The sequence below is a fragment of the Lipophrys pholis genome (assembly GCF_963383615.2).
Source record: "Lipophrys pholis genome assembly, chromosome: 18".
Classification (NCBI taxonomy): Eukaryota; Metazoa; Chordata; class Actinopteri; order Blenniiformes; family Blenniidae; genus Lipophrys; species Lipophrys pholis.
The window spans coordinates 6,451,566-6,595,744 of record NC_137646.1 but is presented as its reverse complement, the minus strand read 5'-3'; positions in this window follow the sequence as shown (position 1 = coordinate 6,595,744).

The window sequence follows — 144,179 nt, the reverse complement described above, 5'->3', positions numbered from 1 at the left end:
GGAGTTTGTTTCTGGTTTAAAGAGCTGCTCCTCCCTACAGCCACGGTGCAGTTGGAGCTCTGGAAGGACAAAAGTTCAAATTAAAAGTTACATTACTTCTACAGTTCCAGCTTTAAAATGACTCAGACGAGTAATTTGATTACAATAAAATCACCTGAGGCAATTATGGCATTAAAGGCAGATCTTATAAATCACGACTGGCAGGACCTTTTTGTATAAGATACTAATTGTTAGAGAAATCTTGTTTTGTCTCATAAATAATGATGTGTAATTTTGCAGTCTGTGTTCTAGGATGACCTGTGTCAGCACTTTTGGAACCCCTGTGCTACTTTTGCTGACCTTCAATGCAGACTCAAAACAATTCAGCCTTTAAGAAGGAGCTGTCTGACTTCAGAGTAAGACGAACTCTTGGACAATCATGTAAAGGTTCTACTGTGACTTTGTCTCTTCTTGCAAGAATAATGTAATAAAATTCTCTTATAGGAAGAATTGAAACTATACGGATGAATGTTTTGCCAAAGCTACCATTTTTGTTCCAATCCTCACCAATTCAGCTCCCAAAAGAAACATTTACTAGATAATAGACAAAATGAGATCAAAATGTATTTGGAGAAATAAAAAGCCAAGAGTAAGGTATACACTATTACAGCGCCCTAAAGTAAAAGGTTTGAATTTACCTAATGTAAAATATATTATTGGGCGGCACAATTAAGAATCATAAATAAGTATGAGGAGACAGGATGGAGGGATATGGAACAAATCTCATGTCTGAACGTAATATTAGAAAGTTTACCTTTTTATTACAAAAACTAATGAATGAATTAAAGATGAAAAACAAATGGGTTAAAGGAACAATGAAAATATGAGCAGTAATAAAAAAGAGAATGAAAATGTCTGGTTCAATCTGCAGGGCGACTAAAATAGGAAAGAATTTAGATTTTCTTCCTTCAACCATAAACGGGGGATTTCATAGGAGGGAATCCAAATGGCTGCTCTATATTGGACGGCTTTTCAAAAAGGGAAACTATGAAACCATTTGAGCAGCTTAAAACTGAATTTGATCTGCCAACACAAGACTTTTATAAATTCTTACTAATTAGAAGCCGTCTTCTAAAACACAAAGGATGGGAATTCTTAGGTAAAGAACCAAATGAAGTAGAGAAAGTACTAATGACCAAGCTGGAGAAGAAGAAGAAAGTCATTTCAAAGCTTTAGAAAGCAGCTGAACAAGACAACAACATGAACTTTAAATAGAAATGGGAAAGTGAAAGAAAGAAGAATTGGGGGGACTCATTTAAAGAAGGACATCAAATGTTTAGGAGCATTATATGGAAAGAAGGTGAATGAAATTAAAAACACAAGATTTTCTGCTCCCACTAAATATGTCCTAATATAGTAAAACATGTGATAAATGCTGGAGGGGTTGTGGTCCAGTAGGAGACTAGAGACATATATTCTGGGACCGTCCCAAACTCAGAGAATATTGGAAAAATATACAGAAAGAGATCAAAAGAATCTTGGATGAAAACATTGATTTAGACCTGAAATGATTTTTATTGGGTTTTAAACCCCAAAATGATTAGAATGTTACTTATTGTAGAAAAGTAAAAGATTAGAGTGTGCTGGCTGGAACCAAACCCCCCCTGCATAAAGCAATGGTGGGACCCAATCAAAGATGTGCTGAATATGGAACAAGTAAGAGCAAGGTTCCAAAACAAAGTGAAGGAATGTGAAGACCTGTGGTCTCCCTATATACAAAGGAGGATTCTAACAGAATCACGCCACAAGGGACTTACTTCATTATTTACAAAGCACTCTCATTAAGATCTACTGGTTGGTTTGTTTTGATTTGAATTAACATCTCTAACTGAGGTATTTACTTGTTGTGTTTGCATTAAGCAGATTTGTTTTAGGATCATTTCATTACATTATTTAGACATTTAAGAAGCGGGTGTCTGGACACATGGTGAAAGGGGGAGAAGAATAAAGAGGTAGAAAGGTAGACCTACATTCTAGGAAGGAGACGGAGGGCATCCATCTTTCTCTTTCTTTTTCCTTCTCTTGATTGGATGGAAGGTTTTTTAACAGACCTTCAGTACGGCTGTTTGTATGGAGGGACGGCTGTTTAAAGTAGGAATGGAAAAGAGAAGTTTCATTGATCTACAATCTATTTATTTATCTTTTCATTTACTTAATGACAAAAGACTAGATTAATAGGAGGAAGAGAGGAGGAAGAGAAGGGAGGGTCCCACATTTGTTGATGATGTCATTTAGTTGTTTGGTTCTTTTGGTTTTTATGTCCTTCTAAACGGATATTGGAAATGTATTTGTAAGATAAGAATACTGCATGTACCATACTCATATGCTTATGTGAAAAAATAAATTAAAAAAAGGAAGTGCAACAATCTTTTTAAACATCTTAGATGTTCATATTTCTAAAACTCTAGTTGCTGAAGTATTTTAACTTGATAATTCTTCCATGTTGCCATTTGGAGCCTCACTGTTCCAGAGACAAGAGGTTTACATTCTTCCAGGTGCTTTTGCCTCCATGTTCCTCCATGTTGGTTTCACTGATACTCAGAGACAATCGTCTTTTAATATGGAAACCTGGAGCCAGGAAGTGTCTGCATCCTGAGGCTGGAGGCTTGAGCCCGCCTTTGGAGAGAGGAGGGACTATTCTCTGCTGTGATTGGACTGGAGAGGACAGGAAGTGACCAAACACAGGAAGTTGCAAACAATAAAAATCCACTGAAATCAGAAATGATTAAGAAAAAGACCCTCTATGTTTTGTCAATGGCTGCTCATATTATTATTTTAACCTTGTTTCAATGTATTGTCAGGTAGTTCCAGGTGATTCTAGACGCTCTTCTCCTGTTTCTGACTTCAACTACAACTGTGTATTGATTAAAACCTGGAAACATGGAAAAGAGTCAAAGTCTGAGTTCAATCCAAGTTTCCCTCCAGAAACACAAATCCTGCTTCTGTGTGCGGTGGATAAACCAAACCCAGTCAGAACAATGGAGATCCTGCTCCAGTCACATTCATGTGTTCATTCACACTTTTCCATACCTGTTCTGTGGAGCTTGATTTGAGGGTTCCAGATGGTTTCCAGCAGTCTGTGCTGACGATCAACCTCCTCCTCGTGCTGGACGATAGTTTGTTCAAACTCTCCCAAAGCCTGAACTGAACTCATTGTTGCTGCAGGAGATGAAATGTTTCCTCTGTGAGACACGACAACACAGCCGAGAGAGTCCAACAAGCTCCAAACAGTAGTGGAGGGCGGCTCGAGCTAAAATATCGACGTATTCTCCGTGGCTCTGCACGCTCCTGGAACTCCACTCGCGCTTGCTCCGCTCCTCCCTTTCCTGTTTCCGGTCTGACGTCACGCGATCACCCAGGAACAGTTTATGGTTACTCATACAGTATTACATTTTGAAAAGAGCCAGAGAACTATATTCTGTACAAAACAACACATGAAATTAATGTTGAAGAGAAAAACTTTATTACCTGTTTTGAATTCAATGAGAAGAAACTCTGCTCTATTGTTAATCTCTATATTTTATTGGAGAAATTCCCACTTTCCCACTGTAGAAAAGCTATCAACCTCCAGGGGGCAGCACTAAGAAACAGTTGTGCTGTAGAAAACGTGTGTATTAATTGAGTGTGTATTAATTATTACAGTATAAATGGCTTACCAGACAGTTAAGGAGCTGCTGACCACTCCTGCAAATCACTTCTCAACTGTTGAAATATTTTACGGGCTTGGAGATCGCTTTTAGAATATTTTGAACATTCTTTACTATATAACTTGCTCTAAAATACAAGTGCAAAGTCACCCGTCTCTTGGACTGAAGATTATTTTAAATACTGTAGTATTCTCTAGTTCAGTGGTTCTCAAACTTTTTACACCAAGTACCACCCAGAAAATACTCGGCTCTCCAAGTACCACCATAATGACCAACACTATACAGTAGCCTAGTAAGCCTCAGCATTCATCAAAAACAAGGCCGAGGTTTTACTCCTAAAGAAGTATATTTAATACTGTCAGCCATTGTAACATTTTACACAGTTAGATTAGTAACACTACGCTTAAATATAGGAAAATAAAAGACTGTACTGAAATAATCATTCAATTAAAATATATTGCACAGAAAAGTTAAATAAACATTGTACTTAAATAAAAAAAATAAATAAAAAAAAAACCAGTTCTTAAGGATTAAATAAAACTGTAATGTACTTAAATGTTAAGTAAACAATGTACTGTACTTGATTAAACAAAAATCAAAACAGGCTGACTGAACTTCACACACTGCTGTATGGCTGCTTTCTGAAACAGAAACACACACACACACACACACACACAGAGGAAGAACAATAAGATTAAGAATAAAACTATGATAAAAAAGATGTTCAATGGATTCTAGCGAATGTCTCTCTATCATTCTACTATAGATCTGGGATCCCCCCTCCCTTCTCGTGTCACATGGCCCCGCTTGAGCCAATCGAAAATGAAACATGGCTGTCATTTCAGGAAATTATGTTTTATTCACGGACTGAGTATTTCAGACGATAAATATTATGAAGTAGATAACGGCTTTAGAAGTGATCGAAGTAACTCCTCTTCCACCGTCCAATTCATCCATATTAGTAATCAGCGGGCAGCGTTACGGCAGTGGCGGCACTTCGTGTCACGATCGCCCGTAATGCTACGCTTAGCCACCCGCTAACTTCCGGGACTCGACGTGAAAAGTAATTTTACACACAAAATACTTCACTTTTTTCACTAGAATCAGCTGCGATAGGCCTTTTCTCACAGAGCTGCTAAATCCCGTGTTTTCAGCTGCAGTACAGACTAAGTTACGGGTATAAACGCTCTACCGTGAGTTGCCGTGATGCAAACCCAGAAATGAGGTCTCTTTGTCGGGGTCAGTCCACAGAAAGCACCGCTGAATAACCGTTTTCACATAAAAACTAAATTTTTTTTAAGAACTTGATTGTATATGTCGTTATTCATGGTACAGGGGAGGAATTCTTGGAAATTCATGTTCAGAAACGTTGTAAGGAGCTGTATAGGCGGAGATGCCCACCATCAGCCGACTGGCACAGCCTGTCACCCCGCAACTGATTAGTTCATGCGCCGGTACCAAATTTTCAAGAAAAACACTTTATATAGTGAGATATGAAGGTAAAGCAACCGCAGTGAAAACAGTCAAAATGAGCTTTAGGGCCTAAAGGGTTAAAAACCTCCACCTCGTGCCATCAATTCTTGCCTGCTACCGTGAATAACTGTTGATGTCAGTGATCCTTTGGCATACCACTAGAGGGAGCTAGTGGTACTCATACCACACTTTAGGAATGACTGGCTTATGGGTTGTAGTGGAAGTTTGAAAGTTCAGTGTTATGGTTAACTAATAGATGCACCAGTATTATGACTGGGTGAGTTTATTTCTTGATTTCAGAGACACTCCACCACTCTGATCATATTCCCTCCATCATTACTCCATGAAGGAAGCAAAGAATGTTCATCAATGACAGAGTGTATGAACTGAATCATTACTCTCTGTCTACTTCACGCTCAGGAGGGAATATCACGACTCATCATCGTGGGTAGAGAGACCAAACACTTAAGAAACACATTTCTCAAGTCAAGAACTATAGAAATGATCCCTGAAAGTATAGTCTTAATACTCCTTAGTACAAACAGCTGAGGCCTTGAATGAATCAGTCTTTCTCATCACTGGTGAGTCAAAGCAACAACAACAATCTATAGAAACGGCTCGTCTCACCAAAAGCAACAAACCACATTACCAGCAAACTCTACGTCAGTAATTTCTCCAAGTTTTGATCTGAGTTCCTTGTCAAAGTACTTTAGTCTTTTTTCCACTCGTTCCTCCTCAGCTTCACTCGACTGGACTCTCCTTTTTATTGACGTGAACAAATGTCCCACACAAAGCGGATGAGAGAGGCACCTCATGGAGGAGATTAAAGGAGATCAGCTTCTGTTGCCATGGAGACGCTCCCTGCTCAGTGCTTCACGGTGATGTAGCTACCTGACAGGCTAGTTAGCATCGATATGAGCTAACATGCCAGCCATGCTAACTTGGGCGCTCTACCGAGTACCTTTGCTCATTTTATTGTGTGTCTGTGTGCATGTGTATATGTTTGTGTGAATCATGCTTATTGTTGTAAAAAGTTCATATCTTTGTTTTAGTTTTGCCTGAATTTCACCTTTTTGTTTGTTTGCATTATTTTCTTTCAGATAAAATAAAACAATTTCTGTATCTGAAATGGATCAAGGCTGAAGCCAAGGCTCATGTTTGCTTTTCCTTTAAAAATCCATAGTTACCCAGGACGCCAGTGATACAAGAGAAAAAACTAACAGAAAATAACTAAACAAATCATATTATTAGGGATGTCCCGATCCGATATCTACCGATCGGATCGGGGCCGATATTGGTGATTTGTGACTGATCGGGAATCGGCAAATCCAGCCCATCACCCCGCCGATCTAAAAAAACCAAAAAAAAAAACATTTTCACGTCAGCTGCCGTAAAGCGAGCCCCGTGTGCGACCTGCCGTAAACTGCCGTTAGCAGCCTGAAGCCATTGAGAGGATCAACCAGCAGTCTGGAGGTAGTTTAAGGTTGATAACCAAACCAGTCCAGCGGACAGTTGTACTATTTGCTTCACCACAGTCCCGAGAGGTGGAGCACCAGAGCTTCGTTTAACACAACTAATTTGATAAGAAATCTAAAAAGTAAACATGCGGCGGAGTACGCTCAGCAAAGACCATCATCCGTGGAAAAAAGATGACGTAATGGCCCCCCTCCTCCCCCCACCGCGGTCCGCTACGTCACCTAATAACCACAACAATCAGGGACTACAAGTCGAACTGCAGAAGCTAGAAGCAGGTGGAGCGGGGCCATAGACCTATACAACTAGAGTTATATAACGTGGTTTTTGTGTTTATGGGCTGAAATCTACTTCTAAATTTCTATGTGGTCTGTCTTCTTCTGCGTTTTTGTTGTGTTTGGTGAGTCACAGCGCCCCTAAAGGCAATTGGGAATTGGGTTCTTCGTTTGGTTTTACTGAATACTGTTTATGTTGTAGTTTTTTATAGTTTATATGTTAGTCAAACTGATTCACTGGGGTTAATTTAATTTTTTTTTTAATTTCCCACAAAATCCAGGTGAAGTTGTTTAGGTTAACATAAATAAGAAATACAAGACTGCTGAGTGTAATTTTATTTTTTGTTGTTGTTATGACTGAATAAAGTTTAAACAAGTTCTTAAGTCATTCTGAGAGGAATTTTGATTCAATAAGTGAGTTTTACAATAATTTCTAGGTAAACAAAGCTTCTATCAATAGTGCTTTTAGCTTCAGACATCTTAGTTGCCCCAAAAATGCACTATTGAGTATCATTGCAATAGCAATGTAAGTATCGGATTGGGAAAGTATCGGTATCGGCCGATACTCAATTCTGAAAAATCGGATCGGTATCGGGGGCCAAAAAGTGTGTTCAGGACATCCATACATATAATAATATCAAAGAAGATAAAAAGAAAACCTAAAAACTTACTCTAATTTATTCTTCTGAATCATTTCTGATTTCAGTAATTTTTCATTGTAACCATGAATTATTTTAGATTTCAATGTTTTTTTTGAAGCGCAACAGATTTACACAACCTCAAGTCGTTGTGAGGTACATTCCATAATTTGACCAAAAATTAAACATCTATATTTAACATTAGTTCTCTTACAAAGATACCCAATCGTCTTAAATTATAATAATTATTTTATGTTAACTGAAAGAAAACTTTAGTAGTGGGAAGACTTTTATTTTTCGATTGAAATACTATTCCTAATGTTTTTAAGTATACAATATCTACAAATGTTAACCTAGAAGATTCTATAAATAGTTTATTTGTGGTTTTCCCAAAGGAAGTTTTATTTATTGTTTTTAAAAAATGTTTTCTTTAGTTTAATGAGCTTCTGTATGTGTTCTGTATATTATTTCCACCAACTTATTATTAGTGAGAAATACAGTACAAGCTGTTTTGTATTTACTACAAATAGTGTTCTTTAATGTGTTCTATATTCTGCTTCCATAAGACTGTAAAACAAACTTGCAACATTTAAGACTTTGCAACTGTGAATTAGATAATCTGTGGTCAAGCTCAGAATCTATCCAGAAATTAATTAATTAACATTCAACCAGCCATTTCTACCACTCTGATCATATTCCCTCCATCATTACTCCATGAAGGAAGCAAAGAACGTTCATCAATGACAGAGTGTATGAACTGAATCAGTACGCTCTGTCTGCTTCACGCTCAGGAGGGAATATCACGACTCATCATCGTGGGTAGAGAGACCAAACACTTTAGAAACACATTTCTCAAGTCAAGAACTATAGAAATGATCCCTGAAAGTATAGTCTTAATACTCCTTAGTACAAACAGCTGAGGCCTTGAATGAATCAGTCTTTCTCATCACTGGTGAGTCAAAGCAACAACAACAATCTCTAGAAACGGCTCTTCTCACCAAAAGCAACAAACCACATTACCAGCAAACGCTACGTCAGTAATTTCTCCAAGTTTTGATCTGAGTTCCTTGTCAAAGTACTTTAGTCTTTTTTCCACTCGTTCCTCCTCAGCTTCACTCGACTGGACTCTCCTTTTTATTGACGTGAACAAATGTCCCACACAAAGCGGATGAGAGAGGCACCTCATGGAGGAGATTAAAGGAGATCAGCTTCTGTTGCCATGGAGACGCTCCCTGCTCAGTGCTTCACGGTGATGTAGCTACCTGACAGGCTAGTTAGCATCGATATGAGCTAACATGCCAGCCATGCTAACTTGGACGCTCAACCGAGTACCTTTGCTCATTTTATTGTGTGTCTGTGTGCATGTGTATATGTTTGTGTGAATCATGCTTATTGTTGTAAAAAGTTCATATCTTTGTTTTAGTTTTGCCTGAATTTCACCTTTTTGTTTGTTTGCATTATTTTCTTTCAGATAAAAAAAAACAATTTCTGTATCTGAAATGGATCAAGGCTGAAGCCAAGGCTCATGTTTGCTTTTCCTTTAAAAATCCATAGTTACCCAGGACGCCAGTGATACAAGAGAAAAAACTAACAGAAAATAACTAAACAAATCATATTATTAGGGATGTCCCGATCCGATATCTACCGATCGGATCGGGGCCGATATTGGTGATTTGTGACTGATCGGGAATCGGCAAATCCAGCCCATCACCCCGCCGATCTAAAAAAACCAAAAAAAAAAACATTTTCACGTCAGCTGCCGTAAAGCGAGCCCCGTGTGCGACCTGCCGTAAACTGCCGTTAGCAGCCTGAAGCCATTGAGAGGATCAACCAGCAGTCTGGAGGTAGTTTAAGGTTGATAACCAAACCAGTCCAGCGGACAGTTGTACTATTTGCTTCACCACAGTCCCGAGAGGTGGAGCACCAGAGCTTCGTTTAACACAACTAATTTGATAAGAAATCTAAAAAGTAAACATGCGGCGGAGTACGCTCAGCAAAGACCATCACCCGTGGAAAAAAGATGACGTAATGGCCCCCCTCCTCCCCCCACCGCGGTCCGCTACGTCACCTAATAACCACAACAATCAGGGACTACAAGTCGAACTGCAGAAGCTAGAAGCAGGTGGAGCGGGGCCATAGACCTATACAACTAGAGTTATATAACGTGGTTTTTGTGTTTATGGGCTGAAATCTACTTCTAAATTTCTATGTGGTCTGTCTTCTTCTGCGTTTTTGTTGTGTTTGGTGAGTCACAGCGCCCCTAAAGGCAACTGGGAATTGGGTTCTTCTGATTGGTTTTTACTGAATACTGTTTATGTTGTAGTTTTTTATAGTTTATATGTTAGTCAAACTGATTCACTGGGGTTAATTTAAATTTTTTTTAATTTGCCACAAAATCCAGGTGAAGTTGTTTAGGTTAACATAAATAAGAAATACAAGACTGCTGAGTGTAATTTTATTTTTTGTTGTTGTTATGACTGAATAAAGTTTAAATAAGTTCTTAAGTCATTCTGAGAGGAATTTTGATTCAATAAGTGAGTTTTACAGTAATTTCTAGGTAAACAAAGCTTCTGCCAATAGTGCTTTTAGCTTCAGACATCTTAGTTGCCCCAAAAATGCACTATTGAGTATCATTGCAATAGCAATGTAAGTATCGGATTGGGAAAGTATCGGTATCGGCCGATACTCAATTCTGAAAAATCGGATCGGTATTGGGGGCCAAAAAGTGTGTTCAGGACATCCCTACATATTATAATATCAAAGAAGATAAAAAGAAAACCTAAAAACTTACTCTAATTTATTCTTCTGAATCATTTCTGATTTCAGTAATTTTTCATTGTAACCATGAATTATTTTAGATTTCAATGTTTTTTTTGAAGCGCAACAGATTTACACAACCTCAAGTCGTTGTGAAGTACATTCCATAATATGAGCAAAAATTAAACATCTATATTTAACATTAGTTCTCTTACAAAGATACCCAATCCTCTTAAATTATAATAATTATTTTATGTTAACTGAAAGAAAACTTTAGTAGTGGGAAGACTTTTATTTTTCGATTGAAATACTATTCCTAATGTTTTTAAGTATACAATATCTACAAATGTTAACCTAGAAGATTCTATAAATAGTTTATTAGTGGTTTTCCCAAAGAAGCTTTATTTATTGTTTTTAAAAATTGTTTTCTTTAGTTTAATGAGGTTCTATATGTGTTCTGTATATTATTTCTACCAACTTATTAGTGAGAAATACAGTACGAGCTGTTCCTTATGTATTTATTACTAATAGTGCTCATTTATTTGTTCTATATCTGCTTCCAAAAGTCTTCAAGACAAACTTACAACATTCAAGAACTAATGAGACTTTGTAATTCTGAATTAGATAATCTGTGGTCAAGATCAGAGTCTATCCACAAATTACTTAATTGATATTCAACCAGCCATTTCCACCACTCTGATCATATTCCCTCCATCATTACTCCATGAAGGGAGTAAAGAATGTTCATCAATGACAGAGAGTGTATGAACTGAATCAGTACGCTCTGTCTGCTTCACGCTCAGGAGGGAATATCACGACTCATCATCGTGGGTAGAGAGACCAAACACTTTAGAAACACATTTCTCAAGTCAAGAACTATAGAAATGATCCCTGAAAGTATAGTCTTAATACTCCTTAGTACAAACAGCTGAGGCCTTGAATGAATCAGTCTTTCTCATCACTGGTGAGTCAAAGCAACAACAACAATCTATAGAAACGGCTCGTCTCACCAAAAGCAACAAACCACATTACCAGCAAACTCTACGTCAGTAATTTCTCCAAGCTTTGATCTGAGTTCCTTGTCAAAGTACTTTAGTCTTTTTTCCACTCGTTCCTCCTCAGCTTCACTCGACTGGACTCTCCTTTTTATTGACGTGAACAAATGTCCCACACAAAGCGGATGAGAGAGGCACCTCATGGAGGAGATTAAAGGAGATCAGCTTCTGTTGCCATGGAGACGCTCCCTGCTCAGTGCTTCACGGTGATGTAGCTACCTGACAGGCTAGTTAGCATCGATATGAGCTAACATGCCAGCCATGCTAACTTGGGCGCTCTACCGAGTACCTTTGCTCATTTTATTGTGTGTCTGTGTGCATGTGTATATGTTTGTGTGAATCATGCTTATTGTTGTAAAAAGTTCATATCTTTGTTTTAGTTCTGCCTGAATTTCACCTTTTTGTTTGTTTGCATTATTTTCTTTCAGATAAAAAAAAACAATTTCTGTATCTGAAATGGATCAAGGCTGAAGCCAAGGCTCATGTTTGCTTTTCCTTTAAAAATCCATAGTTACCCAGGACGCCAGTGATACAAGAGAAAAAACTAACAGAAAATAACTAAACAAATCATATTATTAGGGATGTCCCGATCCGATATCTACCGATCGGATCGGGGCCGATATTGGTGATTTGTGACTGATCGGGAATCGGCAAATCCAGCCCATCACCCCACCGATCTAAAAAACCCCAAAAAAAAACCATTTTCACGTCAGCTGCCGTAAAGCGAGCCCCGTGTGCGACCTGCCGTAAACTGCCGTTAGCAGCCTGAAGCCATTGAGAGGATCAACCAGCAGTCTGGAGGTAGTTTAAGGTTGATAACCAAACCAGTCCAGCGGACAGTTGTACTATTTGCTTCACCACAGTCCCGAGAGGTGGAGCACCAGAGCTTCGTTTAACACAACTAATTTGATAAGAAATCTAAAAAGTAAACATGCGGCGGAGTACGCTCAGCAAAGACCATCACCCGTGGAAAAAAGATGACGTAATGGCCCCCCTCCTCCCCCCACCGCGGTCCGCTACGTCACCTAATAACCACAACAATCAGGGACTACAAGTCGAACTGCAGAAGCTAGAAGCAGGTGGAGCGGGGCCATAGACCTATACAACTAGAGTTATATAACGTGGTTTTTGTGTTTATGGGCTGAAATCTACTTCTAAATTTCAATGTGGTCTGTCTTCTTCTGCGTTTTTGTTGTGTTTGGTGAGTCACAGCGCTCCTAAAGGCAATTGGGAATTGGGTTCTTCTGATTGGTTTTTACTGAATACTGTTTATGTTGTAGTTTTTTATAGTTTATATGTTAGTCAAACTGATTCACTGGGGTTAATTTAAATTTTTTTTTAATTTGCCACAAAATCCAGGTGAAGTTGTTTAGGTTAACATAAATAAGAAATACAAGACTGTTGAGTGTAATTTTATTTTTTGTTGTTGTTATGACTGAATAAAGTTTAAATAAGTTCTTAAGTCATTCTGAGAGGAATTTTGATTCAATAAGTGAGTTTTACAATAATTTCTAGGTAAACAAAGCTTCTGCCAATAGTGCTTTTAGCTTCAGACATCTTAGTTGCCCCAAAAATGCACTATTGAGTATCATTGCAATAGCAATGTAAGTATCGGATTGGGAAAGTATCGGTATCGGCCGATACTCAATTCTGAAAAATCGGATCGGTATCGGGGGCCAAAAAGTGTGTTCAGGACATCCCTACATATTATAATATAAAAGAAGATAAAAAGAAAACCTAAAAACTTACTCTAATTTATTCTTCTGAATCATTTCTGATTTCAGTAACTTTTCATTGTAACCATGAATTATTTTAGATTTCAATGTTTTTTTTGAAGCGCAACAGATTTACACAACCTCAAGTCGTTGTGAAGTACATTCCATAATATGACCAAAAATTAAACATCTATATTTAACATTAGTTCTCGTACAAAGATACCCAATCCTCTTAAATTATAATAATTATTTTATGTTTACTGAAAGAAAACTTTAATACGGGGAAGACTTATTTTTCGATTGAAATACTATTCCTAATGTTTTTAAGTATACAATATCTACAAATGTTAACCTAGAAGATTCTATAAATAGTTTATTTGTGGTTTTCCCAAAGAAGCTTTATATATTGTTTTTAAAAATTGTTTTCTTTAGTTTAATGAGGTTCTATATGTGTTCTGTATATTATTTCTACCGACTTATCGAGCTGTTCTTTATGTATTTATTACTAATAGTGCTCATTTATTTGTTCTATATCTGCTTCCAAAAGTCTTTAAGACAAACTTGCAACATTCAAGAACTAATGAGACTTTGTAATTCTGAATTAGATAATCTGTGGTCAAACTCAGAATCTATCCAGAAATTAATTAATTAACATTCAACCAGCCATTTCTACCACTCTGATCATATTCCCTCCATCATTACTCCATGAAGGGAGCAAAGAACGTTCATCAATGACAGAGAGTGTATGAACTGAATCAGTACGCTCTGTCTGCTTCACGCTCAGGAGGAAATATCACGACTCATCATCGTGGGTAGAGAGACCAAACACTTTAGAAACACATTTCTCAAGTCAAGAACTATAGAAATGATCCCTGAAAGTATAGTCTTAATACTCCTCAGTACAAACAGCTGAGGCCTTGAATGAATCAGTCTTTCTCATCACTGGTGAGCAGATCTTTTTGTTATGGATCCAGCAAGAAAGAGATTTTCTCCTGTCTGGGATCATTTCCAGCTGATCTCTCCTGATAAATTCAGCACAGAATAGCAATAGTGTGACATATATGAACTATTATTGATATGTGATATTGCATTGCAGAACCCTTGTACTAATGTCCATCTTCCACATTCTGGCATTTTTAAATGTGAGATGTATGTTATGGTCCAAATAAATACATCAATAACACCTCATCTATGCTGAGGCAGGAAAGTGGGAAAAGTATATAAATGTACACCACAACTTGTAGAAGCTTGTTGAAATTCAATGACTAAATAGAAGTTTGCAGAAGTCACATAATAATTAAGATTAAGTGAAGATGTTCAGTAATGAAGAGTGATTCACGACCGTAGAAAAGAGCTGCCTTCAGAATATTTACATTTATTTCTATTAATTTTATTTTGTTCCAACATTAGATGGTGTTTGAACAAATTTCCATTATTATGGATGGATATGGACATGTGCCAAATAATCTGCAGAATAGCTTATGGCAGTGGTTCTCAAACGTTTTACACCAAGTACCACCCAGAAAATACTTGGCTCTCCAAGTACCACCATAATGACCAACACTATACAGTAGCCTAGTGAGCCGAAGCATTCATCAAAAACAAGGTAGAGGTTTTACTCCTAAAGAAGTATATTTAATATTGTCAGCCATTGTAACATTTTACACAGTTAGATTAGTAACACTACGCTTAAATATAGGGAAATTAAAGACTGTACTTAAATAATGATTTAATTAAAATATATTGCACAGAAAAGGTAAATAAAACTGTACTGTACTTAAATGTTAAGTAAACAATGTACTGTACTTGATTAAAAAAAATCAAAACATGCTGACTGAACTTCACACACTGCTGTATGGCTGCTTTCTGAAACAGAAACACACACACACACACACACACACACACACACACACACACACACACACACCCACACACACCCACACACATATACACACACACACACACACAGAGGAAGAACAATAAGATTAAGACTAAAACTATAATAAAAAGATGGTCAATGGATTCTAGCGAATGTCTCTCTATCATTCTACTATAGATCTGGGATCCCCCCCTCCCTTCTCGTGTCACATGGCCCCGCTTGAGCCAATCAAAATGAAACATGGCTGTCATTTCAGGAAATGATGTTTTATTCACGGACTGAGTATTTCAGACGATAAATATGATGAAGTAGATCACGGCTTTAGAAGTGATCGAAGTAACTCCTCTTCCACCGTCCAATTCATCCATATTAGTAATCAGCGGGCAGCGTTACGGCAGTGGCGGCACTTCGTTTCGCGATCGCCCGTAATGCTACGCTTAGTGATCCGCTAACCTCCGGGACTCGACGTGAAAAGTCATTTTACACACAAAATACTTCACTTTTTTCACTATAATCAGCTTAGATAGGCCTTTTCTCACAGAGCTGCTAAATCCCGTGTTTTCAGGTGCAGTACACACTAGGTTAAGGGTATAAACGCTCTACCGTGAGTTGCCGTGACGCGAACCCAGAAATGAGGTCCCTTTGTCGGGGTCAGTCCACAGAAAGCACCGCTGAATAACTGTTTTCACATAAAAACTTTATTTTTTATAAGAACTCGATTGTATATGTCGTTATTCATGGTACAGTGGAGGAACTCTTGGAAATTCATGTTCAGAAATGTTGTCCGGAGCTGTATAGGCGGAGATGCCCACCTGTACCCATCATCAGGTGGGCATGACAACGCCGACTGGCACAGCTGGTCAAGTGAACTGATTAGTTCACGTGCCGGTACCAAATTTTCAAGAAAAACACTTTATATAGTGAGATATGAACGTATAAACAGCAGCAGTGAAAACAGTCAAAATAAGCTTTGGGGCCCAAAGGGTTAAAAACCTCCACCTCTTGCCATCAATTCCTGCCTGCTACCGTGAATAACTGTTGGTGTCAGCGCATTTCTATTTATTTCAGTGATCCTCTGGCGTACCACTAGAGGGAGCCCCGAGTACCACTAGTGGGACACGTACCACACTTTGAGAATGACTGCTCTACAGGAACAATTCGATTTCATCCCAGATAAACTCTAGTGTTTTTCCCCAGATGCACCAATCCACATTTTTCCACTTCCAATCCCATCCCAATACCTGAATTTGGATATCTGCTGATACTGATACTATTCCGATTCCAGAGCTCTGTTTGCTTTATTTTTATTATCATTATTGTTGATTTGGTATGAGGCTGTAATAAACTCCTGTTTCCTGGAAAGTATGAAATGTATGAAATTAACTCAAATTTTTGATTCAGTGAATAATGAGACCATGAGTGAGGTGTATGTGTGTGTGAAAGGAGTGTGTGTGTGGATTGTGTACAATTCATACTTACCTGGTAGGGGAGATACCATAATCAAGAAGGTGGTTCACCCAGGGTGAGGCTCAGCCATTGCACTCTGGCTGTGCTGACCCCTGCGAATTCCCCAAATGTTGGAATCTCGACTGCATAATTTCTGGTAGTGAGGGACTGCGTCCGCGCTCTCCCCTCATCACTTGTTCAGGAAAACTTGGTGCATTTCAACTTTCCCAGATCTTGCAGAAAGATAGTAAGTGTTACTCAGTAGATCCATTCCTGTGCTGATTATATTAAATCATCTTGATCTACAAGTAATGCAGAGAAAAGCAGTGATAGCTAGCCTCTATGAATATTTACATATGAAATAGACCAAAAGCGTAGAACATATTAGAGCACAAACAATACAAAAAAGCACAAGTAATTAAAACTGTAATACAGGGTTGCAGCTAATCATTTGTTTTGAAATTGACTATTTTACCAAAGATTTCAACATTTTCTAACAACAATACTATTACTAAATGTGACAGAAAAGACAGGCCAGTTAAAATCAAATACTTTGATTATGTTTCTGAAAAAAAATGACTCAATTGAATAAAGAATAATTGATAATTGATAATACAACTGAAGTTTTTGGCTTAACTTTGTCCTTTTCAGTAATAACACATGAACCTTTAAATGTAAAGTAAATGAATTGATAACAGAAATACAACAAGCGAGTGAAGCCTATTTGGCCTCAATGTTGTCCTTTCCTCTGCAGTGACAGTCTCACAACTGCAACCCAGATTTGAGAAGATCTGCAGCAACAAGCAGCCTCACACCATCACTGGAAAGATGTGTGGATTAAAGGTCTCATTTTAGCACAACAAACCTTTTTTTTGTTTTTCCTCAGGAAGTTTTTAAACTCATTTTATACAGAGAAGCAAAATGTATTTATAGTAATGTTGAATATAGTTACACATTAAAAAAGTGACAGCAAAGAATAATGTTCCACAGTAAAACAGTTACACTTTAAATAGTTACACTGTGAAGGTGGTTGAAAGAAGTTGTAGTTTCTTTTATTGCAACTTATTGGAAAATGGATGGATGCAATAGAAATACTGACCTGCAGTTCCCCCTAAATCCAGTAGGTATCAGTATGAAGCAGCTTTGGAGACATGGGGAGTAGGAGGAGGGAAAAGGAGTGTTTGAAGTACACGGCCAGTATTGTAGACACTGATACTTTTTACTAAGATAAGCAGCTCATCTACTTTAATGTGGGGGAGAACAATGTCTCATTATTTATGAAGCAAATCATCAAAATGCAAATTTGAATGAAAATAAAAATAAAGCTTTTCTCATGATATTTGAAAGATTTGGGGACTTTTTATTCTTTTATCAGTTGATTGTTACCATAATAAAATGCAGGACAAAGATTGTAGGCAAATATAAATGACTTGTTATGAACAAACTCAATATATGCAGGGTAAATGAAATCTGCACAAAGTATCACTGCAGAACTGAGAAAGCTGATTTCTCCCACAGCAAAGCAACGCAGTAACGCCCCAGATGAAGGTGATCACAACATTGTGCTACGTCACTACAAGTAGGCTGCAGCAGTGCAGCGGTGATGACGGGGGTTTGTCCCAGTCCTCCGTCAGCAGAGTGTCAGTCTGACCGTTACGGTTCTTTCACAGCCCCACATTGGTGGTAAATCACAGGAAGTGGTGACGCTGCGTCGCCTCCACCATTAATATCAAATACATTAAGTGGTAAAAATAAGAGAACAAGAATCAAATCAATGTAATAATCGGCACGTGAACCAGGAAAGTTCAATCATTCTTAAGCTGTGTACAAATTCAATTCATTTGTCTGAGTTTCATAAAATAGACCTAAATAATTTTCATGATTACACATTTTTAATAGAGCCCAAGATATTTGATGGGTTAATTTTACTCTCCATTCATTAGGAGGAGCACAGAGGCTTTTTTCTTTCTTCCTTTCTCTAACAACCAATCAGCTTTCAGCAGACTGCGTCATACATGGCAACGGGGTCGACCTGGCCTCCTCACTAAGATAAAAGTTGCTGTTGTTGCTGCTACACACTGAGGTGAAGTGGCTTAGTCCAGGGAAATTAATGGACTAAAAAGACGCACTCGTACTACCAGTAGCTAATTCGATGCTTATGAGTACTACTAGTAACATAAAAACATCCTACTAGTATGACTAGTGGAATTAACTGCTAATGAGGGATGGAGACGTCACAACACTAAAGGCCTCTTCATCCTCCATAAGAACAAGATGAAGGTTCAGCAGTGCAGGTCCTGCCGAACAAAATGAGGAAGGAATTTGTTTGGGCTGTGCCAACCGCCCTGGCAGAACTATGTAGAATTTTCTTCTTGTTCTTATGGGTTCAGAAAGCGAGTACCCTGAAATTCTAACCTGCTCCGGAGCAGGTTATGCTCTAGACAAGATGTCAAAGCTCCGCCTCCTGACCAATCAGATCTCTTGGAAAATGCCCCGCCCATTCTTAAATGATGGTGATTGGTGGGCAGGTTCAGCACTGAGCTGCAGCAGAGCGGAGATGAGAAAGTAATTTAGAAATCTTTTTGACATAATAAAATAAATCCTGGTCTCTGAGGCTTTGAAGGAAGTTTTTGTACATAGTCATAGTACTCCACCAAGGTTGTGATTTTCATGGACAGGGTGTCGAGGTGCAGCTGAAGCAAGAGGAGACAAAAACTCAGAGAGGCTGACAGTAAGGTAAGGCTCTATACTTTCTATTTCATTGGACTTACACTTTCTTACAGGTCTGTGCCCCCCCCCCCCCCTCTCTCTTTCAGCCTGCTGGTCACTCCATAAGAACAACCAGTCTATCAAAGAAAATTACTTCTTTATCACATCACAGCTGAAGCTCCAGACATTAGCCGACACTACATAACTAATAATTGAAAACATAATTAATGCTATATATCTTTTTGTCCATTTAACCATCAGCTTAATTCCTCCATGTAAAAATCCTGCAAACTTATTTACAGCACATTCAGGCAGTAGGTAGGTAATAAACATTTTAATAAACTGGTGACATCTTATTGTTCCATGCAGAGACGTCCCCCTCCGTCCCCCCCGGCTTTTATTAACACATGATCAATCTGAAGTTCAGAGTCAGTGTTGTCTCCAAAGATTGCTGAGATATTTTCATTGTAATGTTTCCTTGTGGCCGTGATCGTATAGTGGTTAGTACTCTGCGATGCGGCCGTGATCATATAGTGTTTAGTACTCCGTGTTGTGACAGTGATCGTATAGTGCTTAGTACTCTGTGTTGTGACAGTGATCGTATAGTGGTTAGTACTCTGTGTTGTGGCTGTGATCGTATAGTGGTTAGTACTCTGTGTTATGGCCGTGATCATATAGTGGTTAGTACTCTGTGTTATGACAGTGATCGTATAGTGGTTAGTACTCTGTGTTGTGGACGTGATCGTATAGTGGTTAGTACTCTGTGTTGTGGACGTGATCGTATAGTGGTTAGTACTCTGTGTTGTGGCCGCAGCAACCCCGGTTCAACTCCGGGTCACGGCAGTGGCTCCTAAAGTGTTTATCTTGTCGTCACTCATGAAGCTGCTCTATCATCAACTTGTAGACTGAAGGAATCTCAAGAAGATTCTAACTCCTTTAAAATCTACCATCAGTATGTCTCTCTGTGTCATAGTTACTATAGAATAAAATATTTACTCATTATCTATTATATGTTGTTGTTTCTGTTCATATTTATTTATGTTCTTAAATTCTATTAACGTTTCAGTACAAATATTAGGGGTCCATATATTCTGCTGTGGAAAATGGACCTCGGGGTTCAGATTCTATGAGGGTCCTTTTACAATCTTACACCGGCACTGAGCCTCGATGGAGCCTTGGCCAAATGAAGCCTCATCAACCATTTACTTTATTTTCTGACTCCACCAGATGGCGCTGTTGGTTTGAAGCTAGAGGCTGAAAGATTGGCCATGAAGTGTGTTTTCAAACATTTGTTGAACAGACAGCGCCATCTTGCGCCTTCTGCTTGTATGGGAGACTGCCTGAGAATAGCAGGTGCTGTGAGCTTTTAACCCCCCTGGCCAGAGGGGGCGCTCTTCTTGCTCTTTTTCAACTCAAATTTTCACAAACACATCAATGTTGGTAAACGCTGTGTGACCTGAGGCCTGAGGCCTATACTACGAAGCTGGATTTTCTCTTATCCAGATAACTTTCCATACTATGACACTCATTCACTTCTCACCAGGATAAATCACCATGGTAACTTACCCTGAATGTCTAACCTCCGGAGCAGGTTATGTTCTGGATAAGAGGTCAAAGCTCCGCCTCCTGACCAATCAGATCTCTTGGAAAATGCCCCGCCCATTCTTAAATGATGGTGATTGGTGGGCAGGTTCAGCACTGAGCTGCAGCAGAGCGGAGATGAGAAAGTAATTTAGAAATCTTTTTGACATAATAGAATAAATCCTGGTCTCTGAGGCTTTGACGGAAGTTTTTGTTCTTGACTTGTTCCAAGTCTGTTTATCTCCACGAGGGTTGATCTGGAATAAAGAGCTTAATGATCACACCTGACAGAACTGCAGAAACATGAATTTATGGAACCAGAACTACTCCTGTCGTCACGGTGATGAATTAATATTCCAACCTAAAACACAAGAGAAACTCAGCCTCAAAACAACTGGATGGAAAATCTAAACTAAAAGAAGATCAGTGAGGAAGTTCAGCCCGACACGTTTCTGCTGGAATAAAGTGAAACTGAGTGATCACAGTGCTCTCTGTTTATATAGTCTGATGAATTAATCTGGTATAATCTCACCAAGTCAGCATTAACAAGTCAGGAAGGTTCTGGCTTTGGCTGCAGCAGCAGTGTTGCTTTTAGCTGCTGGATGTGTTTTAATTCTTCATAATCTCAGAGATTAACTGCTCCTTCAGTAATCTGTAAACTGCTCTGCAGAGTTTCTCTGTGTGTGATTGGTCAGATGCTGCAAACTCCGCCCCTTTCATGTGAACAAGCACACATAGGTCTGGGTTGAACCAGAGAGTTGATAACCTGCTTGGTAGTAACGGTGATCAGGATCAGTCAACCCAGGAAACAGAGAGATCCTGGATATGTTGATCAGGGTTCCTAGTACAGGCCACAGGCCTCAGTGTGATTGAAAAAATATTTATATTTACTTGCCGCTCAGAAAACCAGCGGCGGCCTTGCGCATGCGCGGTTCCTTCTCAGTGTGGACGCAGTGTGGTGAGGGTCTCCTCTGGTCTGACTGCAGGAGGGAGGGAGGGATTGTCAGACTGACCGCAGGTCTGTCAATGCTTCAGGACGGGGGAGGGGCTCACAGCAGGACCCGCTGCTCGTTGACCACAGTGACTGCAGAACCAGACCTGCTTTCACCTCAGGGTCACCAAACACACTAGAAAGTCGCTAGAATTGTCGCCAGTCGCTTTTCACAAAAAAAGTTGCCAACAGGACCTGAAAAGTCCCCAAGTTGGCAACAGTGACAGGCTCACACCCCTGCTGACACAGACAGGATCTTTGTTCTACACTTCTTTTGAAACTTGCTTTTTTTGCTTAACTTCAATAAAGAACTACTTAGTTTTCATTCAACAGGAGAGGAGGGTGCACCATTCCCAGATGAACTGCAATACCAGGCTGATGCGTGGAGCGGACAGAGCAAGCTCCTATTCCATCTCCCTGTTCCAAAAATCAATTTAATATACAGTCCCCAGATAGGGGACATATCAGATATTAAACTGATAAGAACAGATTTTTTTCTTTTACAAGATTTTATTGACACATTTTACAGGTCATTTTCTTCAATTTCTTCCACAGATGTTTTCACTCATTTAAAACATAAAAGCAAACAAGGAACAAGCTTCTGTTTTAAAATATCATAAATACAGTACTTTTAATAAATAGAGATTTACAAATAAAGCAGGACCTGTTGAGTAAAATGAGAAACATGAGGAAATAAAAAGTGTCCATCGTTGTAAAAGTCAATAAGTAGGAGTGCATTCAGTTTAAAAGGTCTATTCTGTTGTGCAGGAGAGCAGTGAGTCCCTATCAAGGGGAACTCATCCTGTTCTCTCAAACATTTGGTCTCTCGGGGTTCTGCCATGGTGCTCAGAGGAGGTCCTCTCCCTCCTTCTCCTTCCCTCCGTCCACACCCGGAGAGCCAGGCCGCCGCTGCCTTGACCTTTTCTCGTGAGGCTCCGGCTCCTTCGTCCGAATGGGCAGGGAGGCGATTCTTCTTTGTGGCTGTGTCCTCGGCCTGCCGCCTGCAGCTTCCACCTCGCGGACCGTCGCTGCGGCCATCTGGATCACAGCCACGGGGGGGATCTGCCTATGCCTTCTTACCAGCAGGTTTCTGGAGGTCCAGGTGGCGTCTTTGATGGCGGCCAGGGTGAGCCACATCTTTTCAAAGCCCTTCTTTGTCATGAACTCGTGGCTCACCCCGTATAGCACCAGCTGTGCTGTAAGGACCCCCCCTGCTGGTAAGTACGGGAATTGCAAGGAGCCGGCCGTTGCCCACTGGTCTACGGCAGCGCTGCACTCCCAGAGGAGGTGCCTCACCGACTCAGGAGCGCCACAACCAGGCCGGGGGCAAGTTGAGTGCGTTGCCATTCCTCGGGAGTGCATGACGGCCCTGACTGGGAGAACCTCGTGAGCCACCAGCCATGACAGGTCCCGGAGTCTGTTTGGGAGGACAGGATGGTTCACGTTGCGCCAAACTGTGGAGGGCTCACCGAGTGCAAGCCCGCGCACTGGACTCACTGGTTCCCGTTCCTGCACAACAGAAATGAGAGATTTGTGGTTGGTTAAAATCTGCAACTCCTCCTGTTCCAGGTTAAACTGTTTAAAAAATGTCTTGATAAAATCATAGGCCGATGGCAGGTTAAAAGAAACTGGTATTTTAAGATCAATGGGTAAAATCTTAATCCTTCGAAGGTAGGACCCCATCCAGAAACGAGCCATTGCTGTCGTCTTTGGGTTCCTGGAGGGGTCCGTGTCAACAGCCATGTGCTGTTCCTTTAAAAGGTCATACCTATCATTTTCGTCATTAAAACCATAAATATTCATGAGCTTAAAATCCTGGTCCATAAAAGTCAAATGTAGTAAAAGTGCCCTACCGTCTCTCACCACAGTGCTGCCCTTCACCAAGATCCGGGGATTATTTATTAAAATGGCCACTCCATCATTTTTATTACCGTTGGAGCCACTCCATACTGACGGGAGTGGCCACACCTCCTCCCACTGTTTGTAAGAATTTAAAAACGGTATAGCACACTCTTGTAATAAAAACACATCCGACTTAAATGAACTTAAAAAGGATAAAACACTCTGGGCTCTAACTCTCGACTTCACACTTCTCACATTGATGGTAGAGAAGGTGAGGGTCATGAGTATGGTTAAAACAACAGGTAGGACATTTACAAATTTTGAACTATAAAATCAGTTAAAAACAGTGACTAAGTTATCACTTGTGAACTGAGCTCTTCCTTCACTTCCATAGGTGAGGTGTGAAGGCTTTGAGCTCTGTTCCCCGTTCGGGCTCTGGGAGTTGGTCTCTCCTGCAACCTGCAATCCATTTTTGAGCCTTTTGGGGTTGATTGCAGAGCAATTGAAAGAAAAGAAACCTCATTGGGTGAATTGGAGGGGAAGACTCTGGGTTCCTCCACAGACGAACTGTCTGAGTACACCTCAACTCTTCCCCTCTTCTCTGAGCCCTGGGGAGACTCAGAGGACAATTCTGATGCCGGTCTCTTGGGGAGTTGGGCATTGGGGAGGGAGGCATCATTGCTGGATCCCTGGCTTTCCTCACCACTGGAAACAGCTCCACCTGCTGCCTGCCTGATCTCATCTCCGGTGGATTCACCTGAGGAGGTCTTTGCAGGCCCCTCCCCTTCTGCCTCAACTGATCCTTCCCCTCCAACCACAGTGGTTGGTGGGGGATCAGGGTTCACAATACCCGCCTCTTCAATTATCTCTTTCACCTGTTCCTCGTGTCCGTCACTTCCTTCCTTTTCTGTCTGTTTTGCTGCCTTCAACTTGTTGGCAAAGGATTTGGGGCAATCTCTGAAGAGGTGGTTGGTCTCTCCACAGAGGTTGCACCTTCTGCCATTGGTACACTCCTCAAAGGTGTGACCAATTTCTCGGGACTTCCTGCAAACGACCAGCTCACAGGCTTCAGCCAGGTGGCCGTGCTGACCACACTTACGGCAGAGCTTGGGCTGGCCCTGGTAATGGATATAGCCCCTGTTGTCACCCAGGACTACCATGGGTGGGAGGTGTTTCAGGCCCTGGAAGCCCTGGGGGTCCTGCCATTGTTGAATGGGGACCCTCCAAGCACAATTCCAGATGCCGTCCTCATCCCTCACCTTGGTAGCCTGGCCTTTAACAGTGCAGTATCTACCCAGCCATGCACAGATGTCTTCTGCATTCACCGTTTCATTGAACATTCTGACAATAACGGTTTTAAGCGCATTGTCAGAAAGCTTCTCCACATTGAACACAGCAAACTGGGGTTTTACATTTTCAAAACGTAACCAGAACTGTCGCAGGAGTGCTGCAGAGCAAAAACTTACATCAAATCCCTTGTTGAAGGGCAGGGTCAGGACACAATTCAGGTCTGTCGGGGAAAAGTTGAGCACACCTTGCACGAGCTTCCTGGAAAAATCAAGGCGTGACATATATACCAATTTCCCTTCTTTTTCTAAAAAAGTAAAACGTACGCTGTGGTGCCTCCTAATGCCGGCATGACTGGCCGACATGTTGGAGGCACCACCAGCTTAAAAAGGTAAAAAAGCAATTAAGAATACAATAAATAGTTAAAATTATAAATAAACTTTAAAAGTTAGCAATAAAAGGTCGAGCAGACAGAGAGAAAGCTATTAGAACAGCTCCCCTCAGTCTGCACAACAACAGTTTTTTTCAGGACAAAAAAACTCAACTACAAACAAAATGCAAAAGAGAAATAATATTCCTGAAAAAAATAGATGTCCTCCTAAACAAGTATGAAATCACTACCACGACAGGCAAACGATTTCACCACCCAAAGGAGGGGACCACTGTCTTAGCCAAAAGGCCGAGAAGCGATACCACAATGGGTCTGAGCTAAAGGGAGCACTGGATGCACAGTCACCACAAGTCCCAGTCGGACATTGAGCCGCGCCTATTTAAGGCATTTTACAAAACACAAAGTGTGCAAGAGTCATTTTGGCAACTTTTTTAGTTGGCTTGAATATTTGTCGACTTGTAGAATATTTGGCGGCTACCCAAACTGTCTCTCTCCTTACCACACCCCGAGGTGAGTGCACCTTTCAAGCCTCGTATCCGCCCCCCAAGCACACGCCTCCATCTACTCCAACGCAACAATACTTGTTAATGCCACACGGGGCAGCAAAAACACACGCATTCACTCTGTGCTCCCCAAACCCTGATTCCTATCCCTTTTGAACAACCCATTTTCAAGATTTGATCCAATCCCATAACCAAAATCCAATCAGATTACCTTTGAACAACTGGCCCCAAGGTATTTCTGAACTATGTACAGTAACGTGGCCTCATATTTTATAGCACCATCTTCCTCTCCTTCATCCTCACAAACCTTTCAGCCACCTCCTTCTTATCAAGCACAACGTCTCTCTATGGAGAGCAAAGTGAGTTTTGAGAGTCTGGCCTCCTTCATGCCCAGAGAGAGTTTTAAATTCATTTCAGGCTGAAACTGAGTTCTGCATTTGCACTAGTGACTGACTGGTATGTCCTTTCCATATGGCTGCAGATGATGAAGGGCAGAACAGCTTCTGTGGTGTTGAGCTTTATTTCTAGTTCACTACACATGGCAGAGAAATAAAGAAATTCATCGCAGACCTGCTCAGCTGTATTATGGCTCTTATATTGGTAGAATCATTACAGGCTGCCTGTCAGTTTTAGACGAGATTTTAAAATGCTACTGCTTGTTTTTAAAGCCTTGAATGGTCTGACTCCTCCATATATCAGAGACCTGTTATGATAACAATAATTACCAGAAGTATGTATTTCCAGAAGAAAATGCAAGTGTGAATGCTGAAGATTGAATAAAGCTGATTTCCTTTGATCTCAGCGTCTCCATGGTTCCAGTGCTGATCTCTTATCAGATCAAAGGAGATCAGTTCCCTTTACCATGGAGATGCTCACAACAAAGATCTCCTCCGGCTTTGATCTCCATTGATCTCCATCCGGTGCTTCTCCCATCTTCTTTGTAATGAAAGGCTTGTTATTGTTCTTTTTCACAACCTTGGTGATGACGTCATCATTAGATTCTTTTTTTTAAGAATTGACAGAACTATTTGAAAATATCACATCCAAACTGTAAAAACATTGTTGGATATGTTTGTTTCTTTAAGAAACTCAGACCAACTTGTTACTACAGAAGAGTTTTAGGGCCACTCATGACAAAATAAAATAAGAGTTTGTTTCTTTTCATGCAATTTGATTTAAAGTCAAAAAACAATGTTGAGATATTTTTTCATCATACAATATGATAACAAAGTTGAAATACTGCATCATTCTGCAGAACTTCCTGGCCATCCTCTAGGTGGCGCTATCACTGAGACTGTATATTGGTCTATTGAATTGATCAGGGCAGGACTCTGATCACACATGTAAAGAACTGTATAATAAGTGTAGTATTGAGTAACAGTCACCTTGATCCAGTGATACAACATAGTAACACCAGGACAACAAAAGCTGCCGTCACAGTGAGGAATTAATATTCCAACAAACAAACAGGCTCACACGGGGGGCGGAGCCTCAAAAGAACTCAATGAAAATCTAAAGTAAAGGAAGGGCAGTGAGGAAGCTCTGCCTGAAATGTCTGTGCTGGAATAAAGTGAAACTGACTGATCACAGTGTTTCTATTGTACCATGAATTAATATTGTAGAATCTCACAAAGTGACTCATTAACAGAGTCGCTCATTTTCTGCAGCAATCCTTCCTGGATTTTGTTGCAGCAACAGTGTTGCTTTGTCCTGGATGATGAGTTTGAATTCTTCAGTGATCTCTATTGGAGGATAGGAGGTTTTATTTTATTTTTTTAAAATTAAAGTGAAAATAGGATTTTTTTTTCAAATTAAATCAAACATCACCTGGAAAATGTTATATATTTTTTTTAAATCAAAGTGACTATCAAAGGGAAAATAAGAGGTTTTTTTTTCAAATTAAAGTGATTTCTAAATGATGTAGAAATCATCATCCTCCACTATGAGCAATTAAAAAGCAAATAAAGCTGCAAATGGATCAGAACTCCTGGAGTGAAACATAAAGTACTTCAGGAAAGGAGGAGAACGCCGCCACTAGAAGTAGAGATATTTTCAGGATTGTTACGTTACGTTTTGGAACGAACACTAAAGTTAACCCAGAAGTGGAGTATGGACATGATTGTGTGTTCATCTGTGGTCTGGTGGTGAGTGTGTGTGTTGCCTTCAGGGGCAATGGTAAATAAAACCACTGCATGTAAGAAACACTAAACAATAAAAACACTTCTGGTTAAGATCACAGCAACTTAAAACACAATAAATAAAGCCAAATATGCAGCAAAATCATTGAAATGTGATTAAAAAGCTGTCAACAATGAAGCTGTCCCATGAAGACAAAGTCTTGACTAGTTTTCTGCTGCTGGTTGATCCATGATGCAGAAGATTTGGATGAATGACTGATGGTTTCTTTGTATGTTTCACATCTTGTTTTGCTCTTGTATAGAAAACATTTCAAATCACATTCAACACAAATATTTGAAGAAAGAAAGTAGATGTTTTCACCAATGTGGGCCGGTTAGCTCAGTTGGTCAGAGTGTGGTGCTAATAACACCAAGGCCATGGGTTCAATCCCCATACTGGCCAAATAAAGCTTCATAAACCACTGTCTTTATTTTCTGAAGCCACTAGATGGTGCTGTCTCTTCAAAAAACATCTAAAAAACACTTCATTGCCAGTACTTTAGGATCTATCTTTGAACCAGGAGACTGGGGTTCACTTTCCTGATGGAGTTAAGGGATTGTTGTGGTGGATTGCTCACACTGCATGAGCAAGGCACCACGATTATAAATGGCTGTATTGTAATTATTAGTTGCATTGACTTGGAATCAAACCCAGGCCTCCAGCGTGGCAGGGGACAACTCTACCACTGAAGCACCAATGCTAACACATCAGATCAGACCCGTCTCCATTTTAAATGTCAAAGAGAACTTGTCCTCATGGCAGTAAGCCATGTATTAAAATGAATCCTGATGGAGACACACAAGCTTCAGAGGCTCTGACAGAACTCACTCACAAACCTGAAAAATGCTTCAGGTCAAATGGACCATAAAGTTACTAATCCTCCAATAGCAGTTGAACCTTCAGTTTCATTTCTTCAAGGTCGGCCATGACTCATTTACTTTTGTCAGAATGTGGTCATTCCAGGAGCTCTGTCAAGGCTGTCAGGAGTCTTGATCTACTGCCTTATTTATGACAATCAGTTGAGTCCTTTAGCTTCTTGAACATGTTGGCTCGTTGGTCTGGGAGTATGATTCTCACTTTGGGTGTCAGAGGTCCTGGGTTCAATTCCCAGATGAGCACTTGGAGTTACCTTGACCCTCTCCAACATTCATTTTCTTCCGCTTATCCGTTTCCGGGTCGCGGGGGTGACAATCTGAACACCGTCACACAGATCACAATGCACCGATTAAGAACCTCCCTGCAGGTGGTGAGCCCACGGGAAGGTGACTCTCCTCTCCTACAAATGGTTTTAACTTTGGTCATCAACCAGGATCTCTTCGTGTTAAATTTCAAAAGAGACTGAGACTTTGTGTTGGAGGCTTGGCTGATCTCTGCTCTTCACCTCATGGACTTTTTATGAGAGAAACCTCGTTGTAATGTCCCGCTTGTGTCTTTATAACTAATTGAACCAAGCTGAAGCAATTCAGCAAGTCTTTCATTTTGACTCAGACTTTAGCATTATGATTTGCTCCTTTAGCTTTCAGGTCTGTCTAGAATCAGATTGGTCATGCAAAAGGTTCCAGATCTCTGTAAAGGACAGTAGACCCATCCAAGATGGCTCCTGTGTTCCATCCTGTTCTGCATGTGATTCCCTCACGCCCACGTGAGGTGTAAAATGTATAAAAGCTGGATTTGTACAGTATATGTGAAATGTTGTTGCTGAGAGAGAGAGTCTATACTGCTTCCATTACGACCACTACTCTTTGCCGAAACCCGGGATTGAACCAGGGACCTTTAGATCTTCAGTCTAACGCTCTCCCAGCTGAGCTATTTCGGCCTATATGAGCTGAATTTTCATGAAGATATGGAAATTTAACATCAGAACCCCTGTGCTAACTACTGGATCACCACAGGATCCGCTTGGTTTCCATTGTGCTAACTCATACTTCCTCAACTACCTGTGAAGACTCTCCATCCACCTAGTTGACGTAGTCCTGAGGAGAACTTTCCTTCATTGTAACGCCTCAAAAGTCTTGAATGAACATCAGCTCAGAGTCATTCTGACAAATGAATCCAGGATCTGCTTCCACAAACTGAGCTATCGAAGGGTGGAAACTGTGTTTCCTGACAGGGGAGAAAAAATTCCAGTGGAAAAGACACACATCAATAGTTTACATTGTGCTGACTCATGTTTCTGAAAAGCCTCTGGATTTCAACGGTGGATCCTCAGATTAAAAGTGCATCATTGATAAATTTCACGACTTCAGAGAGCTTCCTTTGAATTCTTGAGGACTGTCGTGACACTGAAGTTTGACCTTCCAACTCAACATTTATGTTACAAAGTCAACTTGCTCTTCTAAATCCTACATACTAAGTTTTATAAAAAGTACTCCTTCGAGCCAGCGACCTAAGGATGTCAATGTTGACCACTACAGTCCTCCGCTCTACCAACTGAGCTATCGAAGGGTGGCAACTAAGACTTCTGGCCAGGACAAAAAATTCCCCAGGACTATACACAGGTGAAATTTTGACACGGATCAGCTTGGTTTCCATTGTGCTAACTCAAACTTCCTCAAGAAGCAGTGAAGACTCTCCATCCACCTGGTTATGGGTCCTAAGACACCCAACGAGTGTCAGTGATACAGTCAACATGGTCCAGCAGTCGTGTTGTTGCTACTTCTTGTTAATGGAAGATCAAACAGATATGGAAATGTGACAGTAGAATTCCAGTAGAAAGCAATCGGACACTGTGACGTCACCAGAACAACAAAAACAACTTCATGACAATTTGAGAGTCAAAGGCTTTTTCTACTAGTTTCTGCTTCAGTATTATAAATATAAACAGTTACAAACATGTGAAAACTTACCTTACCAAGGAGCTGGTGGTGAAATGGAGAACATGTCTGTCTACTGCTCAGAAGGTTCCAGGTTCAACTCCTGGTTAGCTTTAAACCCTTTAGCTAACTTCACAGACAACATTTCCCTTGTCGTTGTTGGAACCTTCACATTATTCTACAATAATGTATGCAAAAGCCTCCAGATCTCTGTAAAGGAAAGTAGACCCATCCAAGATGGCTCCTGTGTTCCGTCTTGTTCTGGATGTGATTCCCTCAAACCCAAGTGAGGTGTAAAATGTATAAAAGCTGAATTTGTACCATATATGTGAAATGTTGTTGTTGAGAGAGAGAGTGGAGATCAAAGTGAAGAACGGAATGTTGTCACTTAGATCTTTTCCATTTTTTATGACATCACTATGACATCACCAAACAGAGTTAGCAGATAGAACCATCAGGGTATCACACTTCACAGCCTCCCTGGGAAAGTTCTGGAAGACATAGTAGAGAAAGTCTCAGTAGCAGAGGAAGGTTTGGATCCATGGAGCTCATTGCAGCATCTGTCCTCTATTATGGAGACGATACGAGTCGGCAGCAAGAGACAAAATGGAGGCACAAAGATTATATTCATAGGAGTGTAATGATTCTAGAGTGTAATGTGTAATGATTCTACCAATATAAGAGCCATAATACAGCTGAGCAGGTCTGGGATGGATTTCTTTATTTCTCTGCCACAGAACACCACAGAAGCTGTTCTGCCCTTCATCATCTGCAGCCATATGGAAAGGACATACCAGTCAGTCACTAGTGCAAATGCAGAACGCAGTTTCAGCCTGAAATGAATTCAAAACTCTCTCTGGGCATGAAGGAGGCCAGACTCTCAAAGCTCACTTTGCTCTCCATAGAGAGACGTTGTGCTTGATAAGAAGGAGGTGGCTGAAAGGTTTGTGAGGATGAAGGAGAGGAAGATGGTGCTGTAAAATATGAGGCCACGTTACTGTACATAGTTCAGAAATACCTTGGGGCCAGTTGTTCAAAGGTAATCTGATTGGATTTTGGTTATGGGATTGGATCAAATCTTGAAATGGGTTGTTCCAAAGGGAAAGAATGATTCTGAGATCGGATTAGATCATGTAATCCAATCCTAGTTTTAATCTGGATCGAACCTTCAATTTTTGTTGTTCAAAACATTTCAGTAGGATCTGGATAACTTTGATCCCAAAAAACAGGATTATTCTGATCCCAACAGGGGGTAGGATTTCAAAGTGGATTTCAGGAGGAAAATGTAGCAAAACTTTAAAATTGGTCAAAAATCAATTTGTATATATACTTTTATTTATATTTTGCACTTGATTTGTTCATCTGCTGTCGTGATTAAGAAGACTCAAGCTCCCAATTAGGCCTTTATGAATATCCATCTTCTCACTCTAATCCCTTTCCGGGTCGTGGGTTTGCATTGGACCAATTAAGAGCCCATGGGAAGGCGGCGACCAGTGAGGGGCATGAACCCACTACCTTGGAATTGTGAGTTTCATGCTCTACCAACTGAGCTAGCCGGGGCATTTGCAACATTATTTTGCGGAAAATTCCCAAAATCTTGCGATGGAAACCCGAACCATAATAGATTATACCAGTCCATTCCGGCACTTTTTGTGCGGAGGAAACACACCTTAAGTGACCTGAGAGGGAGGGATTGGGAAGAATGTCTGGCCTGAAGGTTCTCAGGAACAACACACAGAAAACCTTACACTGCTCTTTGAGGAATAGAACCCTGGTCTCATCAAAAGGCATAGTTTCTGTAGTGTAGTGGTTATCACGTTTGCCTAACACGCAAAAGGTCCCCTGTTCAAAACAGGGCAGAAGCATAAAGTATGTTTTTTTTTCTAAAACTCCAAACAGAGTTCAACTCTGGCTAAAACACTTTTAGTCCTATTTGCGCAGCTTTCAAGTTGACATTCAGCACATTAATTTGTCCTTCCTAATTGTCATCCTTTGCAAACACTGACTACGATCTGAAAATCACATTTGAATGCCATCATTCAGATCATACTTCTTAAAGGACATCATTTTTCCTGATCGCTTTCAATCGGCTCTCATGTCAGAGGTCTTCTCCTGCCAAGATGTCCTCAAATAAATGTGGCTTCTGGAGCCCAGGCTCTAAAATATTACGGAAAAGTATTATTATCCACTTAAATAGTTCATTAGGAAAATTATTAATCTCTTAAAAAACGTTAGGTGTTATTTGGAAATAAATAATCAATTCATAGTAGTAGATTTACACATAGGTTAAAAAACAGATAACGTGTTAATTAAGAAAAAATATTGCTATAAATAGCATAGGATATAATCACACATGTGTAAATATTGGATAAAATCTCATTTAAAATCTTAAAACTATCATGATTAGAGAAAATTGGACGAAAATACTTCAACAAATGAGGAAGTGAATCATCGTGAATTTTATTGTGAAGGGCCAAATTCGACAATGCTCTGATAACCTCCGCGAACCTATCACAAAACCTCCGCGAGACCTCTGCAAACTTTGTTTTCCGGAAATAAAGTGATCTCAGAAAAGAGGCGGATGCTGCCTCGTGCTGATCTGAAAACTTGGGAAAAGTTAAGAGGGCTGCATGATCTACATCCATCTGCTGGGTGAGAGACAAATATTAACTTCTGAGTGACGTTATATTGATTAGTGATGGTAATTACTCCATGCTGATCAATATATTGTTAAACTCTGTTAGAGCAGCATGAGCAGCCGATGAAAGGTGCTGTCTGTACAAGGTGGACAATTACAGAGCCAAATCATTCCTAGCTCCACTCAGCGGTGAGTGAGACACAGTAAGATGTGTGAATGTGGTTGAGTGTGATTGAGAATGGGTTTTTTTTGGTGCCATTCTTGCTTTTATTTCGTGTTATGTCGGAGGTAATATTTAGTGCACTCACTCACTGTTACCGGTGCAGAGGGGGAAAATTAAGCATGACCAGTTTGAGCCTGAAGGGTTTGCTGGGGTGAAATTCACAGGGGTGTGACAAGTGTCCAACATATGAGGACCATAAATGATGGCAGTGAATCATTACTGGCTGATTTGAGCAATTAATTCCATTCAAAGCCTTGAACTGGCAGCAGTGGGATTTGCAGCCATGCCTCCTTAGAGACTGGAGTCTTAATCCAACACCTTGGATGACTCGGCAACACTACCTGAATGAGCTTGGATTAAGGGCTCGTCCAATTCTGACGTCATGACTGTCCATGGGTGATCAACATCAGAATGGTGTTCTTTCATTACACAAAATCAAGACCATTGTTAACAAGCGTTGCTGTTTTGAACTCATTCACAGCCATTCCAGTGAGAGTCTTGATTTGCAGCAAGTGTTGGATCCTTGAACATGGTTATTTGACTGTGAAAACTTGGAAGAGGAGAAAACCTGAACTGTCGCTAGCAGAGGATGGTTTCGATCCATCGACTTCTGGGTTATGGGCCCAGCACGCTTCCACTGCGCCACTCTGCTAAGTGCAGGGTTCTCAAGGAGTGTCCACTGTACTTAGCAGTTCTGTTTGCATTATTTGAGAAATCGATTTCATTGTCGAGCACGAGCACTCATTGTTTCATTACGAAGAGGCACTCTGTGGTTTATTTCCGAACATGTTTTCTTCCCAAATCAACTTCCATTGTCTGATCTTGTGACCTACTGAGGTCCTTTGTTTAGGTGTATCGGGGACATGAATGTCAGCTTGAATCGATCCCTCCCAACCATTTACTGGAGCGTGATTTGTTTCCAATGTGTTTTTGGACTTGTTGACAGTGTTGGCCTGGATGGTAAAGGCTTGGACAACCAAACAACATCATCAGGGTGAAGGCTGTGAGACGAGACCAACTAGGGAACCCCAAACGTCCTCGGCAAAACGTGACCTTGACATTTTTATGTCAGGATGGCCGAGCGGTCCAAGGCGCTGCGTTCAGGTCGCAGTCTCTTCTGGAGGCGTGGGTTCAAATCCCACTTCTGACAGCAGAGCATGTGTTAAAACATGCAGGTGTGTCCACTAACAATTATATTTCCTCACAGGGAGGGCTGACCTTGATTTGGATTGGCTACACCCCGCGATTACACTGTATAAAGTTTGATTCATGTGTGCAGTTATTAAGGATATTGTTAATTAAACTAAAAGAGAGAGACATTCTAAGGATTTACTCAAATTGTATTGTAGATTGAGAAGTGTCCGATGCAGTTGAGGGGACAATCATCTTTGTTCGGAGAGATGCAGACATGTAGATGCGGTTTCCATGCCAAGAATGTATTGTGGTCTTTCATTAAATTAATGTGTGCATGCGTTGCATTGTGTATGAATGAATTCAGTTTTCTTCCCTGTGCACCTCCAGCCTTCCAGCAGTGTCCCTGTACCATCTCCTGGGACTCCAGGTGGTCCGGGTCCATCGGCAGCATCGTCTGGGCAGACTACTCAGAGGCCTTCTTTGACTTTGGCTTCAGTAAATACTGATGATGTTACACGTGTTTATTATTTCAAAAATATTTAGAGAGAACATGTTACTAACTTGGACTATCTCGCTCTGAGTGAAACCTGGTTAAACTGTAATATACCATCAAATATGATCGACATTCCAGGATATTCTTGTTTTCGTAAGGACATGCAAATAGGTAAAGAGGATGGTGTGCTAGTATATGTTCGAAACACACTTAAATGTACTGAATTTAATTTGGTTTTAAACATTGTTTTATCACCTAGAATGAATTTTAATATTGTAACTTTATACAATCCGCCATCGTTTAATGTATCTTTTTATAGTAACCTGGACAAACTGCTTAAAATGTTTAAATATGATTGTGAAACCATAGTGCTTGGAGATTTTAATATCTATTGATTGGACAAACATGTTAAACAAAAACTGAAAATAATAAAAACTAATCTCTGGCGGCTAGTACAGGAATCAGCTGAGAAAGAAGCCGCTACACCCCCTACGTAAATAGCCTGGGATTACTGCAAAAAGTGTCCAAATTAAGCATCACCAACAAATATTCAAGCCAACTAAAAAAGTTGCCAAAATGACTCTTGCACGATTTGTGTTTTATAAAAGGCCTTAAATAGGCGCGGCTCAATGTCCGACTGGGACTTGTGGTGACTGTGCATCCAGTGCTCCCTTTAGCTCAGACCCATTGTGGTATCGCTTCTCGGCCTTTTGGCTAAGACAGCGGTCCCCTCCTTTGGGTGGTGAAATCGTTTGCCTGTCGTGGTAGTGATTTCCTACCTGTTTAGGAGGACATCTATTTTTTTTTTTTCAGGAATATTATTTCTCTTTTGCATTTTATTTGTAGTCGAGTATTTTGTCCTGAAAAAAAGTGTTGTTGTGCAGACTGAGGGGAGCTGTTCTAATAGCTTTCTCTCTGTCTGCTCGACCTTTTATTGCTAACTTTTAAAGTTTATTTATAATTTTAACTATTTATTGTATTCTTAATTGTTTTTTTACCTTTTTAAGCTGGTGGTGCCTCCAACATGTTGGCCAGTCATGCCGGCTTTAGGAGGCACCACAGCGTACGTTTTACTTTTGTAGAAAAAGAAGGGAAATTGGTATGTATGTCACGCCTTGATTTTTCCAGGAAGCTCGTTCAAGGTGTGCTCAACTTTTCCCCGACAGACCTGAATTGTGTCCTGACCCTGCCCTTTAACAAAGGATTTGATGTAAGTTTTTGTTCTGCAGCACTCCTGCGACAGTTCTGGTTACGTTTTGAAAATGTAAAACCCCAGTTTGCTGTGTTCAATGTGGAGAAGCTTTCTGACAATGCGCTTAAAACCGTTATTGTCAGAATGTTCAATGAAACGGTGAATGCAGAAGACATCTGTGCATGGCTGGGTAGATACTGCACTGTTAAAGGCCAGGCTACCAAGGTGAGGGATGAGGACGGCATCTGGAATTGCGCTTGGAGGGTCCCCATTCAACAATGGCAGGACCCCCAGGGCTTCCAGGGCCTGAAACATCTCCCACCCATGGTAGTCCTGGGTGAAAACAGGGGCTATATTCATTACCAGGGCCAGCCCAAGCTCTGCCGTAAGTGTGGTCAGCACGGCCACCTGGCTGAAGCCTATGAGCTGGTCGTTTGCAGGAAGTGCAGAGAAATTGGTCACACCTTTGAGGAGTGTACCAATGGCAGAAGGTGCAACCTCTGTGGAGAGACCAACCACCTCTTCAGAGATTGCCCCAAATCCTTTGCCAACAAGTTGAAGGCAGCAAAACAGACAGAAAAGGAAGGAAGTGACGGACACGAGGAACAGGTGAAAGAGATAATTGAAGAGGCGGGTATTGTGAACCCTGATCCCCCACCAACCACTGTGGTTGGAGGAGAAGGATCAGTTGAGGCAAAAGGGGAGGGGCCTGCAAAGACCTTCTCAGGTGAATCCACCGGAGATGAGAGCAGGCAGGCAGCAGGTGGAGCTGTTTCCAGTGGTGAGGAAAGCCAGGGATCCAGCAATGATGCCTCCCTCCCCAATGCCCAACTCCCCAAGAGACCGGCATCAGAATTGTCCTCTGAGTCTCCCCAGGGCTCAGAGAAGAGGGGAAGAGTTGAGGTGTACTCAGACAGTTCGTCTGTGGAGGAACCCAGAGTCTTCCCCTCCAATTCACCCAATGAGGTTTCTTTTCTTTCAATTGCTCTGCAATCAACCCCAAAAGGCTCAAAAATGAATAGGAGGTTGCAGGAGAGACCAACTCCCAGAGCCCGAACGGGGAACAGAGCTCAAACCCTTCACACCTCACCTATGGAAGTGAAGGAAGAGCTCAGTTCACAAGTGATAACTTAGTCACTGTTTTTAACTGATTTTATAGTTCAAACTTTGTAGTCTTTTTAAAATGTCCTACCTGTTGTTTTTAACCATACTCATGACCCTCACCTTCTCTACCATCAATGTGAGAAGTGTGAAGTCGAGAGTTAGAGCCCAGAGTGTTTTATCCTTTTTAAGTTCATTTAAGTCAGATGTGTTTTTATTACAAGAGTGTGCTATACCGTTTTTAAACTCTTACAAACAGTGGGAGGAGATGTGGCCACTCCCGTCAGTATGGAGTGGCTCCAACAGTAATAAAAATGATGGAGTGGCCATTTTAATAAATAACCCCCGGATCTTGGTGAAGGGCAGCACTGTGGTGAGAGACGGTAGGGCACTTTTAATACATTTGACTTTTATGGACCAGGATTTTAAGCTCTTGAATATTTATGGTTTTAATGAGAAAAATGATCGGTATGACCTTTTAGAGGACTTGCAGTCCCACATGCTAGGACGAGTGCCACTTATTTTAGGAGGTGATTTTAATTGTATTTTAACTAGAAAAGATAGGAGAGGAGCAGGGGAAGATTTTAAAGTCGACAAGACATCGGTTTTATTGCAGAATCTATGCAGGGATTTTAAACTCCAAGACTGTTTTAAAACCATGCATCCCAGAGAGGAGGGCTTCACTTGGTTCAGTAGTGATGGCACCAGAGCCTCTCGCATAGACTACCTTTTTACAAGAGACTGCCCACCAACCGATGCTACATTAACCCCTGTTTTCTTCTCCGATCACCTCATTCTGTCCTGCACCCTTTCACTGTCCTCTGGTGTGACTGTAGGAAGAGGTCTGTGGAAGCTCAACTGCTCCCTGCTGGAGGACAACAATGTTGTCAGCCAGTACAGGGAGCAGTACAGGGAGTGGCAGACCCTTCAAGACATGTACGATTCACAGGCACAGTGGTGGGAAATGGTGAAGGGAAAGACTCAGACTTTTTTCAAACAAGTTGGCAAAAATCAAAAAGCTAAAGAAAACAGACGCATGATGGGACTGCAAAAAAGACTACAAAGATATTTTAAACTAACACAATATGGGTTGGATTTTAATGATGAAATCAAACAAATCAAAAAAGAAATGTCGGTTTTAGCAGCAATCAAAAGTAAAGGCATCATTTTAAGAAGTAGGGAAAGGGAACTGGAGGAAGGGGAAAAATGCTCAAGATACTTTTTCAAGAAAATTATAAATAAAACTGGCACCATGAGAAAACTGAGGAAAGAAGATGAATCCACTACTAACTCAACAGAAGAAATGAAGGAGGTAGTAGAAAGTTTTTATGAAAACCTTTACCAAAAGAAACCCGTAAATATTGATGCCATGACAGAAGTTTTAAATTTTATTGAAAAAACGGTGGAGGACAGTGTGCTTTTAACCCAAGATTTTACATTTTTTGAGTTAAATAAATGTGTGAATAGTTTTAAAAAAGGCAAGTCACCCGGACAAGACGGACTTCCTTTGGAATTTTATTTGACCTTTTGGGACCTTTTAGCACCTGACCTGCTCACCGTTTTTAAAGACTTTGATGAACATGAGCAACTTCCAGACAGTTTTAAAGTAGGGATAGTGACTCTCCTTCATAAAGACAAAGACAAGACCGACCTAAAGAATTGGAGACCTATCACACTTTTAAACTTTGACTGTAAACTTTTTAGTAAACTTTTATCTTCACGAATGTCGTTGTTTTTAAAGGACCTGATTCACCCGGATCAAGCCTGTGCCATCCCGGGGAGGAGGATCACCGACAGCCTCCTGCTGATCCGAGACACCATCTGTTTTGCGAGAGACAGAAACATCCGGCTGGTAGTCCTAAATTTAGATTTTGAAAAAGCTTTTGATCGGGTCTCGCACCAGTACCTTTTCAAAGTGCTGCAGAAAATGGGATTCCCAGAAAGGTTTCTAGCTTGGGTGGGATTGCTGTACCGGGACATCAGCAGCAGATTTGTGGTTAATGGGCATCTGACAAAAGCAGTCAAAATCAACTGCGGTGTCCGTCAGGGCTGTCCGTTATCTGCCCTTCTGTACGTAACATGTGTGGAACCTCTGGCACAGATCTTGAGAAGGGATAAACGAATCAATGGGGTGAGTATCCCGGGGAGCGGGGGACTCACCACTAAATGTGTCCTCTACATGGACGACGTGAACATTTTATGCACTGACCTTTTATCAGTCAACAGGACATTGGACGTGACTGACTTTTATGGACAGGCCTCTGGGTCAAAGCTCAACCGAGACAAGACCCAAGCCCAGTTTTATGGACCATGGATGGAGACTGAGAAGACTGGACTTCCCCTGACCGTGACCCAGACTGAGCAAAAAATACTGGGGGTGAAATTTGACAGGGGGGGAGGGGGAGGGACAAACTGGCCGGACGTGGTAGGGAAAGTAAGACAAAGACTGGGATTCTGGGGACTTAGAGGACTGACCATGGAAGGAAAGGTTTTAATCATCAAAGCTGTGATTTTACCGTTGCTTTTATTGATCAGCTCTGTGTTTATGCCTCCTAGGAGAGTGCTTTTAGACTTGGACCGGGCCATGTTTTATTTTTTATGGGGATCAAAGTGGGACAGACTAAGAAGGGAGGTCATGAAAAAGCCTAAAGATAAAGGAGGGAAGGGAGTACCGGATTTTTATCTAACACTGGGAAGCTTCTACACAGCACAGCACATGGCTGTTGCCACGGACCCCTCCCGGAACCCAAAGACGACAGCAATGGCTAGTTTCTGGATGGGGTCCTACCTTCGAAGGATTAAGATTTTACCCATTGATCTTAAAATACCAGTTTCTTTTAACCTGCCATCGGCCTATGATTTTATCAAGACATTTTTTAAACAGTTTAACCTGGAACAGGAGGAGTTGCAGATTTTAACTAACCACAAATCTCTCATTTCTGTTGTGCAGGAACGGGAACCAGTGAGTCCAGTGCGCGGGCTTGCACTCGGTGAGCCCTCCACAGTTTGGCGCAACGTGAACCATCCTGTCCTCCCAAACAGACTCCGGGACCTGTCATGGCTGGTGGCTCACGAGGTTCTCCCAGTCAGGGCCGTCATGCACTCCCGAGGAATGGCAGCGCACTCAACTTGCCCCCGGCCTGGTTGTGGCGCTCCTGAGTCGGTGAGGCACCTCCTCTGGGAGTGCAGCGCTGCCGTAGACCAGTGGGCAACGGCCGGCTCCTTGCAATTCCCGTACTTACCAGCAGGGGGGGGTCCTTACAGCACAGCTGGTGCTATACCGGGTGAGCCACGAGTTCATGACAAAGAAGGACTTTGAAAAGATGTGGCTCACCCTGGCCGCCATCAAAGACGCCACCTGGACCTCCAGAAACCTGCTGGTGAGAAGGCATAGGCAGATCCCCCCCGTGGCTGTGATCCAGATGGCCGCAGCGACGGTCCGCGAGGTGGAAGCTGCAGGCGGCAGGCCGAGGACACAGCCACAAAGAAGAATCGCCTCCCTGCCCATTCGGACGAAGGAGCCGGAGCCTCACGAGAAAAGGTCAAGGCAGCGGCGGCCTGGCTCTCCGGGTGTGGACGGAGGGAAGGAGCAGGAGGGAGAGGACCTCCTCTGAGCACCATGGCAGAACCCCGAGAGACCAAATGTTTGAGAGAACAGGATGAGTTCCCCTTGATAGGGACTCACTGCTCTCCTGCACAACAGAATAGACCTTTTAAACTGAAGGCACTCCTATTTATTGACTTTTACAACGATGGACACTTTTTATTTCCTCATGTTTCTCATTTTACTCAACAGGTACTGCTTTATTTGTAAATCTCTATTTATTAAAAGTACTGTATTTATGATATTTTAAAACAGAAGCTTGTACCTTGTTTGCTTTTATGTTTTAAATGAGTGAAAACATCTGTGGAAGAAATGGAAGAAAATGACTTGTAAAATGTGTCAATAAAATCTTGTAAAAGAAAAAATCTGTTCTTATCAGTTTAATATCTGATATGTCCCCTATCTGGGGACTGTATATTAAATTGATTTTTGGAACAGGGAGATGGAATAGGAGCTTGCTCTGTCCACTCCACGCATCAACCTGGTATTGCAGTTCATCTGGGAATGGTGCACCCTCCTCTCCTGTTGAATGGAAACTAAATAGTTCTTTCTTGAAGGGCTGAACTCAAAGTTAAGCAAAGAAAGCAAGTTTCAAAAGAAGTGTAGAACAAAGATCCTGTCTGTGTCAGCAGGGGTGTGAGCCTGTCACTGTTGCCAACTTGGTGACTTTGTCACTAAATCTGGTGACTTTTCAGGTCCTGTTGGCAACTTTTATTGTGAAAAGCGACTAGCGACAAATCTAGTGACTTTCTAGTGTGTTTGGCGACTCTGAGGTGAAGGCAGGTCTGGTTCTGCAGTCACTGTGGTCAACGAGCAGCAGGTCCTGCTGTGAGCCCCTCCCCCGTCCTGAAGCATTGACAGACCTGCGGTCAGTCTGACAGTCCCTCCCTCCCTCCTGCAGTCAGACCAGAGGAGACCCTCACCACACTGCGTCCACACTGAGAAGGAACCGCGCATGCGCAAGGCCGCCGCTGCTTTACTGAGCGGCAAGTAAATATAAATATTGTTTCAATCACACTGAGGCCTGTGGCCTGTACTAGGAACCCTGATCAACATATCCAGGATCTCTCTGTTTCCTGGGTTGACTGATCCTGATCACCGTTACTACCAAGCAGGTTATCAACTCTCTGGTTCAACCCAGACCTACGTGTGCTTGTTCACATGAAAGGGGCGGAGTTTGCAGCGTCTGACCAATCACACACAGAGAAACTCTGAAGAGCAGTTTACGGATTACTGAAGGAGCAGTTAATCTCTGAGATTATGAAGAATTAAAACACATCCAGCAGCTAAAAGCAACACTGCTGCTGCAGCCAAAGCCAGAACATTCCTGACTTGTTAATGCTGACTTGGTGAGATTATACCAGATTAATTCATCAGACAATATAAACAGAGAGCACTGTGATCACTCAGTTTCACTTTATTCCAGCAGAAACGTGTCGGGCTGAACTTCCTCACTGATCTTCTTTTAGTTTAGATTTTCCATCCAGTTGTTTTGAGGCTGAGTTTCTCTTGTGTTTTATGTTTAGGAGTTGACAGCAATTTTTATCTTAGTGAGGAGGCCAGGTCGACCCCGTTGCCATGTATGACGCAGTCTGCTGAAAGCTGATTGGTTGTTAGAGAAAGGAAGAAAGAAAAAAGCCTCTGTGCTCTTCCTAATGAATGGAGAGTAAAATTAACCCATCAAATATCTTGGGCTCTATTAAAAATGTGTAATCATGAAAATTATTTATGTCTATTTTATGAAACTCAGACAAATTAATTGAATTTGTACACAGCTTAAGAATGATAGAACTTTCCTGGTTCACATGCCGATTATTACATTGATTTGATTCTTGTTCTCTTATTTTTACCACTTAATGTATTTGATATTAATGGTGGAGGCGACGCAGCGTCACCACTTCCTGTGATTTACCACCAATGTGGGGCTGTGAAAGAACCGTAACGGTCAGACTGACACTCTGCTGACGGAGGACTGGGACAAACCCCCGTCATCACCGCTGCACTGCTGCAGCCTACTTGTAGTGACGTAGCACAATGTTGTGATCACCTTCATCTGGGGCGTTACTGCGTTGCTTTGCTGTGGGAGAAATCAGCTTTCTCAGTTCTGCAGTGATACTTTGTGCAGATTTCATTTACCCTGCATATATTGAGTTTGTTCATAACAAGTCATTTATATTTGCCTACAATCTTTGTCCTGCATTTTATTATGGTCACAATCAACTGATAAAAGAATAAAAAGTCCCCAAATCTTTCAAATATCATGAGAATAGCTTTATTTTTATTTTCATTCAAATTTGCATTTTGATGATGATTCGCTTCATAAATAATGAGACATTGTTCTCCCCCACATTAAAGTAGATGAGCTGCTTATCTTAGTAAAAAGTATCTCCAATACTGGCCGTGTACTTCAAACACTCCTTTTCCCTCCTCCTACTCCTCATGTCTCCAAAGCTGCTTCATACTGACACCTACTGGATTTAGGGGGAACTGCAGGTCAGTATTTCTATTGCATCCATCCATTTTCCAATATGTTGCAATAAAAGAAACTACAACTTCTTTCAACCACCTTCACAGTGTAACTATTTAAAGTGTAACTGTTTTACTGTGGAACATTATTCTTTGCTGTCAGTTTTTTAATGTGTAACTATATTCAACATTGATAAAAAAATACATTTTGCTTCTCTGTATAAAATGAGTTTAAAAACTTAAAAACTTCCTGAGGAAAAACAAAAAAATGGTTTGTTGTGCTAAAATGAGACCTTTAATCCACACATCTTTCCAGTGATGGTGTGAGGTTGCTTGTTGCTGCAGATCTTCTCAAATCTGGGTTGCAGTTGTGAGACTGTCACTGCAGAGGAAAGGACAACATTGATCCCGGTACTGAAATCAACAGTTATTCACGGTAGCAGGCAAGAATTGATGGCAAGAGGTGGAGGTTTTTAACCCTTTGTGCCCTAAAGCTCATTTGGACTGTTTTCACTGCTGTCGTTTTTACGTCCATATCTCACTATATAAAGTAATTTTCTTGAAAATTTGGTACCGGCGTGTGAACTAATCAGTTGCGGGGTGACCAGCTGTGCCAGTCGGCGTTGTCATGCCCACCTGATAGTGGCACAGGTGGGCATCTCCACCTATACAGCCCCGGACAACGTTTCTGAACATGAATTTCCAAGAGTTCCTCCCCTGTACCATGAATAACGACATATACAATCGAGTTCTTATAAAAAATAAAGTTTTTATGTGAAAACGGTTATTCAGCGGTGCTTTCTGTGGACTGACCCCGACAAAGGGACCTCATTTCTGGGTTCGCATCACGGCAACACAAGGTAGAGAGTTTATACCCGTAACTTAGTGTGTACTGCACCTGAAAACACAGGATTTAGCAGCTCTGTGAGAAAAGGCCTATCAAAGCTGATTCTAGTGACAAAAGTGAAGTATTTTGTGTGTAAAATGACTTTTCACGTCGAGTCCCGGAGGTTAGCGGGTCGCTAAGCGTAGCATTACGGGCGATCGTGACACAGAGTGCCGCCACTGCCGTCACGCCGCCATAACGCCGCCGGAATGCTTCCGTAATGCTGCTGCCGTAACGCCGCCGCAACGAAACGCTGCCGTCACGCTTCCGTAATGCTGCTGCCATAACGTAACGCTGCCGTCACGCTGCCGCAACGAAACGCTGCCGTCACGCTGCCCGCTGATTACTAATATGGATGAACTGGACGGTGGAAGAGGAGTTACTTCGATCACTTCTAAAGCCGTCATCTACTTCATCATATTTATCGTCTGAAATACTCAGTCCGTGAATAAAACATCACTTCCTGAAATGACAGCCATGTTTCATTATCGATTGGCTCAAGCGGGGCCATGTGACACGAGAAGGGAGGATCCCAGATCTATAGTAGAATGATAGAGAGACATTCGCTAGAATCCATTGACCATCTTTTTATTATAGTTTTATTCTTAATTAATCTTATTGTTCTTCCTCTGTGTGTGTGTGTGTGTGTGTGTGTGTGTGTGTGTGTGTGTATGTGTGTGTGTGTGTGTGTGTGTGTGTGTGTGTTTCTGTTTCAGAAAGCAGCCATACAGCAGTGTCTGAAGTTCAGTCAGCATGTTTTGATTTTTGTTTAATCGAGTACAGTACATTGTTTACTTAACATTTAAGTACAGTACAATTTTATTTAATCCTTAAGAACTGTTTTTTGTTTATTTAAGTACAATGTTTATTTAACTTTTCTGTGCAATATATTTTAATTGAATCATTATTTAAGTACAGTCTTTTATTTCCTTATATTTAAGCGTAGTGTTACTAATCTAATGGTGTAAAATGTGACAATGGCTGACAGTATTAAATATACTTCTTTAGGAGTAAAACCTCTGCCTTGTTTTTGATGAATGCTCAGGCTTACTAGGCTACTGTATAGTGTTGGTCATTATGATGGTACTTGGAGAGCCGAGTATTTTCTGGGTGGTACTTGGTGTAAAAAGTTTGAGAACCACTGAACTAGAGAATACTACAGTATTTAAAATAATCTTCAGTCCAAGAGACGGGTGACTTTGCACTTGTTTATGAGCAAGTTATATAGTAAAGAATTTTTCAAAATATTCTAAAAGCGATCTCCAAGCCCGTAAAATATTTCAACAGTTGAGAAGTGATTTGCAGGAGTGGTCAGCAGCTCCTTAACTGTCTGGTAAGCCATTTATACTGTAATAATTAATACACAAATGGCAACATGGAAGAATTATCAAGTTAAAATACTTCAGCAACTAGAGTTTTATAAATATGAACATCTAAGATGTTTAAAAAGATTGTTGCACTTCCTTTTTTATTTATTTTTTTCAAAAAAGCATATGAGTATGGTACATGCAGTATTCTTATCTTACAAATACATTTCCAATATCCGTTTAGAAGGACATAAAAACCAAAAGAACCAAACAACTAAATGACATCATCAACAAATGTGGGACCCTCCCTTCTCTTCCTCCTCTGTTCCTCCTATTAATCTAGTCTTTTGTCATTAAGTAAATGAAAAGATAAATAAATAGATTCTAGATCAATGAAACTTGTCTTTTCCATTCCTACTTTAAACAGCCGTCCCTCCATACAAACAGCCGTACTGAAGGTCTGTTAAAAAACCTTCCATCCAATCAAGAGAAGGAAAAAGAAAGAGAAAGATGGATGCCCTCCGTCTCCTTCCTAGAATGTAGGTCTACCTTTCTACCTCTTTATTCTTCTCCCCCTTTCACCATGTGTCCAGACACCCGCTTCTTAAATGTCTAAATAATGTAATGAAATGATCCTAAAACAAATCTGCTTAATGCAAACACAACAAGTAAATACCTTAGTTAGAGATGTTAATTCAAATCAAAACAAACAAAGCAGTAGATCTTAATGAGAGTGCTTTGTAAATAATGAAGTAAGTCCCTTGTGGGGTGATTCTGTTTGAATCCTCCTTTGTATATAGGGAGACCACAGGTCTTCACATTCCTTCACTTTGTTTTGGAACCTTGCTCTTACTTGTTCCATATTCAGCACATCTTTGATTGGGTCCCACCATTGCTTTATGCAGGGGGGGTTTGGTTCCAGCCAGCACACTCTAATCTTTTACTTTTCTACAATAAGTAACATTCTAATCATTTTTGGGTTTAAAACCCAATAAAAATCATTTCAGGTCTAAATCAATGTTTTCATCCAAGATTCTTTTCATCTCTTTCTGTATATTTTTCCAATATTCTCTGAGTTTGGGACGGTCCCAGAATATATGTCTCTAGTCTCCTACTGGACCACAACCCCTCCAGCATTTATCACATGTTTTACTATATTAGGACATATTTAGTGGGAGCAGAAAATCTTGTGTTTTTAATTTCATTCACCTTCTTTCCATATAATGCTCCTAAACATTTGATGTCCTTCTTTAAATGATTCCCCCCAATTCTTCTTTCTTTCACTTTCCCATTTCTATTTAAAGTTCATGTTGTTGTCTTGTTCAGCTGCTTTCTAAAGCTTTGAAATGACTTTCTTCTTCTTCTCCAGCTTGGTCATTAGTACTTTCTCTACTTCATTTGGTTCTTTACCTAAGAATTCCCATCCTTTGTGTTTTAGAAGACGGCTTCTAATTTGTAAGAATTTATAAAAGTCTTGTGTCGGCAGATCAAATTCAGTTTTAAGCTGCTCAAATGGTTTCATATGTTCCCTTTTTGAAAAGCCGTCCAATATAGAGCAGCCATTTGGATTCCCTCCTATGAAATCCCCCGTTTATGGTTGAAGGAAGAAAATCTAAATTCTTTCCTATTTTAGTCGCCCTGCAGATTGAACCAGACATTTTCATTCTCTTTTTTATTACTGCTCATATTTTCATTGTTCCTTTAACCCATTTGTTTTTCATCTTTAATTCATTGCCATAATTGCCTCAGGTGATTTTATTGTAATCAAATTACTCGTCTGAGTCATTTTAAAGCGGGAACTGTAGAAGTAATGTAACTTTTATTTTGTACTTTTTTGTCCCTCCAGAGCTCCAACTGCACCGTGACTGTAGGGAGGAGCAGCTCTTTAAACTGGAAACAAACTCCAGTCTAGAGCAGGAAGAACCAGAACCTTCACAGATCAAAGAGGAACCAGAACAACCAGAACCTCCACAGATCAATGGGGAACCAGAACCTTCACGGATCAAAGAGGAACCAAAAAGTCCACAGATGAAAGAAGAACCAGAACTTCCACAAATCAAAGAGGAACTAGAAGAACCAGAACCTCCACAGATCAAAGAGGAACCAGAACCTCCACAGATTAAAGAGGAACCAGAACCTCAACAGATCAAAGAGGAACCAGAACCTCAACAGATCAAAGAGGAACCAGAACCTCCACAGATTAAAGAGGAACCAGAAGAACCAGAACCTCAACAGATCAAAGAGGAACCAGTAGAACCAGATCCTCCACAGATCAAAAAGGAACCAGAACCTCCACGGATCAAAGGGGAGCCAGAAGAACCGGAACCTCCACAGATTGAGGAGCACCAGAAACTCGGTGCCAGCCAGGAGGGAGAGCGGCTTCTACTGAAGTTTGAAGGTGATTCCTTTCGGGTTCCTTCAATTGAGGAACAAAGTTCCCTGAGTGAACCAGAAGAAGTACCAGACCCTGAGCAGTTCCTCTCTCATGACTCTGAAGTCCACGATGTGAAAAAACTTGTTGACTCAGAATCAAGTAGAAATGCAGAGATGAAAAGAAGAAGCATGTTTCAGAGTGATTGTGTGGACAAGTTCCCTGTGTCAGAGAAGCAGGCTGAATGTGAAAAGCTTCTTTGTGAGGAAACATGTGGAAATATGGTCCAGAAAAAACCTCGATTACGTCAGAATTTAACAACTTTCAATGATAAGAAGAAAAGTGGTGAAATCTTTGTTAAAAGTTCCACCGGACAGGATGGTTTGTTGGTGCAGAAGAGAATTCACACAGGTGAGAAGCCATTTTCTTGTGAAATATGTGGGAAAAGTTTCAGAGGATCAAATGATTTGAAGATACACAAGAGAACTCACACAGGTGAGAAGCCGTATTCTTGTAAAATATGTGGGAAATGTTTCTCTTCACAAAGTCATTTGCCACGCCACATGGGAACTCACACAGGTGAGAAGCCTTATTCTTGTGAAACATGTGGGGAAAGTTTCAGAGGATCAAATGATTTGAAGATACACACGAGAACTCACACAGGTGAGAAGCCTTATTCTTGTGAAACATGTGGGAAAAGTTTCAGATGTTCAAATAATTTGAAGATACACAAGAGAACTCACACAGGTGAGAAGCCGTATTCTTGTGAAACATGTGGGGAAAGTTTCAGTGGATCATGATTTGAAGATACACAAGAGAACTCACACAGGTGAGAAGCCGTATTCTTGTGAAACATGTAGGTGGAGTTTCTGTCATCGTAGTAAATTGCGGCGACACATGAAAAACCATAAAGAGATGAAATCATGAAAGACTCTATGTGAGATGTGTGGATGGATTTCACTTATATAGTGTTTTTTCACCGTATAAAAGCCGATTCATCCTCCATAAGAACAAGAAGAAAGTTGAGCACTCCAGAGTCTTGCCGTACTAAATGATGTCATGTTCTTCAGCCAGCTCCCTCTGGCCAGAGACTTTTTGTTCAGCAGTACCAACCGTCAGGACTGTCAGTTCCTGCAGTTAAAACCAGACCAACATCATGTCCTGGACACAAACTTTCTCTTTTCTTACTGAAACACTTCAGAGAAATGTATTTCGGAAAATGCTTGAAGTGAGAAATAAGCTGCAGTTGAAAAGTTAAAAGGTTTTACAGAAGTGTCAGCTGTGAGGGGGTGAGAGTATGAACTCTCCTGCTGAACAAGCATTTTTTCCAGCAGCTGGCTGACGTCAGCGCTGAACTTTTCTTCTTCTTCTTATGGGAGGATGCAGAGGCCTTTAGCAGTCCCCAAAGTGCTTTACACTGTTAATCACATTCACCCATTCATTCACACACCAATGGAGGCGGCGACCATGCAAGGCACTCAGTCCATCCACTGGGAGCAGTTTGGGGTTCAGTGTCTTGCTCAAGGACACTTGGACATGTGGACAGGTGGAGATGGGAATGGAGCTCCAACAGATGTGGTTCAGGAAGTCCAGCTTGAGCCCAGAATCACAAGGTCTCCTCCAGTTTGAAGTCAACATTGCTGATTTAAACCCTGTTGAGACGCTTCAGGAAATCATTTAGTTTCTGGTTTGTCACCAAAATGAGAAGATTTCAATCAGTTTGGTTTCCATTTGTGTTGAACTGCACAGAGGCTGACAAAAGGTCCCTGCTTGATAATGAATGTTAAAGAAGCACATTTCATTATTAGTTCTAACAATGCTGGTTTTTGTGGTTTGAAAAATGTGAGGTTAAAAATCTTGTATGAGCAGATGTGAACTTTGAAGAAATGGAAGTAAAATGTTGACATGAATCCAATGGCTTTTGTTCTTCACTGTTTTTATTTTACATTAATGAGTCGTGATTTCATTTTTCACTCTTTTTACACCACGGAGGAAAAACTACTGTTTGTTTACCTGCAACACGTACTGAAGTACATATCATGAAAGTAAAACTCTTCAGTGGAAACATGCAATGATTTCCTCGTCTCAAACTATTTATTCTAACAACAACCAACAACAAAAAAAAGTATGTGATGTGGAATATTTTGACTTGAGTGACATTTAAACTTCACGTTCCTTAAAGCACACTGTTGAGTGTTGAGACGTTAGATGAGGCTGTTAAGCTTGTTAAGAAACAGCAAGTTGTGCAAAAAGACCATTTTAAATGAGATCAAACCGTTAAGTTCTTTCAATGACTTTAATCTGGAAGTAACTCATATTTTAAGATTTCTATATAGAAAAGTTTCTGAATTGTACAAATCTCTCATTGATTACATTTACACTACTAAGTACCACAGTCACACCATGTTTCAGTAGATGACAGGGAATTAAACCTCATGTATGAGACTGTCACTTTGATTTTACATTTTAAAACAGTATTTCAATGTTTCTAGATGGAGTTTTTGAAAGTGATGTTTCAGAAGTGCACAGAAAGTTTAAAAGTCTCGTGATTCTAACAATTGATATGTCTTGTGTAAAAGATGTAATAGATTGTATACTTAAGCAATTACTTTTATATGCAATAGATCCTTTTTAACAGGTATTTTTCCTGACAGGATGAAAACAGCCAAGGTGGTTCCAAGCTATAAAACTGTAGACAAATACATCAGTTTGAAACAACAACTTTAAAACATTATATGTAAACAGACTGGATAATTTTATAGAAAAATACAACTTACTGAATGATCATCATGATGAGTTGAGAAGAAAATGATCAACATCTTTGACATTAAATAGGTTTTGTTATGGGTGGATGGATGGACGCAATAGAAATACTGACCTGCAGTTCCCCCTATATCCAGTAGGTGTCAGTATGAAGAAGCAGCTTTGGAGACATGGGGAGCAGGAGGAGGGAAAAGGAGTGTTTGAAGTACACGGCCAGTATTGTAGATACTGATAGTTTTTACTTGGAAAAGCAGCTCATCTACTTTAATGTGGGGGAGAACAATGTGTCATTATTTATGAAGCGAATCATCATCAATATGCAAATCTGAATGAAAATAAAAATAAAGTTTTTTCATGATATTTGAATGATTTGGGGAGTTTTTATTATTTTATCAGTTGATTGTGACCATAATAAAATGCAGGACAAAGTTTGTAGGTAAATAGAAATGACTTGTTATGAACTAACTCAATATATGCAGGGTAAATAAAATCTGCACAAAGTATCACTGCAGAACTGAGAAAGTATTTGTTCACAAACAATATCAACAAGAGAACAACATCAACCTAAAACAACAAATGTACTTTCACTACACAGTTGTTTGTGAAAATAAAGGCAACAGTGCAAATGTAGGTGAGTTAACAAAATAATTAACTTGATAAAATGCATGTAACCTAAATATAAGAAGAGTAATGTTACTTTGACAGTGAACACAAAAGGGTTTTTCTATTCAGCCAGATTCATATTAGAAGTAAATATCTTTATATAGGTATTTATCTTTCAGTTCCAGTAAAATAATTCATTTAGATTTATTTCAACTGACTGAATGTCTCTCTGAATAGTCTAGAGTTAATCAGTCTACTGTAATTACTACTGAAGGAAAAACAGTCTCAGAAGATTACTCTCTTTAGAGCTTATTGTACTCCCTTGTATACTGCCCCCTTGTGGATTAAATATAGAAAATCAAGCCTACGACGGCTCAAGGTTGCTTACAATGATGCTCTGAGGATCCTGCTGAAAAAAACCTGGCTGGGAAACAGGAAGTGAGATGTTCTGTCAAGCAGGTGTTTCTACATTTCAGGCTCTCATGAGGAATCTGATGTATAAATTTATACGCAGGCTTGAGGACTCTCAGAACACCATTATAATGCTGCTGAATAATCTCAGTCATAGTCCTGTAAAAAACCACTCATCCTTGTGTATGGTATTATTGTATTGGTGTGGATGTCTTTTATAAATAGGGTAATATTTGACTTATCTGTGATTATCCTATTTCTGATATTTTGTTTTATATATTTGTTTAATGTATTTGTGAATGTTTTTTTGGACTCCTGTGTCTGCAATAAAGATAAAGATGATGATGATATGCAATTTTATTTGATTGTAAAGAAAAAATATCATCATTCTAAACTAGTTCTGTGTACAAATGTTTATCCACAAATAAATGTTAACTATGACCTTGAAGGAAAAACAGTCATTAATGTGTTCTTCTATTGATGAGGAAACAAGAGTGGAATTAATCACACAGTTTCACAGATAAGTACCTTAAGCAGAATACATGGAATAAAACGAGATCTCGGGCTCAAGCACCAGTCTGTCCTGGAGGACCAGGCTTCAGTGGTCAAGAGCCCCGAGTACAGGAAAACGTTGGTTTATAAGCATTTCTTTCACCCCTCCCTGCACATATGGTGTGGATATCACATGTTGTCTTTATCGAAACTGACTTCATCTTGTGTTCTGTCCCGAGAAGTTTTAGATATCACAATCGTACTTTCTTCAGACAAGGAGGATGTCACCTCGACATATGTTGCAAACTGGTGTGTTTGTAGTTGCATCCTCCCATATATGGTCGTGTTATTAACAGTTCTGAACAGAAGTGAGACAAGCTGATTATACTGGTATGTAAGCTAGTGCGTTGATAACTCATAACACCTATTTCTTCCTTTACCTACAGCAACAACAAAAGTTGAGCAAGATGGCTGAGCGGGAGTTCAGAGTGACGGCTCCTCCACTATCTAACTGGCCAGGTTTAAAACCTGTGCTTTATGAGACTGTTGACGGCAAGCTTCTAGTTGAGGATGAGTTTTTAAACTTTCTCCTGGTCAGAATGAGAACAATGAGCCAGGACCATCTTGTTCTAACAGCTTCCAACACGTTGGACTTGAAATGGATTGAATCCTGAAGAACGAGGCTGTTTGAACTCTGTCCTGACACCAAACAAAGATGTGTGGCTTTTAAAGGAGATCAGAAAAACATCAACAACATTAAAAGTTGCTTCAAGGTTTTGAATGAGTGCAGAGAAAACCTCCCTCGGTTCGTCTCCCACTATTTGGATGAGCTACCGCCTGTCACCTTTAACAGCATAGATTAGTCCAACTTGCTGAGTAACATGGAGCGGCTCCAGAGTGAAATGTCTGCGCTCAGACATGGAGTGAAACTACAAGCTGGTGTCAGCGAGGGGCTGCATGAAATCACCTCCACTACTGAGCACAGAGTTGCTGCTTTTAGTCACCATCTGAAACCAGGACATGACGGAGGGCAACACAGGGCTACGCCCAGCGTCATCGCACATGGCAGTGAGGCCTCACTCCCTGGAGCCTCTACCCTGGGTCAAAGACTGGTGAGGAGGATCTCAGCAGAGTTAAAGTAGAGACTTGGCCGTGATGTAACTTGTCAGCGTATTGACACTGCAAGCAACAGGTCCAGCTCATTTAGACCAGGATACAAAATAGAGCAGTCAAACCTCAGTTGATAACCTTAAGCCACTCCACACACCTTGTAGTCAGTGTTAACATCAGACAGAAGAGAGTATTTCAAGATCAATTCTAACTCTGCAGACCTGAGATCAGATCAAATCAACTGGCATCAATTCAAAATGTCTGATAAACAGAAGAGAGGGTGACATGCAGGAAATATAAATCTGTTGTTTTGTTGATATTTTAGTCTAATTATGACAAACTGAAGGCAGCGTGTAAAGAAGATGGATGAAATGTATATATAGAATAATCTCCTAGTTTGAGGCACATCACAGCATCCTGGTCTTTTTGTGAGTTGCCAAACCGTCTGTATATTCATCCTCTTTCATTTTGATAACTTTTTCTGAACGATCCACCAAAGATGAGGTCATGATTGTGTTTTTGATTGAGTTTATAGTACTGTGCTAATATTTAGAATGTGAAACAATATATTTAATGAACTAGACCTTTCATGACTGGGCAAAGAACCAGCCAGTGTCATGATCTTGCTCAGTCATGAATTCTTGCATCAATGCTACAATGAGAATCCTGAACCAAATAATGGTGAAAGTCAAATATTGTTGCAAATGTGGGTCAGGGTACTCTGATAATCTTACATATAATGAAATTATAACTTAAATTTGACTGGTGACTGGAATTGAGGGTCATGAATTTCAAATGATGTCCTGTTGCATATTATGACTTGATTGTAAAATTCTATTGTGTATGCCAATATCTTTTTGGAAGAAACACCTTAAATTACACTATGTAGATAATCAAAAGGTAACAGGCTGTGGGTTTCATACAAGTGTGTAAAGTTATTCTCACCTTTCAAACAGGATGTGTGTGAGGGAGCGTTGGATGCTCTGCCTGAGCAGGTGATCAGGCTGACAGGGCCTGGAGGAGGGCGGGCTGGGTGCTGGTGATGCAGGCAGATACTGAGTTCCATTCCATGTTAAAGCTGAGGACGGCTTCTGGGATGATGTTGAGACTGCGGGATGGCCAAACGGAGACTCCATTTTCTTTGCCGTGCAGTCTTAAGAGAGGCGGCTCAAGAGGTGCAAAGTCTCGTGATCGGGGTTAATGGCACTTGTAGTCTATTGACAGAAAAGACACAAGACAGAGTTCTTTAGTAGATTATGGTATTTCAACACGTCCAAAATACATTTGAGGTAGGTCAAACATTGAGTAAAGAGCCTGTCCTTTGATCTCCTTTGATCTCCTTTGCTCTCCTTTGCTCTCCTTTGATATTCTTTGATAAAATGTTATCTCCTTTGCTCTCCTTTAATCTCCTTTGATCTGTGAGTGCTAAAATACCTCAAAAATACCTTTGTCAATGCCACATGCGTTTGCAAAACCAAGCGAGAGGAGGATATTTTGTCTATTGAAGCACAAGAAAAGTTCTCCCTGCTTGGACTCAACATATTAATTGATTTCACTGTGAGAACAGAAGTCAGCAGCACCGATATCATGACTCGAAGAGGTAAGTAACATTGTGTCCAGGACTCTGCGATCTCATGATGTCACCTAATGAGCTCCATGCTTGACAGTCACAATAGAAAATGGCTGTTTGGTGATCAGATGCTCAGTTTAATTATGAGAAGAACCAAAAGACTGAGAAAGAGAAAATCGGTTTTAGTGTTTAATCTTGGGCTTTATTGGAACCATCACCATTTCCATTATTTTGGGGGAAATAATATATTTAACAACCCTTCTCATTTTTTCCTCCATTTGTAGATTAGCTTAGTGCTCAGATTTGATTTTAAATCTCATGAGTGCTCAATGTTTATGTTAGGACAGCCCAATGTTGTAATTCAGGATTGTGACTACAGGCTGAGGAATTCAGAACCATACTTCCACCTCAGGGAACGTGGAGAAAAATAAATCGCTGCCAAATAACAGCTGAAACCTTGCAAACAGGAAAGGTAATTGTCAAAGAAGAGGATGATTCATTTAAAAAATTTTAATTATTAAGAGCCAAAAATGCAAAACCGACTTTAAGTACATTCATCCAAATAATTGGTCAAACCAAGAGAATGTATATGAAAGTGTCAGGCTTCATTATCCCTCAGCTTATCCTTTGCAAATCAAAGCAGCTAACTTGAATTCATTAGAAATCTCTATGTTTTGTTCTTGAGGATGAATATTTGTCATTTCTTTTAGCATATTCAAGCCCCAGGTCTGACAGGGCCCACAGAGACCGTCCTGGACAGCGTTCCAGGCTCATTGATGGTGATGGAGACGCCATCATGAGTAACAGCTCTCAAAACTTCCAGCAGAAACAGTAAGTGTTGGAAGATTCCCTTGTGATTTCAATTCAATACTCTACTTCCTGGTATGAGATGAAAAGCCTTCTTTAAAATATGTATGAAAGTATTCAATGAGGATCTGGTTGAACCTCTTGGCAGCTGGTGGTGCAAGAGGTGCAGCTGTTGGTTTGAACAGAAGAAAGTAGAACATCACTGACTAGTTATTCTTCTTGTAAAATAAAGCCCCTCATCTCTAATGAAAGTGTGATTTGAACTGGGTTTGGTTTCTCATTTGTCACAATACAGTTATTGTTCTTTAGGTTTCTTATAGAAATGGTGCATTTGAATTACTGGAATTATATTAGATTTTGAAGGAATTAAGACTTTATTCACTTTATTCATCACAAACAATCTCCATTGAATTTGTCACTTGATACTTTGTACAAAGAGTTTGTATTATTTTGGTGTGTCGTTCATACTCTTGAGCTAAATGTTGTGTAATGACATGACGTGGGAAATGTGTGTTATTGGAACAGTTCCCAGCTTCAAGAAAAGGACGAGGAAACTGGAGATATAATTACATTGACTTTTCTTCAAGACATCAGAATCAACGATCAGCAATAGGTTGCTATGACTTTTCTTAACGATTCCGCAAACACTTTCTGGATAAAAAGCAAAAAACATCAAAATAAAAGTCTGATACAAAGTGGATGGAAGAGGCGCCTCATGGAGGAGATCAGAGGATGTTGCCAGCAAGAAGCAGGAACACATTTCTTCTGGAATTTTATTGCATTTATTTTATTTTTTTTCAATTGATGTTTTGTTAAATTCTACAGATTTCCTGAAGGTGTGTGGATCCTTAAATAGCAAGTTTCAAGAAAGATTGACCAGTTCAGAAATAATTTTTATCAGAATAAATAGTGAATGGTGACATGAGTTAGAGTGTGACTTCCTGTTTTGGAGTGAAATGATCACTGTGTAGGTCTCGTTCCGTCTCCTGTCTGTGCTCAGGGTGTGAATGGGGTTGGTCGGCTCATGGGGCCTTCCAGTGGCTCAAGAATGTCGGAGGAGTGTCTTGTGAGGTCATCTTCTGTTCTCTGACCTTCAGAGCAATTCTACACCCTGTGGGCAAAATATCATTGCATTAAATTATCATCAGTCACTGAGAGATGCTGATCAGGCAAACGGAACCTGCACCGGGCAACAATAGACATCACAGCATCAAACTTCTACATTAAATCATTTTAAGTTTGGATCAAACCATAAGGACTGGATCGCCTCGGTTCTCCTTGAGGAAACCATGCTGGCTTTGTCTTTGGCTGGGGTGGATCGTTAGGTAGGGCTCACAGCGGGTGATCGCTCAGAATCACGCGAGATTTCCTCATTGGACGATGATTTATTGAGTTCACAACTGTATGATTTAATATGTATAATTACATGTGCGTTAGTGTGGTTCTGAAACAGAGAAACAGAATTAAAACATAACTAGCAGAACACAAATGGTCTATAATGCAAGAAACATCCATTTGTCTTCACTATATGCTAGTATAGCAATAGAGCTGAAATAATAACAATAAAGTATAAACATGGCCGAAACTGGCATTAAATAATGAAACAAGGCTGCTCTGTGGGCCGAAACAGCTTCAACCATGAAATGGGGAAAAAGAAACCATCCGCAATACAATGGCTCCCTCTGCTGGTCGCATGAATAACTACAACAGGCCACAATGGGAGGTGTCACGTGACAACGGGTGGCCATGCGGGAGGCGGTGCCTTATCGCCAATTAGCTGGATTTACAGCGAATATAAGAGAGATAAATGACAAACTATAGCATCTCCAGAAAGGAAAGTCACGGCACGAGGCCGAGCCAGGCAGGCAAAGCCTGAGCTCACATTTAGCAACGCTAAGCAGACAAAACACTTCCAATCTCGCACCGACAGTAAAGGAACAACAAAATAGCCCTTCTTACTTGTAAAGACACACAAAACAGGACAGATGTAAGCAGGCAGCTAGTCCGTGCTGAGAACAGGAACTACTGGCTAAAGTCTGGGACCGAATGTTAGCAGCCCGCGAGCAGCGAGCCTGAGTCAACCTGTGATTGGCTAAAAGTCCAGGTGAAGCGAGGCGTCTTCCAAAGGGGAGAGAGAGAGTCAACAGAGAGTGTCTGATGCTGAGCGGCCACAAGGGGGCGTTTTTCACAATAAAGTAGCAGTCTTTGTCCTGGTGGTCCACCGTCCTGCGTGTCTCACATGTCCCTCATTTTACCAGGAAGTGTCAACAAGTTAGAGATTTCTTTCACACTGGAAACCGGCCAAATAAGACATCATGGCTAAACCCTAAAGACACAACAAAACATGTTTACGAGAACCAAAATAATAAAATCTTGTTATTTAGATGTCTTATGAATCCCAACAAAACACGTCCTCAGGTGTAATTCTAATGATGCTCTTGAATGTTGTAATAGATATTCGTGTTTCCAGCTCAAGAAACAATCAAACACATTGAACAGAACTCAGTACCAACTTTGTTAGGGAGACACATAGGCGTAGGAACCGGGGGGGATGTCCCCACCAATATTGGAGACTTGCGCACCCCCCCCAATAATCATCCCGCTCAGGAGAAAAATATTTGATTTTGACATTTTTAACTGGCATGCTTTTATTTTGACGGTGCAGCACACCTATCTGCCACTGCCCCGCCCCCTCCTTCACCCGCTCCCTCAGATATTTAATAACGGGACTTCTTATGAAGGAGGTCAAACGGTCTGCAGGGAACCTTCCCACGAATATGGCTTGTTTATAACATCATGTTGTTGTTTACATTCATATTTAGAAAGGAGATCTTCTGAATGAAATCCTCTTAATCCTGAGATGCTCATTGCTCCTTTATTTACCTGCAAACTTTGTCAGTGTTCCCAAGTATCGTCAAAGCTTGTCAAAGTGTTTTGTCCTCTTATTCCAGTACAACGTCCCCACCAAAGAAAAGGAGGAAACTGCAGCAAGACTTGCTTTGTTTTTTTAAAGAGTAATGTCAGTATGAGTAACGTTACTCTACACAAGGAGAACATCGAATCACTCCAACATTTATCAACGAGTTTGACTTTATATGAGACATTATGTGTAAAATGTCTCATCAGGAGAATGATAGAACATAGAGCTCTTCTAATAGAGTGAGAAACTTTACTGTCAGGGCCAAGTTCTGCTCTAAACACAGTTCATGTGTCCGGGACAATATACATCTGCAACCCTGTTCTTAAAAGTCTTTATTCTGTAGGACAGAAACCTCAACATATATTTTTTAAGCTTTTGTAAGTCAAATAGTGTTTATGACCATAAGTAATACTGTCTGAGCTGCAGAAATAGGCGCTGGAGGATCTGCATCTGGAGGTGCAGGAGGTGCAGGGGGAGGTGTAGGAGGAGGTGGAGGAGGCAGCAAAGAAGGAGGCACAGGAGGAGGCGCAGAAGGAGGCAGAGGAGGAGGCGCAGAAGGCAGTGCAGAAGGATGTGCAGGAGGAGGCGCAGGAGGAGGCGCATCAGGAGGTGCATTATGTGTGCAGGAGGAGGTGCAGGAGGAGACGCAGAAGGAGGTACAGGAGAAGGTGATGGAGGAGGTGGAGGAGGGGGCACAGGAGGATGCACAGGTGGAGGTGCAAGAGGAGGCACAGGAAGTGGTGCAGAAGGAGGTGTAGGATATGTGCAGGAGGAGGCGCAGGAGGAGGCGCAGGAGGAGGTGCAGGAGGAGGCGCAGGATGAGGCGCAGGAGGAGGTGTAAGAGGAGGCGCAGAAGGATGTGCAGGAGGAGATGCAAGAGGAGGCGCAGGATGAGGTGCATTATGTGTGCAGGAGGAGGCGCAGAAGGAGGCACATAATGATGTGCAGCAGGAGGTGCCGGAGGAGGTGCAGGATGTGTGCAGGAGGAGGTGGAGGAGGAGGTGCAGGAGGAGGTGCAGTTGGAGGCACAGGAGGAGGGGTAGGAGAAGGCGGAGAAGGAGGTGCAGGAAGAGGTGGAGGAGGAGGCGCAAAAGGAGGCCCAGGAGGATTTGCAGGAGGAGGTGCAGGAGGAGACGCAGAAGGAGGCACAGGAGGAGGTGATGGAGAAGGTGATGGAGGAGGTGGAGGAGGGGGCACAGGAGGAGGCGTAGGATGTGTGCAGGGGGAGCTGCAGAAATATGCGCTGGATGATCTGCATCTGGAGGTGCAGGAGGCGCAGGGGGAGGTGTAGGAGGAGGCACAGGATGTGTGCAGGAGGAGGTGCAGGTGGAGGCGCAGGAGGAGGTGGAGGAGGCAGCAAAGAAGGAGGCACATGAGGAGCTGCAGGAGGAGGCACGGGAGGAGGCGCAGAAGGATGTGCAGGAGGAGGTGCAGAAGGATGTGTAGGAGGAGGTGCAGAAGGATGTGCAGGAGGAGATGCAAGAGGAGGTGCCGGAGGAGCTGCAGGATGTGTGCAGGAGGAGGTGGAGGAGAAGGTGCAGGAGGAGGAGGTGCACAAGGAGGTGCAGTTGGAGGCACAGGAGGAGGGGCAGGAGAAGGCGGAGGAGGAGGTGGAGGAGGAGGCACAAAAGGAGGCCCAGGAGGATGTGCAGGAGGAGGTGCAGGAGGAGACGCAGAAGGAGGCACAGGAGGAGGTGATGGAGAAGGTGATGGAGGAGGTGGAGGAGGGGCCACAGGAGGAGGCGTAAGATGTGTGCAGGGGGAGCTGCAGAAATATGCGCTGGATGATCTGCATCTGGAGGTGCAGGAGGTGCAGGGGGAGGTGTAGAAGGAGGCACAGGACGTGTGCAGGAGGAGGTGCAGGTGGAGGCGCAGGATGAGGCGCAGGATGAGGCGCATTTTGTGCGCAGGAGGAGGCGCAGAAGGATGTGCAGGAGGAGGTGCCGGAGGAGCTGCAGGATTTGTGCAGGAGGAGGCGGTGCAGTTGGAGGCACATGATTAGGCGCTGGATGATCTGCATCTGGAGGTGCAGGAGGTGCAGGGGGAGGTGTAGAAGGAGGCACAGGACGTGTGCAGGAGGAGGTGCAGGTGGAGGTGCAGGAGGAGGTGGAGGAGGCAGCAAATAAGGATGTGCAGGAGGAGGCGCAGAAGGATGTGCAGGAGGAGGTGCCGGAGGAGCTGCAGGATTTGTGCAGGAGGAGGTGCAGGAGGAGGCGGTGCAGTTGGAGGCACATGATTGTGCAGGAGGAGTTTCAGGAGGAGGCGCAGGAGGAGGTGCAGGAGTATTCGCAGCATGTGTGCAGGAGCAGGCACAGGAGGAGGTCCAGGAGGAGGCGTATAATTGTGCAGGAGAGGCGCAGGATTGTGCAGGAGGAGGTACAGGATGAGGTGCAGGAGGCGCAGGAGGAGGCACAGGTGGAGGTGCAGGATGATGTGGAGGAGGAGGCACAGGTGGAGGTGCAAGAGGAGGCACAGGAAGTGGTGCAGAAGGAGGTGTAGGATGTGTGCAGGAGGAAGCACAGGAGGAGGTGCAGGAGGAGGCGCAGAAGGAGGTTCAGGATGAGGTTCAGGATGAGTTGTATTTTTGTTGTATTTGATCCCTTTGGGGAAGATCCTCCAAAGGTTCAGTGATGTTTCTTTCCACTTATTTGCTGATGATATCAGCGTTACTGTTCCTTTAAGCCGTCTGAGATCATGAAGCTAAACTCCTTGCTCCATTGTCTGGTGGAAATAAAACAATGACTCAGCGATAACTCTCTGCAGCTCAATGCAGACCAAACAGAAACACTGGTTGTTGCCCCTGATGATTCAATCCCTGGGATTAAACAGTACCTGGGTGACTGAGGCCCGTCTGCTAAGCCAAGTCTTAGAACCTTGGGAGTTCTCTTTGACAAAGACCTGTCATTAGTGCAGCACTGGAAGCAGCTGACCAGGAACTGCTTCTTTCAACTCAGGAAAAGATCTAAACTTAGGAATATGGTCTCACGGAACGATTTGGAGCTTCTCATTCCTGCTTTTGTGTCTTCATGTTTAGACTATTGGAACCGTTTGTTTTCATGTCTGAACAAGAAGGAGCTCTCTCCACTGCAATTAGTGCAAAACTCTGCAGTGAGAATTCTGAGCCGTACTAATAGGAGGACTCACATGTCCCCGGTTCTAAAAGAACTTCATTGGCTGCCAGTGTCCTATAGGATCCAGTTTAAAGTTCTGGTCCTGGTCTTCAGAGCCTTGCATGGTCAGGCTCCTTCTTATATCAGAGATCTAGTCCAGCCTTACACCCTGAACGGCTCTGAGGTCTGTGGATCAGAACCTGCTGAAGGTTCCACGCTCTCATTTTCTCACTAGAGGTGACCGATCCTTCCAGGCTGTTGCTCCGAGGCTTTGGAATGATCTTCTTCCCTCTTTGTGCTCAATTGACTCTGTTGACACCTTCAAGAACAAACTTAAGACTCATCTATTAGTTCAGGCTTTTAATTAACTCCCTTTGTGCTGCTAGGATTTTGTCTTGTCTTTGCCTATAAGTACATGTTATTATTATTATATGATTATAGTGTGGGTGAGTGGTCCAAGGCTCTGGATTTAGGCTCCAGTCTCTCAGGAGGTTTGGGTTCAGATCCCACCACTGCCAGTTAAAAGGTTTTGGGTTGTTATATTTGCTTATGAGACCATCGTCATCCATTGTGCTCCTCATATTTTGGAAACTGTGTTGATGACTTTCAAAAACCTTTCTTTGTGTTTCTGCCCGGTTTCGAACAGGGGACCTTTTGCGTGTGAAGCAAACGTGATAACCACTACACTACAGAAACTCTGCTGGAGGTTAACAGGGTCGTGTGAAAACATTTGACTACAAGCAGCAACTCAATCCAGAAGAGACTGGAACAAGAACACAGCTCCTTGGACCGCTTGGTTTCCTCACTCAGCTCATCTCACTCTGAGGGAAAAGTTGTTCTTGATGATAAAAAAGCTCTTCTGAGAACATCAGTCCTCATCACTTTCTGCAGAGGAACATAGAGAGTGAGCTACCAGCAGCTGCTCTCTGTGGAGGAGAACATCAGTCCTCACCTCCACCCTTTCTGACAGGGTGTCTGATGGATGAAGAAGTGTGTGTGTGTGTGTGTGTGTGTGTGTGTGTGTGTGTGTGTGTGTGTGTGTGTGTGTGTGTGTGTGTGTGTGTGTGTGTGTGTGTGTGTGTGTGTGTGTGTGTGTGTGTGTGTGTGTGTGTGTGTGTGTGTGTGTGCGTGTGTGTGTGTGTGTGTGTGTGTGTGTGTGTGTGTGTGTGTGTTCAATGACAGTTGGATCTATTTGATGTTTCACATTGTGGATTTGCTGTGAGATTCTCTGCACTTTAACACTTGAATTGTGAATCTCTTTGTTTAGTGTTAAAGGTAAGATCAGAGGCTTCAATAGATCAGATCAAAGTACTTTAATAGAATGTATTCAGTCCTCCTGACTGTCCTTTTGGAATGCCAACAGTTGCACCACTTTGTGGATCAGTGAAGCCTGGAGCAGCCGCGGTAGAAAAGATGCTCTCTCAAACTGATGCTTCTCAACTTTATTGAGCCTTGCAGGTGAACACACCGTAAGAACTACAATGTAAACAGAAAAATACCATTAGCAACTCTTAACAGCATGTTTTACCTTTAAACCTTTACCATATTTACTACCTTTGACTCATGTGTGAGTAACAAACATGGCGGCCTCCGTAGAGCTGCTGTCCTGTAAAAGCTTCACTTTTCCTTAACGGACAAGTTGTTGTCACTTGGAATGTTGTGGTGTAAACGGAGCCGAAGACTCAGATCAAAACTGAGCCGTTAACATGTGACTGGGTTGTGAAAGCTCACACAGGAGGAGGGTTAAAAACTATATGCTGCATTGGCCGGGAATCAAACCCTGGACTCCTGCATGGAAGGAGAGAATTCTACCACTGAACCACCAATGTTACACTTCCCTTCATTCCAACCAGGAAATGTGAAGCGTTCCACCTTCAGTGCTCCATGAACCCCTCCCCCACAGTTTGAGTGATTCTCACTGTCACTGTCACTCAAACTGAACCAGACTGTCAAACTGTGACCTGACAGTGTCAGAGTCTTGATCTCCTGCCTTATTTATGACATCACTGGAGTCCTTTAGCTTCTTCAACATGTCGGCTCGTTGGTCTAGGAGTATGATTCTCGCTTCGGGTGCGAGTGGTCCCGGGTTCAATTCCCGGACGAGCCCTTTAGTCATCAACCATGATCCTTTGTGATAAATTTCAAAAGAGGTTTTGACTTTGTGTGTGAGAATCCTCCTCCCAGACCAACCAGCAACATCTTCAAGAAGCAAAAGGGCTCAACCAACAGAATCGGGGCTTTATTCACTTTGAGGAGCTTTCAAACAGCAACGCTGACACGTTTCATGATTTTCTCCTAAAAACACTCGATGCTCTGGGTCTGGATGTTAAACTGATCCTGGACCAGGAACATGATGGAGCCAGAACAATGTCTGGCCTCATTTATAAAGGTTGATTATGACAAAACAGGTCCTCAAAGATGCGTACACCACTTTCCACACTAAGTTTGTGATCTAAAATAAACTTAGGAGGAGACTGTGCGTACTAGTATGAAAACAATGGACCTGGACCAGGAACATTTTTGTTATGGGGAAAACTGGTAGAGCTGATGGTGAAGTGGTGAATTAAACCAGATGGTGAAGTGGTGAATTGAGGCCAGATTCATCTCATACAGTGAATGTCATTACATATCTTGCAGTCTTGCTACATCTTGCATTTTAATTTGTTAATAGGGTTAGGAGAAATAAGTGTTTAACTTCAGCCTAAACCCTTTCAATCTGTAAAATTGTCAATCTTTGCTCTTGTTTGTTTTATTTTGTTTTATTTTGTTGACCACCGACCGAAGAAGTAATAATAAAAGATAAATGAATAAATTAAAAGAGCAGAATTATTGATCCAGGTCATCAGAAAGGGCCGTGCTGCAGTTTTCCAGATGTTTCTTTATTGAGCTGCAGTGTTCCAGATGTGTCTTTATTGAGCAGCAGTGTTTTAGATGTTCCTTCATTGAGCTGCAGTGTTCTAGACGTTCCTTTCCTGAGCTGCAGGGTTCTAGATGTTTCTTTATTGAGCTGCAGTGTTCTAGATGTTTCTTTATTGAGACTTTAGGCTGAATCCTGAATTTGCAGCACGATGATCATCTGTCAGACTTTCATCTCCAAATGATCCAGAGCGGTGGATAGAACTGATTGATGATCAACTGTGACAAGGTGTGGAACAATCAGTCTCATTTCAAAGTGAACACATAAATAGAGCGGTGACAGCTGTGTGTAAAGCTGCACTGTGGATGCTCTGGTACCGCCATGCGCTCTGGACGCTCTGGTGCTGCAGCCAGACGAGCTCCTCGTCACCCACCGCCTCCAACTCTAGTGACTGAGGATAAAACACAAAGTCCACTGAGCCTGTTTACAACTTCCTGTTGAAATATTTCATTTATACATTTAATAAACAGATCAAAATGTATTTTATCAGTCTGGTCTCCACTGTGGTCTCCTACAAATCTGTCTCCTTCCCTCTCCGACACTCTGACACACGCTGACCCTCTCAACCATGGAGGCTGTTTTGATGTCCAGAGGTGATGACCTCATGATGTCACTCTCCTCTGACCCCCATGATGTCACTCTCCTCCGACCCCCATGATGTCACTCTCCTCTGATCTTCATGATGTCACTCTCCTCTGACCTCCATGATGTCACTCTCCTCTGGGCCGTATGATGTCACTCTCCTCTGACCCCCATGATGTCGCCCTCCTCTGACCTCCATGATGTCACTCACTCTCCTCTGACCTCCACCTTCAGATCAGACTCTTCTTCTCCCACACATGATGGACCCAGACAGGACAACAAACCAGTGTTGCAGCAACATGGTTGCCTGTCGTTAAAGCAATAACTAAGCAGACACGGCGCTCCACCACACAGACAGCAATGAAAACAAGGCTCTTTAAGGAAAAGGCCAGACAGCCAGCATCTATGACAAGCTGAGCCTCTGTCATCACAAAAAACTTACTGATGATGTTTTCATCCAGTGGTGGGTAGTTTGAATCCCATCCAGAAGAAATGACAACAAGAATGTCTCCAATCCAGTAAAACATCCATTGTAGCCAACATGAAGTGTCCAGAGTCCAAAGTGTCCAATATAAAACCCTCCAACAGTTTGAACATCCAGTCTCCAAGGTATTTCTGAACTATGTACAGTAATGTGGCCTCGTATCTTATAGCACCATTTTCCTCTCCTCCATCCTCACAAACCTTTCAGCCACCTCCTTCTTATCAAGCACAACATCTCTCTATGGAGAGCAAAGTGAGGTTTGAGAGTCCGGCCTCCTTCATGCCCATTATGTCCTTTCCATATGGCTGCAGATGATGAAGGACAGAACAGCTTCTCTGGTGTTGAGCTTGATTTCTAGTTCACTACACATGGCAGAGAAATAAAGAAATCCATCGCAGACCTGCTCAGCTGTATTATGGCTCTTATATTGGTAGAATCATTACAGGCTGCCTGTCAGTTCTAGAAGAGATTTTAAAGTGCTACTGCTTGTTTTTAAAGCCTTGAATGGTCTTACTCCTCCATATATCAGAGACCTGTTATGATAATAATAATTACCAGAAGTATGTATTTCCAGAAGAAAATGCAAGTGTGAATGCTGAAGATTGAATAAAGCTGATTTCCTTTGATCTCAGCGTCTCCATGGTTCCAGTGCTGATCTCTTATCAGATCAAAGGAGATCAGTTCCCTTTACCATGGAGATGCTCACAACAAAGATCTCCTCCGGCTTTGATCTCCGTTGATCTCCATCCGGTGCCTCTCCCATCCACTTTGTAATGAAAGGCTTGTTATTGTTCTTTTTCACAACCTTGGTGATGACGTCATCATTAGATTCTTTTTTTTAAGAATTGACAGAACTATTTGATAATATCACATCCAAACTGTAAAAACATTGTTGGATATGTTTGTTTCTTAAAGAAACTCAGACCAACTTGTTACTACAGAAGAGGTTTAGGGCCACTCATGGCAAAATAAAATAAGAGTTTGTTTCTTTTCATGCAATTTGATTTAAAGTCAAAAAACAATGTTGAGATATTTTTTTCATCATACAATATGATAACAAAGTTGAAATACTGCATCATTCTGCAGAACTTCCTGTCCATCCACTAGGTGGCGCTATCACTGAGACTGTATATTGGTCTATTAAATTGATCAGGGCAGGACTCTGATCACACATGTAAAGAACTGTATAATAAGTGTAGTATTGAGTAACAGTCACCTTGATCCAGTGATACAACATAGTAACACCAGGACAACAAAAGCTGCCGTCACAGTGAGGAATTAATATTCCAACAAACAAACAGGCTCACACGGGGGGCGGAGCCTCAAAAGAACTCAATGAAAATCTAAAGTAAAGGAAGGGCAGTGAGGAAGCTCTGCCTGAAACGTCTGTGCTGTAATAAAGTGAAACTGACTGATCACAGTGTTTCTATTGTCCCATGAATTAATATTGTAGAATCTCACAAAGTGACTCATTAACAGAGTCGCTCATTTTCTGCAGCAATCCTTCCTGGATTTTGTTGCAGCAACAGTGTTGCTTTGTCCTGGATGATGAGTTTGAATTCTTCAGTGATCTCTATTGAAGGATAGGAGGTTTTATTAAAATTTTTTTAAAATTAAAGTGAAAATAGAATTTTTTCTTTCTAATTAAATCAAACATCACCTGGAAAATGTTTTTTTTTTTTTTTTAAATCAAAGTGACTATCAAAGGGAAAATAAGAGGGTTTTTTTTCAAATTAAAGTGATTTCCAAATGATGTAGAAATCATCATCCTCCACTATGAGCAATTAAAAAGCCAATAAAGCTGCAGATGGATCAGAACTCCTGGAGTGAAACATAAAGTACTTCAGGAAAGGAGGAGAACGCCGCCACTAGAAGTAGAGATATTTTCAGGATTGTTACGTTACGTTATGTAACGAACACTGAAGTTAACCCAGAAGTGGAGTATGGACATGATTGTGTGTTCTTCTGTGGTCTGGTGGTGAGTGTGTGTGTTGCCTTCAGGGGCAATGGGAAATAAAACCACTGCATGTAAGAAACACTAAACAGTAAAAACACCCCTGGTTAAGATCACAGCAACTTAAAACACAATAAATAAGCCAAATATGCAGCAAAATCATTGAAATGTGATTAAAAAGCTGTCAACAATGAAGCTGTCCCATGACGACAAAGTCTTGACTAGTTTCCTGCTGCTGGTTGATCCATGATGCAGAAGATTTGGATGAATGACTGATGGTTTCTTTGTATGTTTCACATCTTGTTTTGCTCTTGTATAGAAAACATTTCAAATCACATTCAACACAAATATTGGAAGAAAGAAAGTAGATGTTTTCATCAGCATCAGCCTGTGAACGCTCAGTTGGACAGGGTGTGGTGCTAATAACACCAAGGTCATGGGTTCAATCCCCATACTGGCCAAACGAAGCTTCATGAACCACTGTCTTCATTTTCTAATGGCACTGTCTCTTCAGCAAACATTTAAAATACACTTCATTGCCAGTCCTTCAGAATCTATCTTCAAACCAACAGTGCCATCTGGTGGTGAGAAAATTAAGAACATGGTTCATGAGGCTTCATTGAGCATCACTACTTGTGAGTATCACCACCTGTCACACAGGGGACTGGGGTTCACTTTCCTGATGGAGTTAAGGGATTGTTGTGGTGGATTGTTCACACTGCATGAGCAAGGCACCACTATTATAAATGGCTGTATTGTAATTTTTAGTTGCATTGACTTGGAATCAAACCCAGGCCTCCAGCGTGGCAGGGGACGACTTTACCACTGAACCACCAATGCAAACACATCAGATCAGACCGGTCTCCATTTTAAATGTCAAAGAGAACTTGTCCTCATGGCAGTAAGCCATGTATTAAAATGAATCCTGATGGAGACACACAAGCTTCAGAGGCTCTGACAGAACTCACTCACAAACCTGAAAACTGCTTCAGGTCAAATGGACCATAAAGTTACAAATCCTCCAATAGCAGTTTAACCTTCAGCTTAATATCTTCAAGGTCGGCCATGACTAATGTTTTCATTTACTTTTGTCAGGATGTGGTCATTCCAGGAGCTCTGTCAAGGCTGTCAGGAGTCTTGATCTCCTGCCTTATTTATGACAATCAGTTGCAGTTCAATTGAGTTGAGTCATTTAGCTTCTTAAACATGTTGGTTAGTTAGTCTAGGAGTATGATTCTCACTTTGGGTGTCAGACGTCCTGGGTTCAACTCCTAGATGAGCCCTTGGAGTTACCATCACCCTCTCCTACAAATGGTTTTAACTTTGGTCATCAACCAGGATCTCTCTGTGTTAAATTTTAAAAGAGACTGAGACTTTGTGTTGGAGGCTTGGCTGATCTCTGCTCTTCACCTCATGGATTTTTTATCAGAGAAACCTCGTTGTAATTTACAGTTTGTGTCTTTATAACTGATTGAACCAAACTGAAGCACTTCAGCAAGTCTTTCATTTTGACTCGGACTTTAGCATTATGATTTGTTCCTTTAGCTTTCAGGTCTGTCTAGAATCAGATTGGTAATTCAAAAGGTTCCAGATCTCTGTGAAGGACAGTAGACCCATCCAAGATGGCTTCTGTGATCCATCCTGTTCTGGATGTGATTCCCTCAAACCCAAGTAAGGTGTAAAATGTATAAAAGATGGATTTGTACCATATTTGTGAAATGTTGTTGCTGAGATAGAGAGAGTGGAGATCAAAGTGAAGAAAGAAATGTTGTCACTTTAATCTTTTCCCATCTTTTATGACATCACTATGACATCACCAGACAGAGTTAGCAGATAGAACCATCAGGGTATCACACTTCACAGCCTCCCTCGTAAAGTTCTGGAAGGCATAGTAGAGAAAGTGTCAGTAGCAGAGGAAGGTTTGGATCCATGGAGCTCTGGGTTCTGGGCCCAGCAGGCTTCCACTGTGTTTCAGGTGATCAGATCACAAGTGGCGAGTCCTGAAGACAAGTGTGAACAGACACCAAAGTGCTTTCACTCAGACCACTTCTGTTTTTTTTTGTCCAGAAGTATCTGCAGATGAACTTCATCCACAACTGAAGGTTAGAGTCTGCTGGAGTCAGTCCTGCATGATGCAAATTAGCCATGTGCACCAGACAGGAGGAAGCCTAACTTTGAGTTTGAGTCACTTTGTAAATAAAGAAGTAATACTTGTTTTCCTGAAGCAAAACTTCTCACCTGCAGCCAATCAGGCAGTGAGAAAATACGATGCAAAACAGCCAGCTTTTAAGCTTCTTCAGGAAGGAACAATGGACTACAATTTGTTGAGTTTCAAAACAGCGAGCAAGAAGAGTCTCCACTTCTGCACCTTGGTGGTCAGGATCAGTGTCTGCTTCGTCTCACTCAGAAGTGAGAATCATATGGAAACACAACACTGTGTTGGCAGGCCTGGGGAGCTCAGACGGTAGAGCATAAGACTTTTAATCTGAGGGTCCAGGGTTCAAGTCCCTGTTCAGGCTATTTGTGGGAACAAACTTGAAACTGAGCAGGATGACTATTACAGTAACACACCATCAGTAAGATACAACTAACCTGTCTCTTGATGGTCTACATCAGGGTGCCCAAACTGGGTCCTAGAGTGCCAGTGTCCTGCATGTTTTAGTTCTCTGCCTGCTTCAGCATACCTGAATCTAATGATGACATCATCACCAAGGTTGTGAAAAAGAACAATAACAAAACTTTCATTACTAAGTGGATGGGAGAGGCACCGGATGGAGATCAATGCGGGAGGAAATCTTTGATCTGAGCATCTCCATGGCAAAAGGCACTGATCTCCTTTGATCTGATAAGAGATCAGCGCTGGAGCCATGGAGACGCTGAGATCAAAGGAAATCAGCTTTATTCAATCTTCAGCATTCACACTTGCATTTCCTTCTGGAAATACAAACCTCTAGTAATTATTATTATCATAACAGGTCTCTGATATCTGGAGGAGTCAGACCATTCAAGGCTTTAAAAACAAGCAGTAGCATTTTAAAATATTTTCTAAAACTGACAGGCAGCCAGTGAAAGGAAGAAGGGATTGGTGAAATGTGGTCCCTCCTCCTGGTGCCTGTTAAAAACCTGGTAGCAGCATTCTGCTCCAGCTGCAGTCTTTGAACATTGAGCCTACTGATGCCAGAATAAAGGGAGTTACAGTAATCCAGCCTGGACCAGATGAAGGCATGTATTACTTTCTCCAGGTCTGCTGGGGAGAGGAATGACCTGGTCTTGACTAGTCGTCTCAGCTGAGCAAAGCAGGATTGGACTACCTTGGTCACCTGACAGTCAAAGGACAGGTCGCAGTCGAACACCACACCTAAATTGTGGACCTCTTTTCAAACATTGCTCAATGAGCTACCAAGACTAGAGCAAAGGTTGTTAAAATGGTTGGTGACCTTAACCAGCACAGTGTCAGAGCTATGATGTGCAGGAAACCAGACTGAAATGTCCCAAAGGTTTGATTTCAATCCATCAAAGAAATGAGCTGGGAAGCAACAGTTTTTCTAAAATCCTTGATGAAATGAAGTTTTGAGGCCAGAGTAGAGCGAGGCGGGGTAGGAGACTAGATCTGGACCTATCAGAACCACATTTTATGTCTAATCTCTATTATTACATGGACAGAATCTGAAATAAATTCCTCGGAGCGTTCTGGTGTGGGTTCAACCTGCTATTTGGGGACTGATCATGGAACGACATGGTCACTCCAAGGGCTCATCCGGGAATTGAACTGCAACTGATTGTCCTAAATAAGGCAGGAGATCAGGACTCCTGACAGCCTTGACAGAGCTCCTGGAATGACCACATCCTGACCAAAGTGAATGAAAACATTAGTCATGGCCGACCTTGAAGAAATGAAGCTGAAAGTTCAACTGCAATTGGAGGATTTGTACCTTTATAGTACATAATGAGTTTCTCCCAGTAAATACAAACTACAAATGACTGTGTTGTATTTGGTGCTATATAAATAAAGATTAATTGAATTGAGGCACTGCTTGGATTTGAACCCAGGAACTCATGTTCACTAGACAGGTACTTTGGCCAGCTAAGCCACAGCGCCTCCTTTGGTGCATTTTTAGTTCTGCATTACCTGGTGTCAGATGTACTGCAGGAAAATATTTACATTTGATGGCAGTCAGATAAAAACATAAAAAAAAAAAAAAAAATGTAAATACCTGTTTGATTCTGATCTGAAAGAAATCAGACATCACAGTATTAATGAATAACCGTTAGCCGCGACCTTTATCTGACCAGGTTTGAGCACGTTATGCAGGTCATGCGGCTGAGCGGACCAAGGCTCTGGATTAAGGCTCCAGTCTCTCAGGAGGTGCGGGTTCTTTAACACTCCTGAATGGTTCATCACCACATTCAGCACAAAGCTCCATGAGGAGCCACTCATTGCAATCAGCCATGTTGAAGCAGGGAGATGTGGAAAACATGCAGGGCTGAGGCCCTCCAGGAACTGAGTTTGAGACCCCTGATCTAGAGCATGATCTTTGACCCCATCAGCTCCCTGGGAGCTTCACCCTTTCACCAACTCTTTCATACTTATCCTGTTTGAAATAAATCCTTTCCACCACTCAGTATGTGCCAATACGTTATGATACAGTACAGGTTTTCATGTGTTTTCACTGACTAAAGTTGTGGATGGTACTGAAAGTACTGTACCAAACCGTCACCCTCATGCTTGATGATGTGGACTTGTTGGGTTTCTCCTGTAAAAACACCAAAAAATGACTGTGAAGTATTTGGTGCTATATAAGTAAAGTTGAACTGAATTAATGTTGTGAGGAACTGCTGGGATTTAAGCTGATGTAAGACAGGATGATAAGAATGATAAGAAGATGATAAGAAGTGGAGGAGTTTGTTTTGTCAGACAGAGAAGTGACTCAGGTTTCTGAGTGAGTTCTGTCAGAGCCTCTTCAGCTTGTGTGTCTCATCAGGTCTTTCTGGGCCGTTCACACCTGGTTAACATGTGTTTCAGCTGATCACATCACATGGAGCAGCCCTGATCCACACTGTTTACACTTGTCTGGATCCTGGGTTACGCTGTGTCAGTGTCATGTGTCTGTTACCATGCTTCCACATTGTGACATCACAGTGATGTCACAATGTGGAAGCTTTGTGACATCAGGTCCAGATGTTCCCCAGCTGTCATGAAGCCACTCTTCTGTAAATCCAGCATTAGTCCCACAGGTGAGTAACACCTGTACGATGCCATCTGCTCTCTGAGTTTCACTTCAACTAGTTCTGACACCAGGTAATGCAGTACTGAAATGCACCAAAGGAGGCGCTGTGGCTTAGCTGGTCAAAGTGCCTGTCTAGTGAACAGGAGATCCTGGGTTCATATCCCAGTAGTGCCTCATGACATCAATTCAATGAATCTTTATTTATATAGCACCAAATGCATCACAGTCATTTGTAGTTTGTTATGATAATAATAATTACTAGAGGTTTGTATTTCCAGAAGAAAATGCAAGTGTGAATGCTGAAGGTTGAATAAAGCTGATCTCCTTTGATCTATGTGTTTCCATGGCTCCAGTGCTGAGATCATATCAGATTGAAGGAGATAGGAGAAGGAGATCTCCTGCTTTGAGCTGCTCTGATCTCCGTGAGGTGCCTCTCCCATCTTCTTTGTATGACACATTTTTTCAAAGATTTTTGTGATTTGAATATATATATATATATATATATATATATATATATATATATATAGAGAGAGAGAGAGAGAGAGAGAGAGAAAACTCCACACAGAAAGGCTCCTGCCGGGATTTGAACCCAGACTTTTATTTTTTTTAACTGGACCTTGTGGCTGTGAGGCGAGAGGCTGTGGACTCTGTGGATTCAGGACCTGGTGAGTGGAACATGTATTACCAGATCCTATTATTTAGTCCTTTATCGTCTCCCACTTTAGACCTTCTTCCTCTCCATGTTTTCTCCTGGTTGAAGGAGCTCTGCGTCGCAGGATGTGACGTCATTCAATGTACCGCAACGCGACTTGATGTCGTGCTGGAAAATGAATCGTTAAGAAGATTCAAATTAAAGCTCCAGTCTCTCAGGAGGTGTGGGTTCAAATCCCACCACTTCCACTTTCTAAGCTTTGGATGGATTTACTTCCTCCAATCAGCAAGTAATGAGACACTGCCATCAGTTCTGCTCCTGATACGGTGGAGACTTGCTCCACCCCTGTGAACTTTCACCCCAGCAGAACCTTCAGGTTCTTGTCCTGTGAGTTTGACAGCTTCTTCTCAGAGTATGAACTCTCCTGCCTAACAAGCATTTCTTCAGCAGCTGGCTGACGTCACGGCCCTACTGTTCTAATCGGTTCTTATAGTACTATGCAGGGTTCCATTACAAGTCAATCCAACAGATCTTTTCTTAACCCTCCTCCTGTGTAAGCTTTCACAACCCAGTCACATGTTAACGTGTCGGTTCTGACCCGAGTCTTAGGCCCTGATTTCATCAACGTTTCAAGTGACAACATCTTGTTTGTTAACAACAACAATGTAGTTTCTACAATGTGGGCAAGCCACAGTCAACTGTGGTCGTCTTCTGTGTAGGACAATACAGTGAACCTTCCATGGTTACACAACACGTTGCCTTGACTTAGAACCTGAAGCTTGCAGTTATAAGTCTTACAGGTACAGAGGTCTCCACGGTACGTCTCTGACCCCGTTGTGGATGCTTCACCTTGTCTACAACTTCATGTTCATCGTGTTTGAAATAAACAAATGTCTTGTTTCCACCACTCAGTATGTGTCAATATGTTATGATACACTTCAGGTTTTCATGTGTTTTCACTGACTAAAGTTGTGGATCGTACCAAAAGTACCGTACCAAACAGTAACCCTCTGTCGAGGTACCTGGCACATCTGGGGGAGGGGTGTTGGGTTTCTCCTGTAAAAAACACCAAGAAATGATTGTGTTGTACTTGGTGCTATATAAGTAAAGTTGAAGTGAATTACTGTTGTGAGGCACTGCTGGGATTTGAACCCAGGATCTCCTGTTTACTAGACAGGCACTTTGACCAGCTAAGCCACAGCGCCTCCGTTAGTGCAGTTTTAGTGCTGCATTACCTGGTGTCAGATGTACTGCAAACACATCTTTATATTCAATAACAGTCTGAAAAATATGGAGAAAAAAACACATTTGATTTTATGATCAGAATAATAAAGTAGAACTCAGCTAGTCACAGTTCTAATATCAATACAAGAGAAGACTGACTCCTCACTAAAACCCAAAGGTTTGGTTCTATCTGTTGACTTGCAGTGGTGGACACACTGATTTCGAGATGATTGGAGTGAAAGATATGCAGTTCATATACCATCCTACAGGGGGAGCTGCAGCACTCTCAGCTCTCCTACTTGCCTCTGCCTTCAATCTATTAGTACCAAGCGAAGTCCAGAGTTTTTATGGATGAAGGTTCTCATAATATCTGAGGAACAATATCTCGTCAGTATATTGTCATGTGTGAGATGGGGGTTTAATTCCCTGAGCATCTCCATGGCAACTGACACTGTTCTCCTTTGATCACCTTTGATCTCCATGAGGTGCCTCTCTCATCTGCTGAATTGAATCCACAGGTGGTAATGAGGCATTGATGGACTCTGCTGCTCTCTGATTATGCAACTAAACACACATTAATGTCGACTCAGCACACACAGTATACAGAAGAGCCAGGGAAAGAGAGAAAGAGGAGAAATTAATATTTTACCTGTAAGTATTTCCTCCAGCTTTAGCAGTCTGGTGGCAACCTGTTGTTCTGCTGCAGAAGTACTTCTGTGGTCGTTAAATTCGACTTTTCTAAGTTAAACTAATGACTTTCACTTTCACAATCAGCTGTCAGGGAACTTTTTAAAGTGAAACTTTCTACCTTGATATTATTCCACTCGGTGTTGTGCTGCTCTGGCGTCATGGCGATGCACCCAGAGACACTGCACATGCTGCTCCGGTAAAGGAGTAAAAAAAACAAAAACAAAAAACGGAAGTAAACAAAACTGCGTTAATCACCTAAAAATGTTATAACGAATTAAACGTTTCAAATCAATTAATTAAATTAACATGTTATTTTTGACAGCACTAGTAATTATTTATACTTTTTCATTGTTCCTGTTATTTTATTGATACACAGCACACATTAGCATGTTAGCACATTCATACAGCAAACTGCAAACAGTGGCGCTCTAGAGACAAAGTCATGATAGCGATGGCGTCCAGGAGGAAGACGTTTCACAATGTCTCCTCCCACAAGAGTCACCAGTGGAGGAGGTGCATGGTACCTGGAGGTAGTGATGGCCAAATGAAGCTTCATCAAACACTGTCTTGATTTTCTGGAGCCACTAGATGGCGCCGTCTGTTGAACAAACGTTTGAAAACACACTTCATTGTCAGTCCTTCAGCCTCTATCTTCAAACCAAGAGTGCCACCTGGTGGAGACAGAAGATAAAGCAGTTGATCGTCACTACATGGAGGTCAGCAGGGTCCAATGTTCCACTTTGACAGTACAATATTGTTTGTGTATTTTGTTATTGTCCATGTTCTTACTATTGTGGTGAATGTTGACCACAGCAGAGCAGCAGCAGTAAAGTTTGGTTCCACTGAGAGTTAAACTCAGATCAGTGGACTCAGAGCTCAGAGTTCTAACCATGACACCATGGAACCACAGAGAGCAGCTCAGCATGGTGCGTTCATGGACATCCAGTCAATGAAAACAGCCTCATCATGGTTTCATCACATTTATTAGACTTCTGCTGGAAAAGCTGCTTCTGCTGACGTCACAGATGAAATAACTCAACAGTCATTGTGTCAAAAACTTCCTCTTCTGATAGCATCTTAAGTTTACATGGACTGACTTTCAGTGGACGCTCCGTCCTCGTCCTTTTTCATCCTCTGCTCGTCTGCTGTTCCTCCTTTTACCTCCTGGCCTGCTGCTCCTGTTGCTCACTGGTTGGTATCAAAGTGAAAATAGAAGGTTTTTAATCAAAGTGAACATGAAAGTGGAAATATGATTTTCTATCAAATTAAAGTGACTATCAAATTTACAATGTGAGCTTTTTTTTCAAATTAGATTGACCATATCCTCGAAAAATGTTTTTTTCAAATTAAATTGAACATCGGGGTGAGAATAGGAGTTTTTATTTTCAAATTAAAGTGACTATTAAAGGGATAATATGAGTTGTTTTTGTTCAAGTTAAAGTGACTATCAAAGTGAGAATAGGAGTTTCTTTCAAATTAAAGTGACGATCAAAGGGAAAATAGGATTTTTTTTCAAATTAAAGTGACTGTCAAAGGGAAAATATGAGGGTTTTTTTCAAATTAAAGTGACTATCCAAATGAGAATAGGAGTTTCTTTGTAATTAAAGTGACTATCAAAGTGAGAATAGGAGGTTTTTTTTCAAATTAATGTGACTATCAAAAAGAAAATAGAATTTTTTTCAAATGAAAGTGACTATCAAAGTGAGAATAGGAGTTTCTTTCAAATTAAAGTGACTATCAAAGGGAAAATAGGAGTTTTTTTTCAATTAATGTGACTATCAAAAAGAAAATAGAATTTTTTTCAAATTAAAGTGACTATCAAAGGGAAAATATGAGTTTTCTTTTCAAATTAAAGTGACTATCAAAGTGAGAATAGGAGGGTTTTTTTTCAAATTAAAGTGACTATCAAAGTGAAAATGGGAGTTTTTTCAAATTAAAGTTACTGTCAAAATGAGAATAGGAGTTTCTTTCAAATTAAAGTGACTATCAAAGGGAAAATAAGAGGGTTTTTTTCAAATTAAAGGGACTATCAAAGTGAGAATAGGAGTTTTTTTTCAAATTTTAGTGACTATGCAAGAGAAAATTGGAGTTTTTTTCAAATTAAAATGACTATCAAAGGGAAAATATGAGGGTTTTTTCAAATTAAAGTGACTATCCAAATTAGAATAGGAGTTTCTTTCAAATTAAAGTTACTATCAAAGTGAGAATAGGAGTTTCTTTTTCAAATTAAAGTGACTATCAAAGGGAAAATATGAGGGTTTTTTTCAAATTAATGTGACTATCAAAAAGAAAATAGAATTTTTTTCAAATTAAAGTGACTATCAAAGTTAAAATAGGAGTTTTTTTCAAATGAAAGTGACTATCAAAGTGAGAATAGGAGTTTCTTTCAAATTAAAGTGACTATCAAAGGTAAAATAGTAGTTTTTTTTCAATTAATGTGACTATCAAAAAGAAAATAGAATTTTTTTCAAATTAAAGTGACTATCAAAGGGAAAATATGAGTTTTCTTTTCAAATTAAAGTCACTATCAAAGTGAGAATAGGAGGTTTTTTTTTTCAAATTAAAGTGACTATCAAAGTGAAAATGGGAGTTTTTTCAAATTAAAGTTACTGTCAAAATGAGAATAGGAGTTTCTTTCAAATTAAAGTGACTATCAAAGGGAAAATAAGAGGTTTTTTTTCAAATTAAAGGGACTATCAAAGTGAGAATAGGAGTTTATTTCAAAGTAAAGTGACTATCAAAGTGAGAATAGGAGTTTTTTTCAAATTTTAGTGACTATGCAAGGGAAAATTGGAGTTTTTTTCAAATTAAAATGACTATCAAAGGGAAAATATGAGGGTTTTTTCAAATTAAAGTGACTATCCAAATGAGAATAGGAGTTTCTTTCAAATTAAAGTTACTATCAAAGTGAGAATAGGAGTTTCTTTTTCAAATTAAAGTGACTATCAAAGGGAAAATATGAGGGTTTTTTTTAAATTAAAGTGACTATCCAAATGAGAATAGGAGTTTCTTTCAAATTAATGTGACTATCAAAAAGAAAATAGAATTTTTTTCAAATTAAAGTGACTATCAAAGGGAAAAGATGAGTTTTATTTTCAAATTAAAGTGACTATCAAAGTGAGAATAGGAGGGTTTTTTTCAAATTAAAGTGACTATTGAAGTGAGAATAGGAGTTTTTTTCAAATTAAAGTGACTATCAAAAGGAAAATATGAGGGTTTTTTCAAATTAAAGTGACTATCAAAATGAGAATAGGAGTTTATTTCAAATTAAAGTGACTATCAAAGTGAGAATAGGAGTTTTTTTTCAAATTTTTGTGACTATCAAAGGGAAAATTTGAGTTTTTTTCAAATTAATGTGACTATCAAAGGGAAAATATGAGGGGTTTTTCAAATTAAAGTGACTATCAAAATGAGAATATGAGTTTCTTTCAAATTAAAGTGACTATCAAAGTGAGAATAGGAGTTTTTTCAAATTAAAGTGACTTTCAAAGTGAGAATAGGAGTTTCTTTCAAATTAAAGTGACTATAAAAGTGAGAATAGGAGTTTTTTTCAAATTAAAGTGACTATCAAATGGAAAATAGGAGTTTTTTTCAAATTAATGTGACAATCAAAAAGAAAATAGAATTTTTTTCAAATTAAAGTGACTATCAAAGGGAAAATATGAGTTTTCTTTTCAAATTAAAGTGACTATCAAAGTGAGAATAGGAGGGTTTTTTTTTCAAATTAAAGTGACTATCAAAGTGAGAATAGGAGTTTCTTTCAAATTAAAGTGACTATTGTGGAGGCTGGGAAAGATGAGACGGACGAAGGAGTCGAGTCGGCTTTCTTTATTTCCTCCAGCAACATGACAGTTCACCTGTCAAACATCTCTACCTGTGCGTCACAGCACTTCCTCTTTTGACCCTTCCCATCACCAACACGCCCCCGCACGTCACCGACACACCCACTTCATTCTGCTTGGGAGAACCTCCCTCAAGGTGCACACCACACAGGCCCCCCCCCCCCCCCGAACAATCAGATTGGTGCTGCTATCAAAAAAACAAAAATACGCAACAAAAAAAATGTTTGTTTGATTGTTTTTTCTCTTTTTTTTAGTCTCTTTTGGGAGGTCTTAGCACCCGACCATAACGGCTGCGTTGCACCTCCAATGGAGTAGGTGCAAGTACCGGCACCGGGGTTAAGGCAGGTGCAGGGGACATTGCAAGAGCTGATGACTTAGGGGGGCGCCCACGTCTCGGGGGTTGCCCCACCTCCGCTGGCTGCTCTGGCATGACATGGGCAGGTTTCAGACGGTCCACTGAAACCCGGACATGCCTACCCCCCATATCCACCACAAAGTTCTTCGGCCCTGCCTCGAGGACGTGAAACGGGCCGTCATATGGCGGCTGAAGTGGGGAACGATGAGCGTCATGACGAATAAATACATATTCGGCTGCCATCAGGTTCTTCGGGACATAGGACCGGGGCAGGCAGTGATGAGCTGGAACCGGGTCGAACATGCGGGCGTGAGGGGGGCGGATACGAGGCTTGAAAGGTGCAGACGGTGTGATACTTATGTCAACTCTTCACAAAGTAGAGTTTGCTAAAGTTCTGTTGCGCTGGCCAGGAATCAAACCCGGGCGTACTACATGGCAGGTGAGAATTCTACCACTGAACCACTACTGCTGACCTAAGTCCAACAGGAAGTCTGCAATTTGCCTTTCAAAATAAGATTATCAGCAGAAATTTAAATTGGGTCTCACCACCCGTAGGAAAGTCATAGAGAGATGAAACCAAAACTCACTTGTTTGTCTCAGCAAGACCTGGAAATAATGTAATGACACTCCTGACTTAATCTTAGTCTACATTTTGCCTTTGAAAAGAAGATCCAGCCATCCCCGGGTCGGCACTGTCACCCAGATCACATTGCACCGATTAAGAACCTTTCCTGCAGGTAGTGAGCCCACAGGAAGGTGGCGCCCAGCATGGGACATCAACCTACTACCTTGAGATTGCAAGTCTCATGCTCTACCAACTGAGCCAGAAGAACCAGGAACCATCAGGGATCACCAGAAGAAGAACCAGAACCAGACACAGTGACCTGCAACCTGCAAGTGATCCAATTTTCTATTTTCAGTGTTTTTACTGCAAAATCCTCCAGAGAAGAAAAGAATAATCAACTATTCTGACAATCAGTGGGTTGCTGTAAAGAAGTTGCATTTAAATGAAATCACTATGTAAGTTTCAAAGTGTCTGTGTATTCACAATTTCCAGACACCCTGATGGTTCTATCTGCTAACTCTGTTTGGTGATGTCATAGTGATGTCATAAAAGAATGGAAAACAGGGAAAACATTCATTCCCTTATTGCCATTCTGACAATTCACATCAAAGATGCTCTGCAGAATGAAATGATGACGCCTGGTCAGTGATAAAAACACAAGCAATTAAAAAATACCAGAATTACAATGAGTTCTATAATACTAGTGAGGAAATGCAGTACCTGGGAATAAATCAGTAGAAAGAGAGAATAAATGGCCGTCACTGTACCTGACCTAATCCCACATGTGATATTTACAGTTCTCTGTTTAAAGTTGGATGGCAGTGGGAAAGAAAGCTGGCAGTTTTCCATCTCAGGCTGCGGTTCCTCCTGCCTGAGGGGAGGAGAGAGAACAGTCCAGGGCAGGCTGAGGACGTCCTTGGTGGTCCTCAATGTCCCTGACAGGCAAGTCCCCTGTTGGAGGCAACAAGGTCCCCATGATCTTCTCAGTGGCCCTCAAGACACTCTTAGTGCTTTCTAGTCAGAGACACTGAGCTGCTGGTGACTTACAGACTGCACATCTCCATCTTCAGCCCACAACAATCAGGGTTCTAATTTACACATGATTTAAGGCCCGTTTACACCACAACAAAAACAGGTGGAACCACAAAACTTTAGTCACATTTGGGCTCCGTTTATACGACAGTGGTGCTCGGATCCACTGCAACCGTCACTTTTTGGTCCCGGCTCCTCAAGGTGGAACTTTTCTTTCACACTCCCGACTCCCCCCACAGGGACAGGCGGAGGCTACGGAGCGCTGTTACTGAGCATGTACACCGCCGCCGTGGTAAATAGTGCTTCTACTCATGTGTGAGTAACAAACATGGCGTCCTCCGTAGAGCTGCTGTCCTGTAAAAGCTTCACTTTTCCTTAACGGACAAGTTGTTGTCACTTGGAATGTTGTGGTGTAAACGGAGCCGAAGACTCAGATCAAAACTGAGCCGTTAACATGTGACTGGGTTGTGAAAGCTCACACAGGAGGAGGGTTAAAAACTATATGCTGCATTGGCCGGGAATCAAACCCTGGACCCTGCATGACAGGAGAGGGTTCTACCGTGTTGTGTGTCTGGTTGCTGGAGCTGCTTTTCTTGGAAGGGTGTGGCTCATTTGTCCAAGAGTTGTGTTTTCTCTAAGAGGACATTCAATAATCAGGAGACTCAGTCCTTGAATAAAGGTTTGAAAGAACTGAAAAAGATCCAACATCCCAACTTATAAGGAAAGTCTCTCCTCTGTGACGGCCGGGAATCGAACCCGGGTCAACTGCTTGGAAGGCAGCTATGCTCACCACTATACCACCGTCACTACTCTGAGTGGCTTCACCTGTCAAACATGATGAAGAATATAGAGCGATGGTGAAGAAGACTTGAAGAAGTTTGTAGAATGGGACAGAAAGGTGTCTCATGCTTGTGAGTGAGACGTGTAAGACCCTGTTTGTCTCTTGTCTCCTCACAATCAAGACACACTAACTCACTATTAATCTACTTGCTGCTGTTGATGTCAGACATAAAGCTTGGAGATGCTGGGGATTGAACCCAGGACCTCATACAGCTAAATCCTTGTTTTGGTGGTTTTGATTGAACTGAATCAGTCGATGTAAGACAAGGAGGACAAGCCCTGAGCAGCATGTGTCCCTCTCTCACCAGGACACTGTCCCTCTCTCACCAGGACACTGTCCCTCTCTCACCAGGACACTTTGGATTGTGGTGTGTGGCTGCTTGCTGGAGGGGAGGATTTATGGAAGTGTTGTCTGTTAGTGAGGATTTCATGGTTGGAGTCAGAACATTTTAGGAGATATTTCACTAACCTGACAACTAAATAAGTAAATAACTGTAACTAGCTGCTCCCACATTACTATGGACGAGGACAGGATCCACTCTGGAGGGTCTCCTGGATGGTCTCCTCCATCACAGGACAGTCAGAGACAAACAGCCACACACACACACACACACACACACACACACACACACACACACACACACACACACACACACACACACACACACACCTTCACAATTTACTGTCACCAGTTAAGCTCCCTTGTTGTTGTTGGAACCGTCACATTGTTCTACAAAGAACCCAAAAGCCTGAAAAGTCCTGGATTCTTTAAAAAGTTGAAAAGAAAAACTTCCATCCAGCCATCCATCATCCATCCATCCATCCATCCATCCATCCATCCATCCATCCAACCATCATCCTTCCTTCCATCCATCCATCTATCCAACTATCATCCTTCCTTCCATCCATCCACCAATCCATCCTTCCTGATCCATCCATCCGTCATCCATCCATCAATCCATCTACCAATCCATCCTTCGATCCATCGATCCATCCATCTGTCATTCATCCATCCATCTGTCATCCATCTGTCATTCATCCATCCATCCTTCCATCCATCTACCAATCAATCCTTCCATCATCCATCTATCTGTTATCCATCCATCAATCCATCTACCAATCCATCCTTCGATCCATCCATCCGTTATCCATCCATCCATCATCCATTTAACCATCCATCTGTCATCTATCCGTCATTCATCCACCCATCCCTCGATCCATCCATCAATTCATCAACCTTCCTTCCATCCATCCATCCATCATCCATCCATCCATCCATTAATCAATCTGTCATCCATCCGTCATTCATCCATCCATCCATCTACCAATCCATCCTTCCATCCATCCTTCCATCATCCATCCATTCGTCATCCATCCATCCATCTACCAATCCATCCTTCCTCATCCATCCATCCATCTACCAATCCATCCTTCTATCCATCCATATGTCATCCATCCATCCATCATTCATCCATCCATCATCCATTGACCAATCCATCCTTCCTCATCCATCCATCCATCCATTCATCTACCAATCCATCCTTCCATCTATCAATCCATCCATCATCCTTCCTTCCTTCCATCCATCATGCATCCATCATCCATCATCTACCAATCCATCATTTGATCCATCATCCATCCATCCATCATTCATCCAACCATCCATCCATCATATATCCGTCATTCATCCATCCATCCATCCCTCCTTCCATCCATCCATTCATCAACCTTCCTTCCATCCATCCATCCATCCGTCATCCATCATCCATCCATCCATCCATCCGTCATCCATCATCCATCCATCCATCCTCCATCCTCCATCATACATCCAGCATCCTTACATCCATCCATCCATCCATCCATCCATCCATCCATCCATCCATCCATCCATCCTGATGTGATCCATTAAACATGTCCAAGCAGTAGTGTTGTGTTTTTGCTTCTTATTGTCAATAGAACCAAGCGTGACTGATAGAGTGAGCATCAGAGTGACTGATACTCTTGTATGATCACTGGACCTTTTGAAAGCAGTCAGACTCTGATACCGTACCAGTAGCATCTGTGTCATTCACAACCCGCCTACATTTTAACTGGACTTTCTGTGGTGGACCAAACAACACAGTTGGGTCACAAATGGAGCATGTAGCATCTCTGGTGTACGAGGCCTGAATCTCTTTAAATGTAGCATGTAGCATCTTTACATTTAAAGAGATTCAGACCTCAAACTCCAGAGATGCTGCCTGCTACATTTAAAGAGTATCAGGCCTCGTACACCAGAGATGCTACATGCTACATGCTACATTTAAAGAGATTCAGACCTGGTACACCAGTGTTGCTACATGATACAGGCTTATGAGTTTCAAGCCTCTCACACCATAGATGCTACATGCTACATTTAAAGAGTTTCAGGCCTCATCTCTGGTGTTGGAGGCCTGATACGCTTTAAATGTAGCATGTAGCATCTTTACATTTAAAGAGATTCAGACCTCCAACTCCAGAGATGCTACATGCTACATTTAAAGAGTATCAGGCCTTGTACTCCAGATGTTATGAACTTACATTTTGTCTCACTAACTAAGTAACTAACTAACTAATTAACTAACTAACTAACTAACGAAAAATTTATCAATTTATTTAAAAATACATAATATATAAATATATTTATATGTAGTCAACCTCGTAGTACTGTGGGTAAAAATGGCTGTGATGAAGGTTGAGTTGGATGGTTTCATGGAGGATTCATGTCAGACGGTGAGTTCAGTTCAGCTCCAGGTCGGGCTGTCTGAGGTGGGGGAGGGGAGCCATCAATTAAACACCTGCTCTGCCTGCGCCACAGTATTGCTGCTGTTGCATTCACTGAGCGTGGGAATTACTGGGTTACCAAACTCACTACATTTTCTGCATAAAACTACACAACTGTTGAGCTCGCAGACGTTTTGGTGATCATTTCAAGAGCAAGCAACAATTTCAGCTCCATTTGATTCTTCATTTTAAAAGACTGATTCAAATTTAAAGGCTTTTAAAGATTTAAAAGGCTGATTTACTAGCATTTAGAGAGTTAAAGTTCTGATTAGTATTAAGCATTTGATAGTTCTTATCAGTACTAAAAGTATTACTAAGATATAACCCAGTAAGTAGACAAAATATAGGGTTCAGTACTTTTATATCAGTTTTCAAAAGTGTATGTTTTTGTCTTCAATGATTTGAGAGTGTGGTTACTTATTTCTGAATGCGTTTCAGGATAACACCACCAGTTAAACTGATGTTTATTTTTGTTTTATTTGTGTATGTTTACTTGAAACATTGGTTTTTGTTAATATGTGAAATGTTCCCAATTTGTCTTCACAGAAGAAGATATTTGTATTTTCTAACTAAAGCATGTGAAATACAGACATGTTAAACTCACCTTGGTCCAGAAAGAGAAGCTCTAATTCTCATGTTTCTCATCTTTACCATAAATAAATGAGGCTGGGGCTTATTTTTCAACATTTCAGCATTCCATAGTGACTTTCTGCTCCTTTCACTTTATTTCTGGACGTGTCTGAATCAAAAGCTTCAACATGGAGGAATGGAGGTGTAGAATGATAGAACGCTGCTCTACAGCCGTTTCCATGGCAACCTACATAAACACTCTGATTAAAGTTCTCTTTCACATGAAACCATTAAAAGGCTCATTTTATGTCTAAAAACGCAGAGCTTTCATTTACAGTAGTTTGTAGTTTGTTTAGTAGTTACTGATGAACCAAACAGTTTGCTTTATTATAAAGAAGTTCTGTGGAGTGTCTCATAGTGGAGCGCCCCCTGCTGCCTCATACAGATCTCTCCCTTCGTCAATCTCGTGGCCAGAGATTAAATGATCTGGTTCCCTCGCTTTATTAGTTTGAGGTAACGACTTATTGACTCGTTCCCACATTATTATTATTTTCTCTCTGGCCACTCAGTCCACTTTCTATATCGTTCTCTCTGGTCTAATTAAAAAAAGATGAGGCAACATGAAGCCTCGTCTGATCATCCAGCTCAGTTTTCATCTTCCACTTTAATATCCTGGTAGCAGCGTAGTTTGTCATGTTTTATGGTAGTTTTATAGAGCAGATAAAAACACCGCACTGCCTCCACCATAATGTTTCAGACAAAACACGAAAGGATGGAGACTTGAAAGTGGGCGGAGCCTTGGGTGGTTTTCCTTATTGTCTTTCATGATTCAGTTGAAAAATCAATCCAGCTTAACAAAGTAGAAAACAGAGGATGGAGCCCAGTGGTAGAGCGCATGCTCAGCATGTATGAGGTCTGGAAGTGTGTATACAGGTATAGTGGTGTAGTGTGTAGGTCCTGGAATCAAACCTGTGACTGTACCGGAGTGTCGCAAAATGTGTGGGAGACCAAAATATTTGTCCATTTTTTGAAGTCCATTGCTGCTGATCTGCTGCATCCATCCCCCCTTCGTTCTCATCTTCAAATGAGGCTTCAGATGAGTCAGCCAGCTGGTCTGTTTCCCTCTGAGGCTTCCTCCATGTCAGCCTCAGAGTCCTCAGAGTCCTGGGAGGAGGATGAGGAGCCGTCCTCACACTCAGATTACAGAATGATGTCCAGAGCCTACTGTGTGCTGGAGCTTCTTGCCACCTCTAAAATGACTGCTCCATCACTACTGATCACATTTAGAACCATGGATGCAGAGCAGCTGAATAAACAACCTGAGTCAGACAAAACAAAGCCCCATTTTGTTTTGGCTCTCGCCTCTCATATAACAGTGTGTTTGTGTCTTTTGAAGAACTTTGAAGTTGGACACACGAACACACACACACACACACACACACACACACACACACACACACACACACACACACACACACACACACACACACACACACACACACACACACACAGAAATCAAGAAATCCTCTCTTTTATTGAAGATTATCAATAGAAAATGAAGCTTCATACAGTTCAGGGCTCATTGTTGGTTTGTTGACATAAACAGATTCCATCACTATTACAGTTTATTAATATGTTTCATTTTAAAACAAAACCCACTGGAAGGTGTAGCCCTGGCGCTCTCTAGTGGCCGGCCGCCACTGAAACATCCCATCTAAAGTTGACTAGTTCTTGTTGAACATGAAGCATGAGAGGTGAAACTCTGGCCCTTGGTACTGTGACTGGCTGAGTTCTTTCAGATCACAAAGATCAGTTCTTTAATTCGATTTTTTTATTTCTTTCATCTTTTTATCGGACTGTTATCAAATGTAAATATTTTCCTGCTGTACATCTGACACCAGGTACTGCAGCACTAAAAAGTCACCAAAGGTGGCGCTGTGGCTTAGATGGTCAAAGTGCCTGTCTTGTAAAAAGGAGATCCTGGGTTCATATCCCAGCAGTGCCTCATTTCAAGGAATCTCTATTTATAGAACAGAAAATGCAACACAGTCATTTGTAGTTTCTTTTTACTGGGTTGATCCATGGATGGATGGATGGATGGATGGATGGATGGATGGATGGATGGATGGATGATGGACGGATGGATGATGGATGGATGATGGATGGATGACAGATGGAGAGATGGATGCTGGATGAATGAATGGATGGATGGATGACCGATTGATGGATGGATGGATGATGGATGATGGATGATGGATGGAAGATGGAAGATGGAAGTTGGAGGATGGATGGATGGATGGATGGATGGATGATGGATGGACGGATGGATCGATGGTTGGATGGATAGATGGATGAATGGATGTAAGATGGTTATAATGATTGATGTGTGATGGATAGATGATGAATAGATGGATGATGGATGGATGTATGGACGGATGGATGACAGATGGATGATAGTTGGATAGATGGATGGATGGATGGATGGATGGAACGATGACGGATGGATGGATTGATGGATGATAGCGAAGGATGGATGGATGGATGGAAGGAAGGATGATGGATGGATAGATGGAGGGATGGATAGGATGATGGATGCATGGATGGATGGATTGATGATGGATGGAATGATGGATGGATGACGAATGCACGGATGGATGGATCAATGGTTGGATGGATGGATGTACGGATGGATGAATGGATGGATGGGTAGATGGATGGATGGATGGATGGATGGATGGATGGATGGATGTAAGACAGATGTAATGATTGATGTATGACGGACTGATTGACGATAGATGGATGGATGGATGTACGGATGGATGAATGGATGGATGGGTAGATGGATGGATGGATGGATGGATGGATGGATGGAAGGATGGATGGATGGATGGATGGATGGATGGATGGATGGATGGATGCATGGATGGATGGATGGATGGATGGATGGATGGATGGATGGATGATGGATGGACGGATGGACGGATGGATCGATGGTTGGATGGATAGATGGATGAATGGATGTAAGATGGTTATAATGATTGATGTGTGATGGATAGATGATGAATAGATGGATGATGGATGGATGTATGGACGGATGGATGACAGATGGATGATAGTTGGATAGATGGATGGATGGATGGAAGGAAGGATGATGGATGGATAGATGGAGGGATGGATAGGATGATGGATGCATGGATGGATGGATTGATGATGGATGGACTGATGGATGGATGACGAATGCACGGATGGATGGATGGATCAATGGTTGGATGGATAGATGGATGGATGGATGTAAGACGGATGTAATGATTGATGTATGACGGATGGATGGATGGATGGATGGATGGATGGATGGATGATGGATGGATGTAAGACAGATGTAATGATTGATGTATGACGGATGGATTGACGATAGATGGATGGATGGATGATGTACGGATGGATGAATGGATGGATGGGTAGATGGATGGATGGATCGATGGATGATGGATGGATGTAAGACAGATGTAATGATTGATGTATGACGGATGGATTGACGATAGATGGATGGATGGATGGATGTACGGATGGATGAATGGATGGATGGGTAGATGGATGGATGGATGGATGGATGGATGGATGGATGGATGGATGGATGGATGGATGGATGGATGCATGGATGGATGCATGGATGGATGGATGGATGATGGATGGATGTAAGACAGATGTAATGATTGATGTATGATGGATGGATTGATGATAGATGGATGGATGGATGTACGGATGGATGAATGGATGGATGGGTAGATGGATGGATGGATGGATGGATGGATGGATGGATGGATGATGGATGGATGGATGTAAGACAGATGTAATGATTGATGTATGACGGATGGATTGACGATAGATGGATGGATGGATGTACGGATGGATGAATGGATGGATGGGTAGATGGATGGATGGATGGATGGATGGATGGATGGATGGATGGATGGAAGGATGGATGGATGGATGGATGGATGGATGGATGGATGGATGGATGGATGGATGCATGGATGGATGGATGGATGGATGGATTGATGGATGGATGACGGATAGATGGATGGATGGATGGATGGATGGCTGGATGGATGGATGGGTGGATGGATGGATGGATAGATGGATGGATGGATGCAATGGAAACCAAGCTGATCCTGTGGTGATCCAGTAGTTAGTACAGGGGTTCTGATGTTAAATTTCCATATCTTCATGAGAAATCAACTCATACAAGCCGAAATAGCTCAGCTGGGAGAGCGTTAGACTGAAGATCTAAAGGTCCCTGGTTCAATCCCGGGTTTCGGCAAAGACTGCTCTACTAATGGTCGTAATGGAAGCAGGATAGAGAGTCATTAAGGAAACTGCACAGGCTGACCCAAAAAACTCTATGAAATTTAAGTATATTTAGGATGAATTGGTACTTAACCAAACAAAGTTGTCATAGTATCAAGTCATATTGACCCCCAGTATGGATGATTTATTAAAAGTTGATAGTTACTGTACTTACCTTGGAGAAACACAGCAGGAAGATCTACAGTTGTCTCCTCTCCAGTACTGTCTTTTGTTGAGGAAATCAAAGTTATTAACAACAATATACTGTAGTCAGATTCAGCGCTCTCAGTATACACTCAGTAATCTCCGTCTGATCTCTCCCTACATGTACTTGCCGGCCAGGCAGAGAAAAACTAAATCAAAATGTTCCTACGATGAACAAGATGGTCTGGATACTACTGAAATAAACAACACAACAGTTGCAGGTCACTGAGTCTGGTTCTTCTTCTGGTGATCCCTGATGGTTCCTGGTTCTTCTGGCTCAGTCATGTGATTGGCTGGTTAGCTCAGCTGGTCAGAGTGTGGTGCTAATCACACCAAGGTCTTGGGTTCAATTCCCAAATTGGCCATAGAGCTGACTGCTAACAAGTAAATCTGTGGAGTTCAGTTATCTCAGCTCTGTAATGAAATATTAACTTTTCTTTTTTTTAACATGAGGAACTAATGTGAAAGAAACTTTTGGACATTGAACAGTCTGAGAGTCCAAACTCCTTTGTGCTCACATCTTCAGCTCTGCAATGAAAGAGTGACTTTTTTCATTGATTGATTTATTTTTTGTTGACATCACTGGTGTTGCTCTTAACTAGTTTTCCTGGTATTTATCAGACAGGTCATTTTCTGTTCAGCTTGGAGAGACCTCTTCCTCTTGTGCTGCTCTTTGTTGTGGTGTCCCTCAAGGCTCTGTTTTGGGTGGCCTTAATGTTAACTTTCATTTTTATGAAGACGACACACAACTGAACTTCCCTATAAAGCCTTGCTCTACGGACTCTGCCTCTATCCTGTCCTGCCTCACAAAAGTAAAGAACCAAAGTCCAAAAACTTTTTACAGCTGAACAGTTTAAAAACTGAAATAATTTTGATCGCCCCCAATGGACCCAGTTCTTGTGGTTTTAACAACTTTTGCTCTAGTCTTGGTAGCTCATTGAGCAATGTTTGAAAAGAGGCCCACAATTTAGGTGTGGTGTTCGACTCCGACCTGTCCTTTGACTGTCAGGTGACCAAGGTAGTCCAATCCTGCTTTGCTCATGCAACCATGCCACTTTTTATAAAGGAGGAGTACAAATATTAGTACTAACCTTAAGCTACTTGCCAATAGCACGTACTGGTATGAATCCTTATTAAATGTATAAAGCCTCATTTCTACTCTCTACATAAAAGATATGTGGAGGCTTTTTGCTGCAGACCAGCCTCACAGTCTCCAGTTCACCTAGATAGATGCTCGGCACTGCGCTGTGTCCTGTAGACCAAGGGACACAGTTCACTGTTTATGAGTGTATCAGTCACTTTAATCATGGTTAGCATGGTTAGCATGTAGCATTACTGCTGTGTGAGCCCCAAAACTCTTTCACATGTCGCATGTAGTATGTAGCATGTAGCATGACACAGAGTTACCAGCTGAGCAGTTTTACTGAGTGACATCATTCTAACTCTGGTGGTCCAAATGTCTCTGGTGGACAAGTTGCTGGTGTTGGACGGACTATCTTTTTCCTACTCTTGATATTTTGTCTTTGTCCACTTTTGTCACTCATTCATACATACACTCATTAAAGAATCTCCTCATCGACCTCCAGGAGGCCCGGCTGCTGTGTGTGTGTGAGTGTGCGCCTGGTTGGAGGAGAAGTGAGGATGGAGCAGCCAGTTACTGCTAAAACTAACTAGAATAGATGTTTTATTAATTTAAAGTGAACATGAAAGTGGGAATGGGAGTTTTTTTTAATTAAAATGAAAATCAAGGTGAAAATATGATTTTCTATCAAATTAAAGTGACTATGAAAGTAAGAATAGGACTTCTTTTTCAAATTAAAGTGACTATGAAAGTGAGAATAGGAGTTCCCCCCCTCACCTCCAGAGGAACATAGAGAGTGAGCTACCAGCAGCTTCTCGCTGGGGAGGAGAACATCAGTCCTCACCTCCAGAGTGAACATAAGTCATGTCTGTATATTACATCCATCCATCATCCATCCATCCGTCCATCCATCCATCCATCCATCCATCCTTGATGTGATCCAGTAAACATGTCCCAGCAGTAGTGTTGTGTTGTTGCTTCTTATTGTCAATAGAACCATGAGAACGTATGAGAGTAACTGATACTCTTGTATGATCACTGTACCTTTTGAAAGCAGTCAGACTGATACTGTACCAGGAGCATCTGTGTCCTTCACAACCCGCCTACATTTTAACTGGACTTTCTGTGGTGGACCAAACAACAGAGTTGGGTCTGGGTGAGCTTTGCTTTACCTTACCGTCCTGGTCCTCTCTGGAATGTACGACTTGGTAGAACCACGGCTAAACTAAGCTTTGAAAAGTCATGAACGTTATCAATGAATGCTCTTTAATCTGAGCTTCCACCATTAAAATCCCTGTTCAGGTTTGCTGTAAAACCAAGCAGTTCTTCATTCCAGCTTCAAATGGAGAGAAAACTGGTTTTCCTGAAGCAAAACTTCTCACCTGCAGCCAATCAGGCAGTGAGAAAATATCATGCACTACAGCCAGCAGTCTGCTCAGATGTTTCCTGATTGTTTTCAAATCCAGAGCGGAGCTTTTCAGCATCTTCAGGAAGGAACAATGGACGACAATTTGTTGAGTTTCAAAACAGCGAGCAAGAAGAGTCTCCACTTCTGCACCTTGGTGGTCAGGATCAGTGTCTGCTTCGTCTCACTCAGAAGTGAGAATCATATGGAGACACAACACTGTGTTGGCAGGCCTGGGTAGCTCAGATGGTAGAGCATCAGACTTTTAATCTGAGGGTCCAGGGTTCAAGTCCCTGTTCAGGCTCTTTGTGGGAACAAACTTGAAACTGAGCAGGATGACTATTACAGCAACACACCATCAGTAGGATAAAACTAAGCTGTCTCTTGATAGTCTACATCAGGGTGTCCAAACTGAGTGCTGGTGTCCTGCATGTTTTAGTTCTCTGCGTGCTTCAGCATACCTGAATCTAATGATGACGTCATCACCAAGGTTGTGAAAAAGAACAATAACAAGCCTTTCATTCCAAAGTGGATGGGAGAGGCACCGGATGGAGATCAAAGTCGGAGGAAATATTTGTTCTGAGTATCTCCATGACAAAAGGCACTGATCTCCTTTGATCTGATAAGAGATCAGCACTGGAGCCATGGAGACATTGAGATCAAAATATATCAGCTTTGCTCAACCTTCAGCATTCACACTTGCATTTTCTTCTGGAAATACAAACCTCTAGTAATTATTATTATCATAACAGGTCTCTGATATGTGGAGGAGTCAGACCATTCAAGACTTTAAAAACAAGCAGTAGCATTTTAAAACCTCTTCTAAAACTGAACATTGTGACATCACTGTGATGTCACAATGTGGAAGTGTGGTAACAGACATATGACAACAACACATCGCAACATCTTCTCGTTAGTATAGTGGTGAGTATCCCTGCCTGTCACGTGGGAGGAGGGGGTTCAATTCCCTGACACGGAATGCAGCGCTTTAGTTTACTTACTGATAACCTTCAGGTCAGAAATGCCCTCCCAGTCACTTCCTTCCAGGCCATGCAGCATTTGGCGACGTTGATGTGTTTGTGAAAATATGAGTTGAAAAGAAGCACGAAGAGCACCCTCTGGTGAGCAGAATCACAGGGCCGTGTAAAGGACGGAAGTGGGCCAACGGAGACACAACAACCGGGGTATAAACAGAAATTACAAGGCTTCAGGAGAAGTCAGGACGGGAATTCCAGTTGAAAAGTATAACTTCAAGATGGGAAATGGACTGTTTCCAGGTAAAAAAATAATTTATATAGAACCTTAAGGTGAGAAGTGAGTGACTTTATTTACAAAGATACTCAAACTCAAAGTTAGGCTTCCTCCTGTCTGGTTCAAATGGCTAATTTGCATATTGCAGGACTGACTCCAGCAGACTCTAACCTTCAGTTGTGGATGAAGTTCATCTGCAGATACTTCTGGACCAAAAACCCAGAAGTGGTCTGAGTCAAAGCACTTTGGTGTCTGTTCACACTTGTCTTCTGGACTCGTCACATGTGATCTGATCACCTGAAACCTGCTGGGCCCAGAACCCAGAGCTCCATGGAACCAAACCTTCCTCTGCTACTGACACTTTCTCTACTATGTCTTCCAGAACTTTCCCAGGGAGGCTGCAAAGTGTGATACCCTGATGGTTCTATCTGCTAACTCTGTTTGGGGACGTCATAGTGATGTCATAAAAGAATGGAAGAGATTAAAGTCACAATGTTTCTTTCTTCACTTTGTTGTCCACTCTCTCTCTCTCTCTCTCTCTCTCTCTCTCTCTCTCTCTCTCTCTCTCTCAGCAACAACATTTCACATATACTGTACAAATCCAGCTTTTATACATTTTACACCTCACGTGGGTTTGAGGGAATCACATGCAGAACAGGATGGAACACAGGAGCCATCTTGGATGGGTCTACTGTCCTTTACAGAGATCTGGAACCTTTTGCATGACCAATCTGATTCTAGACAGACCTGAAAGCTAAAGGAACAAATCATAATGCTAAAGTCTGAGTCCAAATGAAAGACTTGCTGAAGTGCTTCAGTTTGGTTCAATCAGTTATAAAGACACAAACTGTAAATTACAACGAGGTTTCTCTGATAAAAAATCCATGAGGTGAAGAGCAGAGATCAGCCAAGCCTCCAACACAAAGTCTCAGTCTCTTTTGAAATTTAACACGAAGAGATCCTGGTTGATGACCAAAGTTAAAACCATTTGTAGGAGAGGAGAGTCACCTTCCCGTGGGCTCACCACCTGCAGGGAGGTTCTTAATCGGTGCATTGTGATCTGTGTGACGGTGTTCAGATTGTCACCCCCGCGACCCGGAAACGGATAAGCGGAAGAAAATGAATGTTGGAGAGGGTCAAGGTAACTCCAAGTGCTCATCTGGGAATTGAACCCAGGACCTCTGACACCCAAAGTGAGAATCATACTCCCAGACCAACGAGCCAACATGTTCAAGAAGCTAAAGGACTCAACTGATTGTCATAAATAAGGCAGGAGATCAAGACTCCTGACAGCCTTGACAGAGCTCCTGGAATGACCACATCCTGACAAAAGTAAATGAAAACATTAGTCATGGCCGACCTTGAAGAAATGAAGCTGAAGGTTCAACTGCTATTGGAGGATTTGTAACTTTATGGTCCATTTGACCTGAAGCAGTTTTCAGGTTTGTGAGTGAGTTCTGTCAGAGCCTCTGAAGCTTGTGTGTCTCCATCAGGATTCATTTTAATACATGGCTTACTGCCATGAGGACAAGTTCTCTTTGACATTTCAAATGGAGACGGGTCTGATCTGATGTGTCAGCATTGGTGGTTCAGTGGTAGAGTTGTCCCCTGCCACACTGGAGGCCTGGGTTTGATTCCAAGTCAATGTAACTAATAATTACAAAACAGCCATTTATAATAGTGGTGCCTTGCTCATGATGTGTGAGCAATCCACCAGAACAATCCCCTAACTCCATCAGGAAAGTGAACCCCAGTCTCCTTGTGTGACAGGTGGAGATACTCACAAGTAGTGATGCTAAATGAAGCCTCATGAACCATGTTCTTAATTTACTCACCACCCGATGGCACTGTTGGTTTGAATCCTGAAGTACTGGCAATGACGTGTGTTTTAAATGTTTGTTGAGGAGACAGCGCCATCTAGTGGCTTCAGAAAATAAAGACAGTGGTTCATGAAGATTTATTTGGCCAGTATGGGGGTTGAACCCATGACCTTGGTGTTATTAGCACCACACTCTGACCAACTGAGCTAACCGGCCCACATTGGTGAAAACATCTACTTTCTTTCTTCCAATATTTGTGTTGAATGTGATTTGAAATGTTTTCTATACAAGAGCAAAACAAGATGTGAAACATACAAAGAAACCATCAGTCATTCATCCAAATCTTCTGCATCATGGATCAACCAGCAGCAGGAAACTAGTCAAGACTTTGTCTTCATGGGACAGCTTCATTGTTGACAGCTTTTTAATCACATTTCAATGATTTTGCTGCATATTTGGTTTATTTATTGTGTTTTAAGTTGCTGTGATCTTAACCAGAAGTGTTTTATTGTTTAGTGTTTCTTACATACAGTGGTTTTATTTCCCATTGCCCCTGAAGGCAACACACACACTCACCACCGGACCACAGAAGAACACACAATCAAGTACATACTCCACTTCTGGGTTAACTTCAGTGTTCGTTCCATAACGTAACGTAACAATCCTGAAAATATCTCTACTTCTAGTGGCGGCGTTCTCCTCCATTCCTGAAGTACTTTATGTTTCACTCCAGGAGTTCTGATCCATCTGGAGCTTTATTTCCTTTTTAATTGCTCATAGTGGAGGATGAGGATTTTTCCATCATTTAGACATCACTTTAATTTTAAAAAGAACTCCTATTCTCACTTTCATAGTCCCTTTAATTAAAAAAAAAACCCTCCTATTTTCCCTTTGATAGTCACTTTGATTTTAGAAAGAACATCCCATTCTCACCATGATGTTCACTTTAATTAAAAAAAAAAAAAACATTTTTCCAGGTGAAGTTCGATTTAATTTGAAAAAAATTAAATCCTATTTTCACCTTTTTGTTCACTTTAATATAAAAAATAAATGAAAATCCTCCTATCCTCCAATAGAGACCACTGAAGAATTCAAACCCATCATCCAGGACAAAGCAACACTGTTGCTGCAACAAAATCCAGGAAAGATTGCTGCAGAAAATGAGTGACTCTGTTAATGAGTCACTTTGTGAGATTCTACAATATTAATTCATGGGACAATAGAAACACTGTGATCAGTCAGTTTCACTTTATTACAGCACAGACGTTTCAGGCAGAGCTTCCTCACTGCTCTTCCTTTACTTGATATTTTCATTGAGTTCTTTTGAGGCTCCGCCCCCCGTGTGAGCCTGTTTGTTTGTTGGAATATTAATTCCTCACTGTGACGGCAGCTTTTGTTGTCCTGGTGTTACTATGTTGTATCACTGGATCAAGGTGACTGTTACTCAATACTACACTTATTATACAGTTCTTTACATGTGTGATCAGAGTCCTGCCCTGATCAATTCCATAGACCAATATACAGTCTCAGTGATAGCGCCACCTGGTGGATGGACAGGAAGTTCTGCAGAATGATGCAGTATTTCAACTTTGTTATCATATTGTATGATGAAAAAATATCTCAACATTGTTTTTTGACTTTATATCAAATTGCATGAAAAGAAACAACTCTTATTTTATTCTGTCATGAGTGGCCCTAAAACTCTTCTGTAGAAACAAGTTGGTCTGAGTTTCTTAAAGAAACAAACATATCCAACAATGTTTTTACAGTTTGGATGTGGTATTATTAAATAGTTCTGTCAATTCTTAAAAAAACAGAATCTAATGATGACGTCATCACCAAGGTTGTGAAAAAGAACAATAACAAGCCTTTCATTACAAAGTAGATGGGAGATGCACCGGATGGAGATCAACGGAGATCAAAGCCGCAGGAGATCTTTGATCTGAGCATCTCCATGGCAAAAGGCACTGATCTCCTTTGATCTGATAAGAGATCAGCACTGGAACCATGGAGACGCTGAGATCAAAGGAAATCTGCTTTATTCAATCTTCAGCATTCACACTTGCATTTTCTTCTGGAAATACAAACCTCTAGTAATTATTATTATCATAACAGGTCTCTGATATATGGAGGAGTCAGACCATTCAAGGCTTTAAAAACAAGCAGAAGCATTTTAAAATCTCGTCTAAAACTGACAGGCAGCCTGTAATGATTCTACCAATATAAGAGCCATAATACAGCTGAGCAGGTCTGGGATGGATTTCTTTATTTCTCTGCCATGTGTAGTGAACTAGAAATCAAGCTCAACACAACAGAAGCTGTTCTGCCCTTCATCATCTGCAGCCATATGGAAAGGACATACCAGTCAGTCACTAGTGCAAATGCAGAACTCAGTTTCAGTATGAAATGAATTCAAAACTCTCCCTGGGCATGAAGGAGGCCAGACTCTCAAAGCTCACTTTGCTCTCCATAGAGAGACGTTGTGCTTGATAAGAAGGAGGTGGCTGAAAGGTTTGTGAGGATGAAGGAGAGGAAGATGGTGCTATAGGATATGAGGCCACGTTACTGTACACGGTTCAGAAATACCTTGGGGCCAGTTTTCAAAGGTAATCTGATTGGATTGTGGTTATGGGATTGGATCAAATCTTGAAAATGGGTTGTTCAAAAGGGAAAGAAGGATTCTGAAATCAGAGTCGATCATATAATCCAATCCTAGTTTTAATCTGAATCAAACCTTCAATTTGTGTTGTTCAAAACATTTCAGTAGGATCTGGATAACTTTGATCCCAAAAAACAGGATTATTCTGATCCCAACAGGGGGCAGGATTTCAAAGTGGATTTCAGGAAGAAAATGTAGCAAAACTTTAAAATTGGTCAAAAATCAATTTGTATATATATTTCTATTTAAATTTTGCACTTGATTTGTTCATTTGTTGTAGTGATTAAGTAGATAAAGAAAACATAAGCTACCAATTAAGCCTTTCAGTATATCCATTTTCTCCCACTTATCCCTTTCCGGATCATGGGAATCACATTGCACTGACTAAGAGCCCATGGGAAGGTGGCGCCCAGCAAGGGGCATGAACCCACTACCATGAGATGGTGAGTTTCATGCTCTACCAACTGAGCTAGCCGGGGCCTTTGGAACAGTATTTCCCGGAAAATTCCCAAATTCTTGCGATGGAAACCCGAACCATAACGGACTATACCAGTCCATTCCGGCACTTTTTGTGCGGAGGAAACACACCTTAAGTGACCTGAGAGGGAGTGATTGGGAAGAACGTCTGGCCTGAAGGTTATCAGGAACAACACACAGAAAACCTTACACTGCCCTTTGAGGAATTGAACCCTGGTCTCCTCAAAAGACAATGAAGTGGGTTAATCCTGATGTAAAACTTCACTGAAGCATGTTGTTGTGGCCGAGAGGTTAAGGCGATGGACTAGAAATCCATTGGGGTCTCCCTGCGTAGGTTTGAATCCTGCCAACAACGCTGCTCAATACATTGAGAAGGTTAAAGAAAATGCATTACTTTATACAGTAAAACCTCTGATGTAGAGATGCCCTGAAATCCAAGGACAAGAGTACCCTGAAGGCAGGTTCTCTTCTTCAGAGGGTGTCGTCATGAGGACCAGTTGTAGGACCAGAATGGACCACCTACCAAATATCTTATGGTGGCTGATAATGATTCTACAGTTGCAGAGTCACTTAACATACCGAGCAGAACATAGTTCAGTCCCAGATGCATAGAAGCGCAGAGCAATGAGGACCTGTTCTTCCACAGACTGTGACTCTTTTGGGTTCTGCATTGAAGTTTTGGCCTGACAAGGTCTGTACTTAATATCAGCATTCCCAAAGGGGAAGCGAGCGTACAGTTATTCATTGGTGTATTGCTCCAGTGGTTTTGCACACTCAACATACACCCTTTGACGGTGTCCTCTTCCACCAAAATGGTGGTGGCGATGGACAATACCTGCCATGTCAGTGTCTCTCTGTAAGTCCTCTGAGAAAGGCTTAATATAAGATGGCCCTCAAAAAGCAGCCCACTCATCAGCTGACATCTTTTGGCTTGTGATCAATCAAGTCAATCGTGTCAAAGGCCTATAAATACTATGCTCACTGCAGATCAGGAGGAACCATGGACTCAAAAGGACATAATTTCACTGTCGCAGAAACCCATTCACTGCTGGAGGGTGTAAAGTGCCATTATACCTCAATAGTAGGACGTTCTGTTGTGGCTGGAATGTTGAGGAACAAAAGGAAGAAAGACATTTGGGTTGAAATCCCCCAGAATGTGAATGCAATGGGGTCTGGCCAGAAGAGGATCTTGGAGCAGGTGAACTTTAGATGGAAGAATCTGAGGGCCAGAGCCACAAAGGACCTTGCTGAAACAAAAAACACCCAAACGGGCAACAAATCCTTTCAGAAAGGTGAATACACAGATGTGGTTCTGGACGTTATTGGAGGTGAGAAGCACAGATACTCCTGGCAGAGGAACAAATCAAGCTGGCCAAACTGCAGCAAACCAGGGCAAAACTTCACATCTGCCTCCTAAAAGCAAGGCTTGATTTTCAAGATTGCTTTTAGGTCCTACTCGTCTGGTCTGTCCTACTCGGATGAAGAACCCTGAACATTCTTTATTCTGTTAACTATTGGACATTTAGCCTTTTTTTAAATTTTTTTTTTATTTAAGACTTTTTCAAAATATCCACAAAGTATTTCTTTATGTACACTTGTTATTTGTTGTGGCTCAGATGAGTGGTCATAAAATAAATCATAAATAGAAGTGGATGTTTATGTTTATGTTATTTTTGTGTTTTGTCTCAAAATAAAAAACACTTAAAGTTTCCCCATGTTGGCTCTTCTACCTGTTGTTCTTTACATTGCTGGTAGCCCACATTGTGATATGTTGTCCCATTTAGAGCACTGGTAATCTGGATTTGGTCATCTTGAAAACTGTGTATCTAGATCAGGGTAATCCAATCCAATGTGGCTTTGAAAAACCGACATAAAAGTAAGACGGATTACCTGATCCTGGAAAGCAACAAATTCGATTTTCAAATCCGGATCATTTTGATCCAGATCACATTTTTTTGAACAACTGGCCCCTGGTGTTCTATAAATGCAGCTTACAATTACATTCTTTTTTTTTCGTACAGAGTTCAACTGTGTTGCATTCAAACACATCTTTCATTGCTCTTGTCATTTTCTCCACCACTTTATATTTCAGGTCTACACCCACATATATAGCTCCCCCTCCACCTGCCTTCCCTTCTCTGTTTAAGGAGTTGAACTCGTATCCATCAGGTCAAATCAGCTCCCTTCTCAGTGCTGATCCATGTTTCAGAGATGGTGACAATACTGAATGGTTGTTTGAACTGACCTACATACTGTTTGATTTGGCTGAAGTTTGAATAGAAGCTCCAACTATTGAAGGTAGAATTGAAAGTTTATTGTCCCTTTGAATTGTCCTGTTGAATTCATCCTGAGAGTAATAGCAGCAGTTGTCAGTGATGTTGTAGTGGAAGTTATTGTCCGGGTCGACATCATCCTCCATGTCCTGATGTTTGTATTCAGTGTAATTGAATGTTTTTAATTCTGGAGGTTCAGTGTTTACAGTCATAGTAGCTGATGATGCCTTGTTTCTGGAGTTGTGTTTCATGTGGTTACTTCATGTAGTTTAACCTTATTCCAGTACTCAGCCTAATCTCTCCAGCTCCTCCATGTTGTGGATAGGCCTGTCATGATAATCAATAAATCAATTAATTGCACAATAATTAAAAATGAGCTGGATAAGTTTGCCAGGCTGGATAATGTTTCATTTACCAAAGACGTCACTGTGAGCGGCGCTCATTCTGGTGTTAGCGAACGGCGCTCTCACAGCTTAATGTTGTTTTAGAGAGTTGCCAGATTTCTGAGCCTTCCAGTGGAAAACCCGGGTAAGGCTCACTGTAAACGGGCAGAATATGATTCCCAAAAACTTAAACTGATATACGTTCTCAATATTAACTTCATCAATGGATATTATGGCTTCACCTTTTAGCAACAAAACAATCAATATACTCACTTCTCCAGTTAAAACACTCGTGGACAAAGTTTAGAAGTGGCACTTCAAAAATAGTTGAATTCTGGTTGTAAAGGTTCCTGGACTGGTGTCTCCTGAGGTTAACTGATGAGTGAAGATTCAACTGGTTCTGTAAACTCTGTTGGGTGATTCTTCAAAGCTCAGTGTGACATCACAAAGCGCCTTTACCAACTTCAAGGCTCGGTGTGGTCACACGGGATCAAATGAGTTAAGCCCCGCCCCCTTGGGCCTGCTGCCATGACTACCATCAACCGTAGCAACTAATTTGTAGACCTGTGACTGTTTAAGCAAAACTTTAACACCTATTTTATCTTCAATATTTATCAAATAAATAACAATCCAATGATGGATGAACAAAAGTATACCTCTCCAGTCTGAAGTCTCACTGTCACTTGGAATTGTATTTTTGCCATCAACCAGCTCAACCATCACCTCCAGTTTTATAAATTCTGCTATTTTGCTCACAATAAATGACTTTACATCTGATTTAATCTCAAACTGCTCAGGCCTGAAAGTCAACAGGTGCTAAATCAGCACCGTGTAGTACAGAAGATCAGTTTGTGAACTGTAGTCGTCTGTTTCTGTAAATATACATTTTGCTGATTGATTGTGTGGCACTGATGTGAAAACTCAGTGAGTGAGGATGGTGCTACGTAAATCGCCCCCCAAAAAAACACACATCAGCCACATATCATGGACTTTATAGGTCAAAGTAGTGACGAGAAGAAAAGAAGATTCCCATGTGGCGTTATCATGGATTCTAATGTTCTTGTGCCATTTGCATTTCAGATTGTTTGTGTGATAATTATTTCTCCTACTTTTAATGTTGGATGAATTATTGCTAAAATCAATAATTAGGGGCTGGTGTATAGGAATCAGGGTTTGGGGAGCACAGTGTGAATGCGTGTGTGTTTGCTGGCCCGTGTGGCATGAAGGAGTATTGTTGTGTTGGAGTAGATGGGGGCTTGTGTGAGCACGCTTGGGGGCGGATAGGAGGCTTGAAAGGTGCACTCACCTCGGGGTGTGGTAAGGAGAGAGACAGTTAGGGTAGCCTCAATTTTTCTGGAGCGCTTTGTCTTATTTTTTGGTTTTATTTTATTTTATCCAGTAGTCATTCTGACAATATTCCCGCTCTCGGTCCATGTCCTTTCGTCCGCTGTGGAAGCAGTTTGTGCGCGACAATAAATCCATATCGACACGCATCCTGGATCCAGCGTCTCTGTAAAGGCTAAAAGCGCGTCATTCAATCTACAGGACCCAAAACTAATCTCTGGCGGCTAGTACAGGAATCAGCTGAGAAAGAAGCCGCTACACCCCCTACGTAAATAGCCTGGGATTACTGCAAAAAGTGTCCAAATTAAGCATCACCAACAAATATTCAAGCCGACTAAAAAAGTTGCCAAAATGACTCTTCCACACTTTGTGTTTTGTAAAATGCCTTAAATAGGCGCGGCTCAATGTCCGACTGGGACTTGTGGTGACTGTGCATCCAGTGCGCCCTTTAGCTCAGACCCATTGTGGTATCGCTTCTCGGCCTTTTGGCTAAGACAGCGGTCCCCTCCTTTGGGTGGTGAAGTCGTTTACCTGTTGTGGTATTGATTTCATACTCGTGTAGGAGGACATTTTGTTTTTTTCAGGAATATTGTTTCTCTTTTGCATTTTATTTGTAGTTGAGTGATTGTCCTGAAAAAAACTGTTGTTGTGCAGACTGAGGGGAGCTGTTCTAATAGCTTTCTCTCTGTCTGCTTGACCTTTTATTGCTAACTTTTAAAGTTTATTTATAATTTTAACTATTTATTGTATTCTTAATTGTTTTTTTACCTTTTTAAGCTGGTGGTGCCTCCAAAATGTCGGCCAGTCATGCCGGCATTAGGAGGCACCACAGTGTGCGTTTTACCTTTTTAGAAAAAGAAGGGAAATTGGTATGTATGTCACGCCTTGATTTTTCCAGGAAGCTCGTGCAAGGTGTGCTCAACTTTTCCCCGACAGACCTGAACTGTGTCCTGACCCTGCCCTTTAACAAAGGATTTGATGTAAGTTTTTGCTCTGCAGCACTCCTGCGACAGTTCTGGTCCCGTTTTGAAAATGTAAAACCCCAGTTTGCTGTGTTCAATGTGGAGAAGCTTTCTGACAATGCGCTTAAAACCGTTATTGTCAGAATGTTCAATGAAACAGTGAATGCAGAAGACATCTGTGCATGGCTGGGTAGATACTGCACTGTTAAAGGCCAGGCTACCAAGGTGAGGGATGAGGACGGCATCTGGAATTGCGCTTAGAGGGTCCCCATTCAACAATGGCAGGACCCCCAGGGCTTCCAGGGCCTGAAACACCTCCCACCCATGGTAGTCCTGGGTGAAAACAGGGGCTATATTCATTACCAGGGCCAGCCCAAGCTCTGCCGTAAGTGTGGTCAGCACGGCCACCTGGCTGAAGCCTGTGAGCTGGTCGTTTGCAGGAAGTGCCGAGAAATTGGTCACACCTTTGAGGAGTGTACCAATGGCAGAAGGTGCAACCTCTGTGGAGAGACCAACCACCTCTTCAGAGATTGCCCCAAATCCTTTGCCAACAAGTTGAAGACAGCAAAACAGACAGAAAAGGAAGGAAGTGACGGACACGAGGAACAGGTGCAAGAGATAATTGAAGAGACGGGTATTGTGAACCCTGATCCCCCACCAACCACTGTGGTTGGAGGGGAAGGATCAGTTGAGGCAGAAGGGGAGGGGCCTGCAAAGACCTCCTCAGGTGAATCCACCGGAGATGAGAGCAGGCAGGCAGCAGGTGGAGCTGTTTCCAGTGGTGAGGAAAGCCAGGGATCCAGCAATGATGCCTCCCTCCCCAATGCCCAACTCCCCAAGAGACCGGCATCAGAATTGTCCTCTGAGTCTCCCCAGGGCTCAGAGAAGAGGGGAAGAGTTGAGGTGTACTCAGACAGTTCGTCTGTGGAGGAACCCAGAGTCTTCCCCTCCAATTCACCCAATGAGGTTTCTTTTCTTTCAATTGCTCTGCAATCAACCCCAAAAGGCTCAAAAATGGATTGCAGGTTGCAGGAGAGACCAACTCCCAGAGCCCGAACGGGGAACAGAGCTCAAACCCTTCACACCTCACCTATGGAAGTGAAGGAAGAGCTCAGTTCACAAGTGATAACTTAGTCACTGTTTTTAACTGATTTTATAGTTCAAAATTTGTAAATGTCCTACCTGTTGTTTTAACCATACTCATGACCCTCACCTTCTCTACCATCAATGTGAGAAGTGTGAAGTCGAGAGTTAGAGCCCAGAGTGCTTTATCCTTTTTAAGTTCATTTAAGTCGGATGTGTTTTTATTACAAGAGTGTGCTATACCGTTTTTAAATTCTTACAAACAGTGGGAGGAGGTGTGGCCACTTCCGTCAGTATGGAGTGGCTCCAGCAGTAGTAAAAATGATGGAGTGGCCATTTTAATAAATAACCCCCGGATCTTGGTGAAGGGCAGCACTGTGGTGAGAGACGGTAGGGCACTTTTAATACATTTGACTTTTATGGACCAGGATTTTAAGCTCTTGAATATTTATCGTTTTAATGACGAAAATGATAGGTATGACCTTTTAAAGGAACAGCACATGGCTGTTGCCACGGACCCCTCCAGGAACCCAAAGACGACAGCAATGGCTCGTTTCTGGATGGGGTCCTACCTTCGAAGGATTAAGATTTTACCCATTGATCTTAAAATACCAGTTTCTTTCAACCTGCCATCGGCCTATGATTTTATCAAGACATTTTTTAAACAGTTTAACCTGGAACAGGAGGAGTTGCAGATTTTAACTAACCACAAATGTCTCATTTCTGTTGTGCAGGAACGGGAACCAGTGAGTCCAGTGCGCGGGCTTGCACTCGGTGAGCCCTCCACAGTTTGGCGCAACGTGAACCATCCTGTCCTCCCAAACAGACTCCGGGACCTGTCATGGCTGGTGGCTCACGAGGTTCTCCCAGTCAGGGCCGTCATGCACTCCCGAGGAATGGCAGCACACTCAACTTGCCCCCGGCCTGGTTGTGGCGCTCCTGAGTCGGTGAGGCACCTCCTCTGGGAGTGCAGCGCTGCCGTAGACCAGTGGGCAACGGCCGGCTCCTTGCAATTCCCGTACTTACCAGCAGGGGGGGGGGGGGGTCCTTACAGCACAGCTGGTGCTATACGGGGTGAGCCACGAGTTCATGACAAAGAAGGACTTTGAAAAGATGTGACTCACCCTGGCCGCCATCAAAGACGCCACCTGGACCTCCAGAAACCTGCTGGTAAGAAGGCATAGGCAGATCCCCCCCGTGGCTGTGATCCAGATGGCCGCAGCGACGGTCCGCGAGGTGGAAGCTGCAGGCGGCAGGCCGAGGACACAGCCACAAAGAAGAATCGCCTCCCTGCCCATTCGGACGAAGGAGCCGGAGCCTCACAAGAAAAGGTCAAGGCAGCGCCGGCCTGGCTCTCCGGGTGTGGACGGAGGGAAGGAGAAGGAGGGAGAGGACCTCCTCTGAGCACCATGGCAGAACCCCGAGAGACCAAATGTTTGGGAGAACAGGATGAGTTCCCCTTGATAGGGACTCACTGCTCTCCTGCACAACAGAATAGACCTTTTAAACTGAATGCACTCCTATTTATTGACTTTTACAACGATAGACACTTTTTATTTCCTCATGTTTCTCATTTTACTCAACAGGTACTGCTTTATTTGTAAATCTCTATTTATTAAAAGTACTGTATTTATGATATTTTAAAACAGAAGCTTGTACCTTGTTTGCTTTTATGTTTTAAATGAGTGAAAACATCTGTGGAAGAAATTGAAGAAAATGACTTGTAAAATGTGTCAATAAAATCTTGTAAAAGAAAAAATCTGTTCTTATCAGTTTAATATCTGATATGTCCCCTATCTGGGGACTGTATATTAAATTGATTTTTGGAACAGGGAGATGGAATAGGAGCTTGCTCTGTCCACTCCACGCATCAGCCTGGTATTGCAGTTCGTCTGGGAATGGTGCACCCTCCTCTCCTGTTGAATGAAAACTAAATAGTTCTTTCTTGAAGTTAAGTAAAGAAAGCAAGTTTCAAAAGAAGTGCAGAACAAAGATCCTGTCTGTGTCAGCAGGGGTGTGAGCCTGTCACTATTGCCAACTTGGTGACTTTTCAGGTCCTGTTGGCAACTTTTGTTGTGAAAAGCGACTAGCGACAATTCTAGCGACTTTCTAGTGTGTTTGGCGACTCTGAGGTGAAAGCAGGTCTGGTTCTGCAGTCACTGTGGTCAACGAGCAGCGGGTCCTGCTGTGAGCCCCTCCCCCGTCCTGAAGCATTGACAGACCTGCGGTCAGTCTGACAGTCCCTCCCTCCCTCCTGCAGTCAGACCAGAGGAGACCCTCACCACACTGCGTCCACACTGAGAAGGAACCGCGCATGCGCAAGGCCGCCGCTGGTTTACTGAGCGGCAAGTAAATATAAATATTGTTTCAATCACACTGAGGCCTGTGGCCTGTACTAGGAACCCTGATCAACATATCCAGGATCTCTCTGTTTCCTGGGTTGACTGATCCTGATCACCGTTACTACCAAGCAGGTTATCAACTCTCTGGTTCAACCCAGACCTACGTGTGCTTGTTCACATGAAAGGGGCGGAGTTTGCAGCATCTGACCAATCACACACAGAGAAACTCTGCAGAGCAGTTTACAGATTACTGAAGGAGCAGTTAATCTCTGAGATTATGAAGAATTAAAACCCATCCAGCAGCTAAAAGCAACACTGCTGCTGCAGCCAAAGCCAGAACATTCCTGACTTGTTAATGCTGACTTGGTGAGATTATACCAGATTAATTCATCAGACAATATAAACAGACAGCACTGTGATCACTCAGTTTCACTTTATTCCAGCAGAAACGTGTCGGGCTGAACTTCCTCACTGATCTTCTTTTAGTTTAGATTTTCCATCCAGTTGTTTTGAGGCTGAGTTTCTCTTGTGTTTTATGTTGGAATATTAATTCATCACCGTGACGACAGGAGTAGTTCTGGTTCCATAAATTCCTGTTTCTGCAGTTCTGTCAGGTGTGATCATTAAGCTCATTATTCCAGATCAACCCTCGTGGAGATAAACAGACTTGGAACAAGTCAAGAACAAAAACATCCTTCAAAGCCTCAGAGACCAGGATTTATTTTATTATGTCAAAAAGATTTCTAAATTCATTTCTCATCTCCGCTCTGCTGCAGCTCAGTGCTGAACCTGCCCACCAATCACCATCATTTAAGAATGGGCGGGGCATTTTCCAAGAGATCTGATTGGTCAGGAGGCGGAGCTTTGACCTCTTGTCTAGAGCATAACCTTCTCCGGAGCAGGTTAGAATTTCAGGGTACTCGCTTTTTGTTCGGCAGGACCTGCACTGCTGAACCTTCATCTTGTTCTTATGGAGGATGAAGAGGCCTTTAGTGTTGTGACGTCTCCATCCCTCATTAGCAGTTAATTCCACTAGTCAAACTAGGATGTTTTTATGTTACTAGTAGTACTCATAAGCATCGAATTAGCTACTGGTAGTACAAGTGCGTCTTTTTAGTCCATGAATTTCCCTGGACTAAGCCACTTCACCTCAGTGTGTAGCAACAACAACAGCAACTTTTATCTTAGTGAGGAGGCCAGGTCGACCCCGTTGCCATGTATGACGCAGTCTGCTGAAAGCTGATTGGTTGTTAGAGAAAGGAAGAAAGAAAAAAGCCTCTGTGCTCCTCCTAATGAATGGAGAGTAAAATTAACCCATCAAATATCTTGGGCTCTATTAAAAATGTGTAATCATGAAAATTATTTATGTCTATTTTATGAAACTCAAACAAATGAATTGAATTTGTACACAGCTTAAGAATGATTGAACTTTCCTGGTTCACATGCCGATTATTACATTGATTTGATTCTTGTTCTCTTATTTTTACCACTTAATGTATTTGATATTAATGGTGGAGGCGACGCAGCGTCACCACTTCCTGTGATTTACCACCAATGTGGGGCTGTGAAAGAAGCGTAACGGTCAGACTGACACTCTGCTGACGGAGGACTGGGACAAACCCCCGTCATCACCGCTGCACTGCTGCAGCCTACTTGTAGTGACGTAGCACAATGTTGTGATCACCTTCATCTGGGGCGTTACTGCGTTGCTTTGCTGTGGGAGAAATCAGCTTTCTCAGTTCTGCAGTGATACTTTGTGCAGATTTCATTTACCCTGCATATATTGAGTTTGTTCATAACAAGTCATTTATATTTGCCTACAATCTTTGTCCTGCATTTTATTATGGTCACAATCAACTGATAAAAGAATAAAAAGTCCCCAAATCTTTTAAATATCATGAGAAAAGCTTTATTTTTATTTTCATTCAAATTTGCATATTGATGATGATTCGCTTCATAAATAATGAGACATTGTTCTCCCCCACATTAAAGTAGATGAGCTGCTTATCTTAGTAAAAAGTATCAGTATCTACAATACTGGCCGTGTACTTCAAATACTCCTTTTCCCTCCTCCTACTCCTCATGTCTCCAAAGCTGCTTCATACTGACACCTACTGGATTTAGGGGGAACTGCAGGTCAGTATTTCTATTGCATCCATCCATTTTCCAATATGTTGCAATAAAAGAAACTACAACTTCTTTCAACCACCTTCACAGTGTAACTATTTAAAGTGTAACTGTTTTACTGTGGAACATTATTCTTTGCTGTCACTTTTTTAATGTGTAACTATATTCAACATTGCTAAAAATACATTTTACTTCTCTGTATAAAATGAGTTAAAAACTTAAAAACTTCCTGAGGAAAAACAAAAAAAAGGTTTGTTGTGCTAAAATGAGACCTTTAATCCACACATCTTTCCAGTGATGGTGTGAGGCTGCTTGTTGCTGCAGATCTTCTCAAATCTGGGTTGCAGTTGTGAGACAGTCACTGCAGAGGAAAGGACAACATTGAGGCCAAATGGGCTTCACTCGCTTGTTGTATTTCTGTTATCAATTCATTTACTTTACATTTAAAGGTTCATGTGTTATTACTGAAAAGGACAAAGTTAAGCCAAAAACTTCAGTGTTATTATCAATTATTCTTTATTCAATTGAGTAATTTTTTTCAGAAACATAATCAAATTATTTGATTTTAACTGACCTGTCTTTTCTGTCACATTTAGTAATAGTATTGTTGTTTGAAAATGTTTAAATCTTTGGTAAAATAGTCAATTTCAAAACAAATGATTAGCTGCAAACCTGTATTACAGTTTTAATTACTTGTGCTTTTTTGTATTGTTTGTGTTCTAATATGTTCTACACTTTTGGTCTATTTCATATGTAAATATTCATAGAGGCTAGCTATCACTGCTTTACTTGCAGATCGAGATGATTTAATATAATCAGCACAGAAATGGATCTACTGAGTAACACTTACCACCTTTCTGCAGGACGTGGGAATGTTTGGTAATAAAACACTTTCTTGAACAAGTGATCAGGGGAGAGCGCGGACGCAGTCCCCCACTACCAGAAATTATGCAGTCCAGATTCCCACATTTGGGGAATTCGCAGGGGTCAGCACAGCTGGGGTGCAATGGCTGAGCCTCACCCTGGGTGAACCACCTTCTTGATCATGGTATCTCCCCTACCAGGTAAGTATGAATTGTACAGACTCCACACACACACTCCTTTCACACACACATACACCTCACTTATGGTCTCATCATTCACATGGGAAAAACACGAGACTCTATCTGGGATGAAATCGAATTGTTCCTGTAGAGCAGTCATTCTCAAAGTGTGGTACGTGTACCACTAGTGGTACTTGGGGCTCCCTCTAGTAGTACACCAAAGGATCACTGACATAAATAGAAATGCGCTGACATCAACAGTTATTCACGGTAGCAGGCAGGAATTGATGGCAAGAGGTGGAGGTTTTTAACCCTTTGGGCCCCAAAGCTCATTTTGACTGTTTTCACTGCTATTGTTTTTACGTTCATATCTCACTATATAAAGTGTTTTTCTTGAAAATATGCTACCGGCAAGTGAACTAATCAGTTGCGGGGTGACCAGCTGTGCCAGTCGGCGTTGTCATGCCCACCTGATGGTGGGTACAGGTGGGCATCTCCACCTATACAGCTCCGGACAACGTTTCTGAACATGAATTTCCAAGAGTTCCTCCCCTGTACCATGAATAACGACATATACAATCAAGTTCTTATAAAAAATAAAGTTTTTATGTGAAAACAGTTATTCAGCGGTGCTTTCTGTGGACTGACCCCGACAAAGGGACCTCATTTCTGGGTTCCCGTCACAGCAACTCACGGTAGAGCGTTTATACCCTAACTTAGTGTGTACTGCAGCTGAAAACACGGGATTTAGCAGCTCTGTGAGAAAAGGCCTATCGAAGCTGATTCTAGTGAAAAAAGTGAAATATTTTGTGTGTAAAATGACTTTTCAGGTCGAGTCCCGGAGGTTAGCGGGTCACTAAGCGTAGCATTACGGGCGATCGTGACACGAAGTGCCGCCACTGCCGTAACGCTGCCCGCTGATTACTAATATGGATGAATTGGACGGTGGAAGAGGAGTTACTTCGATCGCTTCTAAAGCCGTTATCTACTTCATAATATTTATCGTCTGAAATACTCAGTCCGTGAATAAAACATAATTTCCTGAAATGACAGCCATGTTTCATTTTGATTGGCTCAAGCGGGGCCATGTGACACAAGAAGGGAGGGGGGATCCCAGATCTATAGTAGAATGATAGAGAGACATTCACAGAAATCCATTAACCATCTCTAACATTTAAGTACAGTACAGTTTTATTTAATCTTTAAGAACTGTTTTTTTGTTCGTTTGTTTTTCATTTATTTAAGTACTTATGAGAAAGTATTTAACTTTTCTGTGCAATATAGTTTAATTGAATCATCATTATTTAAGTACAGTCTTTTATTTTACTATATTTAAGCGTAGTGTTACTAATCTAACTGTGTAAAATGTGACAATGGCTCACAATATTAAATATACTTCTTTAGGAGTAAAACCTCTGCCTTGTTTTTGATGAATGCTGAGGCTTACTAGGCTACTGTATAGTGTTGGTCAGTATGGTGGTACTTGGAGAGCCGAGTATTTTCTGGGTGGTACTTGGTGTAAAAAGTTTGAGAACCACTGCTCTAGTAGATCCTTTATCACTGTATGGCGTGAAAACTAGAGGCTCACACACATAGACATATACACTAGACGCCTCACCAAGTGGCAGGAACATATGTCAGTGCGTCTGCCATCTTGGGAGGGGCATTTGTCAGGACTTCAGCAAAGATACCGCATCACTGTTCTGCTTTTGGTTGTACAAACAGACAAAATAAGGACAATGGACTGCGTGGGATTACCTTCCACAGGTAGGAAAAACATATTTATTGTTGTTGTCGTTGTGTTTAGCTCACATAACATTAACTTGGGACATAGATGAGCTGGAGCCGTGGAAAATGCTCTCTATTCCCTGGCTTAAGCTCGCCCTCAAACAGCAACAACAATATCAACGTCTATTGGGTTCATCTAACGGAGGCTATTTTAGTTGTAGTGTGTAGAATATTACGTTTCAAAAGAAATGAGTTACTCAGAACCAGTCAGTGTACTGTTCCCCGCCTGTTCCAGCAGGAGAACCTCAGCCTGATCCCAGTAGGAAGTACTGTCTGGCTGTGCTCAAACAGCTGAGCAACATGTCCCACCTCACTCCTTTTAGACATACTGACATGTACACAAACATTATTATTATATATATTGATTAGGATAGCAGATCAATTGATTAAACGTTGCACAAGTAATGAATTAATGTGATAACACAGGACTCTGAACATGTAAATCTTTTTCTTCACTAGGACCTCTCCTATGCACTGCCCACATGTCCTGATGCTTTGACAGCCAGACTCAGTGAAGCCATGGCCGAGGTGGAGAGTCTGAGAAGAGAGAAGAGGAATGAAAAGATGGAGAACGGAGGGCAAAGATCACAGTGTGTGGTCTTCTGGAGGAACTGAGAGTGAAAAATCTAATAAATGAAGAGCTGAAAGAGAATATGTCATATAATATGGAATAATAGATAAATGTGTAACAATAAATAAATATGGGATAGGTAACTATCTAACAATTATTTCTATGTAATATTAAAGGTAAATATATAAAAATGAATGAAAGTACAATAGTTAAATATGTTATTGTGTATAAATATGTTAAAAAAAATCTAAATTTGTTACACAAAAAGTTATAACTTGTGCCCTAATGCACGTGTTCATTGTACATCAATGTCACATTGTGTGTAAATAAACGCTTTTGCACATTTTTGTCATGGCTCCATCATGTTGCTGCTCTAAAAGGAGAGGACAGCGTCCCAATGTCCCGTCTGCAAACTTCTTCCATTTCCTCTCAATACTTTCTATTAGTATGCTACATTAAATAAATAAATAAATAAATAAATAAATGAAATACTTTTTAATTTAATAAATTAAAAATGAAAGCAATGATTCTTCACAGTCATGTAAATGTATATTTGCATGGTTTTCTTCAGAAAACACATCGCGGTCACAGAGACTTGTTTAGCCTGACGGGTCAGACTTGCCCCTCACAAGATGGCGGCCGCTCTACAGGCTGCGCGGCGTCTCGTTCTTATGTCTAAGGTTCCTGGGTGATCACGTGACGTCAGACCAGAAACAGGAAAGGGAGGAGCGGAGCAAGCGCGAGTGGAGTTACAGGAGCGTGCAGAGCCACGGAGAATACGTCGATATTTTAGCTCGAGCCGCCCTCCACTACTGTTTGGAGCTTGTTGGACTCTCTCGGCTGTGTTGTCGTGTCTCACAGAGGAAACATTTCATCTCGTGCAGCAACAATGAGTTCAGTTCAGGCTTTGGGAGAGTTTGAACAAACTATCGTCCAGCACGAGGAGGAGGTTGATCGTCAGCACAGACTGCTGGAAACCATCTGGAACCCTCAAATCAAGCTCCACAGAACAGGTATGGAAAAGTGTGAATGAACACATGAATGTGACTGGAGCAGGATCTCCATTGTTCTGACTGGGTTTGGTTTATCCACCGCACACAGAAGCAGGATTTGTGTCTCTGGAGGGAAACTTGGATTGAACTCAGACTTTGACTCTTTTCCATGTTTCCAGGTTTTAATCAATACACAGTTGTAGTTGAAGTCAGAAACAGGAGAAGAGCGTCTAGAATCACCTGGAACTACCTGACAATACATTGAAACAAGGTTAAAATAATAATATGAGCAGCCATTGACAAAACATAGAGGGTATTTTTCTTAATCATTTCTGATTTCAGTGGATTTGCATTGTTTGCAACTTCCTGTGTTTGGTCACTTCCTGTCCTCTCCAGTCCAATCACAGCAGAGAATAGTCCCTCCTCTCTCCAAAGGCGGGCTCAAGCCTCCAGCCTCAGGATGCAGACACTTCCTGGCTCCAGGTTTCCATATTAAAAGACGATTGTCTCTGAGTATCAGTGAAACCAACATGGAGGAACATGGAGGCAAAAGCACCTGGAAGAATGTAAACCTCTTGTCTCTGGAACAGTGAGGCTCCAAATGGCAACATGGAAGAATTATCAAGTTAAAATACTTCAGCAACTAGAGTTTTAGAAATATGAACATCTAAGATGTTTAAAAAGATTGTTGCACTTCCTTTTTTTAATTTATCTTTTCAAATAAGCATATGAGTATGGTACATGCAGTATTCTTATCTTACAAATACATTTCCAATATCCGTTTAGAAGGACATAAAAACCTAAAGAACCAAACAACTAAATGACATCATCAACAAATGTGGGACCCTCCCTTCTCTTCCTCCTCTGTTCCTCCTATTAATCTAGTCTTTTGTCATTAAGTAAATGAAAAGATAAATAAATAGATTGTAGATCAATGAAACTTCTCTTTTCCATTCCTACTTTAAACAGCCGTCCCTCCATACAAACAGCCGTACTGAAGGTCTGTTAAAAAACCTTCCATCCAATCAAGAGAAGGAAAAAGAAAGAGAAAGATGGATGCCCTCCGTCTCCTTCCTAGAATGTATGTCTACCTTTCTACCTCTTTATTCTTCTCCCCCTTTCACCATGTGTCCAGACACCCGCTTCTTAAATGTCTAAATAATGTAATGAAATGATCCTAAAACAAATCTGCTTAATGCAAACTGTGATGGAGCGGCTCCATCACGCGCGCTGACGTGGCGCATATCATCGCGGCGCACCCGCCGCGTAATGCGCGCACACGCACACACACACACGGACACCCACTTACTTACCTACTCTGCAATAACCTGCACTCACATACAAGCCAGTTTCCCTCTTTTGTCTGTATCGTGACCAAGGGTGCACACTTGTAGCGGGACGATTTCTCTCGCATACATTCTCACACACACACACACACCTTCACTCACCTCCCAGTGTAGCGGAGGGCAGCTGGCAGTGACGCGTCTGCAGGGTGACTGGCGAACCCGGGTCATACCACCAGCCAGCTTAAAAGGTGTGGGCCCGGAAGGTTTCGCAGTCACGTGAACACTATTATTATTTATTTCCTTTAAAACGTTATTGCCGGGGTTACTGAGGGGTTATTGTAAGCATGCATAAATCCTGTCAGTAAGGGGTAATTTATAGTTAATTATTGCTAAGATAAATTATAGAAAATATATTTACTTATGTAGTAGGATTTGGGTTTCAGAAAAAATAAGAACTTTTGTCCGCAAAAGGTTACGCCCAGTGGGAGGGGCTAATCGGATAAAACGGGCCGCGCTGGGCCTGATGAGGGATTGGACTCTTGTTAGAGAGGTGGTGACAAGTACTGACCTGAGGAGCATTATTCTTATATCCTGGAGTTGAGGATTAACTCTTATGTATATAGACCTGTACAGATTTGTATATAGAGTTTTCTTTGCTTTGTTTATTTTCCTATTTGGGTATTTTTCCATTTGTTTTGCACTTTGTAAATAATATGATCACTGTTTTGGCGAGGCCTGAACAATAAATTAGAAAAACAACACAGCTGACGACTACGCCATCGTTTTTCCCATTTTTGGGAAGGTTGTTGGGTGGACCCCGCGACACAAACACAACAAGTAAATACCTTAGTTAGAGATGTTGATTCAAATCAAAACCAACAAAGCAGTAGATCTTAATGAGAGTGCTTTGTAAATAATGAAGTAAGTCCCTTGTGGGGTGATTCTGTTAGAATCCTCCTTTGTATATAGGGAGACCACAGGTCTTCACATTCCTTCACTTTGTTTTGGAACCTTGCTCTTACTTGTTCCATATTCAGCACATCTTTGATTGGGTCCCACCATTGCTTTATGCAGGGGGGGGTTTGGTTCCAGCCAGCACACTCTAATCTTTTACTTTTCTACAATAAGTAACATTCTAATCATTTCTGGGTTTAAAACCCAATAAAAATCATTTCAGGTCTAAATCAATGTTTTCATCCAAGATTCTTTTGATCTCTTTCTGTATATTTTTCCAATATTCTCTGAGTTTGGGACGGTCCCAGAATATATGTCTCTAGTCTCCTACTGGACCACAACCCCTCCAGCATTTATCACATGTTTTACTATATTAGGACATATTTAGTGGGAGCAGAAAATCTTGTGTTTTTAATTTCATTCACCTTCTTTCCATATAATGCTCCTAAACATTTGATGTCCTTCTTTAAATGATTCCCCCCAATTCTTCTTTCTTTCACTTTCCCATTTCTATTTAAAGTTCATGTTGTTGTCTTGTTCAGCTGCTTTCTAAAGCTTTGAAATGACTTTCTTCTTCTTCTCCAGCTTGGTCATTAGTACTTTCTCTACTTCATTTGGTTCTTTACCTAAGAATTCCCATCCTTTGTGTTTTAGAAGACGGCTTCTAATTTGTAAGAATTTATAAAAGTCTTGTGTTTGCAGATCAAATTCAGTTTTAAGCTGCTCAAATGGTTTCATATTTTCCCTTTTTGAAAAGCCGTCCAATATAGAGCAGCCATTTGGATTCCCTCCTATGAAATCCCCCGTTTATGGTTGAAGGAAGAAAATCTAAATTCTTTCCTATTTTAGTCGCCCTGCAGATTGAACCAGACATTTTCATTCTCTTTTTTATTACTGCTCATATTTTCATTGTTCCTTTAACCCATTTGTTTTTCATCTTTAATTCATTGCCATAATTGCCTCAGGTGATTTTATTGGAATCAAATTACTCGTCTGAGTCATTTTAACGCGGGAACTGTAGAAGTAATGTAACTTATTTTGTATCCTTTTTTGTCCCTCCAGAGCTCCGACTGCAGGGAGGAGCAGTTCTTTAAACCGGAAACAAACTCCAGTCTAGAGCAGGAAGAACCAAAACCTTCACAGATCAAAGAGGAACCAGAACAACCAGAACCTCCACAGAGCAAAAAGGAACCAGAAGAACCAGAACCTCCACAGATCAACGGGGAACCAGAACCTCCACGGATCAAAGAGGAACAAGAAAGTCCACAGATGAAAGAAGAACCTGAAGAACCAGAACTTCCACAAATCAAAGAGGAACTAGAAGAACCAGAACCTCCACAGATCAAAGAGGAACCAGAAAGTCCACAGATTAAAGAGGAACCAGAAGAACCAGAACCTCAACAGATCAAAGAGGAACCAGTAGAACCAGATCCTCCACAGATCAAAAAGGAACCAGAACCTCCACGGATCAAAGGGGAGCCAGAAGAACCAGAACCTCCACAGATTGAGGAGCACCAGGAACTCGGTACCAGCCAGGAGGGAGAGCGGCTTCTACTGAAGTTTGAAGGTGATTCCTTTAGGGTTCCTTCAATTGAGGAACAAAGTTCCCTGAGTGAACCAGAAGAAGTACCAGACACTGAGCAGTTCCTCTCTCATGACTCTGAAGTCCACGATGTGAAAAAACTCGTTGACTCAGAATCAAGTAGAAATGCAGAGATGAAAAGAAGAAGCATGTTTCAGAGTGATTGTGTGGACAAGTTCCCTGTGTCAGAGAAGCAGGCTGAATGTGAAAAGCTTCTTTGTGAGGAAACATGTGGAAATATGGTCCAGAAAAAACCTCAATTACATCAGAATTTAACAACTTTCAATGATAAGAAGAAAAGTGGTGAAATCTTTGTTAAAAGTTCCACCGGACAGGATGGTTTGTTGGTGCAGAAGAGAACTCTCACAGGTGAGAAGCCATTTTCTTGTGAAACATGTGGAAAACGTTTCGCTCAACAGAGAGGTTTAATGATTCACAAGAGAACTCACACAGGTGAGAAGCCGTATTCTTGTAGAACATGTGGGAAAAGTTTCATTCAACAGAGTCATTTGATGAGTCACAAGAGAACTCACACAGGTGAGAAGCCGTATTCTTGTAAAATATGTGGGAGATGTTTCTCTTCACAAAGTAATTTGCAACGCCATATTGGAACTCACCCTGGTGAGAAGCCATTTTCTTGTGAAACATGTGAAAAACGTTTCGCTCAACAGAGAGATTTAATGACTCACGAGAACTCACACAGGTGAGAAGCCGTATTCTTGTGAAACATGTAGTAAACGCTTCATTCGACAGGCTAATTTGATGAGACACAAACAAACTCACTCAGGTGAGAAGCCGTATTCTTGTGAAACATGTGGGAAACGTTTCAGTGTATCAAATGATTTGAAGATACACAAGATAATTCACACAGGTGAGAAGCCGTATTCTTGTGAAACGTGGGAAAAGTTTCGGTCAACAGAGTCATTTGACGAGACACAAAAAAACTCACACAGGTGAGAAGCCGTATTCTTGTGAAACATGTGGGTGGAGTTTCTGTGATCGTAGTAAATTGTGGCGACACATGAAAAACCATAAAGAAATGAAATCATGAAAGACTATGTGAGATGTGTGGATGGATTTCACTTATATAGTGTTTTTCCACCGTATAAAAGCCGATTCATCCTCCATAAGAACAAGAAGAAAGTTGGGAACTCCAGAGTCTTGCCGTACTAAATGATGTCATGTTCTTCAGCCAGCTCCCTCTGGCCAGAGACTTTTTGTTCAGCAGTACCAACCGTCAGGACTGTCAGTTCCTGCAGTTAAAACCAGACCAACATCATGTCCTGGACACAAACTTTCTCTTTTCTTACTGAAACACTTCAGAGAAATGTATTTCTGAAAACGCTTGAAGTGAGAAATAAGCTGCAGTTGAAAAGTTAAAAGGTTTTCCAGAAGTGTCAGCTGTGAGGGGGTGAGAGTATGAACTCTCCTGCTGAACAAGCATTTTTTCCAGCAGCTGGCTGACGTCAGCGCTGAACTTTTCTTCTTCTTCTTATGGGAGGATGCAGAGGCCTTTAGCAGTCCCCAAAGTGCTTTACACTGTTCATCACATTCACCCATTCATTCACACACCAATGGAGGCGGCGACCATGCAAGGCACTCAGTCCATCCACTGGGAGCAGTTTGGGGTTCAGTGTCTTGCTCAAGGACACTTGGACATGTGGACAGGTGGAGATGGGAATGGAGCTCCAACAGATGTGGTTCAGGAAGTCCAGCTTGAGCCCAGAATCACAAGGTCTCCTCCAGTTTGAAGTCAACATTGCTGATTTAAACCCTGTTGAGACGCTTCAGGAAATCATTTAGTTTCTGCTTTGTCACCAAAATGAGAAGATTTCAATCAGTTTGGTTTCCATTTGTGTTGAACTGCACAGAGGCTGACAAAAGGTCCCTGCTTGATAATGAATGTTAAAGAAGCACATTTCATTATTAGTTCTAACAATGCTGCTTTCTGTGGTTTGAAAAATGTGAGGTTAAAAATCTTGTATGAGCAGATGTGAACTTTGAAGAAATGGAAGTAAAATGTTGACATGAATCCAATGGCTTTTGTTCTTCACTGTTTTTATTTAACATTAATGAGTCGTAATTTCATTTTTCACTCTTTTTACACTACGGAGGAAAAACTACTGTTTGTTTACCTGCAACACGTACTGAAGTACATATCATGAAAGTAAAACTCTTCAGTGGAAACATGCAATGATTTCCTCGTCTCAAACTATTTATTCTAACAACAACCAACAACAAAAAAATGTAAGTGATGTGGAATATTTTGACTTGAGTGACATTTAAACTTCACGTTCCTTAAAGCACACTGTTGAGTGTTGAGACGTTAGATGAGGCTGTTAAGCTTGTTAAGAAACAGCAAGTTGTGCAAAAAGACCATTTTAAATGAGATCAAACCGTTAAGTTCTTTCAATGACTTTAATCTGGAAGTAACTCATATTTTAAGATTTCTATATAGAAAAGTTTCTGAATTGTACAAATCTCTCATTGATTACATTTACACTACTAAGTACCACAGTCACACCATGTTTCAGTAGATGACAAAGGAAATTAAACCTCATGTATGAGACTGTCACTTTGATTTGACATTTTAAAACAGTATTTCAATGTTTCTCGATGGAGTTTTTGAAAGTGATGTTTCAGAAGTGCACAGAAAGTTTAAAAGTCTCGTGATTCTAACAATTGATATGTCTTGTGTAAAAGATGTAATAGATTGTATACTTAAGCAATTACTTATATATGCAATCGATCCTTTTTAACAGGTATTTTTCCTGACAGGATGAAAATAGCCAAGGTGGTTCCAAGCTATAAAACTGTAGACAAATACTCAATCTGATATTCTAGAATTTGTTTCCTCAGTTGGAGAAAAAAACAACAACTTTAAAACATTATATGTAAACAGACTGGATAATTTTATAGAAAATACAACTTACTGAATGATCATCATTATGAGTTGAGAAGAAAATGATCAACATCTTTGACATTAAATGGGTTTTGTTATGGGTGGATGGATGGACGCAATAGAAATACTGACCTGCAGTTCCCCCTATATCCAGTAGGTGTCAGTATGAAGAAGCAGCTTTGGAGACATGGGGAGCAGGAGGAGGGAAAATGAGTGTTTGAAGTACACGGCCAGTATTGTAGATACTTTTTACTTAGAAAAGCAGCTCATCTACATTAATGTGTGGGAGAATAATGTGTCATTATTTATGAAGCGAATCATCATCAATATGCAAATCTGAATGAAAATAAAAATAAAGTTTTTTCATCATCTTTGAATGATTTGGGGACTTTTTATTCTTTTATCAGTTGATTATGACCATAATAAAATGCAGGACAAAGTTTGTAGGTAAATAGAAATGACTTGTTATGAACAAACTCAATATATGCAGGGTAAATAAAATCTACACAAAGTATCACTGCAGATATGAGAAAGGATTTGTTCACAAACAATATCAACAAGAGAACAACATCAACCTAAAACAACAAATGTACTTTCACTACACAGTTGTTTGTGAAAAATAAAGGCAACAGTGTAAATGTAGGTGAGTTAACAAAATAATTAACTCGATATAATGCATGTAACCTAAATATAAGAAGAGTAATGTTACTTTGACAGTGAACACAAAAGGGTTTTTCTATTCAGCCAGATTCATATTATAAGTAAATATCTGTATATAGGTATTTACCTTTCAGTTCCAGTAAAATAATTCATGTAGATTTATTTCAACTGACTGAATATATTCCATGTCTCTCTGAATAGTCTAGAGTTAATCAGTCTACTGTAATTACTACTCTGAAGACGATGACCAATTACACTGAGAAGAACAACATGAACTAATGCTGGAGATGATTAAATCTAACTTTCCTTCTATAAATCTGCTCCCTGGATATTACTGCCTTGCTCAAAGGCCTCTGGCAGTGACTGCTGTCTCTGTGCCGGGGTCCAGTAGTGGTTTGGGGATTCCCCTCCTCCTCCCTCCATTTTTTGGGGGGGTAATTTGCCAGCTAGATATACGATAAACAATAAAGTAAAAGAAGTATCTTTTAAAATTATCCACAGATTTCATGTGTTTTCTTAGAACGTTTTCAAAAAGACATAGATATAAATTGCTCTTTCTGTAAAGAACTCCCAGAAAATATATTTCATCTGTTTTTGTCTCGCCCCTTTTCTAACAAGTTCTGAGAAGATATTTGCACCTTGATCTCTACTAGTATTGAAGCATCTTACAGTGGATGAGCCTGCTGTATGACACGTCTCTAGCTGATCATGGACCATTGCTATGACTCTTAATGTTGATCATCTTCCTGAGCTGCTTCATGAGGCCAGTGGGGGGGGGGGCTTTCACCTGCCCTTTTTAACTTGTCCATGGATGAGTTATCTCAACAACTGAATAGTTGTAAAAGTGGATGTGTGCTGGGTAACAAGATAATTAATCATCTCATGTCTGCTGGTGATCTGGTCATTCTCTCTCCCAGCAGGTTTCAGCAGCTTTTAACACTTACAACACCATGTAGAAGTCATTTGACTTTTCTTCCTCTAGATACCAAAGAACAGTCAATTGACTCACAGACTTTCAGCTAACACCTCACCCTCAGCTGTTTGTTATGTAAACAAGGCTAATACTGGTGCACCACAGGAGGGGGAGCCAGGTATTGAAATGCACATGTGTACATGTATATTTATTGAAATCAGGAGAACCACATTGAGATTACTCACCTCTTTTAGTACATAAAAAAGTTTGCTGTGTCTTATATTAATTCTAAATACAAAAATATTCTTAAAACAAATAAATAGCACAAAAGACAAATAGATGGAAACAATAAAAAGTACAGTCGCAGAGAAAGACAAAACTATAAAAGCCACCAAATACTTAAATATAAGTTAGCTAAAACAAGAACAAGGTTAGGTTTGTGTTTACATGTGCTGTAAAATGGCAGTAAACTCGCCCAGAATACCCTGGGTCAAAGACTGGTGAGGAGGATCTCGGCAGAGTTAAAGTAGAGACTTGGCCGTGATGTAACTTGTCAGTGTATTGACACTGCAAGCAACAGGTCCAGCTCATTTAGACCAGGATACAAAATAGAGCAGTCAAACCTCAGTTGATAACCTTAAGCCACTCCACACACCTTGTAGTCAGTGTTAACATCAGACAGAAGAGAGTATTTCAAGATCAATTCTAACTCTGCAGACCTGAGATCAGATCAAATCAACTGGCATCAATTCAAAATGTCTGATAAACAGAAGAGAGGTTGACATGCAGGAAATATAAATCTGTTGTTTTGTTGATATTTTAGTCTAATTATGACAAACTGAAGGCAGCATGTAAAGAAGATGGATGAAATGTATATATAGAATAATCTCCTACTTTGAGGCACATCACAGCATCCTGGTCTTTTTGTGAGTTGCCAAACCGTCTGTTTATTCATCCTCTTTCATTTTGATAACTTTTTCTGAACGATACACCAAAGATAAAGTCATGATCATGTTTTCATTTGAGTTTATAGTACTGTGCTAATATTTAGTATGCAAAACAATATATTTAATGAACTCGACGTTTCATGACTGGGCAAAGAATCAGCCAGTGTCATGATCTTGCTCAGTCATGAATTCTTGCATCAATGCTACAATGGGAATCCTGAACCAAATAATGGTGAAAGTCAAATAGTTTTGCAAATGTGGGTCAGGATACTCTGATAATCTTACATATAATGAAATTATAACTTAAATTTGACTGGTGACTGGAATTGAGGGTCATGAATTTCAAATGATGTCCTGTTGCATATTATGACTTGATTGTAAAATTCTATTGTGTGTATGCCAATATCTTTTTGGAAGAAACACCTTAAATTACACTATGTAGATAATCAAAAGGTAACAGGCTGTGGGTTTCATACAAGTGTGTAAAGTTATTCTCACCTTTCAAACAGGATGTGTGTGAGGGAGCGTTGGATGCTCTGCCTGAGCAGGTGATTAGGCTGACAGGGCCTGGAGGAGGGCGGGCTGGGTGCTGGTGATGCAGGCAGATACTGAGTTCCATTCCATGTTAAAGCTGAGGAAGGCTTCTGGGATGATGTTGAGACTGCGGGATGGCCAAACGGAGACTCCATTTTCTTTGCTGTGCAGTCTTAAGAGAGGCGGCTCAAGAGGTGCAAAGTCTCGTGATCGGGGTTAATGGCACTTGTAGCCTATTGACTGAAAAGACACAAGACAGAGTTCTTTCATAGATTATGGTTTGTCAACACGTCCCTAATACATTTGAGGTAGGTCAAACATTGAGTAAAGAGCCTGTCCTTTGATCTCCTTTGATCTCCTTTGATATCCTTTGATCACATTTTCACTCATTTGCTCTCCTTTGTTCTCCTTTGATATCCGTTGATCTCTGAGTGCTAAAATAACTCAAAAATACCTTTGTTAATGCCACATGCGTTTGCAAAACCGAGCCTGAGGAGGATATTTTGTCTATTGAAGCACAAGAAAAGTTCCCCCTGCTTGGACTCAACATATTAATTGACTTCACTGTGAGAACAGAAGTCAGCAGCACAGATATCATGACTCGAAGAGGTAAGTAACATTGTGTCCAGGACTCTGCCATCTCATTATGTCACCTAATGAGCTCCATGCTTGACAGTCACAATAGAAAATGGCTGTTTGGTGATCAGATGCTCAGTTTGATAATGAGAAGAAACAAAAGACTGAGGCCAATAAGAGAAAATCTGTTTTCGTGTTTAATCTTGGGCTTTATTGGAAACATCACCATTTTCATTATTTTGGGGGAAATGATATATTTAACAACCCTTCCTATTTTTTCCTCCATTTGTAGATTACCTTAGTGCTAAGATTTGATTTTAAATCTCATGAGTGCTCAATGTTTATGTTAGGACAGCCCAATGTTGTAATTCAGGATTGTGACTACAGGCTGAGGAATTCAGAACCATACTTCCACCTCAGGGAACGTGGAGAAAAATAAATTGCTGCCAAATAACAGCTGAAACCTTCTAAACAGGAAAGGTAATTGTCAAAGAAGAGGATGATTCAGTTGAAATGTTTAGTTATTAAGAACCAAAAATGCAAAACTGACTTTGAGTACATTCGTCCAAATAATTGGTCAAACCAAGAGAATGTATATGAAAGTGTCAGGCTTCATTATCCCTCAGCTTATCCTTTGCAAATCAAGCAGGTAACTTGAATTCATTAGAAATCTCTATGTTTTGTTCTTGAGGATGAATGTTTGTCATTTCTTTAAGCATATTCAAGCCCCAGGTCTGACAGGGCCCACAGAGACCGTCCTGGACAGCGTTCCAGGCTCACTGATGGTGATGGAGACGCCATCATGAGTAACAGCTCTCAAAACTTCCAGCGGAAACAGTAAGTGTTGGAAGATTCCCTTGTGATTTCAATTCAATACTCTACTTCCTGGTATGAGATGAAAAGCCTTCTTTAAAATATGTATGAAAGTATTCAATGAGGATCTGGTTGAACCTCTTGGCAGCTGGTGGTGCAAGAGGTGCAGCTGTTGGTTTGAACAGAAGAAAGTAGAACATCACTGACTAGTTATTCTTCTTGTAAAATAAAGCCCCTCATCTCTAATGAAAGTGTGATTTGAACTGGGTGAGGTTTCTCATTTGTCACAATACAGTTATTGTTCTTTAGGTTTCTTATAGAAATGGTGCATTTGAATTACTGGAATTATATTAGATTTTGAAGGAATTAAGACTTTATTCACTTTATTCATCACAAACAATCTCCATTGAATTTGTCACTTGATACTTTGACGTGGGAAATGTGTGTTATTGGAACAGTTCCCAGTTTCAAGAAAAGGACGAGGAAACTGGAGATATAATTACATTGACTTTTCTTCAAGACCTCAGAATCAACGTTCAGCAATAGGTTGCTATGACTTTTCTTAACTATTCCGCAAACACTTTCTGGATAAAAAGCAAAAAACATCAAAATAAAAGTCTGATACAAAGTGGATGGAAGAGGCGCCTCATGGAGGAGATCAGAGGATGTTGCCAGCAAGAAGCAGGAACACATTTCTTCTGGAATTTTATTGGATTTATGTTATTTTTTTACAATTGATGTTTTGTTAAATTCTACAGAATTTCTGAAGGTGTGTGGATCCTTAAATAGCAAGTTTCAAGAAAGATAGACCAGTTCAGAATGAATTTTTATCAGAATAAATAGTGAATGGTGACATGAGTTAGAGTGTGACTTCCTGTTTTGGAGTGAAATGATCACTGTGTAGGTCTCGTTCCGTCTCCTGTCTGTGCTCAGGGTGTGAATGGGGTTGGTCGGCTCATGGGGCCTTCCAGTGGCTCAAGAATGTCGGAGGAGTGTCTTGTGAGGTCATCTTCTGTTCTCTGACCTTCAGAGCAATTCTACACCCTGTGGGCAAAATATCATTGCATTAAATTCTCATCAGTCACTGAGAGATGCTGATCAGGCAAACGGAACCTGCAGCGGGCAACAATAGACATCACAGCATCAAACTTCTACATTAAATCATTTTAAGTTTGGATCAAACCATAAGGACTGGATCGCCTCGGTTCTCCTTGAGGAAACCATGCTGGCTTTGTCTTTGGCTGGGGTGGATCGTTAGGTAGGGCTCACAGCGGGTGATCGCTCAGAATCACGCCAGATTTCCTCATTGGATGATGATTTATTGAGTTCACAACTGTATGATTTAATATGTATAATTACATGTGCGTTAGTGTGGTTCTGAAACAGAGAAACAGAATTAAAACATAACTAGCAGAACACAAATGGTCTATAATGCAAGAAACATCCATTTGTCTTCACTATATGCTAGTATAGCAATAGAGCTGAAATAATAACAATAAAGTACAAACATGGCCGAAACTGGCATTAAATAATGAAACAAGGCTGCTCTGTGGGCCGAAACAGCTTCAACCATCAAATGGGGAAAAAGAAACCATTCACAATACAATGGCTCCCTCTGCTGGTCGCATGAATAACTACAACAGGCAAACACCGGGAGGTGTCACGTGACAACGGGTGGCCATGCGGGAGGCGGTGCCTTATCGCCAATTAGCTGGATTTACAGCGAATATAAGAGAGATAAATGACAAACTATAGCATCTCCAGAAAGGAAAGTCACGGCACGAGGCCGAGCCAGGCAGGCAAAGCCTGAGCTCACATTTAGCAACGCTAAGCAGACAAAACACTTCCAATCTCGCACCGACAGTAAAGGAACAACAAAATAGCCCTTCTTACTTGTAAAGACACACAAAACAGGACAGATGTAAGCAGGCAGCTAGTCCGTGCTGAGAACAGGAACTACTGGCTAAAGTCTGGGACCGAATGTTAGCAGCCCTCGAGCAGCGAGCCTGAGTCAACTTGTGATTGGCTAAAAGTCCAGGTGAAGCGAGGCGTCTTCCAAAGGGGAGAGAGAGAGTCAACAGAGCGTGTCTGATGCTGAGCGGCCACAAGGGGGCGTTTTTCACAATAAAGCAGCAGTCTTTGTCCTGGTGGTCCACCGTCCTGCGTGTCTCACATGTCCCTCATTTTACCAGGAAGTGTCAAAAAGTTAGAGATTTCTTTCACACTGGAAACCGGCCAAATAAGACATCGTGGCTAAACCCTAAAGACACAACAAAACATGTTTACGAGCACCAAAATAATCAAATCTTGTTATTTAGATGTCTTATGAATCCCAACAAAACACGTCCTCAGGTGTAATTCTAATGATGCTCTTGAATGTTGTAATAGATATTCGTGTTTCCAGCTCAAGAAACAATCAAACACATTGAACAGAACTCAGTACCAACTTTGTTAGTGAGACACATAGGCGTAGGAACCGGGGGGGACGTCCCCACCAATATTGGAGACTTGCGCATTTGTCCCCCCAATAATCATCCCGCGGAGGAGAAAAATATTTGATTTTGAAATGTTTAACTGGCATGCTTTTATTTTGACGGTGCAGCACACCTATCTGCCACTGCCCCGCCCCCTCCCTCACCCGCTCCCTCAGATATTTAATAAGGGGACTTCTTATGAAGGAGGTCAAACGGTCTGCAGGGAACCTTCCCACGAATATGGCTTGTTTATAACATCATGTTGTTGTTTACATTCATATTTAGAAAGTAGATCTTCTGAATGAAATCCTCTTAATCCTGAGATGCTCATTGCTCCTTTATTTACCTGCAAACTTTGTCAGTGTTCCCAAGTATCGTCAAAGCTTGTCAAAGTGTTCTGTCCTCTTATTCCAGTACAACGTCCCCACCAAAGAAAAGGAGGAAACTGCAGCAAGACTTGCTTTGTTTTTTTAAAGAGTAATGTCAGTATGAGTAACGTTACTCTACACAAGGAGAACATCGAATCACTCCAACATTTATCAACGAGTTTGACTTTATATGAGACATTATGTGTAAAATGTCTCATCAGGAGAATGATAGAACATGGAGCTCTTCTAATAGAGTGAGAACCTTTACTGTCAGGGCCAAGTTCTACTCTAAACACAGTTCATGTGTCCGGGACAATATACATCTGCAACCCTGTTCTTAAAAGTCTTTATTCTGTAGGACAAAAACCTCAACATATATATTTTAAGCTTTTGTAAGTCAAATAGTGTATATGACCATAAGTAATACTGTCTGAGCTGCAGAAATAGGCGCTGGATGATCTGCATCTGGAGGTGCAGGAGGTGCAGGGGGAGGTGTAGGAGGAGACACAGGATGTGTGCAGGAGGATGTGCAGGTGGAGGCGCAGGAGGAGGTGGAGGAGGCAGCAAAGAAGAAGGCACAGGAGGAGGCGCAGAAGGAGGCGTAGGAGGAGGCGCAGAAGGAGGTGCAGAAGGATGTGCAGGAGGAGGCGCAGGAGGAGGCGCAGGAGGAGGTGCATTATGTGTGCAGGAGGAGATGCAAGAGGAGGCGCAGGATGAGGTGCATTATGTGTGCAGGAGGAGGCGCAGAAGGAGGCACAGAAGGATGTGCAGCAGGAGGTGCCGGAGGAGCTGCAGGAGGAGGTGGAGGAGGAGGTGCAGGAGGAGGAGGTGCAGTTGGAGGCACAGGAGGAGGGGCAGGAGAAGGCGGAGGAGGAGGTGAAGGGAGAAGTGGAGGAGGAGGCGCAAAAGGAGGCCCAGGAAGATGTGCAGGAGGAGACGCAGAAGGAGGTACAGGAGGAGGTGATGGAGGAGGTGGAGGAGGGGGCACAGGAGGGGGCACAGGAGGAGGCGTAGGATGTGTGCAGGGGGAGCTGCAGAAATAGGCGTTGGATGATCTGCATCTGGAGTTACAGGAGGCGCAGGGGGAGGTGTAGGAGGAGGCACAGGATGTGTGCAGGAGGAGGTGCAGGTGGAGGCGCAGGAGGAGGCGCAGAAGTATGTGCAGGAGGAGGCGCAGGAGGAGGTGCAGAAGGATGTGCAGGAGGAAGCGCAGGATGAGGTGCAAGAGGAGGCGCAGGATGGGGCGCATTATATGTGCAGGAGGAGGCGCAGGAGGAGGCGCAGAAGGATGTGCAGGAGGAGGTGGAGGAGGAGGAGGTGCAGGAGGAGGTGCAGTTGGAGGCACAGGAGGAGGTGATGGAGAAGGTGATGGAGGAGGTGGAGGAGGGGGCACAGGAGGAGGCGTAGGATGTGTGCAGGGGGAGCTGCAGAAATAGGCGCTGGATGATCTGCATCTGGAGGTGCAGGGGGAGGTGTAGGAGGAGGCACAGGATGTGTGCAGGAGGAGGTGCAGGTGGAGGCGCAGGAGGAGGTGGAGGAGGCAGCAAAGAAGGAGGCACATGAGGAGCTGCAGGAGGAGGCGCAGAAGAATGTGCAGGAGGAGGTGCAGAAGATGTGCAGGAGGAGGCGCAGGATGAGGTGCAAGAGGAGGCGCATTATGTGCGCAGGAGGAGGCGCAGAAGGATGTGCAGGAGGAGGTGCCAGAGGAGCTGCAGCATTTGTGCAGGAGGAGGTGCAGGAGGAGGTGCTGGAGGAGGCGGTGCTGGAGGAGGCGGTGCAGTTGGAGGCACATGATTGTGCAGGAGGAGTTTCAGGAGGAAGTGCAGGAGTAGTCGCAGCATGTGTGCAGGAGCAGGCACAGGAGGAGGTCCAGGAGGAGGCGCATAATTGTGCAGGAGAGGCGCAGGATTGTGCAGGAGGAGGTGCAGGATGTGTCCAGGATGTGTCCAGGAGGAGATGTACGAAGAAGCGCAGGATAGTGCAGGAGGAGCTACAGGATGAGGTGCAGGAGGCGCAGGAGGAGGCACAGGAGGAGGTGCAGGAGGAGGTGCAGGATGTGTCCAGGAGGAGGTGAACGAAGAAGCGCAGGATTGTGCAGGAGGAGGTACAGGATTAGGTGCAGGAGGCGCAGGAGGAGGCAAAGGAGGAGGTGCAGGAGGAGGTGGAGGAGGATGCACAGGTGGAGGTGCAGGATGAGGTGGAGGAGGAGGCACAGGTAGAGGTGCAAGAGGAGGCACAGGAAGTGGTGCAGAAGGAGGTGTAGGATGTGTGCAGGAGGAGGCGCAGGAGGAGGCGCAGAAGGAGGTGTAAGAGGAGGCACAGGAGGAGGTGCAGAAGGATGTGCAGGAGGAGGCGCAGGAGAAGATGCAAGAGGAGGCGCAGGATGAGGTGCATTATGTGTGCAGGAGGAGGCGCAGAAGGAGGCACAGAATGATGTGCAGCAGGAGGTGCCGGAGGAGCTGCAGGATGTGTGCAGGAGGAGGTGGAGGAGGAGGTGGAGGAGGAGGTGCAGGAGGAGGTGCAGTTGGAGGCACAGGAGGAGGGGTAGGAGAAGGCGGAGGAGGAGGTGAAGGGAGAGGTGGAGGAGGAGGCGCAAAAGGAGGCCCAGGAGGATTTGCAGGAGGAGGTGCAGGAGGAGACGCAGAAGGAGGCACAGGAGGAGGTGATGGAGAAGGTGATGGAGGAGGTGGAGGAGGGGGCACAGGAGGAGGCGTAGGATGTGTGCAGGGGGAGCTGCAGAAATATGCGCTGGATGATCTGCATCTGGAGATGCAGGGGGCGCAGGGGGAGGTGTAGGAGGAGGCACAGGATGTGTGCAGGTGGAGGCACAGGAGGAGGTGGAGGAGGCAGCAAAGAAGGAGGCACATGAGGAGCTGCAGGAGGAGGCACAGGAGGAGGCGCAGAAGGATGTGCAGGAGGAGGTGCAGAAGGATGTGCAGGAGGAGGCGCAGGAGGAGGTGCAGAAGGATGTGCAGGAGGAGATGCAAGAGGAGGTGCCGGAGGAGGTGCAGGAGGAGGTTGAGGAGGAGGTGCAGGAGGAGGAGGTGCACAAGGAGGTGCAGTTGGAGGCACAGGAGGAGGTGGAGGAGGAGGCACAGGAGGAGGGGCAGGAGAAGGTGGAGGAGGAGGTGCAGAAGGAGGCACAGGAGGAGGTGATGGAAAAGGTGATGGAGGAGGTGGAGGAGGGGGCACAGGAGGAGGCGTAGGATGTGTGCAGGGGGAGCTGCAGAAATAGGCGCTGGATGATCTGCATCTGGAGTAGCAGGAGGTGCAGGGGGAGGTGCAGGTGGAGGCGCAGGAGGAGGTGGAGGAGGCAGCAAAGAAGGATGTGCAGGAGGAGGTGCAGAAGGATGTGCAGGAGGAGGCGCAGGATGAGGCGCATTTTGTGCGCAGGAGGAGGCGCAGAAGGATGTGCAGGAGGAGGTGCTGGAGGAGCTGCAGGATTTGTGCAGGAGGAGGCAGTGCAGTTGGAGGCACATGATTGTGCAGGAGGAGTTTCAGGAGGAGGCGCAGGAGGAGGTGCAGGAGGAGGTGCAGGAGTAGTCGCAGCATGTGTGCAGGAGCAGGCACAGGAGGAGGTCCAGGAGGAGGCGTATAATTGTGCAGGAAAGGCGCAGGATTGTGCAGGAGGAGGTACAGGATGAGGTGCAGGAGGCGCAGGAGGAGGCACAGAAGGAGGTGCAGGAGGAGGCGCATAATTGTGCAGGAGAGGCGCAGGATTGTGCAAGAGGAGCTGCAGGATGTGCCCAGGAGGAGGTGCACGAAGAAGTGCAGGATTGTGCAGGAGGAGGTACAGGATGAGGCGCAGGAGGAGGCGCAGGAGGAGGCACAGGAGGAGGTGGAGGAGGATGCACAGGTGGAGGTGCAGGATGAGGTGGAGGAGGAGGCACAGGTGGAGGTGCAAGAGGAGACACAGGAAGTGGTGCAGAAGGAGGTGTAGGATGTGTGCAGGAGGAGGCGCAGGAGGAGGTGCAGGAGAAGGCGCAGAAGGAGGTTCAGGATGAGTTGTATTTTCGTTGTATTTGATCCCTTTGGGGAAGATCCTCCAAAGGTTCAGTGACGTTTCTTTCCACTTATTTGCTGATGATATCAGCATTACTGTTCCTTTAAGCCGTCTGAGATCATGAAGCTAAACTTGCTCCATTGTCTGGTGGAAATGAAACAATGACTCAGCGATAACTCTCTGCAGCTCAATGCAGACCAAACAGAAACACTGGTTATTGCCCCTGATGATTCAATCCCTGGGATTAAACAGTACCTGGGTGACTGAGGCCCGTCTGCTAAGCCAAGTCTTAGAACCTTGGGAGTTCTCTTTGACAAAGACCTGTCATTAGTGCAGCACTGGAAGCAGCTGACCAGGAACTGCTTCTTTCAACTCAGGAAAAGATCTAAACTTAGGAATATGGTCTCACGGAACGATTTGGAGCTTCTCATTCCTGATTTTGTGTCTTCATGTTTAGACTATTGGAACCGTTTGTTTTCATGTCTGAACAAGAAGGAGCTCTCTCCACTGCAATTAGTGCAAAACTCTGCAGTGAGAATTCTGAGCCGTACTAATAGGAGGACTCACATGTCCCCGGTTCTAAAAGAACTTCATTGGCTGCCAGTGTCCTATAGGATCAAGTTTAAAGTTCTGGTCCTGGTCTTCAGAGCCTCGCATGGTCAGGCTCCTTCTTATATCAGAGATCTGATCCAGCCTTACACCCCTGAACGGCTCTGAGGTCTGTGGATCAGAACCTGCTGAAGGTTCCACGCTCTCATTTTCTCACTAGAGGTGACCGATCCTTCCAGGCTGTTGCTCCGAGGCTTTGGAAGGATCTTCTTCCCTCTTTGTGCTCAACTGACTCTGTTGACACCTTCAAGATCAAACTTAAGACTCATCTATTTGTTCAGGCTTTTAATTAACTCCCTTTGTGCTGCTAGGATTTTGTCTTGTCTTGGCCTTTGATATTCTGTGTACTTTCTGATGGTTTTGAACTGTGTTGTGAAGTACTTTGTGGCTTTTTGTCTGTGAAAGGTGCTATATAAATAGGCGTTATTATTATTATATGATTATAGTGTGGGTGAGTGGTCCAAGACTCTGGATTTAGGCGCCAGTCTCTCAGGAGGTGTGGGTTCAAATCCCACCACTGCCAGTTAAAAGGTTTTGGGTTGTTATATTTGCTTATGGAACAAGTCGTCATTGTCCATTGTGCTCCTCATATTTTGGAAACTGTGTTGATGACTTTCAAAAACCTTTCTTTGTGTTTCTGCCCGGTTTCGAACAGGGGACCTTTTGCGTGTGAAGCAAACGTGATAACCACTACACTACAGAAACTCTGCTGGAGGTTAACAGGGTCGTGTGAAAACATTTGACTACAAGCAGCAACTCAATCCAGAAGAGACTGGAACAAGAACACAGCTCCTTGGACCGCTTGGTTTCCTCACTCAACTCATCTCACTCTGAGGGAAAAGTTGTTCTTGATCATAAAAAAGTTCTTCTGAGAACATCAGTCCTCATCACTTTCTGCAGAGGAACATAGAGCGTGAGCTACCAGCAGCTGCTCTCTGTGGAGGAGAACATCAGTCCTCACCTCCACCCTTTCTGTGACAGGGGGAAGGTGTGTGTGTGTGTGTGTGTGTGTGTGTGTGTGTGTGTGTGTGTGTGTGTGTGTGTGTGTGTGTGTGTGTGTGTGTGTGTGTGTGTGTGTGTGTGTGTGTGTGTGTTCAATGACAGTTGGATCTATTTGATGTTTCACATTGTGGATTTGCTGTGAGATTCTCTGCACTTTAACACTTGAATTGTGAATCTCTTTCTTTAGTGTTAAAGGTAAGATCAGAGTCTTCAATAGATCAGATCAAAGTACTTTAATAGAATGTATTCAGTCCTCCTGACTGTCCTTTTGGAATGCCAACAGTTGCACCTCTTTGTGGATCAGTGAAGCCTGGAGCAGCCGCGGTAGAAAAGATGCTCTCTCAAACTGATGCTTCTCAACTTTATTGAGCCTTGCAGGTGAACACACCGTAAGAACTACAATGTAAACAGAAAAATACCATTAGCAGCTCTTAACAGCATGTTTTACCTTTAAACCTTTACCATATTTACTACCTTTAACTCATGTGTGAGTAACAAACATGGCGGCCTCCGTAGAGCTGCTGTCCTGTAAAAGCTTCACTTTTCCTTAACGGACAAGTTGTTGTCACTTGGAATGTTGTGGTGTAAACGGAGCCGAAGACTCAGATCAAAACTGAGCCGTTAACATGTGACTGGGTTGTGAAAGCTCACACAGGAGGAGGGTTAAAAACTATATGCTGCATTGGCCGGGAATCAAACCCTGGACTCCTGCATGGAAGGAGAGAATTCTACCACTGAACCACCAATGTTACACTTCCCTTCATTCCAACCAGGAAATGTGAAGCGTTCCACCTTCAGTGCTCCATGAACCCCTCCCCCACAGTTTGAGTGATTCTCACTGTCACTGTCACTCAAACTGAACCAGACTGTCAAACTGTGACCTGACAGTGTCAGAGTCTTGATCTCCTGCCTTATTTATGACAATCACTGGAGTCCTTTAGCTTCTTCAACATGTGGGCTCGTTGGTCTAGGAGTATGATTCTGGCTTCGGGTGTGAGAGGTCCCGGGTTCAATTCCCGGACGAGCCCTTTGGTCATCAAACATGATCCTTTGTGTTAAATTTCAAAAGAGGCTTTGACTTTGTGTGTGAGAATCCTCCTCCCAGACCAACCAGCAACATCTTCAAGAAGCAAAAGGACTCAACCAACAGTATCGGGGCTTTATTCACTTTGAGGAGCTTTCAAACAGCAACGCCGACACATTTCATGATTTTCTCCTAAAAACACTCGATGCTCTGGTTCTGGATGTTAAACTGATCCTGGACCAGGAACATGATGGAGCCAGAACAATGTCTGGCCTCATTTATAAAGGTTGATTATGACAAAACAGGTCCTGAAAGATGCGTACGCCACTTTCCACACTAAGTTTGTGATCTAAAATAAACTTAGGAGGAGACTGTGCGTACTAGTATGACAACAATGGACCTGGACCAGGAACATTTTTGTTACGGGGGAAAACTGGTAGAGCTGATGGTGAAGTGGTGAATTGCACCAGATGGTGAAGTGGTGAATTGCACCAGATGATGTAGTGGTGAATTGAACCAGATGGTTAAGTGGTGAATTGAGGCCAGATTCATCTCATACAGTGAATGTCATTACATATCTTGGGGTCTTGCTACATCTTGCATTTTAATTTGTTAATAGGGTTAGGAGAAATAAGTGTTTAACTTCAGCCTAAACCCTTTCAATCTGTAAAATTGTCAATCTTTGCTCTTGTTTGTTTTATTTTGTTTTATTTTGTTGACCACCGACCGAAGAAGTAATAATAAAAGATAAATGAATAAATTAAAAGAGCAGAATTATTGATCCAGGTCATCAGAAAGGGCCGTGCTGCAGTTTTCCAGATGTTTCTTTATTGAGCTGCAGTGTTCCAGATGTTTCTTTATTGAGCTGCAGTGTTCCAGATGTTTCTTTATTGAGCTGTAGTGTTCTAGATGTTTCTTTATTGAGCTGCAGTGTTCTAGACGTTCCTTTACTGAGCTTCAGTGTTCTAGATGTTTCTTTATTGAGCTGCAATGTTCTAGGTGTTCCTTTATTGAGCTGCAGTGTTCTAGATGTTCCTTTCCTGAGCTGCAGTGTTCTAGATGTTTCTTTATTGAGACTTTAGGCTGAATCCTTAATTTGCAGCACGATGATCATCTGTCAGACTTTCATCTCCAAATGACCCAGAGCGGTGGATAGAACTGATTGATGATCAACTGTGACAAGGTGTGGAACAATCAGTCTCATTTCAAAGTGAGCACATAAATAGAGCGGTGACAGCCGTGTGTAAAGCTGCTCTGTGGATGCTCTGGTACCGCCATGCGCTCTGGACGCTCTGGTGCTGCAGACAGACGAGCTCCTCGTCACCCACCGCCTCCAACTCTAGTGACTGAGGATAAAACACAAAGTCCACTGAGCCTTTTTACAACTTCCTGTTGAAATATTTCATTTATACATTTAATAAACAGATCAAAGTGTATTTTATCAGTCTGGTCTCCACTGTGGTCTCCTACAAATCTGTCTCCTTCCCTCTCCGACACTCTGACACACGCTGACCCTTACAACCATGGAGGCTGTTTTGATGTCCAGAGGTGAGCTCTGGTGATGACCTCATGATGTCACTCTCCTCTGACCTCCATGATGTCACTCTCCTCCATGATGTCACTCTCCTCTAACCTCCATGATGTCACTCTCCTCCATGATGTCACTCTCCTCTGACCTCCATGATGTCACTCTCCTCCATGATGTCACTCTCCTCTGACCTCCATGATGTCACTCTCCTCTTACCTCCATGATGTCACTCTCCTCTGACCTCCAGGATGTCACTCTCCTCTGACCTCCACCTTCAGATCAGGCTCTTCTTCTCCCACACATGATGGACCCAGACAGGACAACAAACCAGTGTTGCAGCAACATGGTTGCCTGTCGTTAAAGCAATAACCAAGCAGACACGGCGCTCCACCACACAGACAGCAATGAAAACAAGGCTCTTTAAGGAAAAGGCCAGACAGCCAGCATCTATGACAAGCTGAGCCTCTGTCATCACTAATAACTTACTGATGATGTTTTCATCCAGTGGTGGGTAGTTTGAATCCCATCCAGAAGAAATGACAACAAGAATGTCTCCAATCCAGTAAAACATCCATTGTAGCCAACATGAAGTGTCCAGAGTCCAAAGTGTCCAATATAAAACCCTCCAACAGTTTGAACATCCAGTCTCCAAGGTATTTCTGAACTATGTACAGTAACGTGGCCTCATATCTTATAGCACCATCTTCCTCTCCTTCATCCTCACAAACCTTTCAGCCACCTCCTTCTTATCAAGCACAACGTCTCTCTATGGAGAGCAAAGTGAGCTTTGAGAGTCTGGCCTCCTTCATGCCCAGAAAGAGTTTTGAATTCATTTCAGGCTGAAACTGCGTTCTGCATTTGCACTAGTGACTGACTGGTATGTCCTTTCCATATGGCTGCAGATGATGAAGGGCAGAACAGCTTCTGTGGTGTTGAGCTTCATTTCTAGTTCACTACACATGGCAGAGAAATAAAGAAATCCATCCCAGACCTGCTCAGCTGTATTCTGGCTCTTATATTGGTAGAATCATTAAACATTACACTCTAGAATCATTACACTCCTGCTATTGTGCATGGGCACCACGGCTGTAGTAAACAGGTCCTCTGATCGTTTTCGAGTTGAGAAAATCAGATGAGAAAAATGCACACAGTTGCATCAGCACTTCTTTTAACAACCTAAGCTGTGAACATGAAATGAATTTTTGTTTTTTTTGTGATGTAGCATGGAGGACATTCTCTTTATCTGTTGTGTGTCTGTTTTGGATTTAACGAGTCATTTCTTTGGAGCACTGAGTCCATCAAAGAAATGACACCATGCGGTGGTGAATGGTGCAGAATGTTGTTTCCAATTACTGAATTATGCAGCTTAGCATTTGCTCGTGCATTAGATGTATATTGACTTTATTGAAATAGACTGTTTTTTGCTTTGGTTTAGTCCTTCTGAATCTATATTACAAAGAAGTGTCCCACCTTTTCACTGAACTGGGTTTATCTCTAGCTTAGCAGTGTTATAATGTTAAATCAATCGACCGGTGAGAGTGACAGACCGTGGAAAGTTGAGACAAAATGTTGAAATGTGCTCTCATAAACTCCAGTTAAACTTTTCTTATTTGGCATTCAAAATAAAATCCTCTGGTAATTAGTTAGTGTGCGCTATGAATGTGCTCCGTGAAAAATCCCAAAATATCACAGAGCAGCAACGAGCCTCAGTTCAGTCCCACCCCAGGAGGGTCATGATAAAGTTTTCTTTGTTGGCTCGCTTCAGAGTGCAAGTGTGAAATTGCTAGTCAGATGGAGCAAAATCGCGCGTCTGCGCCAAACCGCGCCCCCTAGTGTCTAAAGTTTAAAATCCACACAGACAGAATATGATTCCCAAAAACCTAAACTGATATACGTTCTCAATATTAACTCCATCGATGGATATTGTGGCTTCACCTTTTACCAACAAAATAATCAATATACTCACTTCTCCAGTTAAAACACTCGTGGACAAAGTTTAGAAGTGGCACTTCAAAAATAGTTGAATTCTGGTTGTAAAGGTTCCTGGACTGGTGTCTCCTGAGGTTAACTGATGAGAGAAGAGCCAACTGGTTCTGTAAACTCTGTTGGGTGATTCTTCAAAGCTCAGTGTGACATCACAAAGCGCCTTTACCAACTTCAAGGCTCGGTGTGGTCACACGGGATCAATGGAGTTAAGCCCCGCCCCCTTGGACCTGCTGCCATGACTACCATCAACCGTAGCAACTAATAATGTTTATTTAACTTTTCTGTGCAATATATTTTAATTAAATCATTATTTAAGTCCAGTCTTTTATTTTCCTATATTTAAGCGTAGTGTTACTAATCTAACTGTGTATAATGTTACAATGGCTTACAATATTAAATATACTTCTTTCGGAATAAAACCTCTGCCTTGTTTTTGATGAATGCTTAGGCTTACTAGGCTACTGTATAGAGTTGGTCTTTATGGTGGTACTTGAAAAGCCAAGTATTTTCTGGGTTGGTATTTGGTGTAAAAAGTTTGAGAACCACTGCTGTAGAGGAAAGGACATTGAGGCCAAATGGGCTTCACTCGCTTGTTGTATTTCTGTTATCAATTCATTTACTTTACATTTAAAGGTTCATGTGTTTTTACTGAAAAGGACAAAGTGAAGCCAAAAACTTCAGTTGTATTATCAATTATCATTTATTCTTTATTCAATTGAGTCATTTTTTTTCAGAAACATAATCAAAGTATTTGATTTTAACTGGCCTGTCTTTTCTGTCACATTTAGTAATAGTATTGTTGTTTGAAAATGTTTAAATCTTTGGTAAAATAGTCAATTTCAAAACAAATGATTAGCTGCAACCCTGTATTCCAGTTTTAATTACTTGTGCTTTTTTGTATTGTTTGTGTTTTAATATGTTCTACGCTTTTGATCTATTTCATATGTAAATATTCATAGAGGCTAGCTATCACTGCATTATTTGCAGATCGAGATGATTTAATATAATCAGCACAGGAATGGATCTACTGAGTAACACTTACTATCTTTCTGCAAGATGTAGGAATGTTTGATAATAATACATTTTCTTGAACAAGTGATGAGGGGAGAGCGCGGACGCAGTCCCCCACTACCAGAAATTATGCAATCGAGATTCCCACATTTGGGGAATTCGCAGGGGTCAGCACAGTCGGAGTGCAATGGCTGAGCCTCACCCTGGGTGAACCACCTTCTTGATCATGGTATCTCCCCTACCAGGTAAGTATGAATTGTACACGCTCCACACACACACTCCTTTCACACACACATACACCTCACTCATGGTCTCATTATTCACATGGGAAAAACACTAGAGTCTATCTGGGATGAAATATAATTGTTCCTGTAGAGGAAAGGACAACATTGAGGCCAAATAGGCTTCACTCACTTGTTGTATTTATCAATTAATTTACTTTACATTTAAAGGTTTATGTGTTATTTCTGACAAGGACAAAGTTAAGCCAAAAACTTAAGTTGACAATTATCAATTATTCTTTATTTAATTGAGTCATTTGTTTCACAAACAAAAGCCAATTATTTGGTTTTAACTGGCCTGTCTTTTCTGTCACACATATAGTAATAGTATTGTTGTTAGAAAATGTTCAACTCTTTGGTAAAACACTCAATTTCAAAAAGAATCAATAGCTGCAACCCTGTATTCCAGTTTTATATATTTATGCTTTTATGTATTGTTTAGCTTCCTTTATTTTATTTTACTCCTGTTTGGCCTATTACATTTATATTTAAATAATCATAGAGCCTTGAAAACAGTCGGTGCTTTTCTCTGCATGACTTGAAGACTATATAAGATCAACACTGAAATGAAACTGCTGAGTAACAACTAATATCTTCCTGCAAGATGTGGGAATGCTTGGAAATAAAGCATTTTCTTGAACAAGTGATGAGGGGAGAGCGCGGATGCAGTCCCCCACTACCAGAAATTATGCAGTTGAGATTCCCACATTTGGGGAATTCGCAGGAGTCAGCACAGCCAGAGTGCAATGGCTGAGCCTCACCCTGGGTGAACCACCTTCTTGATCATGGTATCTTCCCTACCAGGTAAGTATGAATTGTACACGCTCCACACACACACTCCTTTCACACACACATACACCTCACTTATGGTCTCATCATTCACATGGGAAAAACACGAGAGTCTATCTGGGATGAAATCGAATTGTTCCTGTAGAGCAGTCATTCTCAAAGCGTGGTACGTGTACCACTAGTGGTACTCGGGGCTCCCTCTAGTGGTACGCCAAAGGATCACTGAAATAAATATAAATGCGCTGACATCAACAGTTATTCACGGTAGCAGGCAGGAATTGATGGCAAGAGGTGGAGGTTTTTAACCCTTTGGGCCCCAAAGCTCATTTTGACTGTTTTCACTGCTATTGTTTTTACGTTCATATCTCACTATATAAAGTGTTTTTCTTGAAAATATGCTACCGGCAAGTGAACTAATCAGTTGCGGGGTGACCAGCTGTGCCAGTCGGCGTTGTCATGCCCACCTGATGGTGGGTACAGGTGGGCATCTCCACCTATACAGCTCCGGACAACGTTTCTGAACATGAATTTCCAAGAGTTCCTCCCATGTACCATGAATAACGACATATACAATCAAGTTCTTATAAAAGATAAAGTTTTTATGTGAAAACTGTTATTCAGCGGTGCTTTCTGTGGACTGACCCCGACAAAGGGACCTCATTTCTGGGTTCGCATCACGGCAACTCACGGTAGAGCGTTTATACCCGTAACTTAGTCTGTACTGCACCTGAAAACACGGGATTTAGCAGCTCTGTGAGAAAAGGCCTATCGAAGCTGATTCTAGTGAAAAAAGTGAAGTATTTTGTGTGTAAAATGACTTTTCACGTCGAGTCCCGGAGGTTAGCGGGTCGCTAAGCGTAGCATTACGGGCGATCGTGACACGAAGTGCCGGAACTGCCGTAACGCTGCCCGCTGATTACTAATATGGATGAATTGGACGGTGGAAGAGGAGTTACTTCGATCGCTTCTAAAGCCGTTATCTACTTCATAATATTTATCGTCTGAAATACTCAGTCCATGTATAAAACATCATTTTCTGAAATGACAGCCATGTTTCATTTTGATTGGCTCAAGCGGGGCCATGTGACACGAGAAGGGAGGGGGGATCCCAGATCTATAGTAGAATGATAGAGAGACATTCGCTAGAATCCATTGACCATCTTTTTTATCATAGTTTTATTCTTAATCTTATGGTTCTTCCTCTGTGTGTGTGTGTGTGTGTGTGTGTGTGTGTGTGTGTGTGTGTGTGTGTGTGTGTGTGTGTGTGTGTGTGTGTGTGTGTGTGTGTGTGTGTGTTTCTGTTTCAGAAAGCAGCCATACAGCAGTGTGTGAAGTTCAGTCAGCATGTTTTGATTTTTGTTTAATCAAGTACAGTACATTGTTTACTTAACATTTAAGTACAGTACAGTTTTATTTAATCTTTAAGAACTGTTTTTTTTTCATTTATTAAAGTACAATTTTTATTTAACTTTTCTGTGCAATATATTTTAATTGAATGATTATTTAAGTACAGTCTTTTATTTTCCTATATTTAAGAGTAGTGTTACTAATCTAACTGTGTAAAATGTGACAATGGCTGACAATATTAAATATACTTCTTTAGGAGTAAAACCTCGGCCTTGTTTTTGATGAATGCTGAGGCTTACTAGGCTACTGTATAGTGTTGGTAATTATGGTGGTACTTGGTGTAAAAAGTTTGAGAACCACTGAACTAGAGAATACTACAGTATTTAAAATAATCTTCAGTCCAAGAGACGGGTGACTTTGCACTTGTATTTTAGAGCAAGTTATATAGTAAAGAATTTTCAAAATATTCTAAAAGCGATCTCCAAGCCAATAAAAAATATTTCAACAGTTGAGAAGTGATTTGCAGGAGTGGTCAGCAGCTCCTTAACTGTCTGGTAAGCCATTTATACTGTACTAATTAATACACACTCAATTAATACACACAAGTTTTCTACAGCACAGCTGGTTCTCAGTGCTGCCCCCTGGAGGTTGATAGCTTTTCTACAGTGGGAAAGTGGGAATTTCCACAATAAAATAAAGAGATTAACAATAGAGCAGAATTTCTTCTCAATTAATTCAAAACAGGTAATAAAGTTTTTCTCTTCAACATTAACTTCATGTGTTGTTTTGTACAGAATATAGTTCTCTGGTTCTTTTCAAAATGTAAAACTGTATGAGTAACCATAAACTGTTCCTGGGCGATCGCGTGACGTCAGACCGGAAACAGGAAAGGGAGGAGCGGAGCAAGCGCGAGGAGAGGCTGCCAGTGGGGAATCCCAAATGGCCGACAATATGGCTGCTTCCATATGATCGCCGCCACATTGTTCCGCCATTTTGTTCTGAATCACCACCACAGCGCCACTCTCGGTGGGAGGCGGTAGTACATGAAATATGGCCGCTTCCTGCAGGTCGCCGCCATTTTGTTCCAAAGCACAATCACAGCGCCACCGTCGGTGGGAGGCAAGAGTACATGATCCGCAGTGCGTCCTTGCTTCTCCAGAATTGAAACCCCGCCAGTGCGGTATCAAGATGGTGGCTTACGGGCGCTGACATACTTGTTTGCGGGCGCTGACATAGTTGTTAGCGGTCGCCGCCATAATGGCACACGGACAGCGCCATACTATTCTCAAAATTGAAACCCCGCCAGTGCGGTATCAAATAATGGCGGCGTAAGGGCGCCGTCATACTTGTTTGTGGTTGCCGACATGCTTGTTTACGGTCCCCGCCATACTTGTATGTGGTCGCCGCCATATTTAAAAGACAGAATGACGTCAGTGGCTAAAGTTGCTTCATGGCTAGTTCTGGGAAGCACTGGGAGACAGTCTGAGCACTGTCACCCAGATCACATCGCACCAATTAAGAACCTTTCTGCAGCTGGTGAGCCCACGGGAAGGTGGCGCCTGGCGTGGGATACGAACCCTCTACCTAGAGCTTGTTAGTCTCATGCGCTCCCAACTGAGCTAGCCGGGCAACCATCATATTCCACATTCAGCCTAGAAAGAAATGATTCACACTCAAGATGAATGGGGAAGACTACTTAGAACCAAAAAGTATAGCGAAGGAGATCTTGAATTTCTTTAGATACCTGTATGATTCTTCTTATTCTAAACAAAATGCTGAATTACTTTAAATCATTTATGACTGTAAATGATGAAACCTTTATGTGAGGAGGATTTAAATTGAAGTATCATCATGAAAACAGCCTCTGACTGATCTCCAGGCTCAGATGGAATCACTACAAACCTTCTGAAAAGAAATGAAAACGTTGCTATTTGAGGCAATAATGTATGACTAGAAATGAATTGACAATGAAACAAGGTAGAATTATTACAGGATGTCTATTTGTCATATTTCCTTACCTTCAGGACAAAATAAGAAAAGTGTCCCATCCAACTCCACTCTGCTCTATTCTAAATTCTGCTTTACATTTACATTTCACATCACTGCACCTGTGTCATTTTATATCCCAAATTGTCGTGTAACCATGTAACATAAGTTTATACTGTATACACCTGCTGCGTACATGATTGACTAAGTTGTCTAACGCTCTCCGAGCCTATTTCAGCTCGGAGCTGTAACCACAGTGAAGCTCAGGGTCAGAGGTCAGCTGTAACCACAGTTAAGCTCAGGGTCAGAGGTCAGAGGTCAGCTACCAAACTGATCTGCCTCCTTCATTCATCCAGTGACAATGTGGCTGCATGAAGCAAAACAAAAGACCAGAATGGAGAATAACTGTAGTTTCTTCAGCAGGAAAGGAGGAAATGTCCATGACAAACCTTCAACAAACACCTATGACACCTTTAAAAGAATAAAACCATCATAAATCATGTCATTGTTCTTTATTATATATACAATCACAGGGTACTTTAATAGAGAAAACCCAACAAATCCACATGAGCGACTGTGGAAAGGAAGAACTCCCTCTAACAGGAAGAGACCTGCAGAAACCAGACTCAGAGGTGGAGGCTTCCTGCTGGCCCGGTGGGGTGAGAGGACAGAGGAGAGGACAGACAGATAGATAAGAGAGAGATCCACTCTGTGAAGAATGATCAGGACATGAGGCTTCAATCCACCTTCAGCTCCACTGTCAGACATCCGGCAGGGAGGTTGAGAGACAGACTACAGGAGAGAAAGGCAAATGTTAGTGAC